This window comes from Apteryx mantelli, chromosome 3 (assembly GCF_036417845.1).
Source record: "Apteryx mantelli isolate bAptMan1 chromosome 3, bAptMan1.hap1, whole genome shotgun sequence".
Classification (NCBI taxonomy): Eukaryota; Metazoa; Chordata; class Aves; order Apterygiformes; family Apterygidae; genus Apteryx; species Apteryx mantelli.
In genome coordinates, this window is record NC_089980.1 from 47,934,626 (window position 1) to 48,078,804 (window position 144,179).

A 144,179-nucleotide genomic window follows, 5' to 3' on the forward strand; every position below is an offset into this window, starting at 1 on the left:
TTTCCACTGATACATGCACTGACCAATTTTCTTCTCAAACTTTGGCCATAAAATAGGCTAAGTTTCAACTGTCTCTCTGATGACACGTGTAGCTAATGATGAGGGTAACAACCTCCAAGTTTGGATATTTTCAAAAATTCTGTTCTTCTGACTCCTACCAGTAAACTGTTGTTAAAACTCAAACAGATGCAAAATATTCCTGCTCATACTGAGAAATCAGTGTTCCCTTCCTTCTGCCTTCACCCAGTAAGCTGCACAAAAACTGCAACAGGGTAATTGAGGTGGAAATAGCTCAGTTATGAGTTTTCTTAACTATCCCCCATGTTTCTTCCTTGTATTTTTCCAGAGCTAGAAAATGAAAAAAATAACAAGGAAAAAGAAAAAGGGGACCTACATTGCTACTTCACCAATTATAAATATCTATTGCTTAAATATATTCCTGATAATGCTGCATGTGTCAATAGCAGGGTTTAACACACTGCTTACACTGTCAATGCTCTAGTGACCTGCATGAAACTATTGACAAGGAAAGTACAACCCAAAATGAAGAGATATATCTTGCATGGATGTATTATCTCTATTAGAACACAATTCCGCATTATCATGGAACTAATATAAGAGTTTGCTGCTGAAAGCAGGTTTTATTCTTCCTCTTTCCAGCACCCTGCTCTTCCTTCCTTTTTGCCATATTCCTCCTTCTCAGTCATACAATCATCCTTTCCTGACCACTAGCATGCTGGCTTTAATAATATTCTTTTTTTTTTCCTTCCCAGATTAACTTTTTGCTGATTTAGCAAGTTCCATTGGCTTAACATGCAATTAGATGACTGCCAGAGTCGGCAAAAGATATGGCTGGAGCAAGGAGGAGAGATGAAAGTAAGATGTTAGTGATCAGCAACAATCTGTTAATTTGGATCAAATCCTGACATGAAACCACAGCCTTACAGTTCCTGGAGACTTCAGCTGAGATTCTGAATCTGCTGTGTTCAGTAAACTGCCTTAAAGATTTCTGACCCTCTTCTCCCAGAAGGTTATCATGTAAAAAGGTAAGGCAAACAGCAGGCAGGAAGACAACATGACCATACAAAACTCACCCAACATTTCAGTTGTAGAGTCAGGAACAGAACTGGACTTTATTGTCAAATCAGTATTGCATTGTAAAGATGCTCTGATCTGAAACTTCTGAGGCCCTCTGCCATGCATTTTCCCATTACAGAAGTCCTGATAGTTTGCTGGTCTGATTTTATTCCAGTAGCATGCAGGTCTTCAACAAGAGGTCTAAGAGAGTATATAAACTCTCTTAGAGATCAAGTTACAAATATCAGTTTATATCACTACTCTTAGTGTTCCACTATTATCTGATGAGATTGTTATTAGCAAAAAGATGGATCACAACAGAGTAAACTTCAACAAAAAAGGAGAATTCCAAAAGTTGCTAAAAATAAATGTTGATAAGAGTATACTCTAGGAGCATACTAAGATGTAAGGAAGCAAGCAGCCTGTTTCATAAAAATCTAAATCCAAAGATAATTTTCTGTCATGGATTGGCCTGCTAAGAAGAGGTCAATATGCAGAAAAATGAATTTAGGTGTACAAAAATAAGTGATACCACATAGATTTCCTATTTGTTTTCTGCTTCATAAGTTTTACACACGGAAAAGCAGAATATTTAACCATGGAATATAAAGATGTGATAAATCCTCTATTATAACATATTTGCATTGCTATCCTGTCACTGTTAAGAATGAAATTTTCACAATACAACAGAGCAGCCATTGTCTTCTTACACAAACTGGTCTGAAACAATGGCCGTTGCAAGCAAGAAAGCACAGAAGCCAATGCATTATTTCATAACCTAAAGCAAAGGACAAAAAGATAAAGTGGGTCCCTCCTAAAAACTCAAGAGATATTGGTAACACCTCCAGGGGACGTTTTTTAGAAAAGTGCACCAAAGAGAACAGTTAAATCATGGCTTACCCCCTCCCTTGGTGAAGACTTGGTTAATTAAGCAGGTTTTTTGGCTGAAGGTCCAATTAGGAGCTCAGAGGTCAGCCTGAGGGCTCTATAACACATCAGTATCCTTGAGACAGTCTGAAGAAGGAAGAAGTTCATATCTAACTATTTGTTGACTTATCCAAGAAGCAATTTCTCTTTCATTTTGTGCAGTGCTGACATACAATACGTAAAGCCAAAGCAGCTGGCAACAAGTTTAAGAAGTCCATCTTGTAAAAATCCAGAGGATCTATTTTCTGTGTGTGGAAAAAAATAAGGTAAAAAAGCATTATTCTAGCAGAGATACCTCAGTTCCAGAATGCACACAGGATAAAGAGATTTTACAAGAAATAGACTGCATTTAACAAGAAACAGACTCTCTGCCCTTGCTAGAGTCAAGGATTCAGGAAAGAGCAAACAAAAGAGCTCTGACAAAGCCAGTTCACGTATACAGACTTTCATGTTCTGCACCGCATTTCCACACACCCTGCTATTAAAGCATTTAACTAGTATGTGCAGACACAGAAGCTAAGGCAGCTTGAGGTAAATCAAAAAATCAAAAATCACAGTGTCTGAAAAGTTTGAAAAGAAGAGCCTACTTCATATCATCACAACCAAAATTAAATAAATGTCTCTAGCTCATTAAAGTCCACTGCAAGTGGGAAATGATTGGACCACTTGGGTTATTCAAGCAGCAGTCCCTGCTAGGTAAAGAACTTGGCACACATGGGGGGTCCCTTTTAGCAGGAGTAGTCAGGACTCTCCAACTAATTCAAGCCTGAACACTGGTTATAATACTAAGCTTTAAGCACAGCCCAGAGCTAATATGGTTCAGTTTTCAAACATGATCCTTTCAGTAACAACTTTAAATCTATTTCAACAGCAACATGGCAGTAAGTCCATGCCACTCACTAGTACGTAATCCTCCATGCTTACTAGCAACAGTACAGCTCTGGCAGTCAAAGCCCTTAAATCTGGCTTAATATCTCTTACCAAAAGAGACGTTACCTAGGCTTACTGACTCAGACAAGCTCAAACTCGAACCCCAACTCAGAACATATCCCTAAAATCAGATGAGATACTTCCTTCAGACACAAAACCAAATGTGGCTGCATGGCAGCTATTGACAGTGCCCACAAACCTAACTCATCTGCTGCTTCTAGGCCCAGCAGTAACCCACAGGGACTTTTAATAGTAATCCTAATACCAGCCCACTCTCTAATGCTGCATCACCAATCCCCACTAATCACAGACAAAGCACAGGTAAACTCAGCAGCAGCCCCAAACCCAGCTCAAGAACCCCTTGATACTCCAGTAGTACTTTCACAGTGCCCCACCTGAGCCCAAACCCTAATGAAACCATAACCTCAGTGCTAGAACCAGCAGCTCCTACCAAAACAGCATTAAGCACAGCTGGATGGCCCTTTTGGGAACAGCCCAGAAGATAACACAATGATCTGCTCAACACCAAGCAGAAATCAAAATTTACAGATTTAGGCCAGATGAAAACCTAGCCTTCCTCCAGCCTACAACTAGACCAGTGATCTCTGCCAGACAGAATTAAGCATAACTAGAATTTCTAATATCACCAGTTATTGCACAATCCCTTACAGTCAGCATCTGAAAGCCCTGAGAGCAATTCAGAATGAAATCTGGAAACCCTATAAAAACTTGTCTTGATTAACAAAAAGATAGAATTTAAGGTAAGAGCTCCAAACTCAACTAACTTCACTGTCTGGACTTTTATTATCTATTTTTTTTATTTATAGAAATAAACCTGAAAGTCCTAAAATTTCAAAATTAAGGTCTCAGTGTTAAACCCTTTGTTTCTTTTGAATGAGTTTTATCAATCTTTTCTAGCTTCTGGAAAACACTGTTGCTGTTTTAAAAAGGGAATTTACAACTACCCAGGGAGAATGAGCATGTGAACTCTAAAAGGTCCAGCAATCTCATTGAAAATATTGGTTTTCTAGCATACTACCGGCAAGAAACAACAACACAAGTGAAAAAGGTACAATGTTTTCAGAATAGTGTTTCTGCCCTCTCTATTTTAAACCATTACTTCTAAACAACAGAATATCTTCCCTGATGACCCAGACAGAATAATAAATTTAAGTCTAGAGCCTATTCTTACGCAGTCCTCATTCACATTATGTTTTTGAGATCAGAATATTTCTATTATGGTATATCATTTTTTGCGAAACCCGTCAGCTTATTAGTTAACTAGATGACCACCAAAATGATATGAACTTTTCCAACACGTTACATAGAAGCCAGGAACAGGACTGTAGCCATAGAATAAGTTTGAGGTAGAAAAAACAATAATTTCCTTCTTCTGTGACATATTTATTTGTATGTATATTTGTACATAACAACCTGCATGCAAATACTGAACCATTTACGCTCTTTCTCTGCTGACAAAAAGTATATATTTTTCTCCTAATTGGATTAATAGAGTCTCATTACTAAATTTGCTGTCAGGAATGCATTACTATCATAAAATACTAATTTGAGAGACCTAGGAAAACTTATTGTGAATAATTGTATTTTTTTTTTGCCATTTAGAAACACAAAGAAAGCCATTTTGCCAACTTAATGACAGATAAAAGTAAAACCCACCCAGAATGCAGTCTCCTTCAAAGTTTCTTTTTGCAGTGTTTTTGACAAGTAAAACTAATTGCCGAGAATAATTTATTCAGGGGTTGGACTATTTGTTCTTTGAAAATTCCATATGACCAAATTGCAATTACAGCTGTCATTAGAATGTCTTTCATGGAGAGTTATATGAACACTTATGCAACTCATTATCTGTCAGATGACATCTTCTCTTAAAGTTCTGAGGCACATTAATCATATGCTGTAGTTCCTGTCTTATGATGAGAAGACTTCATTTCATGGCATCCTGTTTTCATTCATAATAATTACGTCATTAAAAATCAAATTTAATTTCTTGCTCCAGGAAATCTCATACAGGAAACTGAAATACACAGGATCTGCGTATAATACACAATTTTGCACTTGCCCAGATTCTCATAATCTATGAATGATAAAGAAGCAAAAATAAGCTATGTCTTGCTTCCAATTCAGTGAACAGTTCATGACACATTTTTATCTTGTTGATCAACCATATTTATGCATCCATTTATTGTTATGCGTTTTGTTCTTCTCTTTAAAAAGCTGGGTGTAATCACAACATTTGGATTCTGTTTCAAAATCAGAAAGAAAAGTTGAAATGTTTCATGGAAGAGAAAATCTACAGAACAGCAGCATGAAGATGTCAAAGCTTCATTTTGCAAGAGGACTAAATCTCAGTAACTTTCCCAAAATCAAACTGATTCATTTTGGTTCATGAAGCCAGAGTTGGGTGCAGATTGGTGACATTTCTTTTCAATCATTTCCTTGTGAAATTAAATTCTTTTTCACCGTATTTCTCTGCCTGGAATAGTAATTCCTTTTCATCTTAGCAATGGAATAGTAGTCTCCATCACCACTGTGTCCAGGGTCATGTGAAACCCACAATTACCATGCCAACCTCAGTCACAGCTGTACTTCATTACACAAGTCCTTCAGGGAGCTTGGTCAGTAGATGGGACTGTGGTGTCAAAGAAAAGTGCAGCTGATAGAGAGCTTTATTTTACTTTTTAAAAACATTAAACAAAATTAAATATTCCAATATGGATCAAGTATACCCAAACTGAAAAAATCTGTTTTTATTTTTTCTGACTAAAACTGAAAACATTGGTAAAAAAAAAAAAAAAAAAAAAAGATTTGTCTCATTAAACATCCCTATTTTGTAGAAACTGAATTTTTCATCAGAAAAAATCTTTCCAGTAAAAAATTTCTAACCAGCTCTATTTCTTTATCATTTAATTCTGTACTGTATCCTACTCATCATTCTGTTACCATACCACTATAGAATACATAGTCATTGTCTTTCTTCTCTGAAGTTGTCTTTCTCCTCTCCTAGTCCCTGTAATTTTAGCATTTTTCTAAGGATAAAGTTTTCAAAGTTACTTGCTTAAAGACAAAATCTCATGGTCTGAAATCTGGGTTTATGGTTCTAAGAATATTTGTTGATATTTCTGTCATAAGAAATTCTGCATTTTCATATTGAACTTGTTTGAGAATAATGGGGTTTTTTTCACCAAAGGTTCAATGCTCGAAGCCAAGTTTCCTTTTATTGTTTCTGCACACATTTTTCACTTTTCCTCATTTTCAATTTATCTAAAGTTGATGAGAATTTAACCTTGAGGTTGCTAACATTAGCGCCACAAAGTACTAAGTACTGCAAAAGCATTATCATCTAAATAGACAATGCAAAGCACAACAAAAGAAAGTCTGAAGAAATTGAGAGTTGACTGGATTTCTGCATTATCTGCTTACTGCTTTTCTTCCTCCTACTCCTATATTCTACAAAATATTCATAGCACTTTTTTTGAAACTTCTTGAGAGTTGGAGGGGGGCAGGTTTGGGAAGGCTGGAATTTATTGTTGCTCTTCAACCTAATAGAAACTCTAGAAAAAAAACACCATGATTAATTATTGTAATTATATGTCTACTGCTCAATCCTCAAATCTTCTGGGCCATGAAATTAAACAATTTTGTAATACTCTATGTCTTAGCGCACGTGTCCTGGAAGGAGTCATAGACGACCCTCACTAAAACACTCCATTCTGCCTTTGTCTGCAGAGAGTGGGCAGAGTAAAACCAATATACAGAAAGAAGAACAGACAGTGGTGAAAAAGAAAAAGCAACAATCTGGACTGTATTCAAACTGTACATCTTTCATTTTAAAAAAATATGCCAGCACCAGCTGCACCAGATCCACAGCATGATGCCAGTTCAGGATACTTCCCCTGGCTCCCCAACACCCAGACGTCAAGGTACTGCCCAGCTACACCACAGACAAACACAGGCAATACATGCGCATGGGGAAGCCTGCTAGCCCTTTCCAGTAAGCCCCTGGTACAACAGTGCTAAGAAGGGAGGAGTAATGGCATGGATCCAAGCCATCATCCCACAGCACCTTTTAAGTGTCACTAAGAATCCAATAGTGAGGATTAGGAAGAAAGATGTAGGATTGTCAGTGAGAAAGAGGGGCATCTGTCTGGAAACAGAAAAAAATACAAAGCTGAATTTCCCTAATACCTTCTGCGGTCTTTCATAGTTCTACCTTTCTCTCGCGAACAACCCCTGTCTCACAGTGGCTGCAGCTTTAGGCATTGCTAGGCACTACAGTAACAATTTAAATTTGGATTATTGTCCTTTCACAAACGTACAGTTCACAGTGCCCATTTAGACAACTGACTATACCATCCCATTACCTAAAATCTGTCCTCTAGCTGCCTTTTTGGCGTGTCATGACAAAAGAAGAGTATTAGCCCCAAAAGCAACATCCACCATATTGGCCCCTTTGATTCAACAATCTGGAGCCATGTAGTTAACTCCTAATAAAGTAACACCACATCATATGATTTTGAAGTGAATAAACACTAATTGCAAGCATGGGAAGGACATGGCTCATTAAAAAATTCACAGCTTTTCAGCTTGGGTGAGTCAGAGGAATGTATGTACACATACCTCCGTAACTAAGGACACATTATTTACAAAAGTTTTAGTACTATCTTATACAGCACAATATTCATTTCCCAGATATGTCTAGTCTACAGGCAACCATTTTAACTTTTCCGTGTGTTAACTTGCTCTTTCTGAAACCCATTGAAAGATTTCTTAAACAAATATCTGACTTTCATCCCAACAAACCACATGTTAGGCCCTAAGGGTAGTCAAAGCCAACAGCAGAACTGCCTGCAAAGTTATTAGATACTATAATCTGCACAGTTGGGTTGCTGGAACCTGCAGAACATGCTAATTAAAGGGGAAAAGGGAAGAGGTAGAGAAGAACAGACTATTCCTAAATAAACTTGCTTCTAACAAATTTTCAGTTGGAACATACTAAGTTTTTTTCATTAAAGAAAAGCTAAGGTAAAATAAATAGAAAAAATTACTTAAATGTAGCATTTTCATATCAAACAGATCCATTTTCCCAACCACATTTAAAGGATTTGTTGTTCCCCAAGGCTATTTTTCACTTTTGATAAACTGCCAGGCAATGATAAAAGGGCCAGACTAGAATTTCTGCAACAGTCTTATTCTGAGGGTTTCAAATCAATGCCTAGGCTTTCTGCTAGTTCCTTCTTCAAGCAGGAGTTTCACCCAGTGGAGAACCTCAGGTGGTAAAGACCCACTCCCACATTTTCAGAGGGTGGTGACAATACAATTAGAATACATACCTTTACTTAGGTTTCCTTCCCATGAAATCAAGAAGGCTGCTTTCATATACCAATGTTTATAATGTTTGGAAAGATATTCCGGAACATAACAGGCTTGATAGATTTATGTCTACAGCTTTACAATGCTTCTGTTTCATATTTCCACCTTTTTTCCTTCGAATTTGTCATTTTCACCTTATAGGGTTACAGTTTCAGAGATTTGATGTGGCTACTAGCATACTAACAGTGTGGAGCTGTAGAGTCTCAAACTGCAAGACTTTATGCATCTCACATACAGAAAAACATGATTGTGACAAACTTCCTGGCAAGCCTCATAGGCCAGGCAGGGTCCTTCCCTCCCCTCTTCCCCCATTTTCCTAAATATGAAGGAGTTACCACCAGCCACTAGAAGATATATCTTCCACCGACATTACCAGCAACCTGATTCACTGCTCAGCCCATGCAGCTCCTGTATGGACATGGCCTGTTACCCTGTGGACACCTTAGAGAAGATACTGTGGATATGAGTAATTTTGTTCTCCATGCCCCAGGTTATAGATCCACCATTGCCTTGAGCAAGGAAAGTCTTGTTGTAGCCAAATTACCTGGAAATGACCCTTAACTCCAGCTGGGTTAAGGTAAAAGAACAAATATTTATATTTATTTACTGTGTATAAAATTGGCAATAAACTATAAATAACACAAGTGAAGAAATGAAAAAAACAAGCTACACTTGACCTACCTGATGTCTCTGGCTGCAAACATTGGAGAAATCTCTCTGTTGGTGGAACATGTTTAAAGCCTCCAGATGATCTGACTCCATTTCATCATTCCTCCTGAAACCTCTTCACCTTCTTCTACCCCCTGCGCCCTTCACCAAAACCTATTAAGGAGACAGTTTCACCTCCCTCTACTCCTCACTAAAAAAGACACACCTCACTTTCTTGGCAATGCAAGCATCATTTAGACTTCATGCCCTTTCCTGCACATAACTGATTTAACCAAAAACTTCTTGACTGAAGGGTAAAAACACTTCTGCATCCTTTTTGTGATTCACTGTGCATCTTTCCATGTGATGTATCTCCATCCACTGAATTAATATTTTACATCAAGCTATACATTAAAAAAAGCACTTGACAAAAATATCTAACCAGGATACATGTTCTTAGCTTATAATAACCCTCCTGCCTGAGACCAGACACAACAGTAATCAACCACTTTAGGCTGACAGTGTGTTTAGGGTTCTGACTCAACTTCTTTCTCACGATAATCCTTTCCTTCAAATAAGAGCATGTATATATAAATTTCATCAGTTATATACAGGCACTCACATGGCTGGCTCTTACACAATCAGGTGAAAAGTCACCAATATAAACTGACCCATACAAAAATAGATCACAGCGATCCTGTAATTCAGGCACTGGGTTCTCATCCTTTACTGGTTTCTCCTGACCACGTTTCCTTTTCTGTAAGAGTTTGTCATTACTTTCAAGCTGAAGAGATTCCATCTATTTCATGACCACTTATGCTCTCCTACCTTGATTTCCCTTTACAGAAAACTATGCCATTATAGAAATACTGTAGTAAAGTACTGGGAAGATTATACACGAATAGCCTTAGCCAAAAAAGCATGAGTAAAAGCAAAAAGACTAAGGGCACTATACTTTACAAGAGATGTGTATACTCACCTTTTCTGTTGTAAACACAGATACATTAACACTCAAAATAACCTTGAAGTCGTTCAAAACTAAAGCAGAAGGATAGCTGATGGAATTATAATAGGAGGAACCTGGACACAAAATCCTAAGGCAAAACAACCAACTTAAAAGAAACTTTTTCACACACAGCAAACAGATTCCAGCTATGAAAATCTCTTTTGGGGAAAGGCAACTTTCAGTACTATACTACCTTGAGGCAAACTGTCAGTATTTCCCTTTCTTGGTTTCTAACTAGTAATTTGCCACTGGAAAGGCACAACCCACTTACCCAAGCCAGTAATTTGTCACAAAACATCACAGACATTCTTACTAGATGTCAGCACACAGTCCATTGATTTCATTATTTATGGGAGGGAGCCACCACCAGGAGAAGAAAATCCAGGAAGAATCCACAAGTCACATAACTGTCTGGACTGAACAACTCCCATAGTGCCATCCTGAAGTTAATTCAAATTTTCTCTCTCCTATTCAGCAATTACAATGTAACACTTTCCTCCAAATTACTCATGATTGATTTAAGTCAACTGTGAATTTTAACAATATGTCACTATGAGGTGGTTCTTCAGCAAATGGACCAAATCTTAAGAGAAACTATCCTGCAAACAAATCTTTTCTCACCCTCGCAGCCCCACAAAAAGTTCCTGATCATGATGAAGATGGCATCATCAGAAATGTTCTGTGCGGTAAACCAAAACACAGGAAATTACAGGGACTGGAATTTCTGTTTCAGCTTTCTAAAAGAAATATCACATTGTCCTTCACTGAGGCAATTCTTTTCATGCAAGTAAGACCAGATCATCTCAGGTGATTAGGTACTTAAAGATGAAAGAAAAGCTTAGCAGGATGTTTTTAAAAGCAGCTGTCTGCAATTCCCATTGACTTCAATGTTCCTTAAAGGTAAATGTATGCTTAAACCTTTGCAAGACTGGGTCTGGAATAATCAAAAACCAAAAAACAGACCCTTGCCCTTTTTAATATTTAGCCTAGACATTCAGATGACAATGCACATAAGGTTAAGCACCCCTATATCTTTTCAGGACTGGGGCCATAATGAGTAAGCTCACATTAAAATAGTAACTTGTAAGTTAATTACATTCAATGGAATAAAACAAACCTCAGAAACAAAACATAATCATGGCACTCATCTTCCCCAATCACATCCAAACTGAAAAAAAATCCTTAAGAATAAAATATAATCATTGCACTCATCATTTCACTTTGAAATAATCCCTCCATCTGTATAGGCAAATTAAGCGTGAGTAGAAATACAAATTAATGTGAAATGTCTTAAAATAACACCACTGGAGCTATTTTCCAAGTATTTTCCTCAGATGCACTATGATTATGTTCACAAACAAAATCTGGAAAAAAATCTGTAACTCTCAGATTGCCTACTCATACTATTTTCATAGCACACACGTAGACCTGTGTGGTAAAACACACTGATTAAATGTTTGCACTATTATGTGTATAACTAGAAGCTAATGTATAGTATTGATATCTGTATATAGAACATTATTCATCATACCCAGCCATAATGTTTTATATTTAATTAGTAGAAGCACATTCTATGTACTATCACAGTACCTGCATTTTTCCTTTGTTCTTTGACTACACAGTCATTTGAAACTGAAGACTTTCTGTTGCTCAAAGTAAGTCTTCTTGTTGTACCGAAGGATTCATCCTGGCTATGTGTGATGTTGTTGTTTCAATACACTGTAGAAGAATGAGATTGAATAATCTACTCGCTTTCAGTGTGTTCAAGCTGTCAGTAAGTCCAAAGTAAATTAGACAAGGTCATACATCAGTACTTAAGTGGAAGATTTATCACTTTCGATTTTTGCCTGCAACATTCTGCTCTCTCTTTGCTTCTGTAACTACAATTTACATCTCCTGAATCCTGAGTTGCCCATGTAAATACTGAAATATTAAAGCACACAATCTGAAACTCCCAAATATTACATAGCTCTGCTGTCATTCAGAGTAAGGAGCCATGTTAGGGTTGCTGACCACTTGATAAACACTAGACAGTCCTAATTAGCACCGATTCAAACCAATGTCACAGAAAAAGATGAGAGTCCTCAATTTTGGGGCAAGTCACTAGGCAATCTTAGTATCAGCAAATACTGTTCACACTGACCCTAGCTCCTCAGCAGTGACCTGAACAACTCAGTTGAGCAAAAGGCATTGCTGAAACTCGTACAGGAGATGCATTTCAAGGCTGATTTAAAGCCAATACTATGTGTTAGGTCTTAAAGGAAAGGGTCCTCCAGGACACCTGGATTATTCTTGCACGTCATCAGCAATGTTTAGATTCTCTGTGCACATTTGCTGCCTGCCCTAGCTGTAGCACAAGAAAAATTTTGACTGTGAACAGCCTTTATGCACAATGATGAGATGGGTGGCTATAGGCTTCAGATATTCCCTCTGTAAGTGAGCAGTCTCTGCATCTCCACAGAGCTGAGCATGCAGGAAGTGATCCAGACAACCCTCCATTAGCCTAAATGAGGGGATGAAGAAAGGCCATAGACACCCTTGTTAGTAGTCAGTCAGGTCAGAGCTTGTCATAGTCTGAGATTTTAAAGTACACAGTGTCACTCCAATGAATGTTAAATCTGGGCCAATTTTACTTTCTGAAATAAAGCATCTGGCTTCTTGGAGATGGCTGTTTCTGTTGAAAGTGATTTTTCAAAAATTAAAGTGTTGAGGTTCATAAAACATTTTTGTTACATATGGAAAATGAACTTGTTTCTTCCAGTTGAAGAACTGCAAAGTTGAAGTCTTAGGATTGCATCTTACAGATCTGAAACAAGGAGAAGGAGTGGCAGGACCTGCCTTACAGAGATGAAAAGCTGTTTGGATTTTTCCTCTGAACTCAATCCTAGGGACTGTGACGGTGTGCTCCTTCCCCCCCCCCCCACTGATGTGCTCTCTCCCCCTCAACCTGACCTCCCTGTAAACAGCACGTATGTAGGGGCTGGTTGAACGTGCGCCAACTAAGGCCCGTCTAGCATGCAAATATGACTATGAGTCAATCATCTCCCCCCCATAAACAGGGGGCAGCCCAGAGCCCATTGAGCTCTCCTGCATGGCAGCGGGCTGCACTGCAGAACCTCCCCTTGAGCAGGGACGCCTCTCAGGGTTACTCCTCGAGGTTGAGAGATTCCTTACCCACGACAGATCCTCGGTAAGTGATTAATAGCATGCTGAACTTTTGCGAACTTCACGAAACTTTGCTGAGTTATATCTCTGACTAATTGCACACATAATCCCTTAGACATAAACCGTTGACCAAGTCTGAGACTAGGACTGGATCCAGCCGCACCTAGGCTCCTCTCCGAAGGAGTTTAGAAAGCAAGGGGGTCCAGTCTGAACCTCGTGACTCAACGGGAGGGTCTCCGTTGCACACGCATCTGACCCTGTCCTTCATGCAGTAAATAACTGAGTGAACCTTGCCAATCGAACCTCATTAAATCGTTCTTATTTACGACTGAACTTTGTTAAGTTGCTGTCTTACTGCAGTAAACATAGTGCTGCTTCCCTCTTACGAGTGAAGTGCATCACTCCTTTCGCGACAGGGACATAAGTTTGTTTTTTTTTTTTTTTTTAACTTACTGGACTTGAGTGATTTTCAAACAGTACAAGTAAAATCCAGTTAGCTGAAATCAATAGTTGATGTGTTGAATGAGCGGATATTTAGCAATGTACAACATTTTCATGCCTAAACGAAGTTTCTGTTTAGTAGAGCAAACAAAGAGAGATCTACTTAAATCCCAAACATATTTAATTAAAATAAGGTAATTATTGTAGAACTATATTTGAACAGACAATACAGTTGCAGCAATTATCTTTAATTATGCAGCTCCAATCACAGAATAATAGAAGTTTCAGTGTCACTAAGCACAATAAGGATAATTACTCTTTCCATTATTCTGATGGGCATGCAATTAGCAACTTAAAAAAATTCTTCATGGGGTCATAATAGACACTTTTAACTACAGGCTGGTTGAGAATGATCAAGGTATTCAGCACAAAAAGGACAAGTAGCATCCTCACTTAGTTCCAAACCCAGCTGAATTGTCTTGTACTTCCAAAAGGAATGGCACTCATTCCATCCTCACAGTGAAAGGACCTCATCATGTTTGAATAAAATCCTATGCTTACTGAACAGGACCCTAAGAGTATTCAGTAACACAAGGGAAAAAGCCTTAGATTAAAATCTCTCCTACACCTGAGGATGCCCAGATCCAGAACAGCAGTGAAGCCACTGATTCATTTGAACCTAGAACTAGTTCTTAAATATTACATCTTCGGTCTGAGAAGGAAAAAATTTGAGCCAAAGTATGCAGTTGCTTTAAACATGTAGCTGAAAACCAGACAGGAGAGAGAGCAGAAACCCTGCAGTGACAGTACTAACAGACTGTACTCCAGGGATAACGTAACTCCCCCTTACAAAGTTCTGTATTTGCTGTCTCCAGACTGATATTTTTTCTGTGGTTCATCTTTGGTGTCACACAGCAACTGTTGCCTTACAAGGACGGGTGCACCTCAGAGCTCAGCACCATCTCACAGTTTGATCTGTTCCTGTCTCTAGCACTGGATGTTGTCTGTTTTGGAACAGATTAAGAATGAATCTTCACTTCTCCCAGCAATCAGGCACAGTATGTCAAGGCCACATCAGAAAGAACAGTCACGTTGCAAACCAGCTGAACATGACAGCAATACCACCTGAGAGCTGCCAAGCAAGTCTGACATTTCTGTGCTCAGCATCTCAGCTAACACTGCCAAACACAGCTCTAATCAGCTACTTCCCGCCTGTGGGCAATGACCAAGAATTTTCCTCTCCACATGCTCTCCCCAGCCACCAGTGACAACTGTTGTGTCCAAGCTAATTCCCCAATTCGTTCCACCTTACTTTAGGCATGTTACTGAGGCATTTAGTCAGGAGCAAAGTTACCCTAGGTTTCTTGTGTCGTCAATGGAGGCACATATAGATGAGGTTGGGTAGACTGAAATGCCCTTTGGAAGGGTCTATCCGACTTCACTGGCTCCAGCAGCTACACTCCCAGGATGGGTAACTCAGCTATGTGCCTGAAGCTAGATGGAATGGGTCTGGACCTAGGAAGAGACTGACTTACTCTTCCCTGCTCTCCAGCCTTAGCAAGGGTGGTACAGCAAAGGGGCTGCCTGGGCAAGGTTCGCATAGCATCCCACTGGTCCTTCATATAGCACATACTCAGTTCAAAGCTTCGGGAGGACTGACAGCTCTGTTGCTGTCCCCAAGCTCAAACTGGAATTTTTTTCCTCTCTCCTCTGATCCCACATCCAGGGGACACAAAAGACACCCTATGAACTCCTTCTTGCTCCTTGGTCAAGCCCTCAGGAAGATACGGCTCTCTCATTGGCAAGGAATGTCCTTGAACTGTACAAAACTTGGCAGCTACAATCATGGAAATTATTTTCAGGAAGCAATGTGGTTTTAAAGTGGGATTTTAAAATGACAGTCAGTTATAGAAATGGCCCTGTGAAGCTCCCAGATTTGTTCCTTTTATGGGTGACATGATCCTTTCCTCTCATTTTTCAAACCAGAAGCTCATTTCAGAGTCAAACCAGGGGCTTTCAAGCACAACCATTTTAGAGTGTGACATGGAATCAAAAATAATAAAATCCCATTTTTCTTCTCACTGGCCTAGACAGAAATAATATGCAACGCAGAGAAAATACATTTGTTGAAAAAAAAGGTACCGCTCTCATGCAGTTGTAGTTATGACCTGAAAGATTAATGCTCCATTTTGTAGGGCTGAAAGAAGTAAAGATTTTAGAAGACTCTTTCCATGTTTTGCCTCAATGTTTAGGTTAAACAGAAAATTGAGAGAGACTCTCTTTTAAGAGAGACTGCTCAGACCCTATGCTACGCTAATTGCTCGGCTTCCACAATATGTATTTCAACTTCAGACTTGACAAATACCATGCACTGATTGTGAGCTTCACATGCCTAGCTCTCCCCTACCATGGTCCTCTGCCCATCAGGTTGTTCATCACGTATCTGCAGGCTGGTGCCACAGCCTCTCACCCAGTCTGTGAGTCCAGCAGCCAGATAGAGCAGGTCAGCCTGAGTTGTGACCTGAAATACTTCAGGGAACCCAAGGACCATGTTTCAGTAGGAGTCCCTATTGAGTAGAGCCCCACTGAAAGCACATTCCCTATCTGTAGCTTTTATGCACCAGTACCTGCTCCATCAAGCATCTGGATGTACACCCATCGCAAGTCCTTTACACAGGAGGTCTCATGAGCTGGCAGAGAAGACGGCTGGGAGATGTCAGGATTTTAAAAAGACATAACCCCTTGCTATTAAATACTACCATTTCAACAGAGCATAACACACAAGTCTTATCCCTTAATAGATTTCAGCCATTTTGAACTAAATGGTAGAAGCAAACTGATACACTATTGCACTCTTGCTCCTTACAACTCAACCTACCACCCCTTCACCACTAATAACAAAAAGAGAATCCCTGCACTTTGCCCATTAGGCCAATACCTTTCAACAACATAAGATAAAGCGAAAAGCCCTCGCAGCAAATGCTTGATCAGTCGTTCTGCCATATCAAAGTGGCTGCAGCTTAATGAAGACTACTGACTTCAGTGATTAGACAGCATAGGCAGGACCAAAGTCTCCTAAAGAGAGAGACTGTAGCCTTGAAGGGAAAAATATTTATTAATATGTTCAAAAGCAGAACTGCAATGACATCTGCATGCCACTGGTCAGACTTTGCTTATTACATAGTCTTCTTGTATTAGGTTTTGTGACAATTACCTGTGGCTTAGGTGGAACACAAACATCTCCCCTGGAACTGGATACTGACTGTCGTTTTTCAGTTTGTAGCATTTCAATAATTCTGCATTCTTCAGAATAATGACGTGACCGACCAATAACCCCTACAATGGAAGAAGGCTCAGAGGAGATAGGCAAGGGCAAGGTGCCCATGAAGCTCAAGAATGGTGTAGGCACAGAGAACTGGCTTTATCTCAACCCTAAGAGGGCCAGACGGCGACCTTTGTTTTAGATAATTAGCCATAGACCAGGTGTCAATGTTTCTTCCCGAGCTGACCCAAAGAATGTGAATGTCTCCCTGAGACAGCCAGACCAGCATGGGGGAAGTGTATATGTGGCTCAGCCCAACAAAGAGTATAAAACCTCAACAACTAACAAAGGAATTTTGAGGAGAGCAATGGACTTGAGCTGGCTTCAACCCACGTATTCCTTCCTGGCGACTGGGGACGCTCAGCTTCATGACGGTGAGCATATTACAGAGACCGGTAATGGGGATGACACCGGTATTGTGATTGATCTTGCTAGGTGTATAAACTTGTATTGTGATTTCAGTATATTGCTGTATCACTCTGCTAAATCAAAAATCCTGTGTAACATGAAATATCTTCAAAGTAAACTTTTATATTAAACACTGCACTCTCCGTATGTGTGGAATATCTGAAAGAACCTACCAGCCTCTGACAAATGAAAAACTAGAAACTTCAGATTTTGCATACAGTAAATATACTTTTCTTATGTTCATTCTTCAGAGTTTCCAGTTTCTGGCTTCTGTTTCGTCTTATTTTAATATTTTGGATGCTGTTTGTGCTATTTCATCTAAGAAGACTGAGTTATTTTTCCTCCCAATAGTGCCTCTTTTCTAATTTTGCTGGGGAAAAGATGTTGTAACAACACTGTTGATGCGTATTCTTCACTAGTATGTTAGCATTTGTCTTTCCCATTTGTTTCCCAAAAGGCTATGCTATTACAGTACTCTGGTTTTCTTCTTTTTCTTGCTGTGATTTTTACTTAACTCAGTTCTGAACTTTGAACAGTTTTCTTTTTATAGCAGATTCTAGTTGCTTCTGATATTGCTATTAGTAGGATTTGCCACAGCACTGAATGCTTTGTATTTACAGCAATTAGTACCCATATCTGTTCTGTTGTATTATATAGAAGTCCTTCTATAGTAATGCTTTTTTCAGTTTTTCTTGTGCCCCTGGGAGTGTAGCATACGAACCATTTGGGGTAAAAAAGCACTTGTATAGTATAGCCCTATTCAGTAAACTGGTTGAAACTCTGCTAGAGAAAAATGCAACAACAGAGAGCCCTAGAGGCCCTGTCCTGTATTGCACCAAATAACTCTGATGTATATACATACTTTCACACACACAGAATGCATGTCATGTCTTTTCTGTACATTTGATGTACAGAAAATGTACACAACACTTCTCCGACATCAGCTGCAATTGTATGACATCCATCACTTTGTCCACTTACTGGCTGCAGATTTGTTCAGTTCTTTGAAAATGAATGAAGCATAAAAGTGTTTTTCTTGCTTTTTGTTTGTTTTTTTTGTTTGGAAGAAAAGTAGTTGCCAAAGGGAAGGTGACTTGATGACTGCAAAGGACAGTTCATTGTGTTGTTCATTCCTATAACACAAAGAATAGACCTGATTCAATGCCTACTAAAAGTAGGTAAAGTAACATTAAAGTAGATTCTGGATCAGGTCTATAATCTTCTAAAATGATTTTTAAAATCTGCAAAAATTTAGGAAATCACAACACCGGCAATATTTTTTCAGTACAGCTGGAAAGTGTGTTTGTGGCAGCTGTTTTCATTAAAATCTCTTTGAGCTCAGCTTTAAATGGCAGGTAGAAATAAAACCTTTATAAAAAAAAATCCCAAACTCATTTCTATATGTAATAGAGGAACCAGTAGGTACCACTAAAGTACATCTTTCCAAAATATTGGTGAGGCATCTGATAGAAGGTAGGTGGAGAGGCTGTGCAAGGTAGCCTGTACCACATCCATGGTCTGAGGACGAATACTCTATCAGCAGTATACCTGGCCATCAACCATGAATCCTCCACAGGCCACATCCAGAATAAGAGCTAAAATCCTCTTCCCGACATCCAAGATAAGAGACCGAACTTGCTGTTCTAATGAGAGAAGTCCCCAAGCAGGTGTACCCCAGCTCAGGGACTGCGCCGGAGCACCTTGCCAGTACCACCCTTGGATCTCTGGTTGTCTCTTCTGCTGCCCCCAAAGGAAGGGGACTGCTGGCATGCCTGCCAGGTCCCAAAGCAATGCTTCCTCTTAGAAAGGGTCAGGACTTCTCAGGCACTCTTCAAGTGAAGGGCAAGGGTTTAATTGCAGTATGCTTTGACTTGTTCAGTGCCCAGCACCATCAAATGTATAAATCCATTCTTGCCTGGAACTTCTCCTCTGGGCTGCTCAAATCATGTTCTTCCATGAAAATTTACATAGAGATCTTTTCTGTGGCACATAAAGGGTTTGTTCCTAAATTTTACCCTACCTAAACTACAGAGTGTATTTCTCAAGGTCTGCCAATTTTGTCACCTTTTTTCTTTTTTTTTTTTTTGGTAAGCATTAAATTCTGTGGTAAAACAAAACTGCATTCACAGCCTTCAGGAGAAATAAAACCATAAGGATCTCACAAAGAGGCGCCTGAGCATGATAATCAAGAATGTTTGTAATTTCCTGAAAGACAAAAAAAAAAAAAAAAAGAGTACTAAGAGAATAAAAACTAAATAGATCTGGGAACACACCAACATAAACAGGAAGAGAATCTGGCAAGTTAACTTGTAAATGTGCATATTAAATTGTTACATAACGTTGATAAGCTTCTTAGATAGATTCTAATTTAAACAAAACATAGCAGCGTAGCTATGGTACACTGTAAGAATTGGCAGGGCAACTCGGCAATGAGAATTATTTTACTGTTATTGATTACATCAAGCCACACAGATATGTAAAAAAAAAAAAAAAAAAGGCAAGCATTTCAGATATACAGCCACCTCAGCTAGACAGATCACACAAAACAGCATGTCTTTGCAACATGCCCCTGCTTGTTGTAACTGCAAAATGGATGTGCCTCTTTCAACTGGCTCTCCTCATCCCTCAGCTGCCAGGGACATGTGAGTCTGGTGGGATTCTCATCCTTCACCAGCATCCTTCTGCTCTGAGGTCACCACCTGAGAAGTAGGTGGATTTTTCCCTCCCCTGCTTATGTATCTTCTTTCTTCAAAGCATCACTCCCTGCCTCATGCCTTTCCCTCCAAAACAGCGACTGACTCTTCCATTCTGCTTTCACAGATCACATCTTTCTCTTCTTATCCTTTCATGCATTTCTTTCTACTGGCAGCTCTCAGATTGCTAGCCTCAGAATTCACAGACTGGGTCAGATTCTAAAATAGTTTGAGGCATCAACTTCATAAAGCTTAAAAATAACAGCTGTAGTTTGGGGTTAATTCCTCCTTGCTCCCAGTACATGTGTGTTATGTTCACAGCACTGTAACCTTCACACCTTTCAATGACAACAGAGATTTCAGAACCTCAGCAGTGGCCCCTATGGGGAAATCAAATCAATCTATCCCTCTGGGATGGACATAGCACCTATATTTATCAAGAGGCAGTCCCCACACTATACAGCACCCACAGGGTTGCCTCATCATTAGATGGGAACAGCTTCAAATCAATCACCTACGAGTGAAAGACCCCACAGTTTGTTTAACTGGGAGCTAAGGCAGAGCATTGCAACTGCAAGCCCAATGTCCCACCATCCGCTGCCTCATGCTGCGGCCTCACAAGAATGGAGGAGGAACAGCATTTCTGACCATGTGTGAAGCTTCAAAGCTTTTGAAGGCCTCCTGTGCTTGTCAACACTGAAATTCGTGAGCTCCCACAGTCATTTCTTCAAAGGAAAAGGGGTGTGTCCCGATCCAAAGAGCAATGCCGCTGGCCAGTGGTAAATTATGTTTCTGAACAAAGAAGCATCCTGATATATTAACAATTCTACAATGTTAAAAAGGTTGGACAACCTCACTTCCAAGTATTTAGTGCTTCATAAGTACAGACGAGGGGTATATTGGATAGGTTGGTCATATAGCCCATATGCTTCATGCCAGAAACTGTAAGGAAAAAAATTCTCCAGCAAATGAACTCGGAAAAAGCTCATATATTGGTCATCTTATGAGTTATAAAGAGTGCCTAAAAATACAACCAATAATTGTGGATGCCTTCTCAACAAATAAGCACCAGAAAATGATTCATGAGAGTCTAATTACATGTGAAACAGCTTCTATTCATCTAGATGAAAACAAGAGAGCCCAAAGGAAATTCAGAAAAGAACAAGCCTTAGATCAACCTGATGTATTTGTGGGGGAAAAATATTCTTCACAAAAATTGGACTCTACAGTCATATAGAAGCTCATAATCAAAATTAATGCAGAAAGATGACTATATATACATGATGATATTAAGGAAAAGAAAATTATTTCTAGTAACTCTGAAGTCTTACTTTTCATTCTGAAATCAATTAAGTGAAAATGCAGTATTCAGATACTTAATAATCACAATAAGCAGTGTCATGACCATAAACTCTAACAGAAAGAGAACACAGTCCTTTGCTGAAAATGTACCAAAAGGAAATAAACAGCTTTCTGGATAAGTAATAATCAACAGCAAACTGCAATGACATTAGGTTTTACAAAGGACAGAGTGGAATGTGTGGAAAGATTAGAACAAAAAAATAAAGCAAGCTATAAAAAGGCCAGATACCTGACAGAAGAATGAGAAAAGGACACAGTCCAGTGTTCTGTAAAAATGATTCAAATAAATCTATACTTTGGCAAAGAAAAAAAGGAAACTGAAAACCTGCAGTAGGATCCAGTTATTTCTCCTTTGTGCTACTGCAGCTGACACCAATAATATCTAAGGTCACCTCTCATATAAACTTACCTTAAATAGAAACATTTTGCTTCTGTTTACATTGAGAATGGACAGTAATATCTTTACAGTTTGCTTATGTGTTGCTCTCCTTTATCTTGTATGGTGCCTCACAAAGTAAAATAATACATTTTCTAATTGAGAAAAGCTTCTACAACACCAATGAGTGTTAAAGGTAGTGAAGACAGTTTTACTGGCTTATAAAAATTGAAACAGGAAGGCGCCCACTAAAAACTCAGTGAAACTTTGCCAATACACTCATATTGTTCACAAGAATACAAAAGTCTCAAGATACTAACTCAAAATCATCATCTCTATCTCCTACTCCTCCATATTTTTGGCAAGTCTTATGAACAAAGTTTCCATCTCTCAACACTATTAGGTTCCCATAACATACTGCCAGTCAGTGTTGTCGAAACAAAATAGCCTTTACACCTTCAACTATTTTTCAAAAGTTTCCATTATGCTGCAAATAAAAAGCACATCATAGGGTGCTTTTACAGGCTGCAAAAAGGGTGCTTACACTGGAGACTATATATATTTGCATATGTACAATTGTGTACACACACACACACATTTATATATACAATTAATTTGAAAGCAGAGGTTTTTTCCTGAAGAGAAGGGAGAAACATCCTAAAATTTTTCAAGAGGCACAGGTGCTATCTGATTTTGGATACAGAGTGCCATTAACTGAGTTAAAAAATATATTAATGTTAGAAAGATCTTTAAGTAATTGCCCTAAAGGTCTGACCGCAGATATAAAACACTGTATCCGATCATTTCCATAATGCATTTAAGAAATTGTGCTCTACTCCCTCTTATGTTGTCCCTTCTCTTTTTTTCATACATCAATATTCTCACTAATAATGTTGAAAATATTATGCATCAGTCTCATTTCAGCTCCTTCAATACATGTTGCCAGGCTCTGTGGTGTGTTAAGAGTAGGAAAGAAGGTGCTGAACTCTGCCAAAAATGTTCTTTTAGCCAAAATTCAGATCAAAGTGTTAGAACTTATACTGAAGTACCACCATTAGAATGAAAACAAGCCTAGGTAATTGCTGTGACAATAATAGTGTAAGACTGGATTTAATGTCCCCCTTCATTACAATTCCATTTGGCATCCATTCTAATTGCTAGCCTACCCTCAGAAAAAAATATTTGATGTGCCTGTGGATGTCATATGTGCCCTGTACTTTTATAGCACTTCTATTGTAATTCAACATTAATTATATTTCACATTAATGTACTGCATAATGCTGCAAATATGAAATGCTTGCATTTTGTAAATGAGAAAATGAAGCTCAACTTTTGTCTGTTTTAATTCCATTTTACCCTTATTAGACTTCAGTGCCAGAACTCTCTTTTTCTGTTGTTACCAGCACCCTGAATGCACACAGTGCAGCTCTTTTACATAGAAAAGATACAATTTTGCTATCCTTTTTCCAAAAAGACCCCCTGTTTTTCATGATTCCCTTATCATTTTAATATATTTTTCTGCTTTATAACTGCTACTGAGATCATAAAAGAAAGGAAAAAAGGGCTAATGGAGCTCTAGATTCTGGTCATCACAGACAGGAAATAGTAAACACCTGTGACAGCAGACCGCTGGTGAATGATTTTAAGAAATATATCACTTCATGTATACCCTGACCTCTTCTCTGCTAGCATGACATTTGCTCAGGGATGCCTAGTGTTTATTTTCCCCTGGTTGCATTTACCACAGGAACATGGAATAACAGAAAAAGACTTTAAAAATCCCAGCAGCTAGAGTTTTTTGATCTTTTATTCAGTTGTAGACAGCTATCCCTACTGAAGTGAACATGACTGGTACAGAATAAAGAAATTAAAAAGGGAACAGTACAGGGAAAGAGAGACAAATATCTTTTGGTGAAAAAAATGGTGAAAAAAGAAAAAAAGGTAGGACACTTTAAACATGTTCTGAGGTCCCATCACTGACATACCTCAGAGTGGGGGCCTTACCAATCCTCCCTCCATAGGAATTTGTTGTGCTGGCTGACTGCATTTCATCAGTACACAAGGTGCTTTCAGGTCAGTCTTTCAGTGGAGCCTGTTTGTGTGTAAGCCTTAGGTACTTGGTGTGGTCAGACAAGTTGAAAACCTAAGTATGTTCTTTGCATGGTTTAGCTGACCATTCCTTCTGTCAAGTATTCACATCAAATATGACATTTCTCAAAAAGAAGCTAAAAAACAACATGAAGGAACAGAAGAAAAGGGAAGAACAAGAAAGCAGGAACAAGAGGTGAGCTTTAAGGCCATCCAGACTTCCTTAGTCTGTGGAGCTATCCACTTCCTCCTCCTTGCTGACCCTTTGAACTAAGCTCTCCAGAGACTGTCTAGCAAATGAGCCAGGTTAATGCCTCCTGTCTGCTGGCAAATACTTACTCTCCCAGAATAGACAGACAGTTAGGAAGGACTGAACAAATATTTGGTTCAATAGAAGCTTTGGGAATATTACATTAAACACTTCCACACCTGTGAGCAGGTGAAACAGCATTTGATTAACTACAAGTTTATAGTGGAACCTCAGGAGTTGTTGCTTGACTTTGTAGGAAGGTTGCCAATGCTACACGAAAAGGCCTCATCTCATTTTCATCAGTGAAAGTGGAAAAGCCTACATTTCAAAAAGCAATCAGTTATTTTAGGTTCCTAGCTGTGTCCACATTGAGGTATCAAAGGATGTGGCTTATAGGAGAATCCAGCTACAGGAACCTAAGGCCACTTAGAAAACATGGGTCTACACAGGTATTCAGCAGTCTTTGCTTATGAACTCAGTTGATTTGCCTATTTCCCCCAGCAGAAACATGTCTTTTCTGTATTGGGTCTCCAAATTTATATAAGCAACCACATTCCTCATCCAGTTTCCATGGGGCTTGCAACCCTACTCATAAGTGCTGGAATCACACTTCATTACAAATTGATGGGGTTGGGAGGGGAGATCTTGATTTTCTATGGTCAAGTACTTAGGCCACTTTAAAATCTGAATCATGTGAACACAGAGACATACAATATCCTTACTCACTTCTGAAGCTGAAGGCAAAAATTGTCATCCAATATCTAGGAGAAAATTGGAAAATAAAACTACAGCAGAGGATGGGAAAAGAAAGAGAAAGGATGAAAGAGGAGATAAGAGTCAGACTTGTGGAAGAATGGTTAAGTGAAAAGGGGCATGATCTCTTAGAAGTGAGCAATCCTGTCTTCACGATGAAGCGAGGATCCCACGGCTATGTGAACTGTCCTTCAACATTCCTAGACCATTACAAAAGGGGAAGGCAAGTAGTGGTAAACAAGTCAAGGAGGGGGCCGACAAGCCCCTCCACGTGAACAGCAACTTTGCACCAATCATGTATTCGCTTTAGGCGCGTGAACAGAGACTGTAAACCAATCATACAGCTATTGCTAGCACATGCTCTATCACCTGCCTATATATACTCTGTGCAAGCTCTAATAAAGGGAGAACGATCATACTCACATTGAGACTCATCGTTACTCCGGGTCCGTCTCCCACTCCGACAAGACTGAAGATAAAGACAGAGCTGTAGGGACTTCATTCAGTTCTGCTTTCCAAGTAAGGCAAGAAACCCACGCTGTGGGCACCTCCAGGACTAAAGACATGAGCATTTACTTTCTGAACTGAAAAGCCACAACTGCCTAGCCCACAGTAATGCCTTTATAACCCAGATGCTTAACTCAGTAGCAATTCAGTCATGTCACTTTTCAGCTGGAAAAGAAGTAACAGGGCAGACATTCCTGGTATTGATACAAGCACACACTTCACAACATGCATTATATGCTGCAAGTAAGTGCTAACCAATGCCAAAAAAAAAAAAAAGTGAACAAATTAGGGACATCTCTGGAGAGAAGAACCAGTAGAGATACTGCATAATAGTGTTTAACAAAAGTTTTCCCAAACTACTCTAGCTATAATATATAGCATATTTCCTAAAACTTTCCAGAAAGTAGTAAAAAGTTAAAGTTGAACCTTGGGGCTCCCATATTGAAAACTCTGTTAGGTAGGTGCTAGTGATTTCCCAGACTACTTTCAAAGGGAATATTCTACAGTTTCTCAGTAAAATAAACATTCATTGCATCCAGAAAATATTATAAATAGAATAAAGTGAGTAGTTTTTGGAATACTATAAATAAACTTTCAATAAAATCTCATAATAATTCTTACAGAGTTAGTTATACAATTCCTGGACATGTTGCTATTAACATATATTTAAATATAGGGCTACAGTACAAAAGCCATGTTTTTGCTCTTTAGCATTCACATATAAAAGTTTCATGCTGATTTATTAGATTTTTACTGTGATCATAGTATGTACATAATGTATTTCCAGCATGCATTATTTAGTTTGAGAAAAGAAACAGTGTTTGAGTTCTTTATCAAACACTTCAGAATTTGTCAGCTAACCGTCAGGCTGGTATCTCTGCACAAAGGAACACTGTAGGTCTGAGGTTAATAGTTGATTGAAAACGGAGATCTACAGCCTTTATTCAAAGGAGTACAAGTATTGGCATGTCACAGAGCATAAACTTGCTATGCATGGATCAGCCACTGAGTCCACATAGATTTATTTAATATTCTCTTTCCATAGTGAGAATTTCTTATACTGTTTCAGAAATTTCTTATACTGTTTCAGAAACCATGAAACCGTACCAAGCTCCTCTAGCACAGCAGCCTACCCCAAACTGTGTATGCACAGGGTCAGAGTATTCAGTGAAGATCAATGAGTCTTCTCACTGCTTTCTCTGAGCCAAGGTCAGATGCTACAATAGCAAAGCATTTGAGTGACAGTCTCCGCTCTTTAGTCAGGCCAAAAAACAAAAGTAAATCAGTAATACAAAACACCAATGCTCCACGGAGACAAAATATGCAGTACTGTTGAAAGTATGTCTTCACAGCATCACAGTGTTAAAACAAATGCTCTTCGCCAGAATAGGTTAGTCATCTGGGATATTGCAAAGGGATAGAGTATCACCTTATCAGCCCACTTAAAATTTACTTGACAGTTCACCTGGGTTTAACATAGATACTACTGTTACATTTAGCTAAAATTGAAAAATCACTAATAGAATACAAAATGCAAAAGTCTTTTTTTTTTATGGCAGTTCACACTCCTTAGACATTTGCATGTAATTAAACTAGTCTTGTCAAAATTTGTTACTGAGAATTTGCAGCAGAAACTCTGGTTATGCTAATCTTTATCTTTAATAGCATTTGCAGAGGTACTGCCCTAGGGAGGTGCACAAGTCCTGGCATTTCACAATCAGGCATTCTGACATTTGGATTTACCCAGAAATACCCTAACGGTAGCTCAAAATAAAGATTGTGTATGTGTGGGTGTGAAAGCATGCAAGTGCACAGCTTTTCTTTCAGATGCCTCTACCTCTTTTAGTGCAGTCTTTTCTCCGAGTTGCAATGTTTTGGTACTTGTAGTTCAATAATTGCAAGTTCACATTCAAGATTTAACCTGTGTCAGTGAGAGATGGCTATTGAAACACTAATTGCTTCAAAGTTACACTACCAGCTAAATGTTCGACTTCTTCATTTGCTATGCACACTGGTTTGTGAAAGCCCAGACTGCAAGACAGTTCACTGTCACAAATGTCTCTCTATCATGCTTTGAGACCCAAATCAGCCAGAGAAAAGAAGTTCACATGTAGCTCCAAACTTCAGCAGAGGACATAAGCTATCCCATGCTAAGCTCTAGGGTGCCACAACTACTAGGCTGTTTTTGGTACCCAGATCAGTTAGCACAAAGCTACCCTGCTGGCCTGCAGTTACTGCTCTGAGCATGCTGCGGACATACCTGGAGTCCTCACTCTAGGTCTTCATGCCTTATTTAGCCAAGGGGTCATAGCCACAACACAGTACTCAAAAGTATGGTTGTTATAAAGGAAATAACAATGACAGACCCTTTATCAAGGAACAGAAGAACCCAGAAAGGAAACAGAGTTGTGCCCTAGGTGATCTTTACAGAAATACATGTCATGATTCAATGGATGAATTCTTAACAAAAGAATCACTTTTGTATTCTACACAGGTTATTTTAATGACCATTGTCTCTGATTATTCTTGGGCACTGGCCTTTTCTCTTATTATTAGTCTTGTGAGGAAAGATAAAATAATGTCTTCAGAATAATGACAATGCAATGTCAGTGAGCAACTGTTCAGCAAATACAGACATTTCCAAATGAAAAACAAAGAATCCCATCCCTTTTCCCGCTATTTGTAGCTTTACCAAGCTCTGTGTAGTAGAGAGCACTCAGAGAAAAACAGAAAACACTTTTAAAGGACTATTGTTGCCAACCCCAATTGAAGTGAAACCAGTATCATTAAAAAATCTGAGAGAAAAATATCCAGCTGCAATCAAACACCTTTTCAGCAACCTGAAAGTGAAGCTATCCAGAAGAATGAAAATAGCTGACACTTTCCCATCGCTGTCCCTTAACTCATCTGTCCAGATGAGTCATGATCAAATAAATCCACACATTTGCAATGCTGTTTAAGGCTGTGAACAAACTGCATTATCATACCATAGAGATTTCAGAATTCTGGCTAGACAAAAAATCTATTTCTAGTGTCCCATCTATTTTGCAAATCACTGCACCACAACTCTGCAGCATCCCTGCCAGTTCCTCATTACTCATTTTTCTGCTGTGTTTCTCTGAACACATCAGCTGCAACTTTCTGTATCAGAGTAAGATGAACATAGAACAAGCTTTCAAATTATCAAAATGCAAAAATCATTTACCCTTCCCCCTCAGTCTTCCTTTACACATACTGACCGTCTCAGGTGTTTGCAGAAACCACCATACTTTCCTCTAATTGCAGTAGTTAGGAGACATGATGATGCTGCAGTCACTTTGGGAGGAGGTGCTTGAGTTTTTAGCTCACTGCTTCTCTCAGCTTCCATTTTTTTCCTTACCACATTCTTGCTCCATTTCCTCAGAACAGAAACAAACATCACACATTATAGACCTGCTTTCTTAAAGAGATAATAAAATTGCACACTTCATGAATTGGAATATCTTGAAACTTTAGTATTCCAAAATATATCTGGTGCTTTTTCTTGGAGTGATGAAGCAGAATGGGTCCACAGTAGAGATGTCTTGTGTATTCACCTAGAGTGGCTGCTAGCAACTCATCAAGAGTCTGGGTTTGACTGTCCGGGTTTTAGAGCCAAAAAGTGCTCCCAGTCTATTCCCATAGAATTTTAAATCTAAATTTAAAAAGAGGTTAAACATCCAGTCACACTTCTCAGGTGCCTTCTGGTCAGAAGAAAGGCATTTGTGCAAAGCATCACAGAAGGGCCAAGTTGGATGTTCTTGGAAAAAGCTTTCACCTTGTTCACAGAATGGAGGAAGCTTTAGACCTACCACTTCTTACCATGGTAAAGAGTGTTGCAAAAGAACCGGCATTCAGGAATGAAGGTGCAGCTAACCAAAGTCTAAACAGATCATACTTAGGAGATGGCAGAGAATACCAAAGTTCAGATGTAGCCTGAGCCCAGCAGTGCTTCTCCAGGACTCTATTTTCAGGCAGAGGAGAAAAAAAGAAGGAAAATATTCTGAAGAGTGAAATCTAGATGCTTCTTCTCAATAATTCTTGTTTCAGACCCTGGCAGCTTTTTGGACTGCTTGGCAAAGAAGATTGTAGTGATCAATATCTGGTATTCCATGGATGCAAATGACCTGTTCTAAATTGTATTATCCTTTCTTCTTATCATATATTTCCCTAGTATACATCTTACTTTCCCATATTTATTTAGAAAGATTTTATTGTTTGCACTCTGGTTCACTAATTCTTCAGAGCCCTCTGCAGTTACAATTTATATTTCAAAACTGCCCTGGAAATCAGCAGGACAACAGTAGTCTCCATGTCCCTCTGAGAGCAGATGGCATAGTAAAATAACACCACTAATTGATGACATATCCAGTGCTCCTGGATGTGACTCTTTTACTACATAGTTTATCCATAAATAAGAAATCAGAGGAATGGCAATAACTGGCAAATTTTGTTGGTATCATTAAGTTATGCCTTGAGAATTAGCCAAGCTAATACTAGCTACTGCACAGAAGTTTGTAACTGCTCCTTCCTTGAGGGAAATATATTAATTTGGTCAGTAGCGAGCCCATGTTCTTTTCATTAGCTATTACTAGCCTTGTGTGAAAAGGGCCTGCTGTGCACAGGTGGCTTGGACATCTCTTCATGCTTCCAAGACCTGTTTATGCCAGTGGGACAGAGTCTATTACTGGCAGGGAAGTGATTCAAATTAATTTTCTCCAGGTTGGCAAAACCATTTAATTTAGTCTTGTGAGACAGAGCAAGAACTTGTAGTAATGAGAATGGCTGAGGCTGCAGAAGCTGGGCAAAGGCATTTGGGGCTTTTTAACTAGACTCACTGCTTGGAAGAACTCTACTGGCTTAGATATTACAGCCCCAAAGAGCAAGAGCAAAGCCGTAGTTGGTTTACAGCTGATCTCTTTTCCACTGTCCTACTTCAAATAGACACCACCATGGCCATCACCACCACCTCTCCTGCTTCCAACATGTGGTTTAGAAATAATTTTTGCTAGAACTTTTTTTTTCCAAGCCAATCAGTATAATCAGCTCAGTCCACACTTCTGGACCAAACACAGCAGCCAGCAACACGGAGACAAAGAAATAAAGTATGTGTTCCTGCAGTCACAGTTTCTTCTAAAAACTCACTGTTCTGTAAATATTGAAACAGAATACGATATAAATAGGCTTCCAAGGCACAAGCCATCACAACTATTCTGGTTCTCTGCCATCACGCTCCCAAGGAGAAGTAGCTAACACCTGACGAGGCCATGGTTCACTTAAATTTTCAATGAGAGTTGGGGGGGGGGGAAGCTAGTTATGCAACAACTGCTTTCAAATCTGCAAAGTCATCATGTACCTCAGTTCTATGCAGAGAGACATCAAAACATTCTATCTCCCACAGAAGTTCTGGATTTTTAGTAATAACTCTTAAAAATTATTCTGTCTCAAGGTCTGGTATCTTCCACAACTTGGAAGTTGTGGAAGTTGTTCTAGCGCCTCAAACTCAAATTCTCCTTCACCCTTGGATCCATTACACCCTTCCAATTGAAATCAAGCAGATCCACGTTCCAGGACAGACCTGTAGTCGAAAGTATTTGCAAAATTAAGTCCAGTCTGAGAGTTCATCCCTTAAAGGGGAAGCCAGACATGAGACAAGTAAACTACAAGTGGCAGAAAGCACTGCAACAGAATATCCCTGTCAATGTTCTTTGGTTTAGAATTGCAATAGCTCAGTTTTGTGTTACTTTAAAAAAAAGATAAAAAATAGATATTGCATACACAATAGTTATTTTTCATGCAAAGATACATAAAACTATTTAAGTGGAAAAATACTTTTTCATGGAGAGAAACTGCTTGGATAAAAATGGCAATCAGCCTTGCCTCATCTCCTGCTGTGGTGGAACCCCAGGGGGCCACAGCAGCAGCCAGCTTTAATGCAAGAAGCCCGCCCACACTCTTGTGCAACTGCACCAGTACCTCTGACCAGAGCTTTCCATGTGCTTCCTGCTCATTCCTGTTTCCTTTGCTCAATCTTCTCTCCAGGGAAGAGAGCATGGCCGGGACAGAAGCCTTCAGTCTCCTTGTGAGAGTCGCCAGAAGATAAGTAATCAATAAGGATGAACAAACCACAGCAACCTGCAGGACGCATCTGACTGTGCACAGCACATGAGGAAAAACAGCACAGGGAATATTTTGCTGTCCTTGAGCATACCTCATCTCTTCAGTGATGGGCAAGGCAGCTTTTAGTACTGCTCATACCACGAGCTGTGGCACAGAGCCCAGATACTCACTTTCACTGTAGTTGTTGCTTAAGAGGCTTCCTGACTTCCCAAGTAGGTTTATACAATCCATTTAATTATTTCAGAAGCAAACACTCATTTATTAGGAAGTCCTAGGCTAAACAAACAAGAAAATTGTCCTGTTTGCTGAAAAATAAACTCTTTAGAAAACTGAAGCCTCCTAATGCTACTCTTTCCCTATCCCATTTCTGCGTTGGGGTTTCAGAGTCCATTTTTAAACACTGCTGAGCCTCCTCATACCTCATTGAGAGTACAGGGGGGCACAAAAGCTTACTGTTTTGTGAAAAGTAGCTTTGAATGATATGAATGTAATGTTGGGAAGCAGCTTTGGGATATATTCTAGTGTTTTCTGTGTTCTGATCCACCTATAACAGGACTGGAAACCAATCAGAGAAATTCTCCATGGAACATTATGGTGCTTAAAGTAAGTACACTGAGGTGCATAGCTGAATCCTGACCTTCTTTTGTACCAAGGCCTCACGCCCTCTTCTTTCTTTTTCAAGACATGTCATTTTAAAAACAACATAATAAGGATAACTTTTCACATAATATTGTTCTGAAGAGAGTCATCTTTTTCATACTACTGTATAGTTGCCATAACAACTTCATGCAACATCTTATTTAATAATCATTTCTCTGCATCCTTTTTAGCATTTTAGTTGTCATGACAACATGTATTTTATTTCATACCTACTTCCCAGTCCTCTTAGATGTGTTTTTGTTGCTTTGAATGACATCAGACTCAGTCTCCATTAAAAAGATCAGAATGCAATCTGACGCAGTGTCTAGCAAAGAAAACATCTTTTTGTAAAAATGTTCTAAAGCTGTTGTGTAACATAACTATGTCTTTCCTGATGTATGTACTATCACTTCTAACAAAAAGCTCAATGCAAATACTATATTTGAGAAGTGAATGCACAGAATGTAGCTATATAAATGTCCAATATTCTGTCTAAAAAAAAGCAATATCTATTAATCTTAAAAAAAAAAGAGAGAGAGAGAGAGAGAAAAAAGACTTGTTTAAACTAAGGTAGGTATGTTTTCAATGTGTAGCTTAGATTGGAATATTGGCTTCACCTCTCCTGCCCGACAGGTAGGTCAGATATTTATGTTAGATCAGAGTACCACCAAAGCAGAGTAATGACATTTTTCACTCCTATACAACACTAATCTAGAATAACCCTGTTCTGAGCCTCAGAAGAAAAAAGAATGCTGTGGCAATCTGATATCAATTTAAACTATATCCTATGGTCGGGATTTGCACTTCTTTATGTTATGAGACGGTTGTCATCACATAGTGAGCTAATGTGCAAAAAGCTACCCAGTGACAGTTTTGCTGTTGGATTTCAGAAGAGTTTATGATTTAAAAACTCGCATTTTGTAATTTACAGTATCACACACAGTCAATTCAAATCACTGGGTTACAACAGACCCAGATCATTCAGGTCACCACTGGAAATAATTCTTCATGGAGATGTCAAGCCAGAGACTGAACAAGTCTGTCTCTTTTCTTCCACAGACACCAAAACAAACTTTGTTAGCTGGAACCTACTGATTTCCCCTTGAAAGAAGCATCACTGCTTCATCACTTTAAGTGCAGGCTGTAGAGATCTTCTTACAGTGCTCAAATTTGTGCAGCTGTCTGAACTGTAAAGTATTAACTAACTGTGAAAACTTAAGATCATCTCAAAAAGATTTCCAACTACTTCCTATTATACATCAGAATACACTTTATGCATTTGCAGTCTTACAGATGTTTTCCCAGCCAAGGGAAGTGTTTTAGCTTTCCTCAAATATTTCAAGCTTCTTTTCCCACAATGTGAAATTTGGAGTCATTCAAAGCGCAGCGTGTGGTTCCTAGGGTACAGCAGCTGCAATGGCAGGGCATGGTAAAGCACATATATGTGGTTAGGGAGATAGTGATTATGAATTGCAAGATACCTTAATTTTCATTTTATTGTGTCAGTGAATTTGTATCATGTGGGTTGTATATATTTCAGAAGTTCACAGTAGAAGTAAAAATATGTCAAAGAAAGGTGGCTTGATTTTTAGAAATATAGAGAAAGAATTTCTTTGTGAGAAAACAGGGAAAAGAATACAATGCTTTAGTTGGTGGGGAAGGAGAATAACACAGTAAAAGTAAAAGGCATGGAAGGTAATGAGCAGATCAGACATATTAATCATTTTGTCAATGCAAGAGCTAGGCAATAATCATGAAAAATTAAAATCAGAGTGTTTTTTCATATATTATCAGTAAACTCAGTAGAATAAAAATTAACAACTTGGCTAAAGAAATATCTGCTTACTTAAACAAGATGCAATAAATTAATTATGAGCCCACCTGGTCAGTGTAAACTGCAAGCCACTTGAGATTGAGAATGTTCTATTTTGGACAGCTTATTTGAGAATTCTGCATAGAAAGGTGTCTCCTACTTTCTTTGGAAACATCTGGTGCTGAATCTGAAGGAAAGAGGATACCTCTATACAAACCACTGATTCTGAGACAGGAATTGATAGGTGTCTGGAAGACCTCTTTTAACATATATTTCTGCCACCAGCTGGCTGGAGTAGTAGTAAATTGCCTTGTCCTGGCAACGCAGAGCTAAGTACAGCCTGCAAAACCTTCCTGGGGTAAGACAATTAGCATGCTGTTGCAATGTAGGCAACAGTAAGTTCATGCACTGGCTAGCGCCTCAACACTGCAATCACCAACTGAAGCATACACGTATATCTCAAGCCTCCCCTTCCTCTAGTGCTTCTTGAAGAGCAGGCAAGTCTTGGGAAGCTATTTAGTAGTTCTTACATCAAGAAGAGCTTGTCAACAAGCTTTATAGTCAACATCCAGCATCAGGGGCTGACACAGAAATCTGACTAGACAAACTACAGACATGGAAGACCTTCAGTTGTTTCCCAGGTGCCTTAATCTAACTGAAGTTCAAGTTATCTGGTCACTTGAGGTAAAATAGGTATCTGAAGTCTACTACTCACAAAAAGACCTGACTGGTAGACATTACCAGGGACATTTACCAGCTTAGAGGTAGACAGATAGACAAACAGTTACATAAATATGAGCATGAAGATAGAGAGTGATAGAAAACAGTGATAGTTTGCATAAATGCACAACATGCAACTGAGAGACAATTTGAAGAGGAACTAAATTAGCATCAAATTGTTTGGAAGGGAAAGAGTGAGATAAAAGGGATGTGAAAGTGAGTTAACATAGAAATCTTTCTGGAGAAAGTTATTTAAATCCTGCTGTTTGCAATTATAAAGCTACTACATGTAAAATTTGTGCTGATTTATTGGTTTTCAATTTATTCTTGACTCTCAAAATGCTCTTAACAGTTACTGTTTGGGTTAAAATAATCCAAAGCAGCTTGCTTTTTTCCCCCTCAACAGTATTTCCTCTGGGTGAATTAAATATTTGTTTAGGAAAGACATTAATATGAATATGTCTTATTAAAAAATAACATAACTTTAATTATGTTTTAAAGGAAATGTAAATGTTCATATTCTTCCTGAGCTTTACATTGGGATAAAGCACAATTGATAAGAAGCAACAACAGGTACAAAAACACTCTGTCCTCCCAAATAAATTTGTACAGCCTTCTTTTTTTATATCAGTACTCACAAGTGCCAATTCAGCCCCCATGCTGTTATTGTTTTAGCCAGATAACAATATTTCCCAAACTCAGTTTCAAATCATCAGTATTACTGGCTGCTCAGTATTCCACTTAGCATTTCAAATACAAAATACTACAGTTTTAGTTTATAAAAGTACAATCTTCCTCAGACATCACTTCTGTAAATTAATTCTCAGCACACAGGATGTAAAAGGGAAAATACTAGATATCTTATTTTTATATCTTTCAGTTTCAAATATGAATACTTTACCTAAATATTTTACTCTCCTGCAATATTAAATCATGTTGTCTCTTCTGATCAGTCCAAGAAAAAATTTCCTGTGAAATAAAGCTGAAAGTTTTGCTTTAGATTTTATTAGTGCCAATCTATTAATTTTCTAATATAACACTTTAAAGTACTTTGAAAGCATTTAGTTATTAGGAAAAATCCTGTGGTATCTGCTAATATTTTCCACCCAGAATTACTGCAATTTTGCTTCAAATAGTTGTGCATGGTTTGGTCTCCTTTTAAAATGGCCAGTGCTCAAACTGGCCATAAAATAGTACCTGAAAATAGCTTCCTGAATTTCTTTTACAATGCCAGCCCTTTGACTGCAGCATACTGGATGTTGGAGAAGGGAATTTATTTTTAGATATATCTCAGTTTTATTTCATCACATAAATGGAGTCCAGAAAACATTATAAAAAGAATAGACAAATTAAGAAAACCTTAATTATCTGTAAGCACTTACGTATGTCTATGTCTGTGGATGCTTTCTGTACATGGAAAGAACAAACACAGGACATGATGCCTAAGGATAAGAGGCTAACGGTCCTGCTCCTTACAACACTATAGTTCACATCTAAGTGCTCATTATCAGAACAAATACAAAGAAATTGAAGAGTGGCAATGAGTAGGTGAGTCTGTTAAGACAAATAGTTGCAATCATTCAATAACATAGCCTGACTCTACGGCAAGAGTCATCTTTTCAAATTTCAGTCTTTGGATGTGAAGTGTAGCATGGGCCAGCCAATATCTAGGGAAAACTCAGGGAAAAGGCAAGAGGAGTGGCTATGAAGCAGCTTCTGTGGCTTCCTGATCTCTGCAGATGAGGTAGGTCTGGACTTAAGGCGCAGCCTACAGATTCACTGGCCTATTCTAAATTGCACCAGCTGCAACAAGCTCCAGCATAGCCAAAAGGCAGGTGGCGACTGCCAGGGTGCACCAGTGATGCAGCAGCACGCCTCCTCTTTGCAGTTCTCCCTGATGCCTACAGCTCACTGGAGGATACCTCGATGAGAGAAAAAGTATTAGGTGCCTGCTCAGACATCTTTATGGCAGCTTTTTGCTGCTCTAGCAGTGCACAGTGAACCCAGGAGATCCAAGAGGCTGTCCCTCAAGGCAGTTTCTCAGTAACAGTGCTCTACAACAGCTCATCCAAACTGCCAGGGGAACAAAAACACAATTTTATTCCCACTGAACCAGAACAAAACCAAACCAGTGACCTCAAAAGCCCCTAGGTTCAGATGACCGGTAGACATGGCTTTGAGAAAGGGAGGTGAGGATTAGCATTTGTCAGGGGTGAGGGAGAAGGGAGAATAGAGTCACTTTATGCCTCAGGAAGTCATCTGAAAAAGTGAAGGTGAATGGGGAACTGAGTTCATGTCATATTAACCCCCATGGATGGCTCCTAGAACTGAGAACAGAAAACAGAAATATGGACAAGGGGTAATAAAGGGATTTTCTGAGTACTGTCCCAGCATCTGCTCCTGCGTGTGCTATCTGACAAGGCCCCATCATTTCCAAGCCTAATCCACAGAAGAATTTCTTCCAGTCATTACAGACTGTAAAACATGGCTCTTGCTCATGTATTTTCCTAGACAGCTAGGAAGACAGCCAGATTTCTTAGAGTGACAGAAGTCTTTCTGGGGCAGTTTGCTTGCATTATTTGTAATAATGCAGAAAGCTGTGGCTTCCAGTTACCACTATTTTATTTGAAAACAATGGCTTTTGTTCACAGTGAGCACAGCGAACATTATTATTATGCAAAATCATATTCTGTGTCATAGCAACTGGGAATTTAATATTATATTGCTGCCTTTTTCCAATAAACTGATTCGTTGTTTTGATAGCAGTGCTAATTATACCATTGACAGAACTGCAATTAAATTAACACTATCATAATTTACCATTGACCAATATCAAGCAATTTACTTCAGACAACTGTCAATTAGTTAGTTTTCCAAAAACGCCCTCCAGAGACATGATTTGCAAGTTCAGCTGTTAATCTAATTGAAGCGCGAACAGTATTATCATTACTTATCCAAATGTTATGTGGTCTAACAGGTCATTGCTGCCCTTTGGACATCTTGTACCTCCACTGTTTACCTTTAAGTAAATTTGGGGGTGAGGGTACTAATGAGTACTATCAACACTATCTCCTTTAGAAAAGGAAGAACTATCCCCACTTACATAAACAGCTCCTGGCATGTTTTACCATAAATTACTGCAAGTTTGGGGGAAATGAATATAATCCTGCTGATCAAACATCATACAGCAATTTGCAGGAAGTATTCTGTTCAGCACTTATTTTGACCCTTAGTCAAATGCAAAGGATACTGAAGTATTATATCTGACATGCTTATATGGCACAATTTTTCAAAAGCAAAAAAATTTCAATCTCAAAATAGCAGGTTTTGCTGTTTGCTGCTCTGGGGGGTTTTTTGGTATTCTGTTCATTTATAAGCTATTTGGGGAAATTCTGGATCCATTCTTTCTGCAATATAGCTACATAAAATTTTAATCAATACTCAGATTTATACTTCCTGTTTGAAAGGATTTGCCTTCTCTAACTGAGGCCCTCTACATTTTAAACTGTTTAAATAATCATTACTATTTTTTTTAAACCCACAGGATGTATGGAGTATAAAAACATGCATTCCCTACAATGAACCAGCGCAACAGTGGTACTGTCAAAATGTGTCTTGGGCTAGGCAGTCAACAGGCACCCTATGACAGCATGTCAGCCCCCTAGGCAAAGGCAGTATCTTGACTGAACTAACGCATTTACCTGACTGTGCTAGACAACCCTGCAAGCCCAATAAATGGGTTCTACAGGAGGCTACACCTGGCCCATGATGGCTGGAAGAATTAGATTTGATTTGAGATCTCTGTGGAAAAGGAGGAAGTTAAAAAAGTGGGTGCAATGTTCCAAAAACAAACAAACAAACAAAACAAAAGTTTGCAGGCATGTAAAGTGAACCAAGCTAGGGAACTCAAACTAAGACCTATTCCACAGTCTGACCTTTTACTTGATTTTTTCTGTGTAATTTTCAAAGAATTGGAGGTTTCTTCCAGTCTATGTCTCCTGTTGAATAACCTCACAGTAAGGCACATGCTAGGTATTGATATCTGCAGTAGATACACCTTAAATATTAGTCTTAAACTTAACACAGGCAGGTTAAGACTGATTCTAATACAGAAAATTTTTTGCAGAAGCTAGCAAGGCCCTAATTTCACCATCCTTTAAAAGTTTCTGAAAAACAGAAGACAGAATGGCAGGATGCCTTGCAAATTGAATAAATATATTGCTTCTCTTTAATAACATGAAGATAAAAGTACCAAAAAAATTGTCTGATGTTTTAGCAAGCTATAGATGAAATAGCCACTCAAGAACATAAAATGGATTTGTAAAGTCCTTTCACAGCAAAAAGGGTTTCTTTTATTCTGTTTTAGGCTCATTTAAAAAATAAACAAACAGGCAAACCCTCACTATATACACTTCTCCAGACTTTCATGCAGTGCAACGCAGCATTATGGAGCAAACTGTAAGTGCTGATGGAGGAATTTTTATCTAGTACTTTGATGGAGCCCTGAAATATTTGCCTTTCACCTGGTTTTGCCTATGGGCAAATGCATTTTTGCATCACTGAAACCACTAATTCTCAAAATACTTCTTTTTTTGCACATGTCCCTCCCCGTTGTCCTTCTCCTGTTAACCTAGCACGCACCCACCCTTACCACTCTTCTCAGACCCAGTTTAAAAATCCATATAAGTGAGTATACAGCAAAACCTGCAACAAAATGGAAAGCAACAGCATCTACAACCTCCACTTCTGCTGAGGGTTGTCTGTCACTGCCCTGCATCACTCACCAATTGCCTCAGTGCTGCCTTGGTTCTCCCATGAGCTGGTTCTCCTTTTCGGTTCCCACAAGCACTGGATTCTCACCAATCTTCCTCCCTCTCCCACTCCCCACCTTCCTTCGCCATGGGCAGGGCAAAGAGCGAAGGAAAGGGAAGGGGGTAACTGGGCAAAGGCAGGAGGAAAAGCCAAGAGGCAGCCCTTCCCGAGGTGTATGGGGCAGCAGCTGAAAGGCACTGCCTTTCCTGTAGTTTCTCCCTAGGATATATGCAGAACTCCTTTCCCTGAGAATCTTTGCTGTAAAGCAAAGCAGTTTGTCTCCTATATAGTTCAATTGTCAGAAATTAACGTTATTCTTCTCCAGGTTTTGCTATTCTGAATAATGTATTTTAGAGGTAGAGCAAATAATATGATATTGCCAGGATGACATAGGCAACAAAAGAAATAAAAAGGGTCTTAATTCCAGAGATCTGGTTATACATCCTGGTGTCGTCATCCCCCCCCCCGCCCCCCCGCAAAGAGCAGCTCTCCTATCGTATTTCACTCACCCTAAAAGAAGCACAACCCAAGTGTGTTCCATAATGTTCATCATCTATTTGCTACGGGTCAGTCTGAGAGAACATAAACTCCTGTGTCTCAGGTGAACAATTTAAAATCTCAGATGCAAACTCCAAAGAGGTTGTGGACAGCCCATTAAATGTTCATTTATCACTTACACTATTAAATATCAATGACAGAATAAAAATATAATTATCATACAAGTTCACAGGATTTGTCAAGCTTCACTGAGGAAAGGAGGACAAAAGACATTAACATTTGAATGTGATGGACACTATTCAATCATGGCTAACGAGAGACACTGTAACTTTACATTAGTACTATCAGCATTTAAGGGAGAAAATCCACTTCGAATTAGGTTAGCTATTTTAGCATCCCAGCCAATTTCATTCAGGACTCTGCACCAGTTATGACTGCCCTGAAAGCCAACTACCATAAAACCCTTAGCCCATGATCCACAGGAACCTAAGTAGCATCTCAGACATTTATAACACCCTGAAAGTACCGACTACATTTTGAGCTTCTCTGTGGCTGAGAAGACAGCCTAGGATCAAAAGGAATTACTCACTTAAAAAAGGAACATTCAAATAGCTGGTGATTCAGAATATAACTTAGTGGGAGTTCCAACTCAGGCTTGGTGTCTGCTAAAACAAATGAAGAGAACAGCCACCTTATTCTTATGAACTGGTAGACACTAGCTGAGAGTTTGTTCTCTTAAGTGGTGCCACTAAAATAAATTGTTTGTAAAATAAAAGTTGATCCAAAACCCACCAGCTTTTTCCTGAAAGTTTTTCCACTGACATTAAAAGACATCAGTTCAGGCCATTGCCTCATGCTATCAAGTACAATTCAACAGTATCAAAATCTGATCCAAAATGTATTAGTACAGACAGGAAAAATTGTCACCTCAATAGATTACACATTCATCTCTCCATAGTTAAATCACATGTATTCCTGCTGCAAGCTTTGTGAACATTTGTTTGGATGATATTTTTATTTTATCTTGGTATGAACCAGTGTCACTTACCTTATCTTTCATCTGGTACAATGGCACCAAAAACAGATAAATATGCCCCCAAGCCTTCAAAAATGTCTGCAACTTTCTTGAAAACAGAACACTGCCTAAAAATGAAGTGTGCATCCCAGTAATCACCACATAAATTAAGTCTGGATGATTTTTTGCCACAAAAATATCAGTGGCCTGAGGTAGGTCATCTTTTTTTCCTGTTTGTCTTCCTCACCTCTTGTAAGGTATTTGTTCATTACATGTGTTGTTGGATTAATCATGTCAGATTGTTAATTACTTGTTGACAAAATGTTTATTTTGACTATTAATCCTATGATCTTCCTTGGCCTTGGCTGCCCACACTAAGGTACACAGTATTCCTTTGTTCCCTGTTATAGGTACTTTCATAACAGAGAATGAGGAAAAGCTCCAAACTGACAGCAGTTAACAAACAGTATATTGTAATTCCCCAAGTACCACTGTAAAGACAAAGCAGTTTCCAAAAATATTCATTAGCAGCCTGGTCACTTGATAAGCTCTTTTGAAAATGAGTGTTCAAGAACACTTTTTCCAGCTACCTCTGATCTCATGCTTTAAAAAAATACAGCAAACAAAAAGCCAAGGCTTTAGTTTGAAAGCAAAGGTTTGTTATAACAAAGACATATATGACCTTATCTGTTCTGTAGGTGTTCCACTGTAAAATGGTTACAACTACAGAAAAATGAGAACATAATCTACAGGCTCATTAATGTGTTTCTCAAAACATGCTGACTTATGCTGTCATCCATCCTTTTGATTGCAGCAGAGGATAGTTGTGCAAGAAAAGAAACAATCAGGAGGAAGAGGGGAGACTGGAGTTTTCTATTCCCACCCATCTGCTCCTCCAGCTCTTCAACAAGTCCAGCACAGATCTGTGTGCTCCCCTAGGAATCTTGCTGTTTATTTAAGAAAAGATGAGATTCTCATAATGTCAATGGAGCTGACCAGGACACCACTCCATAAGAAAGCTCACTGAAGTAATTATGGCTATTTGTACAGTGAGACAGTACCCAGCAAGATTTGAGGCACCAGACTCAATGTCCAGCATTAAAGCATTTCCTTTGGTCAACAACTTTCCAATCTAACTCAACTCCCTGGCATATAAATGCATTCGCAGGCTGAAAGTTCTCTTCCACAGCGGTGGGGTTTTGTTGTTTTGTTTTGTTTTTTCTCTTGACAATGTGTAATGGGCAAGTTTTCTAAGACTGATTTTGTGGGTTAACTGCACCACATACTAGATGCTACAAGCCATTCAAGGATGCACTCTGTTCAAAAGTGAAACAGATTTCAGTCAGTAAAAAGGGCATACGATGCCTGGGAGGCTCATTTGGCAACAATAGTGATGCATGACATTGCTTTATGAAATACATCTTTTCAATTAAAATTTTATCTACTGGAGGTGTATTTAAATTACACCAAACACTTTTCAAATCTACAGCTCAGTGTTGTGTCAGAGAATGCACCCTTTGTTATTTGGAAGCATTTCTGCAAGCAGCTAAAATCACTGGTCCAGATGCTTCCTTCCATTTCCTGCCATAAATGTGAAGCAAAGTCACTGCAGCCATCCCTCTTCTGTACTGGTGAAATTGAGAACAAGATTCAACTCATTATTTGTCATTAGCAAGGAGGAGGAGGACTCATACTTTTTCAAAATAATAAACAGTGACAAGCACAGTGCTCCATAACACATCTATTTTTATTTTAAATGGTTTATCCATGGCTGAAGAGCTTGAAGAAAATTAAGCTTCATCAAAAATCCTATTCATGCTTTCCAAACTGGAATGAATAGTCTGTCATTTTACTTACGCAGCTCTTTCAATTCTGTGCTTTTGGAACAGTGGTTTTCTGATTTGTTTCTTCCAGTGTGGGCTACTGATTGTGTGCTGGAGTTAAAGCCTCTTCATCCTGAAGAAAAGTTATTACTAATGCATTGTGGGATGCCAGAGCTACTGTTGAGTGTCCAGTAGCTTTAGCAGTTCATCAGACTGAAACTACGAACACTCAGCGGGTGGGACATCTGCCTGGAAAGCTACAATAGCATCAGTCAAAGACACACACACAAATTGTAATAATGACTCATTATAAACTCTTTGTGACTCTAGAAGAACACACATATCACAGCTTGCCATCTTGTTATCATCAAGAAAATGAAAATGCTGCTTAAAAATGGGTGAAATGTATGTTCATGTAAACATCCATATTTATAGGAGAGGAAGAAAGTGAAAATTAAACTGTATCAAAGTAGAGGCAAAACACAAAAAAATGATGAAACAGAAAAGGCTCTTGGTACTATGCACATAGCTCTTTCCAAATACCTCAAAACAAAAGCAGCTTTTTTTAGATCAGCTTATTTTGCACAAAAATGTGAGCATGGGAATCCATTCATTTTTAAGAGAGAGGTAATTATTCAATATTCAGTGACCCTAAGAAAACCATGGAGAGTTTTGCAGTATACACTTTTTAATCTTATATGAGTGGGCTTTCTCTGTTCTCTGGATCCCCCTATCTGTTGTCCAGGCTCCTTCCTACATGTCATATTAAGATCTAAACTTAAGCTCACGTAACATCTTTCCATTCAGGGCCTTTTTTCTTTGTCATGTTTGAAAGTGCATTCCAGCATGCTGTAGAGTTTGTGAAAGTGAGGTAAGCCACAGTCTACAACTGCAGGCATAGCATTTAAAACAACTTTGTAGTACAGAATGGATTAATGGGGAAATAACAACTCTGACAAACACTTAAATGATAGAAGGCTCAATACTTAATAAAACGGTACAGGTCATTTGTAGGGGAACCTTTACTGACTGGAAGTCAGAAAGGCAGAAAGAGAAAAATCTACCTTACGCATGCCTAGACCACTTATTCCCAGTCTGAATTAAATCCAGGAATATAGGAAAACCCTTAAGTCAAGTCCACTTTGAAAGGTATCTGGCAAGGATATATCCTGTCCTTAGCCAGGTTCTTCAACTCTCCAGACAGTGTTTACAACTAATTCTAACAGAGCAAATTTTGGAGGGTTATTCAAAATATATACTTTACTAGAGACTACAGCTCTGCATAGAACTGATTTTTCAGACATACCAAACCAAACCAAACAAAATCACAAACCAAAAAACGATTGATCTAAAATGATCTCCTGTGAGGCACCTTAAGCAAAACACCAGGTTTTGGAAGTGAAGTGCTAGCCTTCAAGGCACCATTTACAAATCAGACATAGTTTTGGCAGCAGTCTATCCTCTCACTCTGCCCCTCACCAAGAAGGTAGTGTCAAAGGGATCTCCATCTCTGCTCCTGATATCCTATTAACAAATGAAACATTCACAGGAACAGACACACAATCAGTTTTCCTGATCACTCTCCCTAGCCCATTACAGCATCAATGACAGGTAGTGCAGAGAACCTGCTTTCCAAAATAATCCTTATCTTTGTGAAACTTTCTTGAGAGAGAAGAAAATTTGGTTTCAAATTCTCACAAATGGGGGAATGAACCAGGATCTCACACATTTCCAGTAAACTCGCCACACAATATTGCTGTGAAAAGAGAGGCACTTGCTGTTCACTGATTTTGCGGACAGACTTTTTTCTGCAGCTGAAACTTCAATTTCCAAGTGCCAGTGTTGACCAAAACCTGTTTTTCAGGTCAGACAAACTACTTCACCTGGAAGACATGCTTAGACCTAAGCTACACCTTCATGATTTAGAAGGGAGCTCACCAAGGAGCCAGGAGCAGCAGGAGTGAAAGCTATGAGAGACGCAGCACTGGGCTCCTGTAGCCCACGGGCTGTCAAGGATGACAACTGCACAGCTTCTTACCGGGAAAGACACTGGAGAGAACGTGAGGATGTTGAGACTGCTGCCTGCACTAGTATATATGAACAACCATGTGCCCCAGAACAGAGGCAGTCGGTATTAAAAGAGTGAAATAGCGTGGATTTTACTTTTTTTAAACACTGGCTAGTGAGTAACTGAGCTAAAAATGGTATCAGAGCTCCCCACAATGGGGTTTTCTACGGTTAGTGTCATGGAACCTTTCAGCATCCTACTGAAGGCCTTTTACTGTAAACTACCACTTTCGGCTTTTGCAGCTACTTTGTACTTTTTTGATGAGAAGTGCCTCTCCCCAGTTGAGCTTTCTGAATGCTATCATGAACAGTCAGCACAATAAAATCACAGTACACACAATCATAAAACCCACTGTCACCTGAAGGGTAACCTTTGGCAAACACTGTCTTTTATGTTAATCCAGCTTTTCCTTCAAACACAATTATGATCCATTTGTCCACTGGCTTTTCCCAACTAAATTCCTCCAAATAAACTATGCACCAAATAAGAACTGACAATCAGCAAATATCAAAAGTGGTTTAGTTCTCCAGACTGGTTAACTGTTGAGCAGCTGGTCAACAAAGGAATCACATGGACTTCCTATCTAAAAGGAAGCTTATTCTTTTATGAATATGTCCTACACAAGTCAAGTTAGCAAAATAAAAAATAATAAAAAGAAAGTAGACAAAAAGGGATGCTCTATTCCTTTCTTAGGAGAGAGATGGCTCATAGAAAGTAAGAAAATAAAAACCTAGAAATGAATGCTTAAATATCAGGCAATGAAAAGATGCCAGAAAAAGAAACCAACAAAAATAAAGCATTAATAACCTAGAGAAGTCTGGACACTGAAAAGGAAATACACAAACTAGAAGAACAACAAATAGTGCATGATTTATCAATTATATTTCTTCACCAACTTTGGTTTTAACTAAAATCAGGGATTTTTCTCCATATATCCCACACAGAACCCAACCCATGGTAATTCATGCTTCCTTTATAACAAACCTAATGGCCCTGAGCCCTCATTGCCTACCAGCACTACCATTGCCTACCACTCCCAAGACATCACTGAGGCCTGTGTTATAGGTAAACGCGACAAATTGACAACCACTCGGGCCGGGTTGCATAAATTCCAATTTAATAGAATAATTGAGCAAGTCACAAGTAAGCAAAACAGCGCTGGGCGGCCGGGGAGTCTCCTGCTCCACCAACGGCGCGCGCAATCCCCCGCTCACAGTCCCCTTATATGCCTGTAACTTCTGTGGTTGCCCCGGCTGTTGCTGGGGGGGGGTCGGGATGAAAGCTGGGGTCTTCCTCTGCGTTGTACGTGGTGCCCTTCAGGTCACGCGCATACATTTCACAATACAATATCGCTCTGCTGGCTCAGTACAATCATTGTGGTGATAGCCCGTACTTAGCGCCTAGTTTCATGGTAAAATCACTTCACGAGTTGATGTAACAAATTATCACCTATCACACCTGTTTCTCTGCCACCAGTACTACATTTCTTCCAACTCTCTACTCTTGATCTATTACTGAAGAACTACCACAAAACACAAGACCAGTGTTTCCCTGGGGCCGGGCACTGGTGGCAGCAGGGGCTCCCAGCAGCGCAGTGCCGGGCCGCCAGGGCCCGTCCCCCTGCCCCGAGGGCGCAGGGCCTGGGGGAGCCGGGACAGCCCCAGCCCCAGGGGGCACCTTCCATACATGAAGTCAGTTTAATTCCTTGTCTCCTCTTTCTAGATCTGTTCTTCATTTGCTTTTCTGGAGATCAGAAGGAAACCCAGGTAGCCATGTCTCCCTAAAAGGAAGGATTTTTTTTTTTTTTTTAAAGGAAACTTATTTCATGGTTTACTCCACAGACAGTCCAGTCTTCTTTCTCTTTTCTCCCAAAAAGTACCTGGTATTTTAACCCAGTAGCCCATGATATTCACACATATACAGGGCCTACTTAGGAAGGCAGGAATTGCTTTCTACCTTCATCTCACTACATTTAATAGAAGGGTATCGTGCCTTTTATTGGTAGCTTGTTTGACTGACTTCTGCACCCAGCAAGACCCACCAAAAGGTGGGATCCTGCAGTTAAACCAAGGGCAAATCATCACACGTTGTGTATCTCCCAATTCACAATATTTTTCTTATCACCTTTGCCATTATCAGCTATCAAGAGCCCCATTAGTGGAAACAATTACTGTTACTCAAAGCAATACTGTTTCTTGGGGGAAATAAAAACTTAAGTGAAACCTGAACAATAAGCTTTCCTCTTATGCAAATGTGTCTAGTAATAAAACTAGAAAAGACAACAAAAATCAATAGCAAGAAATGGGCAAAATCATAACAGTTTGAAAACTTTTCTATGACACATCTGCTGTTTTTTAAATGAGACAATCTGTTCATTGCAAAAGCTGCTTCCTAAAATCCAAGTTATTTTTCTTTCCAATACCAAACACTTCCAGCATTGCTAAAGGCTTGTTCATGTCCTTTCCCCTGGCCCTTTTTGTTCTGTTTTTATAATAGGCATTTCTATAGTCAACCAAAAAAAGCACTAAAACCTTTGAAAAGTCCAGGGCCAGTTTTCACAAGGCACAAAATTTCAATAATAACAGCAACACTTAAGACAGTCACAACCAAAATTGCAATTATGTTCAGTAAGCAGTATAATTTCACAGCCCCATAAAACCAGATACATATGCTGGCTCCCTCAAGTGAGTCTTAGGCATTTATCTTTATTCTTTTCCTTCATGTATTCTATTTTTTCCACCTTTTTTTCCTCTTTATTGATACTGTCCTCCATGTTGGCTTCTAGCAGTGCTCAACAATAATATGAAATTGTTGTGATGTTGCCATGCATTAACAAAGCCAATCCAAATAACTATACCCCAAAAAGCTGATCACAGAACTACTCCCTCCTCTGATAATAAAGTATTAATTGTTACTCTCCAAAGAGTGAAATGATATCAAAGTTAAATTGGTTCCCTATTATTAGAAACCAATTTCAAGAAAGCAGAAGACAAACAATTTTATGAGGGCAGTACCACCTATACACTCATATAGCCTACAAAGACTATTTTTTTCTGTTTTTCACTTTGTAGTAGTATTCTGAGTAACATTTTATTTCCTCTATGGGATCATTTCATTTTTCAGTAGAAAACTACACATTTTTATATCTTTACTTTTTCCCATTAACAGGAAAACAGTTATAGCTTGGGATTATTTACAAAGATGTTGTCTTTAAATAATACTGAGGAGAAAAACACTTTTAAATGGCTCAGGGCAACAGAAGTGCATGGCTAGAACTAGGCAGTCCTCTTCTATCTTACTGGTCCAGACTAGTCAATCAAATTTATCTGGAGTAACAGATTGATGTTAGAGGGATTACTTTTACCTGTAAGGTCCATACCAGAACTCAGAATAGTAGTAATATGTTTCAATAATCTGAAGTATTTTCTAATTAACTAAATATATATGTAATATTCTTTTCACCCAATGCTTAATCTTCCACTGAGCCCAAAGTAAAGCACTGACTCTCTTCTAAGAACAAAAAAGTCAGCCTTCCAGAAGAGTAGAGAGAGCTCAGAAACATGGGCATTAATTCCTTCTCTTAAAGAAGGGGCTTGAATCCACAGCCTACCTCACAGGCAGGTATCCTACCCAAATTAAACAGTCACTTTCTTCCTTATTATTCTTTACGCATAACACAGTGTGGAGCAACTCCCAACAGGAGAGACTGAGCAAACCCTCAAGTAAATTCAGCAGCTTTGACTTTAAGATTCAAATTCCACATTCTGGTTCATTTCAGAGGAACACTTAAAACACAATGAAATTCACATGTAGCTCTACCCAGTTGCTATCGCTCTTGTTTTAACCATTCTGCTTCATATAAGATAGTCGCTGAGAGAGAGAGAGTGAGAATGACTGTTCAGCATGATGGCTGAGACTCTCCCATGGCAGGAAAGAACATTACCCTTACATCCCTCAGTAAGGACCCTTCCTTGTCTACACAAAGCAGACAACTCATTAGGAGAAACTACAAGAATATTGCCCCCAAGTACCCTCTGGCACATTACTTGGCATAGTCTTCTTAAACATGAGGGACACATTGATTTAGATAGCTACAAGCAAAAGGAAATTTATTTTAGCCCTAACATCCTGATTATGTTCATTTACAGTTACTGGATGAAGCTAGATCTTCCAGCAGCCTTCCAGGTCATAGGGTGTATCTAATTTGAATGAAAAGTGTTTCTCAAGCGGATATATCCCTGCTCACTGTGCTTTCCTCCCCATCATGCAGTTGTTTCAGAAGACACAAGCAGGAATCCTTTTGGATAAAACTAAGCTGCAAGATGTGCTCCAGGATCACACCTGAGTGCACTAACTAATGGGCATTTGGTCTGCATATCAGACTAACACTAGTTTAAGTAAAACTCACTGAAACATACCAGACTACCCAGAGAGGTTGTGGATTCTCCATCCTTGGATATATTCAAAATCCAACTGGACATGGTCCTGGGCAACCTGCTCTAGGTGACCCTGCTTGACAAGGGGAGTTGGACCAGATGATCTCCAGAGGTCCCTTCCAAACCCAAATATTCTGTGATTCTGCATTATAGTGTGGATGCCAGGTCCTCAGCACCAACTATTTTGCCTTACAGATCTGCTTTTTGCCACATTATTTTCTAATATATATGTAGCTTAATACTATTTTCTTTCTTGGGCAAATGTGTTTGGCATATTTAAATCAACATTGTGAACAAGTTTTGAAATGACAAGTCTATATACTTGTATTAATATTAATGTTTGCCTGAAAAGTTTTACCTTTTCTGGATTAACTTTATGGGTTACAAGAGCTAAACTGCATACTTAGATACCAGGACAAAAACAGAGCCCATTAAAATTAGAGCAGTTACATCAGATTTATAGTGATCCAAAACAGCCTTATCAGTTTGGCGTGGGTAGCAACCTTGCCGGCATGCTGGAAAACAGTAGTTTAACTGCCTTGGTGATTTAGCTAGTCTAAAGAAAGGTGGAAAAAGATTGCTTACAAAAAACCAAAAGTTAGTTGGTCACGGTTCATGGCAGTTAGCAAACACATCACTAACGCAATTTTGGAAACAGTTAACCAAGTTTTCAAGTTTCAAGTTAAGTACAACAGAGCAAAGACGGTGTCATTTGCTGAATCTTACTCCTACTCATGTTTTTCCTGCTCAGTGAGTAAAAAGAGAAACTGGCTGTAAATCTGTTGTCCCAGCTGAGTTGTTTATGTTTCAAGCAATAATATTCATAAGCAACCAAAAGTGCATTAGAGACAACATCGTTATTACCCTGGATGGTAACCTAGGAATCAAAAGTTTCTTCAATGGATTTCCAGACAGTGGAAAAAAGATTGCCAGGCCTTTCTTTGAATTCACTCAAGCTATGCTGGAAGATGTTGGAAAGACAATCTTCAAGGTATCATTAGAATTCTAATGACAACCTGAGGCCTGTCATAAAAGAGTTGGTGCATTATAAGAATCCTATTATCTACAAAAAAAACATTTTTTTAATGATGCTGATTTAAGAGGTGCTGACTAAGAAAAATGTTGTCTTAGAATATGTTATCTTCGATATGTGTCTAAAAGAACATAAAATTCAGCAGAATTGAGGTTGGATTCCCTGTTAAAATGAGTCAGAATAAAAAAAAGCTGATCACTGTTAGTGTAATAGAACAAAACCAAACTAGAGACATTGGAAAAGAAATCTTAGAGTCCAGTTTTAAAAGTTCTGCAAATGCCTTGCTAAAGATCTTACTCATTTCGGGTTTTCTAGAGCTACTGCTGCAGCATGTAAAATGATGTAATAATAGTTAGCATAGAATTTTCAAACAAAAAGATTGATTGAGAATTTTTAAAGTAATGCGTTATCACCTGATATTTGCAGGCTAATCAAGAAAAGATGAAGTCTAATTAGAATTAGAATAGTAACCCAGAGAACAAGGAGTCCCTTAATGGTCCCAGTTACCAAAAGAATTCAGAGCAGATTAGACCAGACTAGATGCTTTTTTAGAACATTCAGGCAAATAACCTGAGTCCAACACTGAATCCAAAAATCTACTTCAGAAACAGCAATTGAGAATCTCTGATGTGCACTTTGTGCAATTATTCTATCCTGTGAGACACTACACAGACACACAAAGTACAGGCACACCATACCATGCTCAATTATACGTGTTGGCCAGTGACCACTGAGAGGCATAAGGCCACTGACATATCCATTTTCCAGGAACAAGTTTCATTTTCTCATGTTTAGCTTCTGAATGAACAATATCTAAATAACTACTGTTTTTTTTCCCCTTCTTCAAAGCATGCAACTTAGGATTCTAAACAAAATCCTCTCATAATCATAACTTCCTGCTGAGCTGCTGAATCATGCATCACCTATGTAAAAATGTTTATTTTTTTTCCACAGCCAAATGTATAGTGTCTTCTTTTAATAGCTCGCTTTAATATGACCAGGTAAAAATACTGGCTAGTTAATATTAAAATTTGTCCTTCTGAAATATTTGCCATGAGAATAAGAGCTTCTGAGTCATCTTCTTATGGTTTGGTTTGCATAATTCTTCTATCATTTTGAGTCTCTTACAGAATATATCCTTCCTCGTTTTGCATGGGATTCATTTCACCCACCCTAGCAGCTAGATACTTAAGTTAGATGCAGGCAGATGCCTAAAAGTTACGCATCTGCTTTTAGCTAATTGTCTAGGCTTCCTTTAGAGGCTGTGGGAAAATACAGAAGACCCGTGATGGTGATTCAGCCCATCTATCCTGAGCACACACTTAAGCAGAGGGTGATTTATCCTTTCTATCTCTTGCTCTCTCTCTCTGCTCTTGACTAGCAGAGCTACTTTTAAGCAGCTAAAAAGTTAGACAGGATGAAACCCATTGCTAATACTTTACAGTTATGCCTGCACTAGCAGCGAGCATGGTGCAACAGGAGTGGATCTGTAGAGCAAAATAGTTGGTGTTGAGAAGCCAGTGTTCTCACTAGATACACCTCAGTGAGTGAGGGGAAGAAATATTTCAAACTTGCTATAGTCTGTCCCCATAGACTGAAAGGCCATTAGCAGCTGGCGCGTATTTAACTGTGCTTCTGCAGCATATCTGGCACTCCAGTTTCATCACCAGTTTATGCAGCCCAAGACTGCTCCACAATGAGAACCAAAATTGATAAATGGGGACACCTAGGAGGTTCAATTTAAAAGCACATTTGCAGTCCAAACTAAACTGCTGATTTAGATGTACCGTGTGTTAGTATCTGTGTACTTTGAAACATAGCTTTGGACTTGGCATATTCAGTCAGTGTCCTGCCATCCAAGCAATTGTAATCCCTATTGTAAACTGACCACTCCATATTAACACTGTATTTTTGGTTCTTGTTACTCCCGTTAGAGAGCCTTTCATTAACATGAGTGATCAGAAGTCTACACTGTGTTTCAAATGAAGGCTCAGTACCAGCGATAGTGGGAACTTCACTATCCCTGCTGAAAATACCTTACCTGATATTTCTGTGATTGTATCTGACATTCTCATGGTTATATATGGACATCTCCCTTTCTTGCTCCACAGATGACTGATTCAAAACACAAACAGCATGGAGCAACAATACTGTTGAGGGTGAACTGAAAAACCGTTGGCATGAGTTGGAGAGTGAAGGATTCCAATGTTCCTATTTTCTCAAGCACATTATTCTTGCTTTTGACCTTAATGAGTTTTTCTCTCTATTCAGGTTTTAAAGGCCTCTGATGAATCTACGGGCAAAACATTTTCGTTTTCAATACAAAATCAGGCCAAACACAGTATGAGGCAAACTAAATTGAAAAATACTCGCAGGGAACAAAGTAAAGACTAATAACGGACACTCTGAATCACCTGATGCTGGGTTTCACTAGCAAATGTCACTGCTAAATCAGGCATCCTTTGTTACCACAGGCAAGGGATCGCATGGAAAATTTAAAACCCACAAAGGGAGCCATTGATTTTAGAAGAGAGGTAAGAACCTATTAATAATGAAGCCAGCAACAATATAACTTCACAGATATTTAGCAGTATAAGATGTGTCTTGCACTCTTTGGGTAAGCACAGACAATCAAAGGTCACTCTGCTTTGGTAATCACAACAGCACATTTCATTTAATTAAGAGGCTTTTCTACTACCCATAAGTTATATGCAGAAATCAGTGCCCTGCGCATGAAGCATAGTCACCAGCATGCTTCTTCATCTCAAGAATGCTATAGATTTAAAATCTCCAACCCAGTTGTAAACGGTGGAGTGATTCAGCAGTGATAAAGTAATACTTCATGGTATCTTTTAGCAGGAGCAAAGGCAAAATTGGCATCCATGTCTCCTCGCATATCACTATCAGCAAAAACTACAAAAAGGCTGCTCTCAGCACCAGAAGGAAAAGTCTGTTCCCTGCCAGCACCTTTTACCTCTCCCATGACCATCTGCACAAAGGAAGAGAGAAATCACTCATGGCCCCTGAACTCTCTCAAGTTAATTCACCATGCCCAGAGATCACATGGAAAAGGACAGACTTTAGATCTCCTTACCTTGGCATTCCTACAGATTTCTGTTCCTCTGTCCCTTGCACCTGCAAGTCAGAAGGGGTAAAAATGTCTAAAGTAAAACTGCCCTAACCTTTTATGTACAAATACTCATGTTCCCTTCTCACCTCTTTTCCTTGTTGTGCTCTTCTCTTTTAGCCCCTTAACATGAGTTACACCAGCTTCTACCCTCAAAAGTAGGAGATCAGATTCAAAGATAACAAAAGTAGGAGATCAGATTCAAAGATAACAAAAGTAGCATGTAAATTATATGTTTGCATCCATGCAATGCTAAAGTCATGTCTGCAACACAGTCAACATCTTCAACTTAGGTCAGGTCAGAACCGAGCTAACTAGAGCAACAAGTTCAGCACAAGGCGGAAATACTTTTCCTGGAAGTGTAGTAAATTCTTGGCAGTTACCCCACACTACTGCACTCCTGCCAAGCCAGCTAATTTAAAGTTAACTTGGGTATGCTCCAATGTGCAGTCACAGTAGCAACTACTCAAGAGTAGACAAACCCTAAATAAGAAGTTATGTCTTTCCTGGCCCAATTCTCCACTACTTTGTATTTTGTCACTACATAACTGATGAAAAATGACTACAAAATATTGCTGTTCTATCTGAAAGCATTTTATATAAAAATATGCATATACACACAATTCATGTGAAACAAAGCTGTAAGTTTCTATTATAAAGATTCAAGGGAAGCCAGGATTAAATGCAAAAGCTTCAATTCAGATCTCTTTGAGAAAGGTTTTACATCAGTTTCCATTGATATTAGTGCATTACTCCCAATTTACAACAATGTAAGTAACAGATGCAGGCCCAACAACTATAAAAAGAATGAGTCCACAAAGAAGCAAAAGAAAGAGCAAACTATATACACTGAGGATCCCTTTATGCTCTCCATAAAATTTCTAAATTTACAGCACCACACATCGTATATCACCTCATTTGTTTCTGCTACAAAATAATTCTTAAAAAAAAAAAATGTTGTCCTATTAAGCTAAATTAAAACTTTGAAAACTAAAAGCTGTGAGGACAATTCTGAGAAAAGACTAATTGAAGTTAGTACATCATGGGTGATTTGAGACCTGCCCTTGATAACCGACAGTACTAAAGCTTTTTGCTGAACTCTAAATTCTGAATCCTAAATTCTAAACCCAGAGCTTTATAAATATTAAAGAAATATTTAGTTTAGAATTATTTAGTGTAGTTGTCAGCTCTGTGTCAGACTGATGCTTTCCTGTCTTCACATACAAAAGAGAAATGCTGACAGTTGCCTCTCATACAATCAAATGCAGTGAATTACTTTAGTAAAGAGTATATTGAAATAGAAAGTGCATTGATTCATGGCAATTTATTCTGAAATACAGTAGAAGGACATTTTTCATCATCACTAGAACATCACACTAAAGCTTTTGGCACCACACTTAGTGCCCTTTTTACTGACTGCAGTAATGGGTCCACAACCCTGTCCTTGCCTTATACCAAGGCAAAAATGAAACAGAAAGAAGTGGTGTATGCAGTGCTGTCATCCTATTTCACAGTTTCCACAAAGATATAGCATTGGTTTTGGTGAGTGGCAGAAAATTCAGTCAACAGCTAAGCTAAGGATTGAAGTTTATCTGCCAGAATTAGACTAAAAGTACAAAGGCTTTTACCTTTATTCTCAAATAGTTTTTAATCAATTCCCTGCAGCTGTTCTTTGCAGCATCTTTGGTTTTTCTTACTGGGAACACTGAATGAGATGCAATACCATGAATATTTTTACATCATAAACATCAGCTCAACATTTTAAACCTTATGAACTAGTTTCAAGTAATAAATAAACATGAAAAGAATGAAAAACTGCTTATGAACGTTCTTCTAATCAAAGGCAACAACAGTTGTCTCATGCAATACGCTATGAATTATTCCCACATATATTTGTACTGGTTAAAGTTTGTCCTCAGCTAGCATCCCAGGCCTAAATTTGCAGTCCAAGTTTCTCCCCTTAACAGACTGAAGCGGAACACCGAATGTAGTCACCAAGCTTCAGGAGAAGCAGTCTCTGGATTCAAGTCTTGAAGCCGCATCTTATTACAGAATTGCAAATGATAAATTGAGATCCAGAATTTAAATCTGAAATTTTATATGACTCCAATAGACTCATTTCACATTTGAAGTCTATAAAGTAGTTTTAGATAGTACAAATCAACATTAATCATCAATAGATTCCCTTCCACAATCAGTCTAAAGGCGGAAACCTACATCTACCTGAAAACTGTGGCAAACGGCATTAGCAACAAGATATATTCTGTGATCATTCTTTCTGGCATTTGCAAGGTTGCCATATATTTGCATTTTGGATCCAAATCACAGACTGTATAAAGAACTATTTAGATATTGAAACTTGACAAACATGCACACTACAGTCAGGAATGCTTTACCTTACATCAAAATTTTTTGAGTTATGTCAAAATTTGATATGTGTCATGAATAATTAGACTTATAAGAATTCAACACTTCACTAAGTATTGATGTACCACATATGCCATTTTAATTATGCACCCTCCTATGGCTTCAATCTGCAGATTTCACTTGTAATGTCAGATACCTCCCAAACTGGCAGTGCTGCTGAAATCTACAGGATTACTTAACTAAGAACTGTAGTTTTTGACAGAAAAGTTAGGCCCAGAGAGATGAACAAAGCATACAACATACTGGTTATAAGACAGAACAAGGAAAAGCTTTCTGCTGATGAAGAAGAACTGCAAGGAGTCCATTGCCCATTTCTAGAAGCTGCTCACAGCCCCCAGAAGTGCAGCTCCAGTGCCCATGGAAGGGGCACTTGTTCACTTGACTTGTTCACCATCCTCTGTCCACTCAGGCTCTCCCCAGCCTTTGGGGCTCCCCACAGCACAGTGGCTATTCATTTCCTTGTACATCCATGTAGGGATTAACAACAGCTTCACCCCTAGACTATGAACTGTTCAGCTAAATACCTAGCACACTAGGCAAAACAATATTAATATTCATATTTGGTTCCAAGAAAACAACTTTCACATTTCTTTTCTTTCCTCCTCCAAGCAGTTAAATATCTCCCAGGGAGCATTCATGCCACAAAACCTTGGGAGCAGAACAAAAACTATATGTAGCTCTAAAGCTAGGACTATCCTATATTCTGAAGTTTCTCTTGCAGCATTTGCTCTAACAAAAAAATATTTCTGTTCTCACCTTGCAGTCACCTTGTAACACAGTCTGATGCCCTGCACTTCTGGATCACAGCCGGCCATCTGGACTTTTGTCTTCCTCTGTGCTCAGTCCCCATCCTGGGCCACCTCACAGTTGTTAATTAGTGGCACTGTCTACATGCAAAGTACCCTGCCTATCATCATTTATATTATAAATGCCTTTTCCTCCCTGACTATCAGCTAAGTCCCTGCTGCTAAATGTCCTTAATTTCAAATTCTTTATACTAGGTTTCCCATTTTAATAATATTTGAATGAAAGGCAATTTTAAAGCCATCCATACTGTCAGAGGTCCTGTCAAGCAAATGTGACTTCTCTTAGCTTTGTCTTTATGTCTAGGTTAAGAAGCTTAAATTGAGCAATTAGAGGGGGAAAAAAAAAAACTAAACATTTAAGGTCCATCATTAAACAAGCCAAGTTTTCAAACATTTTCCAAACAGCTGCCCACATACTTGTGAGTTATTGCAGGCCATCAGTTTCCACTCCAGCCTACTTGCATCGTTACAAGCTTTAGCTTGCAAGAAAAGCTAACGTGACACATTACAAAAGGAAAGTTGTAGCAATGTGAAACCAACTAAAGCAAATTGGTAATGAAAGCAACATCTGACTGCCAACATGTTCTATTCTGTTTATATTATATCAGCATGATGGTATCAAGGAAATTAATGCTTTTTGAACTGAAGAATTAAGCAACCTTGAGAAATCAAGCCAAATCAATCAGAACAGTTATTGCAGAAATGATTAAGGAAGGCATTGAGAAAGCATACTCTTACAGACAAAGTCCTAGACTGGGACTTAGAAGAGCAAGCTTTAGGTTTTCTGCCAGAGATCTATGGTATGATCTTTTAGTCACTTCAGCAAGGGTAGAGCAGAAGCACCTATCAATTCAGGTAAGTGCTTTTTGAAACCCCTGTACAATGGCTAAGTACTCAGAAGCATGCAGATGTGCAGATGTCATCCATTTCAAATTTCCCTGCCTGCACAAATTTCCAAAGGTAGTTAGGTGTCAACATATTTTCAAAAGCATCACCTCATTAAGTCTCTGATTCTGCTCTAATAAGGCAAATATTTCTCTATTCTCAGCTTTCTACCTCAGCTGAGGACTCTAGTAGCTTGTAAAGTACAAAGAATAAACTGTTCAGTAACTGTATCACAGGAATTCCCTGGGACTTCCTCAACCCAAAGAGGTAATGGAAATAAGAAGAAAGGATCAGCACTCATTTAGATAAAAGCCTGTCTAAATACTGCAAAGCCAAACTAAACTGGAATCGTTTTCACAGCACTTAGCCAACTCTTTTGCATTCTTAGATGCAACCAGACAATAGTAGAGTGTGAAGATAAGACACAGGTGACTGAAAAGAAGCAGAATGACTTTGGGAATGGAAATATTTCAAGGCAAAAGCACAGCAGACTCTGAACTGCACCATAAGAGTCCTTTGTGTAATTCTGTGCTTGATTTATCCATCCCCATTGCGAGACTGCCATCCTTAGCAATGAGGGACTCATCACAGTAACAAGAAATGGGCTGAGACACAAGTCACACAGAAGTCTACAACAGCCCTGCCAGGAATGTTGTATTATTCCTCTCCAGAGAGATTAAAAATAGTTTGCACTAGTCTTTCAGTAACTCCATGTCTGCTGTGGTCACTTTAGAAGTTAAAAACTTCTCTCAGCCCTACCAAACTCAATCTTCAATTTGAAATTCAAGCTAGGTTCTTTGATTTTCAGTATTAAAGGCCACACTTGACCTTCAGCTAAATTTCAGCCCTTCCTATTACTGTCCTTTGCTACCTTTGTGTAGAACCTACCCAATGTATTGTTGCACAATTGTAATACAACCACCATCAGTGGGCTTGCACAAGAGTATGTCAACATAACAGGAAAAGGTAGATAGTTGCCTACCTCAGTCCTGCCATTTAGGTTGCCTGTGCCTCCACTTTGAAAAGCCACGCTGGCTGGTGCTGGGAGACGGAACAACAGCAACTTTGTGCAGAGGAAGAGGGAACAACCATTTCCAGCAGCAACAGTCACTGTTACTCCCTCCTGTCCCTGACATACAGAAGTGGATCCAACAAGCCTGATTCAACAACCTCTCATTCCAACTGTCCATCCCAAATCTGTCATCTTCTCCCATGCCTTCCCCAACTGTAGCACATGCAGCCTTGGTACCTCCCTCTTGGGGCAGCCAAATACAGTAACAACACTGGGAAACCTTAAACGTGATAGAGGACATAGTCCAGACCTACCTCCAGACCTGTGAAGTTGCTCCACAGACAGTCCTGCCCAACCAGAAGCAGGAGATGCACATGCTCAGGCTGTGTGTTGCATGTGCCAGAGTCCTGCAGCAGCAGCATCACCACCACAGCTGGCATCTGACCTCAGCTTCCTGCCAGATACAAGACTGTGCTCCTGAGTAAAGTCTGCACTCTTATTTTGCTATTAAAGACACTTAGTTTGCAAAAGGAGAAGTCAGCATCTGTCTGTAGACCATACCTTGAAGTCCAGAACCTCCTGGATGCCTGAGCACAGCTCTCCATCAGGCTGTATGATGTGAGGACAGATTTCTTGAATAATCCTGAATCATCAGTTAATCACCAAAGACAGAGAACCCCATCATAGACTACATGGCATAACAGCAGCCCCACAAACAAGCACTACACAGGCTCTGGAAACCAAAACACACTTTGTCCACCATTGAACAGGAAGAGAGATGATGACAAAAAGAATATGTAAGTCTACATTTTAAATGCCCCATGAAGGAATTTATAATCCTACTTTTCATGGAGCTGCAAGACAAAAACTCTGAATACCCCAATACCAAAAAATTCCAAAAACCCTGAGCTAGGGGATAAGAGTACACCCACATTAACTCTGAAATTAACTCTGAAAATTAAATACTTCATAAATAGACACCAGAAAAGAGTTCTGTCACAGTTTTAATTATTTCTCTCAGTCACAGACAAGTGTAATGATACAGCACTGCAAATTAAATACTTGAATGTAAATTAGGTCCATTTCTGAATGTCATGGTGACCTGAGCAGCCACCCAGAATAATAACTTGTCAAAGTCCCCTCAGCCAAAGGACGAGTCTAATGGTTCTCACAGAATACAGAGCTGCAGAAATAGATTTTCTCCATCACATATACAAATGCACACAACTTAAAATGAATTCCTCTGAAGAAAATGAGGTAGCTAGCAGCTGTATAAGAAACTAATGGGAATTCTAATACGCTACCAAAAAAAAAAAAAATCTGTGATGGACACAGCTGTTCAAGATCTTTGTTATGCTTCATTCTGAATTTTAAATAATTAATTATAAAAAAACAAACAAAAAGTAATTGGTTATAATAATTGAGAGAATACCAGATAAGGAAACAATAACCAACAAACAACAAAGTAAATTAGAAGAGACGGAAACAGGCTATCCAGATATCTCAAAATCATGTATCAACGTTTTTCATTTTCTCCTTGAGGTACTTCATACATCCTTAAATCTCATTCATGTTCTTGCTTAGTTCCTTCTTAAGCCAGACTTCAACATTTTTTATATACTGCTGCAATACTACGTTTAGTTTTATTACTTGCAGTAATTAACACTGCAATGGGATGGGCTTGTACTTATGAAGAAGCAGTTCTGCTGACGATGTTCATGATCTCCTCTGTAAGATGTATGAGTAAATCAAAGATGTACTCCTGCAGATTATGCCTGCAACAGCTCTTTGAATAGTATACCATTTGTCACTGCCAGCTCAGTACTTGATGGATGGCTACACAGAGAAAGGGGAATCTGCAGACAAGCAACAAGCAAGTATGGGCAAGCTGTTTGCCTGCACTGGTTTTTTGTTTAATTACTAGAGCATTTGCTGTGGGTGGGCACGGATGGGAGCAATGATCCCTGAAGACCAAGACCACTTCACTTTACTCTGTGTCACAACCTATTTTAAGAATATAAGTTATATTACATACAGGGATCATGAGATAAAGATCAGTCCCTTGTCAGCATTTTTCATTGCACAGATGAGCCAGTGCTGTGGATTTATGGTATTCCAAAGCCTATGTATTTCTAGATGCATAAAGGAATTTCAGAAGAGGCTTATATGGAGCACTCATAACAGACCTGGAGCAACAAATATGGATACTCTTAGAAAGAATAAAGAAGCACTTCAACTCATGCCAAAAGTCTTTGAAAACATCTGCAATGTTTTTCCTACTCCTCAGTGTCCTATACATTTGTTTATTTAAATCAGTCTAGTGTGAGATTCACAGATATGTGGTATGTCTCTGATATGACTAAGTCAGGGGCAACTGGCTTAGCACAGAAATCCCTAGGAATGAGTCTGAAGTCCCCAAATGGGCAGTGAGCCTATTGATGGTTTCTTCAGGCTATCCTCTGGCAAGGCTTCTGTCTAAAAACACTCCAGCGATGACCAAAAGGGCTACGTGGCTGAAAGTTTCTGAAGTCCCACAGCATGGTTCAAGCCCTAACAAGCCACTCACACTTGGCAAAGTTTTTAAAATTTCAGCAATGCTTTTCGCTGTTGCTTTATAATAGCATAAAATTAATGTTAACCTCAACAGCAATCCTCTCAATCACGAGCTAATCTATGGTCAGTAGGATTATTCTGACTGTTGGACTATGAGTCAACAAGCAAAGAGACATACAGGTACCCAGGCCTCATAAGACTAATAGGGGCTAGATACTGTTACACCTTATCTCTTACAACCTACTGCATATTTTTTATTCTTGGAGTAGTTGTACCTCACAAAGCGGAGTTTATCTGGTTCCAAGGCATGTGACTACACCCCTGCACATCAGTGGTCTGCAACTGAATCAGAGCCAATTAAGTGGTTAAACTGCTTAATCAACTTAATCGGCTGGTCCTTACTCTTTTCTCATACCAATGTAAATCAACGTAATGAGACTATTCCTGATTTTTACCACTGTATCTGAGAGAAGAATCTGGCACGTTCTTCTCAATGGATGCTCTGAGCAAGACTCTAACCTGCAAGCACACCTCACCCACCTCAGAGAAGTCCTCTACTGTGCATAAGGACTGTGGCTGGATTTCATATTCCCTTATCAATAAATAAATAAAAGAAGCTCTGTAAAAGTACTGTCTCCTAGTAGAATACATTACAGTTAGTTATTTGAAGAGTCTAGGACCAAATTACAGTCCCACAGTGCGTTGCACAGCAATGCATGTTGCAATTGCAAAGCAGAAAGCTCAAAAATGTGGTAAGCCAAAAAAAAAAAAAGCTGCTTGGTGTTTACCATATTAAGATGACATATATTAAAGAGATGCATTAATTAAAAAACATTTAAAACAGCATTGATGGGATTATAAACCAGATTTACCCATTTCCAATATTAAAAAAAACACTCTTACTGTCTCAAATGTCTTCTGACCTTTGCTAGATAAACAGTTGAGAACTGGGATCATTCTTCCCCTTTAGGGGGGTTGCTTTCAAGAGAGTTACAAAGAGGGAAATGTAAATATGTTAGCCTGCTCTTCTCCCTCAGCAAAGTCTGAGAAGATGCTCCCTGCTGCACTAAGAGAGTAACACTGTGCTCCAGCTATTACAGAGAAGCCAGTTAGCTTCTGTAGGAGGCAGCAGGGCTGTACAGCTCTCCCACCTTGCTCACTGACTAGAGCAAGCAGAGCCTTTGACAGGAGGTCAGCATTGACAGCTCTCCTTTTTTTGTTTACTTCAGGGGGTTTCAGGCAGCCAGGGAGATCACTGACCACAGAACCCATGGGACCTAATGACTCAAAGCCCTCTTTTCATGCATCCTTGGAAAGTCCTGGCAATCTCCCTTCTTCCTTTGCCACTGCTCCAAGTTCACTGTTGGCTGTCAGGCTTACACCCTATTAAAACAAGATTACAGGAGCAAAAGCTTATCCCTGACCACCTTGCAAGCTGTTTAGAGTCCTGCAGTGCTGCTGGATCATCGCCCTCACGCATCTCATTGAGGTTTTTTAATGTTCTTCACTCTACACTGCAGCGGCTTCCAAAGCTCTCTGAACGGCCCTTTTCAGCTTCTCATCCTGCCAGTGTAGCCATGAGGAGCCCTAAGAGGCACTCTCTCACATGCCCTAAGGAGGACTGGGGTTTATCCTTGTTTCAAAGGCTAGGTCTCCCAAGAGATTTTTAAGTCCCTCCTTTCTTGTTTCAAGTCCCATTAGTATTTTCTACCCTAACTCACATATTATAGACAAACACAGATACAAATGAGACAGGTTATCATTCTGCTTTCTTGACAGGATCTGCCTTTTCAAGTCTCTCCTGGTAATAAGCAGAAGCAACTACTGTTAGAAAGCACTTGGAGACAAATAGCATCAGCAGTGCAGTGTAAATAATTAACTAAACCACTCTTTTAGATTGAATTATGCAGAGAGGAATAAATCATCGACAAACATTAAATATTTTATGAAAGTTATTGTAAAGCTAGAGAATCAAGTGTCCTTCTACATCATTTCAGAGCATGGAATAGTCATCAATACATTTAAGAACTCTTCTTATTCCCTTTGCAACACTGAAGGAGATGGATTCTCTCAAATGCTACATACACTAAGTTTTCTACATACACTGAGATTTCTAGAAGGCTGCTGATCAGCATTTCCTGAAAAAAACAGGCTTCTTTAAGGCCTCTCAAATTGGGTAGCCAGAAATTGGGGCATACAGAATTGCTAGACATTTCTGAAAACACTGACTCACTGAGCTAGAAATGAGCATAATGTTCTGCTAAATGACCATTTAAACAAAGGATATTTATTATCCATTCACCTAAGTGATCAGTATTAGCAATGAATCCAGTCTCTAGAGAAAGAAATAAAAAAAAACCACAACACAACTAACTCCCTATTTATAGTGTTGCCAATGAACACCTAATGTGATATTATCAGCACTGATAAATAGAAAACCATGGAACTCATCCAGCTAGATATCTTACTCTCCAGATTATTTAACGTTAGTTTTTCAGGAATAATGGGATTTTGTAAATGTCTTGTGACCTTTGCTAATGATAAATTTTCTCATAACAACCTGATAAATGATTAGTATTACCATTGATTTTCCAAGTCAGAAAATAATTTTCACAATACAGACAAGGTATAAATATTTTGCTATTTATCTATTTTACATTTATCCATTTTACATTTATCTATTCTAAAATAGATATTTCTCATGATTCCCATTGTCACTTTTGCTTATTATCAACAGCAGTCTGCCCAAGTTTCAGCTTTTCCTGCCAAGCTTTCCCCTTCCCACCAATCCTCAGCTGAAGTTTTTCATCCCAATCTCAGGTCCTCCTCAGACCTGATAAAACTAAGACAGTGCAGTATCTGAGGAAAAAGCAAAGAAGGATTAGGGCCTTACGGTTGCTCTGCTTTGCAGTAAGAGGAGTTGTGTGCCAAAGTAATTACTACCCTGAATTAGGATCATTATGTTCACACTACCTGGACACGTTCAGTTTCTAATCTCCACCCTACACTGAAGAAGGAGAGCAAAAAGAGCTGAACTCTATAATGAGAGAACGTTTTGCTGGCAGAATCTCCACACAAAAGCAAGATTTGACCAGAAAATTTCTAGTCCAGTATTTCTAAGGTTCTAAAATTTTAGTTTTTATGACAACATACAGTAATGTCATTAATATGGATTTTGACTTCACTGCTACTTCACCATAAAGTAGGTTGTGAATAAAGAAGATTCTCCTATGAATAGAGATGTTTTTAAACAGCAAGGGAAAATTCGAGTTTGCCTCCAGAAAAAAAGGGTTTTTTTACTTATCAAAATTCTAGAAGATTGATGCAAGAATTTTTAGAATTGTGTAATATGGGAATAATAAGCTCTACAAAGATAAGGCATATGAAGCAGTGTTATTGGGGGAAATTACTTTAAAACAGACTGGCAGTATGCATGTCTGCATGCAATAAACATACAGATCCACAGCCTAAATCCTAGCACCCAGACAAATCCCAAATAATCCAACTTTTCTTTCTTAAAAGCACAAGAAGGGAGCCTTTCTCAAAACTTCAGTAGCTGTGTAGAATCAAAGCACTTCAGATGTGGTATAAAAATGCAGGCTCCAAGTTCAGTACCAGAAGAAATAAATATGGTAAAATTTCCTAGAAATCCAAGTGTCCAAAAACCAGATAAAACTGAAAATCTTATCTTTAAAAAAAAAACTTAGGCATAAACTCTTTCTGGCAGTTCAGCAGTTGCATCCACTGTAGGCAGCAGGAACCCTGCTTCACAGTTGGAGCTAGGAGGTTCTAGGTTTTCATCCATAAAGGGCCACTGACTCACCCCGATATTGGAAAGGTACTTGACTGCCTCTTGCCTCCAGTTTTGTCTCAGATTCACAAACTTCCAAAGCAAAACGCTGTTATCAAGAAGGTTTAACTTGCACAGTTACCCATGGTAATACCACAACAAATGGGCAAAGCTGTCTATACAGAGAGTATGGCTGCTATAAATCAGCATGGCTTCACTGACTTTGCTGCTTCTATTCTTTTTCTTAACTGTAGATCAGCCCTATTGCTTTCAGTCATCTAGTCCTGACCCCTACTGTTGAATAACCTTTGCAATGCTGAAAACACTTACTAAAATATTGAATCTATAGTTTATTATAAAGCCTGGCTGTACCAGTTGTGCCCAACATTCATTCAGGTACTGGGAGGGGAACAGATTGCTTTTTGTCTTCCCAATTTAGAAACAAACAGGCAGCCAGGCCCAGACTAGCCCAGAATACACAACATCATATTTTAACTGAGCTAACGGGCCAAAACTACTGCCCCACGTACTCTGTAACAGTGGCCAGATGCATTCAAACAAAATGCATTTCAGTCTCTGTTGCTGCTGTTTTAAACAGCACTTGGACTTGTTATTCTAAACCAGAAACTAATTAGTCAAAATGCCATTATTTTGTCCAGTATCTAGTCGATCTCCACTATGCCATAATCAAAATATACCCAATCAATACCCTTGGAAAGTTCATTTTATTTATTTAGCCTGTAAGAGGCTTATCAAGCCACCCTATATAAAACCCAGTAGCCTGCTTAACAAATTAATCATCTTCACACAACATCCAACATAGCACAACCCTACTATTATCCTGCTTTCTCTTAGAGAGTGAGGCAGAAACCTGTATGATCATGAGATAAAACACCAGTGAGATACTAAGCACTGAGCACATTACTTGACGTTATTCTGCAGAAAGCATGTGTGATCAGCTGTCTTCCAAACAGAGAAGTTGGACTGTTTTGTTTGACTTGTGTTATCCTCTAACATTGCATAATTCTAACAGCAAACCTGGGATTAAAATAGGCGAGCAAGAAACTGGACAGTTTCCCAGAAAGGTCTCTGAAGGCAATCTATCCTTCTTAGCAACTAGTTAGCAGCTAACAGATGATTACTGTGCATTAAAGAATTAGATAATAAAACAAAATCAGAATCACCATTGCCAGCATTTTGCTATCACAGGGTCCACTGGAAAAAAAAAATAAAGGAAACAAACTGTAAAATAAGTTTTATTTTGTTACAAAATTAACTAAAGGAATAGAAAGAGAGGAATTTAGATACACATGACAAAGATGGAAGAAATCCAGACTACTGAAAATCTTTCAAGGAACATGAAGGAAAAAAGACCTTTTTTTTAGTAGCTTTAACGGCTTGGCTGAATTTAAACTTGTCATATCTTCTGGCACTCCAGTGCACTTTGCCTTTGTGGACATTCTTTAGTAATTCCTTTCTTTGGAGAAGTCGGGCCAAATTCAGATGTGGTTCAAGCAAGTGTAGTTCCCCTAAAATTAGTACAGTTCTGTTTGCCTATTCCAGAGGTGAATCAATGGTGTTGCACACACAACATCCAGAAAAGTAACTTCCTGAATATATTTTGATCTCTAAGACCTTAAATGCTACTCAAGTTTTGCAGACAACTGGTAGTGCAGTCATATGGAAAGGTTAGTTGAACCAGACACACAAAATCCAGTGCAGAAGACCAAAGGGAGACTCTGCAGGCAAAAAATGCATTTATGCAGCTATACAACATCTGTGCTACTAAAGCAGAGGAACTCCCTCTAGTATTCTGCTCCATACACTCAAGTAGCAAAGGCAGGATGGCAGGCCAGAAACCCTGACCCTGTGTTCAAATGGGATTAATACTAGAGATTGCTAGGTAGAATGAATAGCAGTCTCTCTTGAGATGAGGAAAGTTCCAATGCAATTTCAACTACTGGTAGCAAAATTCACAAGGTACCTAATCAAATAAACTTAAGACTAAAGAATTTGTCAGGTTCCCTCTGAACTTTTTGCATGCCTGCATCGCTTGAAATCCCCAGAGACGTTCTTTGAAGTTGTCCTCCACTGTTTCTTCCTCCCATCTGAAAAAGTGTAAATGAAGATTATGCTAAAGAACAATTAAGGCTACATGATCAAACCATGGAGTTCAGGGAATTCCAGACTGACACAGCTTTCCCTACACCCCTGCACATGTATGTTTTCACAGTGTTGATAATGTACTGTGACTCCGTGACCACAAGAACGCATAGACCCAGTAGATTTTAGCATTTTTTGTCATATCCATTTACGAGGAACTTTGCCACGTATTTATTCAGCTCTAATAGGTGGCTGAATAATAGTCAGTAAAAAATTCAAGTTTCTTGTTTGGTCTTTTCATGTATTGTTTATTTATTTTAACTTGTTTCCCTTCAGCTTTATCTTTAAAGGGATACTGTTGTCATAATGACTGGTTTAGCTTTTTACACACAAAAGTTCCTATTGTGAGATATTTGCATCTTTTTGGGTATGAAATATTGTAATTCATAAAAAAAGATATTATATAGTTTAGCAGACCTACTTTTGTTTACACTTCCACTAAAAACAAAAGTCAGGCTTCCAGTATGTTACCGTTTTTTCTGGACTCATTGTGATATGAGCTAATGTTCATTAACATTTCTAAATTACCAAAAAGGATATCAATAGTTCAGCTTCCAAAAAACCATGAAAAGATTGCACATTGGCTGAAACAAACTATAAAATATGCTGCAAGAATTACAAACACAGGAAATATGAGTTTATTAGTCAGTTAACAGATGTAATATGAAAGTTTTGACTAAACTTGATAACTGTAACTAACTAGGAAACAATACAAAGACAAAATACCTTTCAGAAAGAGAAATTCTTTCCCTACCATCAGATAGACACTAAATGAGGAGTTTATGAAATTCACTTTCTTTTTTTTGCCAAAATCTGAAAATTCTGGGTAAAACTCAGAGAGTTAACAATCCCAAATTCTTTCAGCATTTTCTCTTCAGCCAGCATCAGTATGTCTTGTTCCAATACAATTCAAATTTGTGTTCCAATACAGATTTGTGATCAATCTTGCTTCCTTGAAACTAAAGCACCAAAAATGCTAACACTCTCCAGTGCCAGGGAAAGACCGTTAGTTCAGGAAGATATGACCAAACATATATGCATAAATGGGCCAATTATTTTTCTCCTATCAAACAATTACATTTCCAATTATTTTTGAATCAAATGTATTAGTTATACTGATTTTTCTAGAATACTGTTTTCTTGTTTCCTACCCATGTTTCAAAGCTCTGTAGGCACCTCAGCATTTTTCATTTATCAACTCCTGTGTTTGCAAAGTCTTCTGTATTTATTATCATCTTTACATTTAATTAATATGCTGTTTACTTGTCTTTACAGATCATTAATAAAGATGTTCAAGGAAAATGAACTTAACACTTATCTCTGTGGCACTGCTGGACATCTTTCCACAATTCATTGCCTTTCCATTTATCATTTTATAAAGATCCCATTCTGTACAATTCAAATTGGAGTTAGATCCCTAATGAAAACCCAGTTTTCATTCAGAATGAACCAGTCTGGCTATAGTATGTTTCAACTGAGCCAATACAAAAATAATTCAACTAAAATAAGAATATATGCTAGAGACTAAATTAAGCTTTGAATCAACTGTGCTCATGAAATTTACTCTGAAGTACTCAATGAAATTTACTCTAAAGTGTTTCAGGAATTGGCCAGGATAATCTGAATGCTTCTAAAGACTATTTTCATGAATTCTTGGAAAATGAGTGAGATCCCTGAAGTTAAAAATTTCAGAGCTGCTGGAAGACAGGAAGACAAGGGGAAAGAAACCCCAACATCATTTATTTGTCTTTAAAATACATTGGAACAAATGATAATTTGCGTGAGAGCGAGTAAGCCAATGAGAGGCATTGCAATAGCTTTCCTTGCACCCAAAACACAACAACATTGGTGTGAAAACACAGACAGACTAGGATAAAGAAATGTGAGGTGGTCACCTCATCATGACTGAAATCTCAGCTGAAGTACTACCAGGTTTGGGGCATCATACATTAAGTGTGGACTGACCACGGATGAACCCAGCAAACAGCAAGAAAGTATACTGGATAGCTAGAAAATAGGAACTACACGGAAAGACTAAACAAATTTAATATTTTCAGGGGAGATCTTCAAAATGAAGAATCCTTCAAAAGGATTCTTCAAAAGGAAGAGGAAGAGAATCTGGAGGTAAAATGTAACAAGTGTCCACTTGTAGTGAATGAAGGCACGGACTCAAGAAGTGGTGCATCTTGAGACCTTTATTGTTTCTGAGCATATTTATACTAAGAAGTTAGCTGCTTCAGCTGTTTTACAGATACACTTTGCTAAGCCAATCATCATGCTGATTATGTCACAGGTAGCCAATCATTACACCGATCACGCACACAGTGATCATGCCTTGTACTTTGCTACTTGCTTCCTAGTTAGAGAAAAGCTGTCTTGTTCTTAACCTTGGTTCCCACTGGCTTCTGCTGGTTTATCTGTACTTTCTCAGGATGTATCATTCCCAGCTGCACCGGTGTCCTTGGGTATGTTTGTCTGAGGCTCCTGTTGAGACTCCTTCTTATCCAAGCTGGTAACAGTTCCCCCATTCCCCTTTTCCCACGGCTTGCTACTTGCAACTTCCCTCCAACTTAACCCCGTCATGACCCTCCACATCCACTATCTAAAAAAGTCACTGCAAGAAGGACAGTATGATATTGTTCTTTTCCCACCCCTAGTGGACATTAAGTAAGAGACCTATACTGCAGAAACAGAGATTAAGTTTAGACATCAGGAAATATTTTTGGAACAAAACAAATTGCAAAGTACTGGAATAAATTGTTCGGGGCTAAAGGAAAGTTCCGTAATTGGCTACTAAGAGCACAGTCAGGGTGCCACAGAGGGTCCGGTTGAGACCAGGCGAAGTAATGGATGCTGCTCTGAGGGCCTGTTCGGCCTGACATCCTAACACACTCTAATGTTTTCAAGAGAATTTCATCTAGAACAGACTCTGAGTATATGGTTTAAAAACTTAAGGACTTTGCTCCTGTAGCAGGGAAAGAAAGGAGGAGTCCCAATGAGCACAAGAGGTGGAATCTAGACCCACTGTAAAGCCATAAATGCCAAATGTATGGGGGGGGGTGGTGTAAGGAGGACCTATGACAAGCTCTGTGGGTACTCTACCTGTCATTTTCTACGTTAATTGATGGGTAAAGAAGATTTACACTTATGCAGCTTACCTCTGTAGCTCTGACACAGGTTTCTAGTTCTAAATGTGGTCATTATTGTAAGTATATTGGCCCTGTCCCTGTTACAAGTCTATATGAAAGAATATATGAGAAGCCTTTAACACTTCTATAACAACTTGTAGGCTGATACTTCTTATTGCTCCTAACTTCAGTACTGAATTAGAAGGGAAGCAGCATAATATACCACCAGACAAATATCACACCCTTCTTGCCTCAGAGATCTCTTATTCAATGGCTGGTTATCTCCTGCAGCCCTGACATATTAAGATAGTGCATTTTTCAATTAAAAAGGTAAAGAGAAATAATTTATAGAGACTCCTGAGAGCTAGTAAAGAACAGATAATTTTAACACATACACCATTATAGCCACTTCAGTAAGTATCACAGGCATACAATAGGACTTACTGAAAAAAATCCAATACATTGCAAAAGAAGGAATTCTAGACATAGCTATTACATACTTTCCTATGAAATTCTCGGCCTTCCAGTTAAGTAATAAACACTTGCCAAGTTTCAGAAGGCTAAGTAACCAGAGTCTCATTTAAATCACAGTCCTCATAAATTGATCCATCATAGGCTGACCTGGCTCTGAATGCTCCTTTCCACATATTAATTAAACCAAGTTGAGAGCTTATGGTGAGCAAGGCACTGTGAAAGTACAGCAAGCTACTAATCTCTCAATCCCTACAAAAAGTTAGCAAATTATCCTAATTGATTGCTGCCCCAAAGCTATTTATACAAAATGATAGCACAAATGTTATTCCAGTAACACTGTCTACCAGGAAACACATGTCGCTGGCATCGTCCCAAAACAGTTTGAGGTAATCGAGCTGTTGGGCCATGGAGAGAAAGGGCAGGAAAAGGCATCTCAGGGCAGATGTCTCATACCCATCTATTCACCATCCCAAGCAAAATAAAGGCACAAACTGGCCCTTTTGCATCTCCTGTTCCTTCTCAGTATTACATGCAAACTGCACACAGAAGCAAAGAGACCCACAGCAGCAGCTGAAGGATAATCATGCCAGGTTTACAGAACACAGCTCATACTACACAAGCAGCTAAACTATTTCAGCCTGCAACCTGTCTATGGGGAAAAGTGCTCAGCCATACAGCTTCCACAAAGCTGGTATGCCTGCAGCAGTAAAAGCATCCCAGAGCGCCTAGATGAGGCTCACACCAGAGAGATTACAGTGTGTGCAGCTGCATTCATATCCAGCTCAGTCTGCTGGTTGATGTGGAAGAACAAGCAAGCTGTCAACTCATCTTCCGAGCAGTTTGCTATTACTCATTACATGGGCTTTCGAGGGCCTTTTTGCTTTCCATCATCTCCTCTGCACTGTGCAAGGAAAAGGAAGGAAGGTTCCTACCTCCAGGTTCCTATCACTGAGCCAAGCCTAGCAAATGCACAGTTGCTGAGAGGGATCCAGGGTAAGAGCAAGCACACCCAAATGCTTTGTTCAGACATCTCTTTGTAACAGAACTGAGCTGTTTACTACTTTTGATACAAAATTAGTTCACTTAAGCACAACACTCTCGGACATGACACTTACCAGAAGATGATGAGGTTCAACAGCACACAAGATAGCGTTACAGAATTTAATGGACTATTATGCAAGGTTTGAAATAGTATATTTTTTTGTCTCACTGTTACAGAATGGAATGGGAGACCTATTTCAGCTTCTTCCTCTACCCATCTTTTCACCACCTAGGCTGGTCTAAAATGACTGTCAGGCAAGCAAAGCTCTTCACTGGAAGGAAAAGCTCTCCATCACCTCCCAAGAACACAGCATAATCTGGATGACCACAAAAAGGGAGTATGGCAAGGATAATTCTTTGTCCTCAGGACTCCATTTCTTATGGCCACAGCAATTCAACCATATGTTAGGGCAGCCACAGCCTAAGTGCTTCATTCTGAGTAACAATTAATCCTGCACATGCAGAAGCTTAGGTTTTACATGCTCCTCTGCAGTTCAGTGGAGTAGTAACACTAGAACTTAATAGCATCCTTCCTGTGCACATCAACATAAAATAGTATGCCTTTCTAAGATTACTGAATGATTGGATCATTATCCTCCTAAATTGCAGAAATGGAAACAAAACCAAACAACCAGAAGGCAGCACTTCTCTATTAAATCAGATGAAACTGGATTTTGCAACAACACAGTCAGCTCTGCTCAAGCGTAAGGCACAGGATGGGTTCAGTGGCTTTATCACTACATAAGATGGCCTAAAAATGAGCTCAGAAGCACAAGGGCCACTCCAGAGGGGGAAAATATGTTTAAAATACTCCTCCCTTGCTTGGGGGAGTTCCACCATTGGAAATCAGCTCAAGCAGAACAGGAAAAGAATAGGAATATGCTAGAGAACTGCAGGGTTGGAGCCGGCCTTATCTGACAGAACATCAGAAAAAAATCAAGGAGACAAACATGAAGTGACAGGACTTGGTATAACACACCTTTGACCAGCCCTGATTTTTTGGAGATGAGAAAATTGTATTTTAACCAAGCTGTACTTCACTAAAACATTTGACATAGTGCCACATGGGAAAAGATCAGTTAAAATGGAGAAGATAGGAATTAGTACAGTGGAGCAAGAACTAAGAGGGGTTGTACTGAAAAGAGGAGGTAATGGGCTTGAAAGGGAATTAGCAATAATCAGGCTTGATCTTGAGACTAATGCTGTGGACTATCTTGACCAATAACCTTGGAAAAGAAGTCTTGCCATCAGCCACCCACACTTTCTCAAGCAAATGCTTGAATAAACAATTGGCCTTTCCTGTGTGTCCCAAAGGGTCAGCAAAATTGGACTCCAGGAAATCATAAAAAGGGACCAGTATTACAAAGGATGTGTTCATGGTTCTGTAAAGACCAGTTTTAGGGACACTTAAGTCTATGACTATCTAAAAATCTATCACTCTTTCCGTCCATATTTTTCAAAGCAAACTCTCTAAACAGAAGTTAGAAATACTATGGCTAAAATGATTATACAGTACAGGAGGAATGGAAACAAATTGAATTACCCAAGGTCTTCAAGATTAAACCTAACTGAACATTAATAGTTAAACTGAAAATAAAAGCATTTACGATTAAAAATGAAAAAGTGCTTTTGATCTTAAAAGGTCGATACATTTTCACAAGTAAAAAAAAATACATTTGTGATAACTTACAAATGAAGTACAAGTCCCACTGTTATTCAAAATCTTTCCTGCATAAATGTTTGAAAAATAAGATTTATGATGAAAACATCAATAGATCTTTAATGTAACTGCACAGTACTAGTCACTACAGCATTAAACAGATTCACACAACTCTATCACCTGTCATTCTATGGAAACAACTTTCAAATACATCTATGTTTTTTCACGTTTGGAGACAAATAGGAAAACATTAAAAAATGCAGATAGAATTGTTGTATTAGATATCAAAAAGGCAAAAACAAGCTGTTAGAAGGCTTGAAAAGAGTGAAGTTGGAGCAGTTTGAACTGTCATACAATGCACAAGTTTTGCAGAGTAAAATTTAGAGTAAATTCATTTGATTTCTTTCTCTTCTTATACATTGAGTGAACAATGGAAAATCAAATTGTTAATCTCCCAGTATATTCTTACTTTTCCTCATTGTTCCAAATTCTACATGTCAACCACACAGGCAAACCTGAATCATTAACTGATGACCAGAAAAATGATGGCAAAGAACTATTACACCATTTGTACAGTGAAATCAATTTATTATGGAAGAAGTGAGGAGCAGGAAAAATAGATAAGGAAGAAGTTGTTAAAGTTAAAGCTTCGCACACTCTCCAGATACTATTTGGAAGAATATATTTCAACTCCACAGATTTACTGACAAATCATGTGTTATTAAAGACAATTATCTCTTTTTCATCCTCTGTATTTACTTATACCCTTTAAGCTGACTTGACCTTCTCCTTTTCCCACAGAGTAAATGAAACACATTTTTCCTATCACTTAGCAAAATACTTAAGTACTCATGAATTCAACAGTATGTTTTTTCTGGCAAATGTGATGTTGACACAAGGAGCTAAGTTATTATAAGTGCATGGACAGAGCATTATGGGACAAATTCTCACATCTCTTCTCAGACTCTGGACTGAGCTAAAAGGATTAATAGGTACATCCTGGCTGGCATACTTTGCTTAAGGCCATGGTTCAAGAATAATTAATCCATGCACTGATATGGATGGCATTATAGATTTGATGCAGATCCTGATCAGGCAAGGACATACTGTTGTTTTTCTGGTGAACAAGTCAGAGTGTATGCTGCCTGTACTTCAGGAGCTGGAAATATAGACAATACAAGACACTCAGTAAAGTTCAAGTGATGCAGAGAAAAAATATCTGATCCAGAATAAAGCTTCCTAGTATAGCCTTAGCCCATCAAAATTTTTAAACACAGCTGAACTGGCAGAACAAGTTAATGATGTAAGTACTTTTCATTACATAGTTCTGCAGTTTTGATCCATAATAGGTACCTTTAATCCAGATTTAAAATATTTGTGAAAGACAGACCTGGAACACAATACCCCACAGAACTTGAAATGACCTTAGGCTAATTGAATATTAACCAAAAACAACCTGTGACAGCACTTTTCTCCATCAAACACGTTTTTTCTTTGCTAGCACAGCTAGGTTTAGATGTAGCCAGAATGGAATTTTCAGTCAGTGCACGACAACTCCAGATTCTTCCCCAAAACCTAAATCTCCTACCCCACTACTTGGGAAATATTTTTGGAAAGGGCTTGGTTTCACTTCACAGCAGAACAAAATCAACTTTTAAAATCTTGTCATTTTTGTAAGAAACAAATTGCTGTTTCACAGCATCCCTTAGTTTTGAGTCCTGCAATTCTGAACATATGACAACCAGCTACCATCACGTCCAACACACTTAGGATCAGAGCAGGACTGAACTATCAGTAGCACAAAATAGATGGAAACTGTTAAAAGTTTATCCATGGACAATTCCCATTAGTGGGAATGCTCTCTTTGTGCCAGGCCGGGAGAGCCATTTTAGGCAGTTCCACCACATCTCACAGCTAGTCAGCCAGAGAAAAGGCCAGAGCAGAATAAAAGAATAAAAGTGAGGAGAGCTCTTGGGTGTGTGTGTGCCAGTGATGTACAGTCAGGTGCACTGGCAGTGTGGACTCGATGGGCTACAATCAGCTCCGCTGACTTTCTCCAACCTCTCCCATTTCAGACCTCAGTGCAGACCAGCAGGATAGTACTGGCTTGTTTATCTAGCTTCATTTATACCTAAGCATTTTCCATAGGAAACATAAAAATTTGTACTTCATTTTCAGATTCAAAAATTTCTGACACAGAGGAGTTCCTAAGGTTTAGTGATACTTCAGATTACGTATTTCAAACATTCTTATATATAATGAACTAGTTGTGTGCTAGTTAAAATGAAATTGGCCATAGATTCCATTCACAGTAGTTTAGTAGCTATGTAATTTACATAATTTTAAATTACACAACCAATAAAGCACTAATTACTGTATTTTTCTATTATATTTGAATTAGCAATAAAAAGGTCTAAGGCTTTAATTAGTATAAGATCAAGCCATGCAGTTGCTATTTTTGAACATGGTATAATAACAAAATCAAACTACAAAGTACTTGACTTGCAATAGGTGGTTGGGATAGATTAAAGTAGATCTTTAAGAGCAATGCCAATTTAATTGCAAATGAACAAAGATTTCAATTTATATGGACATACTAAGAATCCGTGTACTGTCTGGAGGGAAAAATATATTTTATGGTTTAATGAAGGTGTGAAACTTTGGCTAAAGCAGTAAGTTTTTAAGAGAAAATGACTTGGCCAGGCTCAAGAAAGGATTTGGTGTCTGAAGGATTTTGCACTGCTCAACTTCCGGATGTCTAGCCCCAGAGCAGAATCCAGGACTGATAAAGATGGCCAGTCTTTCTATATGATAGGCATCATTGACACCTCTTCTTAAAACTCTCACTTCCAAAGTGAGGTGCAGCTTAGTGAAGGATTTTCATACTGAAAATTCTGGTGGTAATATTCCCTCTCATCCCTACCTTCTACCTGAGTTTATATATTAAAAAATAAAATAAAAAAAAAATAAATGGTGAGTGTTGTGCACTAGGTCATGCCTCAGTATACACAAGACAGAAGTCTAACAGAAAAGTCAGTCTCTTAGAAGGCATATCTCTCAATATATTTCATATAAGCAGAGAACTCAAATGAACTGAAATACCAGGCAGGACCTGGAGGGAGAAGGATTCCCATTGTCTGGGAAAACACAGTTCAGTTCTCTGCACTGCGTGGAGAGTTTTCCTTAGTCTTTTATTGCTGGATTTATACAAGTTTAAGAACACGCCATTTACCCTCTGGATTCCAGCATTACCTTAAATAATCAGCTGGTTGGAAATTAAGTTATATTTGTCTCTTCTAATTTCTGTCTTCCTCTTTGAAAGTCTATCATATCTAGGCATCAAAAACACACAGAATAGTGCTCCCTCTCTCTAGATAACAAATGTTAAATTTGGTTGGTAAACTTTGCTCAGATATTAGCCTGTTGTCAGGTTTATCAATAGCTGCTTTTCCTAAAAGTCGGGAAACCAACCACACCTTCAAATGTGTTTAAAAGCTCAGAGGAAAGGCAGGAAAGAGTTAGTCGCATAGCAGCTATCTAACTTTCCCAGTAATTTTATTTATTTATTTTTAAATAAGAAGGGTTTGTTAGTGCTGCACTGACACATATATTTTTATTCATTTGTAAGCCACTTCTCAGCAGTAGCAATTAATGTTATTGCATATGCAGTCTGCTGTGGTGCAGTACATTTTAAAATGGTTTCTAAAAACAGGTCAGCTAATTTTCCTAGCAAAATCTTGGAACAGCCCTGCCAAAACACCCAGGCATAAAGCAGTCTCATTCAGACAGGTCTTAAATATTTGCCCCCTCACTCTGAAGTATTCCTTTCAGTCACATCATTACTTTCGGATTGTGGAGATGAACACAGATTGCACTGCTGTTTACAGTTTCATAACCATGATGATGTAATTCTAATTTAGAAAAAGATATTCATCTGTAAAGTGAATTGCTTTTCTTGTTAGGAAGCCTTACCCTAGTCCAGTGTTTGATTGTAATATACAGGTATAGCCTGAAATTAAGCTCCATTGTCAACTGTAAATGCATTTACCCAGGCAAAAGGTATAGCCAGGACTGACAGGTTTGTTTATTTTCTAAATTTGCTCCTGCAGTGCACATGCATAGGAATACAGCTGGAAAATGTTAGGCTGTAAGGGACCACAAAGTATGCATTCCCCAGGCACCCTAATGACCATGAACGCTTTTAACTTCCTACAGAAAATTTTACTCTTAGTAATAAAAGACCAAAACGATAAATATTATGGGCAATGACAAAAGATTAAGAAAAAAGCATCACTAGTGTCCCAGGTCCCCGTCACAGCAAAGAATTTATTAGGTGGATATCCCATGTAATACATGTGGTTTATTGTCATCAGTTGGGCTTACATAAGTATTAATTAGCTTAAGCACAGTTACAAAATCAAATTATATTCAAAACATCTAAAACAGCAGCATTCTGATTTTTCAGTTGCTTTCTTTGACAAACCCTTCTATGTCATATTTAAAGCATACTCACTCATGGCAAAGGAGAAAATGCATGCAGGTGACAGGAAACTACAGAGGGTGACAATTGGTAATCTCATGTTCTCTGATGCGTGGTAGGAAATGAGAAACTCGACCTCAAGTTTTGGAGTCTGTGCCTCGCCAGAAATTTCATATGTGACTTTTCTGAGTGATTTTCCTGTGCCTTGAGGCTTGAGGAGATAAATTACAAATTATGAGGGCCTAAATATTATCGTAAAGGAGGCCAAATAAGTACAAATTGAATGGTATTATGTCATGCCAATTTTCACATAAGAAGCCTCCTAAAAATAAAAGCTCCTTTTCACTCTATATCACACTTCAGCTTTTCCTCTTCAAGAGGTACAAAGAAAGTTTAATCACTCTAAAGGCTGAAGAGGCTCACAGTAAAGATTCTCAAGCACTGAAGAGCCCTCTGTGGAGAAAGACCGCAGAGCTGACTAACCTCTTCAGAGCAGAGAAGCATCTCTTCAATAATACAGCACAATTAAGACTCACCATTCTTAACCTCAATAATCTGACAGGGGAAACTTAGCACTACTAAAAGCTTTTACCTCTATTGCTTCTTTTTTTCATCCCTTCTTAGAACATCTGTGCTCCTCACTGCAAACTAATGCCAGTACAGCATCCAAGCTGAACAGCAATGGTTTCTAAGGGAAAGAGAGAAAAGAAATTCTTTTTGAAGTTATCTAAAAGCCAAGGTCAAACAACCGCACAGAGTGGGGAAAAAAGAAATCCCCATGGCAGATATCCATCCACAGCCAGGCACCTTCTACAGAAGAAAACAGTTCTTCTGGTGATTAATAACACTCTTGTTTCTCTAAAAGTTGCAGATATACTAATTGGCCAATCTCCCAACTACCAAAGCAGACATTTTCATTAGATGACTCTGACATCTCTAAAGACATCCTGCTATTTGGCTGGAGAAGTGCAGATGCTTGAATCACAACCTCCATAAACCTTAAAGGGTCCTTCTGAGATGAACATGTAAAATTTTCTCTTAATTTTTTTCACAGCTATATTTATCTCATACCTAAGGCAATCCTGTGCAAGAAGGTCTCTTCTTTGGTCTGCACTGACACATTCAAGGGCACTCTAGAACATTAACATCACTTGACTCTCAGCAGGCATAGAAGATACCCTCCCCCCAGAACCACAGTGAGAGAGCTTTGTGACACATTAAAAGCTTGGGTCTCATTAAAACAACTGAAAACTTTTGTTTGATTAGTTTAAGAGAGACACTAAATATTTAGATGGCATGTGTGACATGGAGATAGGCATTCATCACTTACTCTCTAAACTTGTTACTCTAGCGTGGTAGTTCAGCAAAACTAACACATCAATCTCCTAATCAGACTTTCTACATAATCAAAGTCTGCCGGCTTTCCCCTAGTACTTCTCACATGAACTTGTAACTTGCATGCCTCAAGTTTCCCAGTTAAAGTTTCACCTGCCTTCCTCAAATGTAGTTTTATGTAGTATCATGGCTGTCCATCTGTAACAGGTGTAAAAGAGGTTCAGTTCAGCACTAGACAATTATCAACATGTAAGAAGGAATTTAATGGAGAAATACAAAAGTAAGGACGCAAGAACAACCGGAGAAGGAAAATCAGTAAGAGGCTGGGACTCCAAAACCCACCACACACTCTCTGGAAACAGAGGAGTGTTCTCACTGTAGTTATGCTGTCCAGAAAAAGCATATTCTTCTGCCATCATTTCATTTGTTTGTGAACATACATGCATATTCTAAAAGCTGATCTCCAATACACCACAAAAACCTTTGCTTTCTGTTAAGACCAGAAGCACTTTCAACCTCCCTCACATCACCTCCCATTGATTATCTGAGCTTTGGATTGCATTTCCTCAAACCCTTGCATAGATTTTTCCAAATGAAGTATCATATTGTTAATGTCTTTATTAGCTCATTTTGGACTCCCCCTCCTACCTTCAGTGGTGTGTGCAATTCACTTGAATTTGATGTTATCTGTTAATGCCATTAGCATGTGCTTACACCAATTCTGAGGTAATTAACACCAATTCTGAGGTAATTAATGGAGAGAATTTACTGAAAACATTATGATACCAGGAATACACACACACACGTGCACACACACATGCACACACACACAAAACACATACATCAATATGTGTTTGACAGGAAAAATTCAATTCTGCTCCAGGGCCAGGTTTCATCACCAGAACAATTATTACTGTAACATCATCTCTTTTCATAGTAATAAGTAAGTTATAAAGAACAGAACTAATTTTATGCATCTTATACAGGCCTAGCTGTAGTGAAAACAATCCTTACCTTTATTCCCAATCCCTGAGGAAGCTTCTGATCCAAGTGAGAGTATTCAGATCTCCAACAGATATCCCTCCTAATTTAAATTAATCAAGTAGTTATCACTTTATAAGACATTGTATCAAGTGCTGCACTAAAAACCAAATATTGTACAGCTATAATATATCATTCCCTGTCTTCCCTCCAGCTTCTCATTTTATAGTTTTATCTAGGAGTGTAACCTAGTTTGCCTGGCAATATTAGTTCTTTATAAAGAAACACTGTTTGTTTCTAATAGCTCCATTATCCTCTGAAATAGACTTGCTTAAGAAATGTCCCTAAGTTAGTGAAAGACAGTGCATCTCACTGTTGACTTGTGCAGTGCTAGAATAGGATTTGCACTGGTGCATAGCATCACAGAATAATTGTGACTGACCAATAACCCCCTACAGTGGAAGAAGGCTCAGAGGAGATGGGCAAGGGTGAGGTGCCCGTGAAGCTCAGCAATAATGTAGGCTGTGACTCATTAACCACAGCTGTTGCACAGAGAGCTGACTATCTCAACACAAAGGGGACCAGAGGGTGACCTTTGTTTTAGACAAGCAGCTCTATCTGTTGAGTGGATCAACTGGTATAAATGTTTCTTCCTGAGTTTATCAAAAGCATGTGAATGTCTCCCTGAGATTAGCCAGACCAACATGGGGGGAAGTGTATATATGGCTCAGCCCAACATGGAGTATAAAACCTGAACAACTACCAAAAGAATTTCGAAGAGAGCAACAGGCTTGAGCTGGCTTCAACCCACGTATTCCTTCCTGGCAGCTGGGGACGCCCAGCGTCCTGACGGTGAGCATATTATAGAGACCAGCAATGGGGATCCCACTGGTATTGTGACTGAACTGTATATTGCAATTGCTATATTTTGCCTAGTGTATACACCTGGATTGTGATTTTAGTATATTGCTGTATCACTTTGCTAAATCACAAATCCATGTAACACCAAATATCTTCAAAGTAAACATTAATATTAAACATTACACTCTCCATATGTGGAATATCTAAAAGAACCTGGCCAGAGAGTACTGGCCTCTAGCAATAATATATCATAGAATGGATATGACCTCTGGAGGCCACCCAGTCCAGCACCCTATTCAAAGCATGGCCAGTAAGGTCAGATTGCTCAGGGGCCTTTGCAAGGTAAGTTTTTTAAATCTCCAAGGACAGAGACTGCACAGCCTCTCTGGGCCCTTGTTTCAGTGTTTTTACCACTATCATGGTAAAAAGCAATCCTTAACACCTAATTAGAATTTGCTGTGTTGCAACTTAAATCAGTTGCTTCTTGTCCTGTTACTACATACCCCCAAGAAGAATCTGGCTCTGTATTCTCTGTACCTTCTCATTAGGCAGCTGAAGTCAGCACCAACATCTCCCCTTTGCCTTCTCTTCTTAAGGCTGAAAAAACTCAGGTCTCTCAGCCTCTCCTCACATGCCATATGCTCCTGTGCCTGGATTAGCTTGGTAGCCCTTCACTGGACTTGCTCCAGCACATCAGTGTCCTTCCTGTATTAGGAAACCCCAAACTGCAGACACTACTGTGGTCTCACAAGTGCCAGATAGAGAGGAATAATCATTATCTTCAGCCTGCTGGCTTCCCTCTTGCTAATACAGCCCATGAGGTGGCTGACCGTCTTTAACTTGCTGCTGCATATTCAACTTGGTGCCTACCTGGACCAGCTCCAGATCACACATGTTTTGGAAGATGTCGGGTTTTCCCCCATTTGAGGTCAAAAGCAAGCTTTACCCATCTGTAATGAGCATCCACAGGTTTACATGGGGTCAGGTCCAGCACAGCTATTTTTCTGCTGCTACTGCCTTATCATTCTCTGCTGAAGACATCCCAGCTATCCCCCACCACATGTAAGACTAGAATAAAGAGAAATACTTATAAAAATGACATTTTGCCAGCACGCAGACATAGGACCTCGAAACACCACCGATATCCAGACCACATAAACGAAAGTCAAGCAAGGTTTGGCATGATAAGAAAACTGTTCCTTCCTCTCCCTTACTGCTTCTTATGCACAGCATGCTTCACCCTCGCATTCCTCTTTCTGAAATTACCCTACATTCTGTTTTAGCTTCAACTTTTGCTCTTGTTTTTTAAAGCAGCTGTTTCTGCCTGATCACCACAGATGAGTAAGATAACTGGGCCTTTTACCAACCCTTTCCAGACTTTATCACTGTGGGAGGTGAATAGAGCCAATTAATAGCAGGTCAGTCACTAGGTAGAACTACCAAAATACCATTCATTCATTTGGTGCTTCAGAAGAATTACAAAGAATTAGAGCCCATAAACTGTGTTCACAGCTAGTCTGAATACAGTTTATCTTTCTCTCTGTCCCTGGAGAGATTTTGTTAAAGAAATATTTAGTATTAATATTGATTTTTGTCATTATTTTTCATAACTGTGACTGGCTCAAGGTATAGGCTCCCACTCCAGTCAACCCCCTCTAAAACTCAAAAAGCTTTCCCTGATTCCCAGATTTTTATTGATACTTTTTGGTTTCCCAAAGTCCTTCAAATCACCTCCGAGTCCATTCAGCCTCCCAGGTATTCTACCCTCACTAGATCCTCCATGCTCCTCCTCCTCCCCACAGCCCTGCTAACACTTTCCAGGCTCCCTTCATCACTTACTTAAATCCACATTGACTCCTTCCTGTCTCTCCCCTCTCTACTATGCTTACAGCCTATCCCATTGCCACCACAAAACTGAATGTCTACAGTGCTGAGAAGCCAGGTCTGTTCATAACTGAAAATACATCTGCAGGCAGAGGGAGTGGAAGAGAAAGGCTTCCCTTCCAAAGTAACTCACAGACAACAAACCCAGACATCCAGGCAGGACAGGTTAACCTGTGCAGAGGTCCCAGTGCCCACACCAGATTTCCCTTTGGTGCCTAAGCCTGTTCATTTGGACACCCATTGCGTTCCACATTGCAAACACACTCATGGGCGTCTTGAGATGCCTGATGTCCCTTGGGATTAGAACTGCTGGAGGAAGGCAAGGAGCAGAAAGGAGAAGATCAAATGGTGCAACTGCACCAGAGCACCCAGGTCAGAAGGGCAGAGGTGACAGGCTACAAAGACAACAGGCTATGAAGGTAGAAAAGTATGTTCACAAGGAGCTATCAGTCCCTGTTGTTGCAGTATGCCACTTTCTACCTTTTGGAAGTAGGTCCCTGGAGGGGCTGCTGGATACCTAACTTATTTTTTGAATGCAGTGATAGATTTCTAAATCATGTGGCACTTTTAAACATATTAGCCTGTGTTCCTATTATTTTTATAATATGTATTATTTTATAACAAAAATTATAAAGACTATCAGCAGATTCCTTCTTTCTTTTTGACTTTGCATGAGTCAAAACTGTCCTAAAAAGGCTTTTTTGCACCTAAAACTCTCTCACACCTTAAAACAAAATGGGAGCTTCTGGGGCTGTGTTCTATTGGTAAGAACACGTGAACAAATTCATTTCCAAAGACATAATTCTCATGTTCCTAGCCTGATAGAGTTCTGAGATATGGGACTTTAAAATTGTGACATTTTTGGAAGGAAATGTTATTTTGGGTTAGTTCTAAAGGTATTCATTTCTTTATTGAGACTCAGTACATTTGTGTTCATGACGGCTAAAGAGCCTAGCTTTCATACAATGGTCCCATAGCTATATACTTTCACCCTCAATATCTGATCATCTCTAAAAAAGCTTTTCACACATAGCAAATATAGAATACTTGATGTGTGATGTGACAGAAAGCTTTCATGGTTACTTGTCAGGCACTACTTGCCTAACTCCTTTGGGCCTTTGCCCACTTTTAGGTATGTAATAAGTTCCCCAGGTTATGCTGAACAAGCCTTTATCAGGCAACCTTTGACATCAATGGGACTGAAATCATTTATGCCAGCCACAAATATCCCATGATACACATGTACTATATTATCCATTTTTTTCTTGTATTTCTACTTTCATTTGCAATTTTTGAGTACTTAGTTCTTCAGTCTCAGCTGCTGAAGTAGTCATAGCTTGTATATTTAAAGAGAGATTGAGAGAAATATAGATGTGTCATTCTAAAAATAATAAATATACCAGTTCCACATACAAGCTGATGGTACTAATGGCATTCCGTTGAAAGGAATCAATGATGTTGCCCTTTTAACAGAACACCTACACCAAAAATATCAGTGTACATGCAAAGTATATTCCATACCAAATTTTCACTTCAAGAGATCCATTATTAGAATATATCCACTCCTTATTTGACTTTTGATAACTTTCCTTTTATCAAATGGAATATTCATACTTCAGTGTATTACCCATTTAGTGCAGCTAACTAGAATCCATTTGTTTTGTCTCACTTGCTAGCAATAAAAATTTCTGATATTTCCACTTAGAAATCTTGCTGTTCTCTTTCAGAAGTGAAGAAAAATATAAACAAGTATGTTCCTGGAAATACTATCAGCTTACACCTGATCAAATAAGCCCTTTTAAATTTCTTCTTCATGTCCCTAGCCTTTTGTATTAGTTAAGTGCATTCTTTGGGATAGGAAGGTTATTTTTACTTGCTTCTGTTGGGTACCTACCCCAGATTTAAATCAGAATTCTAACTACTATATCAGAACATTTCCTACAGCAAGATCCATACATCTATTTATATAGTTAAGTATACGAAATGTAATTTTCCAAATGGTTCCAGCCATAAGCACTTTTCAAAAATGCTATCCACTACCAGTATATTAAAATGTCATTTTGTGCAATGCCACAAATGTGTGTAACAAATGGTGGGCAGTGAAAAGGAAGCAAAAATATCTCATTTTGTCTTGAAATTAAAATAGATCCAACTCAAACATCGTGTTTTTCTACCCATCACTGCACTCAATTTGAGTCAAGTCAGTCCAAAACCCGAACTTTCTGTGTAACTCTGGTTATGGTGAGAAGCTTCTTAATCACATTTAGTCTGCATCCCAATCTCTACCCATCTCCTGTTTTGAAAGAAAACCAGTCATTTGTCAGTCACTCCTTTTTTAAATTTAAACACAGCTCATAAATTCATTATGCAATCTTTCTAGCTAGACTAGACACAGAACTACCTCCAAAAACAGGCAGATCCTCCTGCCCTTTTCACCAAGCCGTGGCACTGAAGCCTTTAAAGTGAGAGTCCCCATCACACCCTGCTGGAAGGCTGCGATTCCCAGTTATGGGGAATGCACAGGCGATGCACTCTGTGAAGAATATCAGGCAATTTATACAGTTCATATAAATGGAGAAGCAAAGACTGAGCCATAACCAAAGGCAGCTAATGGTATCCTGAAGGGAGGGGTGGGTTTTGTCAAATGCCTGACCTCTATTATATTACAGAGTTTTTCCTGACTCAGACAGGCACCATCAAGGGATGACTCTCATCAAATTTATATTTTCTACACAGTTTCTGCTTCTAACAGCTCTGCCATTGCCCTAAATGCACTCGGTCAGACAGGTTGCTCTTTCACTCCCTTCCAAAGTGTTGATATCCAACTGCAGGAATGCAAAATGGCTAACTTTTGCTCCATTTTAAGCTGACTTTATTGAAAGATTATTCTTCAATTTGGGAAGGAGTTCTGTTGAGTTGTTTTAATCAGCACAGGCACTTCAAGAACAAGTGTCAAGCTGACAAAATTGCCTGTGGCACTAGGTAAGTTAAGGGAGGTACACACCACTTCAGATTACAATTTTGTTAAAATTCCCAGCTGGGCTGGCATCCTCTCTAAAATAATATTAGAAGACAGAGAAAGCAAAGATTGTAACACTACAGCTCCTTCCATCTTCATTATAAGGGCCTCTTGTAACGCATTTTTTGACATCCTGGTAAGCTTCACTCTGCTCCTCCAGCTGTTTCACACTCCATTATTGCTTTGCTGTAACACCTTCTGATCACAGCCTAGATATTTGAAGGATTGTGTTGCTCTTTTTAGTCCTAAAAGGCAAGCTTGACCTAACCATGCACAGCCCCTCCAATTAGCACAGCCCCTCCAATTAGCAAAAAGTATCAAATGAAGAAGACTTTTCTCTGAGCGAATCTTATGCCTCACATTATACTGCTGATAGAAAAGATCATTCAGCCACTTATTCACTCAAACCTACAAAGGTTTTTATTTTTTCCCCTTTTCCACACCATTAACTGGAAAACTCAAAGTGCAAACTCACAATAAGTCAGACTGTGATCTTCAAAACGTTAACATGCTCTTTTTCATCACAGAATTTCTTGTCGTTTTGCAGGTGAAAGATTGCAGCACTCAATAAAACATCAAGGAATGAGTAAGAAGATTAAAGACCACAACACTGCAGCCTTCTGGTCTTATACCTTCATCTGCTTTAACATGAATCTTAGGACCACAGACTTAAAGACTCAGCTGAGGAACTGGGTAATACACCAGACAGAGCAAATGAAATATAATCTTGGGAAACTCACCTAAAGTGGAGATCTTATGCTACAGGCAGATTAAAAACTTAACCATAGCTCTGAGCATTGGTGTTAGAGACCAATAAAACAGAATATAGTTGAAGGCGGCAATTTACTGGACAGCTTTCAGCATCATTGAGTCTCTACAGGTGTTTTTCCTAGTGGCCTACATTTAAAAAGAGGCACCAAAAACAGAAACTCTAGATCCAGACTAGGCCTCCTAACTTTACTATAGGTTCAGCCAACAGACTGGAAATTAACACTCAGGAGCCTGAAGTACCAGAGCTGCGTATGGCCACTGCTGGAGGTTTCACAGTTAGGAGTGAAGCTGGAGCCGCAGATTGAAGCGGGAGCTGCAAACCTAGATCCAAATACAAATCTTCATTGGCTATGTCTGCACTAATGAGAAATTCAGCACAATGGGAGCAAACTGGTAGATTAAAGCAGTTACTGCTAAGACCCCTCACATCTCCATATTCGGCTCATGGGATTTACTTTAAATTAGATTTAGTCTAGGTTAGTTTATCTGGGTCTGCACATGCCCACTACAACCATGGTTTGAAGCTTTCAGAAGAACTGTTCCATGCAGGTTCGAGCACCTTGTGGCAGGTGGACCACGCACTAGTTCACAGCCTGGTGTCTCAATTAAGCACAGGGGAGCAGCCTTGAAGAGAGCACTTTGACCAGCGCATACCAAAACCACTCTGCAAACCGAACTGATACACATGGAACAGAAACCAACAGAGATTTTCTTCAAAATCACACAACTACTCTAAACGAAAATGTCCATAGGAACACAGCTGCTCAGGTTTGGCTTTACCCTATCTCTATTTAAAAACAGACTCAGAAGACTTTTCCTCAGAGAAGCAGAAAAAAAAGCAACAAATGGAGAAAGAGTCATAGCTCCTTCTTTTCAGATCGTTACAAAGGTTTGCCTAAGCATGCCTAAACCAGCAGGTGAACCTGTAGGAAGCTGCATCACTTACTTTTACAGAAGTGCAGTTCTGTGCACACCTGTGCCCTGCACTCCCTGGTGACTGGATTCCCATCAGTCATGCCCAAAATTCAGATGCCAGAAAATGCAGCCCTTCAAAGGGCATGCCCATTCTGATCTCAGCTTAATGAGGTGTAATAAACATGCAGTTTTAAGAGCAGAGGGCTTTTATTTTTTTCCAAAGAACTTCTCTGCTGAGCTGCATGGACTTATGTAAAATAGCATTTCCAATGAAATCCTAATAAACAATTGCAATTGCTACACATCATTGCAATGACTTTGAGTGCAAGTGTAACTGCAAAATGGAAATTCAGGTTTTCTTGACAGACAACCAAATTTTAAGTCTTAGAATATTTTTCTCAGACTGTTGTGCCAACAAAAACATTTAGTTTACTTTTTATTGTGTATTTGCTCATGCATTCGCACTGTATCACTAACAAAAAAACAAAACAAAACAGAAAACACATTGTTTATTTGTTTTTATCCTGCAGAATGGTAGAGCTGTCGTAAATATCAGAAAAGCATGCTTTGAACCTGGATTTCCAATACAGAAAACAACATAGCAATAGCAGGACAGAGAATCTCTGTTCCAGAAAAGAAAACTATTTTAATAAACAGAAGTTGTGAAAGCACCATAGTTATGACTGCATCTAGCGTCAACAGTTACTGGCTTTAAAGTATAGCAGCTCCCACTGGTACCTATGAAGAATAAATTCTGAAATTAACCAAAACTTTTAAAACAGGAGGAACAAAGCTTAGTCTTATTTTTAAATACTGTCCCTTCTTTGGATTAATCCTCATGAGAAAGACTGTTCTGCTGTCCAGGACAACTGTCAGACCGCAGGACACACAAGCTCAAATATGCACTGAAACTCTACGTGCAGCTGCTGGGAGCTCTGCTCACCCTAGTAAGTCATTACAGAATGCTGAAGCAAAGTCCCAGGCAGACATGATGGAAATTAAGTTTTTTGAACCTGTTTTCATGGAATCATTTAATTTTTTTTCCTTTGGAGTTAAGGGTAATAGGCAAAATATATTCCAAGTGAATAGTTGAGACACACATCATTTTAATTTTAAAATAGTAACCATATGGAAATGTTTGAATTCTCTTTTCAGTATCAATACTTTGGGATGTTGATTTCTCTGGGTAGTATTTTTGATGGCAAACACTATGTACCACTGAATTTCAATGGGATCTGAACATCTAAGTTCCTTAGAAGCTTTTAAAAACCCTACATTTGAAATCTAGATTGTTAAACTAACTTAATAAAGTTAGTCACTTCCAGCAAAATCCAATTATTCTTCGCTAAATTACTTAGTACTTCACAGAAGTACTATCATTACAAGGTCAGATTATTTGGATTTAAAGACAAGTATGACAGAGGTTCTGCAGCAACTCATACACTTCACCTCTGCCAGACTTTTGTTTTTATCTTTGACCTTACTTCTGAGCCCTCTAACCAATAGATATTTAGGTATTTTAGACCAGACTCCACAGAATAGCATGGAGTAGAGTGATGTTGTCTATACATGCCTTCAAGCAATTGAACTCAAGCCTGAGACTCAAATATCACAAATCTGTGTCCAAATCTTACACTGCACTGTGCAGCAGCCCCATTCAGACATCAGGTGACATCCTAGTATTAGCAAATTCACTTCCCTCCTTCTTCTATCCCCACAGTAAACTGCTCACAAGTTTCCTGATGGTCCTTTAAAAACAGAAGTCAAATATAAACAAACATATAAAGTATCATTTAAAATAACAGACCTTCAAAAAAACTAACCGGCAACTCTGTTGTAGAAATTGAGTTATGAACACACTACTTGCAACCACTTTTACTCACTATGGGCTTTGCCCCCAAGTTTGGGGAGAGGGGTGATGAGGTTTCCCTACAAGCGTTTAACCCATTGCTTGTGAGAAATGAAATGACAGCTGTCATTTCAAACCATGATCAGGAGATGTGCCTTCTTGGCTGTTGGTTGCTTTCTGTGTCCATGAGGCACTACATGATGCGGCACATCCACAAGGTTGAGTGCTAGTCCAATAACCCAAGAAGGTTAGAGCTCAAGTGCTGGATTTCAATATGCAGATTATATGTAAATTTAGGGGGATTTAAACTGCATCCTGCAAGCTAAGCAGTCATATAAGCAGAGCTAGTAGCTAATACAGAAAGCAATACTCAGCTAATACAGAAAGCAGTAAGGCCAAGTTCTAAACCATGCTTATATCCCACTCTGACTGAAAAGCTTTACTTTTCTGACATCTCCTCCTGATGGGACGTTTCTAACTGCCATTTACCTGTCCCCTCTTTTTCTCCAGTATCATCTGACTTTCCTCCTAGCTGTCTTTTCTCCAAGGCATCTGTCTCCTCTTGTCTTCCAGCCGCCAATACCCATCTCTTTTTGCAAGCCTGTCTACAACAACCCACTTTCTAGTTTCTAATTCACTTTATCTTCTCTTCAAAGTGATCTGCTTTCTACTTGTCAAAATCTCTTCCTCAGATCCCAGACAGGTAATCACATTAATCACGTCTACTTCCCTTAACCCTCACTGCATCCAGCTTTCCCTTTGGAAACTATACACTAAATTTAATGCACAACAACGAAGCTACTAAATCTGACCCCATAAGTATTGAGTAGATGCTAAAACAATTACAACAATTACTAATAATCAACTACTGATGAAAAATATTTACACACCAGGGAATCCATGCAATTTGCAACTTGAGAAACTGCGTGCCGGTTTTCCTGTGGTTGATTCCCTTAGAACCAACTCAGTGCAAGGAGTTCTAGTACAGTACAGAAGAAATTAATGATGTGCAACTTCTTGTGACTGCTACTACCTTCCAACTTTTTCATAAGTGTAAAGAGGTATAACTTGCTATTGCCATAAGTTTCCCACTAATGCACACCTCTGTTCCTTTCATGCTACCTTCTCACTCTCTTATGATTGCTAAATAGGCCAGATTTATTTTAGTTTCTATAGGCATTATAAAGCTACAGTTAAGTTTTTTAAGTTCTTGTGAGGATGGACACATAACTAGCACATATCTGTGTTTGACAGAATGTGCCATTTGAGACAATGTTTTTTCTAATAACATTTTGGAGAGGCCAGTATTTCCACTTTATGAACAAGACTAATGCAAAACGCCCACATATGAAACATCCTAGTCTTGTTTATCTTCTGTGATAGGGGAAAGAAAACTTGGACTACAAAAATCTTGGCTTTAGTCCGTGTAATGTGAAGACAGTATTAAGAATAGTTCTGCAATAGCATACACTTTTTAAAGTTTAAAGATGACCTACCACTCCAGACACAACACTGAGCATCACTTTCTTTTCTTATTCTTGTTAAGACTTCAGATGTGAAGCATTCATAAATACTTTTAAAATTTTCTATACAAAAACTAACCAAACAAAAATTTAGGACTTGATCCAGATACCACAAACTGCAGTGAAGACTGGATCAGACTTTCTTAAAACCAGACTTAAGCACATACTGAAGACTTCTACCAACCACAATAAATATCAAATTCACATTTGGGATCCACTGAAGCTGGAAGATTTTTTTTTTTTTCTGATCACTTGCTTGAATAAAGAAGAAAAAGTTGCCTTTCAACTTTTGGTACATATAACCTTACACAATAGGATCTCTGGGATAATAATAACTTTCTGAATAGCTTTCTGTGTGCTGTCTTCATCCTGTCTTAGCATCAGGAGGGCTACTGCAGCTCTATTAAAATGTGTTCAGAGCAGAGCTGAGTTCATAAAAGTGTGTGACAGAGAAGGAGAAACAAAGCTAATATAATCTTTAAAAAAGAGGAAAAAGGAGTAGTCATCCTCTGTGAACTCTTCATCAACAACCTTAGCTGTGGCTAAAGAAGTTAAAGAAATAATATTCACCTGTTTGCACCAGCCATGCACAAGCCTGAAGGAGCAGCAAGGACTTTCCAGGGTCTCACAGCCAGACTAGGCTGGAAGATACAGTGTTTGAGAAACAGCCTTGACAAGCACAATTTTAATTTCTCTCCCTATCCCACTGCACCATTTAACAGAGAGTAAGCAGTGCACAGCTCACTCTCACACCAGTATCCCTATGCCGCAATCCAGGTAGTGGCATAAAGAGAGGAAAGAGGAAGAATTTTATATTCCCTTGATTCATTCCTACTCAAAAACTAGCCCTTTCTGTTACTGCACACCTTTGAGGACGTTCCAAAGATTTTTTACCTTAGAAGATGTTTTATTCTATTTTTTCCCATTAACATTTTAGTACTCAAAAGGCTTTGAAGCATTTGATATTTGCCAACTAACAATGTAAAACAAAAGTGAACCACTGCTTTGCTGAGTACAGCAGGTCTTTCACTGTGTCATGGAAACAGTACTGAAACTCATCAATGTTGTTGCAATCTGTCGAATATGCAACTTTACCATTCAAACTGAACTTTGCCTTCAGCCAAATGAAAAGGATAGTCTCTGAGTCTTTCTGGATTCTGATTAAGTCTTCTGAATCGAATAATGAGAATGGATGGAAGTAATCAGGCAGTAAAGTAACTGTCTTTGCCAGGTTTTTGCCAAGATGCTTTTATTCTAGCACACCTATCACCTAAGCATTCAAAGTAATTCATTTGAAGGATTAAACAGAGACAACGTATCTCCTCAATTCCTAGGCCAAAAGGTGACCAAAGTGCAGGATTCACCTAATTTCTTTCTAATGCTGACTGGAAAAGGGATGGTGGATGATTTTTAGAGTCTGTCTGTTGGAGGAAAGGGAAGGGGGCAGGACTGAGGGGGAAGTAAAAAGGCATCAGTGTTCCCACAGTTTATGATTATGCAGTCAGAGTCCATTCTGCTGCAAGCCTCTAGCAAAACGGAATGATGAATTTCAGCCAAATGGTAAAATCACTGAAGCAGGGCTCACAGCCCTTCACAGTCATATACCATCACTGCGTTTTCTTCAGAGGTGAAAGAAACCAATCTGACAAATTTCAGGCCTGAAACCCAATCCAATCCAAAAAATGTACATGGAAGAGCTTCAGTATTATGCTGCCAATTTTTACAGTAAGACATCTGTATTTTTCAAGTACCTTGAGGTCAGGTTCACAAAGAACAAGAGGGGCTGCCTAAAGCCCTGGCCCAGACCCTGTTCAGGTCAGTGCCAGTTTGTCCTCCTGATATTTCTGCCAGGTCAAGGCCTGTGTTTAATATGCCACTCTATACAGAACACAACCAAATACCCATGCACACAAAACTTGAAAACATGGTTTACCTGTTTTGTAACGGTTACGATAACGAGGACTGATAGTCATCTCCTCCTTCCAACAGGGACCACTGTGTTTCTGATCTTCCCACTTCTCATACTGGTCACTCTCCTTGCAGAAACTTGTTTGAATGCACTGTCAGAAACTCTCAGCTCTTCATTTACAACAGCAAAGTGCCATCTTGGCAGGCTTTGCACCTGGGGCCGCAAGACCACCCTTAACCCATTTTATAGTCAAAAATACCATTCATACTTCATTCATTTCAGCCATGAAGCATATTTACATATTAGGGTATTTTTAATAGTTTAGTTCTCTTCCTTGACCTCTGTGGAGGAAAAAGGATGAGCAGGGAGGCACTGCGGGGCGGAACATGGGAAGGTCGTAACGGGCGGAGCACTGCTGCCGGAGAAGAAGGCGGGGCTTTACAGCATTATAAAAGAGCAGGACGCGCTTCATTAAACGCCATTTTGCCACTCCTCATATTGGTGTCTGTGTGGTGATGGTCCGGGGTCTGGGGGAAGGCCCCGTGCCTCCTCGGTAAGAACGAGAACGGTAACAGACCTCTAGCACTTAATTCCTTATCTCATTCCTGCCAAGTGAGAAAATTCTTTTATTAAAATAGGATGTTTAATGATCACAGGATTTTTTATTCATTTGATTCTCTAATATCTAATAGCGCATAAGTATCTCTTAGGATTTTTTTCATGCTTGGCACTTGCAACATTTCTTTCTTATTCTTTCATATTCAATAAAGGGTTAAGGCATGCTGAGGCTTTTTTTTTTTTTTTTTTTTTAAAGGAGAAACAGTAGCAGAATCAACTTGGTCATCTGGTTTTTATGAAATTCCTGGGAATTCACCAGGAATTCCTGGGAATTCAGTATCTTACACTTCTCTGTCAAATTTGACAGAGGTGAGTGAGTTCAAAAGTTACTAGGTGGTGTTTGTACTCACACATCTATGAAGGGCATGATCATATAAGCCCCTTTGCCTTAGGAAAGCAAACCAGAAAATATTGTCAATGAAGTTCCTCCACTGTCCACCACAGTATTTCCTCCAGCACTGACACTAGCACTCATTCATTTCCACAAACACCCAGGATAAAATTTCCTTAAACATAATGCAAACTTGCACTTCATATTCTTCCTAGAGGAAGAGAATGTCTCTTCTTCCCCTATTTTCTGCTCAACAATACCAGAAGGACTTATAACTTTGCAAAGAGTTTGTTAAATCCTCTCAGGAGATAGTTAAGCATTTACTATCCAGCCTTTCCATGCCTATTACTTACTAATTCTCCATACAAAAAACATCACCTTCTTATTTATTATTTGAAAGCTCTTAACCGAAAGAAAAAAGTAGCCCTTAAAACTACAACTAGAACAACTGAACACCCACTTCTCTGGATGTACTCTAAGATGGTTAATGACATACATGCACAGCTACTTTGAATGGAAATCCTGCTGCCAAAAGGGAAGTAGACTTTGTCCAGTAAAAGCCTTCCCATTCTCTTTTGTACTATTAGTTCATATTGCACCTCATAAAAGCAACAGATCCATATTCCTGGGGACCCTAACAGAAAAAGCAGTCATTTGTTGGTCTCCTGAATTGCTGAGAGTGAAATTAATTAGTGTTGCAAGCTTTAAAATGTTCAGCAGGCGCAGAGGCAGGAGACTGTTCAGATCCTAGAAAGTCACCTAGCAGGTGCTGATATTAGAAGAAAAACTACTAAGTTGTGCAGTGCTCTTCTGATTTTGGTGTAGAGAAAGTAACTACCTGTGTATGTATGCTAGAAAGATCACACTGTAAAGGTCATAGGGATAGGGTTTTATTTAAGTTTTTTTTTTTTTTTTTTTTAAGTTTTCTGAGTTACATCCTATTTTCCCCACTAAGAAATTTGCCCTGTGTTGATAGTCAGACCCAGGCACTAGACATCTTAATATCAAGGACACTACCACAGTGCACAAACTGTAGAGCTACTGGACACACACACTGTAGTCATGTCACTGTCACTAGACAGTCACAGAATACCTGAAGAAAAGGAGACACACTTGTGGGAAGCATCTGTTGGACCAACCATGCACGCTATTCCCAATGATCCTCCACATGCAAAGAGAGCCAGGCATTTCCAGGAAGCATGAGGCTGTCAGATGACAGCCCTCCCAAGTCACCCTTTTTTTTGTTGTATTTTCTCTCTCCCAGGCCCTTTCCTCTCCCTCGTGCTGATGTCTTTCCCTACCCCATCTTGAAATTCTGTTTTGAGAAAAGATAAGCAGGATCACATCCTAAGAATCCAGATCTCAAGTATTCCAGATTTCGAGGGCAGTCAAATCACAATTTTGTTCTGATTCAGAATCAGATGCAAGCTTACTCAAACCCAAGTCTTCCATCCTATTTCACTTTGTGAGGCCAATCTTGAATATCTTGAGGTAAATAGTAGAACCCCCACTGGCTGCAACAGGAGTCATGGGGATGTCCATGAGGTGCAAAGAGAAAAGTGAGAAGTATCACCAAACATTATAAATGCCCAGCTGTGTAGCTTTCTACAAAAGAGAAAGGGTATCAGGGGGCTTATCAGCCCAGAAAGTTTGCATGTTGTCCCTTTCCAGCTCCCTGACCTTGCATTGTAATGGAGTGGTAAATGACTCCATTACAATCATTATAATGAATCATTTGACATTTTTAACAATTATTAATAATAAGAGACTTCTGTTATGTACATGGATGATAGTAATGATAACCAGGAGTATATTTTCTTAAAAAATGAGGGAAGCATTGCTAAGTGACAGCAATGCTTTTCAATCAGCTCTATCAAAATACATATATAATATATAAATACAGACATACATATGCTTGTGTATATATATGTATATATATAAATTGGTTGATCTTCACGCCCATATTTTTATCATAAGATTTTAAGAGCTGTCACACTGAAATGTTGTTCTAAACCAATGGACTGTATTTCTGACAATTCTTGGCTTTTATATATATATCATCCTTTATTGCATTACAGTGGGCAAGAATGTAACAGAACATGATTCATTACTGTCAAGCTTGGGATTCTGAAGCAATGACTCAATGGAAACTTCTGAAAGCATGAGTGTAATGATTTTGATGGCCTTCATTTTCAGTAGTTTTCAAGATTTTCTTCTCCCAGTCTGAAACAAAATGAATACCTAGAAACCCGAGCCCCTACCAGTAAATCAACTGTCACAAGTGTCCACAGCTTCAGATGTATCTATATTTCCCAAGGGTATGTTCAAATAAGAAAGTCTATTTAGATGTGGGAATACTTCACACCTGGAGTCCACTTTTTAAAAAGTTTCACTTTCTAGAAGTTATATTGAACACACGACAACCAATGTCTAACAGCTCAAACGGTTAACAAATGGTCATGGAAACCTTGTAAGTGTGTGGTCTTAATTTGCGGCCCCCCAACCCTCGCAGGCCCTGAGTGAATTTTGAAACAGATAACCTAGACCAGTTTGATCTTCTAAAAAGATAGAGAAGAACATGGAAATAAATCAGCTGTCCCCCTAGGATATCAGTGAGGATGCTGATTTTGATGAGTTCTACTAGTGGAAAAAAGTCACTAAAGCTATAAAGCACTGACACTGACTCAAACAAACTGAAATGTCTTCTTCATATCCTCTTTTCTTACCCTTTGAATAATGCCTTCTCTTCTCTATTTTGGTTCCTTTTAGCACAGAACAGCAACCTATTGCTATACACAAACAAGGTAAATTGTCTGCTGAAAAAAATAAGCAGGTTCACAGGCTCACCTGAACAGAAGACTGGAATTTGGCCTGCTCTAGCTTTATACAAAGCTGTAACATCTTCTAGGAGATATTCTAGTGTAAAAGCTAGTGTAATTTGGCAAACTGGATATCCTCACTTAGAAATTTACTAAGCAGTCTGATACTTTTCTGAGCGGATTGAAGTCCCCATTTTTGTAAACGTATACCAAGTGAAATGAGTGGGGAACAGCTTCATCAGCTACACATAAATGACCAAACTAGGGCTGGCCAAAATCCATCTAATCCAGTACCTTGTCTGTGACAACAGCCAACAGTAGACATGTAGGAAGCAGTGTAAGAACTGGGCAAGCATAAAGGGATCCTTCCCTGGATACTCACTCAATTCAAGAGGCTCAAAAATGTGATGACTATGAACTTCCTGAACTGTAAGTTCTGCTCTTGTACTTAATGATGGGTTTTTCATTCTTGTATATATCTAATTACCTTTGGACCAAAGTAAAGATTTAGAATCTACAACATCCTCCACAACAACCTGTGGCAAGGAGTTCCTCATGGTAACCTTTTATTTGTCTTGAATCTGACATTTGCCAGTTTAATTTGGTGCTCATTCTTGTAATAGAAGAGATAGTAAGCAATTTATTTATTTATTTTACTTTCTCCACGTCCCTCTTGATTTTGTAGACTTTATCATATCTTCTCTCCCTAATTTATTTCTCAAGACTGAAAGAATCCTACTCTCTTTAGTCATTCTTTAACAAAGTGATTACATATGGATCTCAGAGTACCCATAAGGAGCTGAATATTCATATATGGAAGAGACAATACTTGTGAGACCTTCTCATCCCCACCTTATAGCAAGAGAGTTTTTGTTCTCTCCTGGCCGTATCTGATCTTCAGATAGGAATCTGAAGCACAACAAGGAACCTAGCATTACCTTTCACAAGAAATCTCTGCATGTTCAAAGTGGATGAGTTATACTCAATTTCTGCTAGCCTAGTCATGACAACTCACAGCTACAAATGTGGTGGAAGCAGTTTCTCCAGGGCTGGAGGGCAAAAAGAAAGAAAGAAAAAAAAAAGTGTATGATAAAGTTCTGATCCCTTCTTTCCAGTAAGCTGTGGTCCATTTAAGCAAAATGTCCAGTACTTTCAGTTCCTACCCAGGAAATTACTGATGGCATGTTATAGCCCAGTGAAAGAAACTGAAAGGAAAACATTTAACACACTGTTAAGCTGTCCCACAAAAATGTCAACACATTAGACTTCCCTTTTTTTTTCCCCCCCTAAGGAATTTCCCTAATTTGTAAAGAACAAACATTCCCTTGCTGTTATTTTTTGCCCTCATTTGTATGTTCTGGGGATAGTCTGTGAACAGGTACAATAATTCTGGTACTTTCAGATCATATTTCCAACTAAAATTTGATATGTGTTTTCAAAGCCACTGTGGCTCAATGTCCAAATATATTCCATAAGTGCAAAATCTCACACCTGCAAAATGTCATTGCCTATTTCCTGAACTGCTGACGGATATTCAACTGTATTGAGAACATGTACATCTGAACTGAGTCTACAAGGACCCAAAATCTGCTATTTCAGTTAATTCCATAAACCAATTCTAAAGCAACTGGAAATCTGAATTTTTCTGAATCCTTGCAGGGTAAGCTGTTTATGTAAGAAACCATTCAGGACTTAAAACTGCCTCCCACAGAAAAAGGGCAGCATAAGCCAGTAGTCTAATTCAGCAGGACTGATCACCCACAGATTTCTTGCTTTTCCTCTGCTCCAAAAAGATTCCATGAATAGATCTAGGACAGATAAAAAGGATACAGCTAGACAGAAACCAGTTTCCATTTCACCTGAAATCTTGGCATCTTTTAATGCCAGCCAAATCAGCCTCCAACTTTGAAGGCTCCACCGAGAAAAGATTCAAAATTCTTCCCATGCAAAGAAGCAAAATCTTTGTTTCAGTGAAATGGGACCATGAAGGATGATATAAACAAGTGCACCCTGAGGTCTGTTTCATATCAGCACCCTCGACAGGATCTTCTTTCTCTTCCACAAAGCAGAAAGCCTGGTACCCCTGTTTACAACATGAGGGAGAGGGGAATGAAGCTCCATAACCTTATTTAGGGAAAGCAATTCTTTATAACGTATCCTGTTCATAAATAACTACATGCAGAACAACTTCATAAAGAACTTCTTCGTAAGAACTGATTCTAGACAGATTTATCTCCTGACTTTATTCTCCCTCCTTGAATTATAAGTGATTTCTGCATATTCAGACTGGCTTTGTTCCTGCAGTATCTTCTCATGTCTTCCCCAGGGGATTTTACCATCCTAATCCAAACTGATGCAGGTCTGCAGATACAGATGTACAGGTGTATGCATGTTTTATTAAGTTTGATGTGAACTTACTGGAAGAAGAAAAATGTTTTCTTTATGTTGATGTCTTGTTAATAAAAACTAGCAAAAAGACCTTCTCAGAGAATTAAATAGTTAGACATTTGTGCCTTTTTACAGCTTACTGTGATATAATATTTTCTGCAGAACATGACTTCCAAATATATTTAATCCTTTTCTATTTAAGCATAAAATAGGACCAAATCTTGAAAATCTTTATAAAACCTATAATCTCACTGAGTGCAATGCTTCCCTTGGAGAAAAGGGTTATGTTAAGGCTACAGGATCAGCTCCCGGAGGAGGTTTTTTCCCAGGAAAAGTACTCCATATTGCAATGATTACCACCTGACAATTTTTTTTTTTTTTTTTTTTTTTTTGTGAGTAACCATGTTCCTGTTTTATGATCATGCATGCAGTATTAACAGAGGTCCTAGCTGGCTCACACAGTGTAGCGAGGAGACTAGAAGACAAATAAGCCTTTGCTGCTTTGCAAAACTCCTGCCCCAAGCCTGTGACTGAGGCGGGCACCGTCAAGCCACACAGGCAGCATTCAGCTGTGCTCGGTGGCGTTCACTCTGCTCATTCTCTGAGCCAACCAAAGACCATGGTGGCAAGACTGACCCAGCATCCACTTTGATCTGATAACTCTTGCTGCAAAGCAGGGCCATTCGAAGCAGGGTGCAGTGCCACATCAGCATGGCTACACAACCTTGAGTCAGCACCAGCTAGTTAGAGCTCACCTGCATCTGTCTATAAAAGACCAGGAAAACACTCCTTTGCAGGAAGGAGCTAGCAAAGACTCCTTTTCCCCCTTCACCTCCTTCCCTCCTGATGTTTTCTTCTTTTTTTCCCCCCTCCTTCTTCTTTTTTAATACATCCACCAGTGCAGCTAGCAACCCCTGCTCCACCCCATAGAAGGCTCACTGGGAAGGTGCTCTTGGTCCAAGACTTCACAGCTCAAAGGCCATCTTGCCCTATTAGCCATAGCATGCCCAGTGACTTCTGCTACTGCAGAGCTTTACCGCATTTTTTCTGTCCTGCAATCTGCTGATGAAAAGCAGCAATACAGTCAATGACTCAACATAAGAGAGAAAGAGCTAATTTATAGCCTGATTCACTCCTCTACAGAGAGGCATGAAAGGGAGAACAGCAGCTTATAATAGCATTTAATTTCTTAATATCCCAGGCAGAAATCAAGCAAAAAAAAAAGTTTTGTTTTCTTACTGTCTGCAAATGTGAACCCCTTTCAAATAGAAAATAGAATAAATTCTAAAAAAACCACAGACATTAAAAATAATGCTTCCATTAATATCTTTTTGACACAATCAGGTAAAACAGACATTTTGAGCAATATGGCAATATTATCGACACAATACAACATATCCTCTTTGTTAAAATATAGAGCAAGTGTAGTCCCTGCTCAAAGAAATACACAGAAATCATAGGTGTAAACACTTTAAATCTGTGTAACTGTTCCATTCTGTTTACAGTATTTCTCATACTTAAAGATTTTTTCAGCAAATGTAAAATAGTTGTTTGATTTGCATGTAAGGATCCATGAGAAGGATGCAAAAACCTCAGCAATATTTATGCAAATAAAAGGGTCACCATTCTTCATTCTGGGTGACTTCAGAGCAGCAACATTTCTTTTCCTTTAGGAATCTGTGCTCACAAAAAAATCTGAAGACTTGAGAGTGCACCTAGATTTACAAATTATCACAGCATGGCACTTAAACTAGTTTGGCATAACTTGGGCTACGTATAGATTTCACCCTGGAATTCTGTATCTTACCCTATACCCAGCTGACCTATGGTTTATGCCTACCATGCCCCACAGTGCTTTTTGTGTTATTCAGTCTTTATGCCTCTCTCTCTCTCCTATAGTGAGACCATATAAACTTCCCCATTCTCAGTTGCCAGCTACACTTGCTTGAGCCTTAGTCAAGTTTAGGTCTGAGGAAGCTCAGCACTGATATCACTTTCCCTTGGGAGCCTGCAGCTAATAAAAAAATGTGGTGACCAGACAGCATTCTTAAAGCTTTCAGAGCATGGCATGATTATAAAAAGTTTGCATGTTTTTTTCGAAGACTGTCAACTAGTCTAATTAAAGAGATCCTACAAATCTAACTTAATTTAAATCCTTAGCCCATCCCATGCTACACTATCTGGTTGCAACACCAATATTGCTACAGTAGAAAGTAAACATGTAAGAGGAAATAATCCTACAGTAAGTAGCAGAACACATGCCTACCTTACCCAGCACCCTTCTGCTCCCAGTGATAGCTTGGAGGTCTACCCGAAAGCCCCATTCAAAAGGCCAGGCAAGTCTAAGCACCTTCCCAGTAAATGCTGTGTCAAGAGGCAAAAGCAATGGGGAGGAGGAAGTCTTGGTTAACTGTTAGTTCTTTGGATGCCCAGGCTGCAAAAGCAACCAGAGTTTGTAAGTGGCTCGAGCCTAGAGATAGAATCTTTACATCTAATAAATTGGGTATTGCCCCTTAACAACCTTGAAGGGATTTCAGCCAGGTCTGGAAATGTCCTTACAATTTCCCTTACAGCCTGTTATTAGCCAGGGAATATGAAAGGATTCTCCTTGACTGCTATATGCTGCTTACATTTGTTTGCATCACATTTATTATGGCATGTATTAACTACATAATCTAAGGATGCTGCTGCAAGGGTCTGGAAGATTTTTTTCCCCTTGAGGCACAGTTTGGCAGCCAGGGAGAGGCTAGCAGGGTTCATCTCCCTCTGAAATGCTGCAAACTGTCCAAGGTTAAAAATATGATAGAGGTGAGATGCACTAATCCTTCTAGAGGCATTAAACCCTGTCAAGCATTAAACTAATCATCAGCTTTGGGATGAAGATAGGATTTGTCTCCTAGATAAGACTGAAAGGGACTATTGGAGGCATTTTTGCTCACCTCTGTCATGTGCGTGCTTGGGCAGGGAGGCAACAGTCCACTTTTTAGTATCATCTTGTTTTATTTGACAAAGTCTCTCTTCTTCCAAGAACTTTGGATACTTTTGATGTCCCCAGTCTCTCCCGCTCTCTTCCTGTGGAAGATTTGATTGCAGCCTTTGCCTCACATTTAAGCTTGCTCTGGGACACTGTTTGCTATAGGTGCTTTGTGGCCATGGGTTCATGGCTGCATGTCTATCAGATAGCCCATAGGCTCTCTTGAGCTAGTCATCTATGACATGGTTGCCTGAGATTCTGGGAAGACTCAGGTTAATGCCAGGTGACTCCTTCTGGGGTAGTCATACAGTAAAAATACTCATACAATAAAGTATCATTACAGAATTCATATATTGTGACAGGCCAGTTCTACATCCACCACATTTATGTCAGAGACCCCTCCCAAAATTTCCTGGCTCTAGACTTGTTGGCTATTTATTCTTCCTATGTATTATTAATTGATCTTTTTTAAGGAAGGTTTTTTCGCTCTCAACAGAATATACTAAATCCTTAGAGGATGAATATATGGGATCTTGTCTGATCTGATTCTCTCACGCACCTTTAACAAGGGAAGCTGCATTACTATTAATAGAATTAACAACAACGCCAAATGAAAACCACACCTATAGCATGCAAGTTGTACTCTGCCCTTTGATTCCTTCCTTTCTTAAGTCAGGTATGTCCTCTTTTATCCCCCCAAAAATATAGGAGGATATTCAACTCATGTTAAAACTACAAGCTTGGTGTGCTGTGAGAAAAGAATTATACAGAGTATTTCCTTGCCATCAAACTTGCCTGCCTTTATTCTGGAAACAGGAATTGCTAACACCTGAACTCCACAAGCCCATTCACCACTTTTGATTTAAAGGAATTACAAGACATTATGAGCCTTCCCAGAAAGAATTTATGCAGTCTCCAAATAAAGTCCTTGAAAATATTTTATGCAGAAAAGAAGGTATTGTTCAAAGTAAGTAAAGAGATAAAAGAGGAGATAAAGAAGAGAATAAAGATCAAATGCAAAGTCTACAATGGAAACAAACAATTCCAGCTGAATAGCTCCAGATTTGTTCCTTCATTCCTTGTAGAGCTATAAAATTGAAATGCAAATACTAGTTTCCAGGCAGCAAGATGGCTGTGAAAATAAGAATGCCAAAGTATGAAATTTTCACAAAATAGTTTTCCTAACACATTACATTTTTAAATTTACTCGTTAAATGAAATGATTTGCGCAAAGCATTAAACATATGGAGCTGAATGAAAACTGAAAATTGGCATATCCATTCCACAGAGAGAAAACAAGCAAGATTTCTACTCATAAAATGGGCAACTAGGCCAAACTGATGTTGTTAGAGAGGCTTTAATGTCTGGAAATTTCAGGTATCCACATAGTCAAATTTGTGAATTCAACTTTGTACACCATTTCATGTTCTTAGATTAAAAAAAAGTCTGGGTTTGTTTCTATCAGTTGCATAGAAATACACAGGGGGCATGTTTCAGCTTATTTGAAATTGGTCACTTACAAGTTGTACTGATGCTTAAAACAGACAGCTACTCTAGGACAAACCCGATAATGTGAGATTTTGGCCTGGCCCCACCGTTGTATGCATAGAAGTACCAACCACAACTCTTTCACTGACATTTTCCTCTAAAAGGACACAAAAAAGAATAGGAGAATTTGAGACAAGACAACTAAATAGCCATTGAGCACCACATACACGTAACAGGCAAAAACCCTGGGGAGCAGCTGAAGAAAGGAGATGCAAGGGACTGAGAGGATTATTTAATTTCTGAAAACCTAATGAAATACCTGAGAAGGTACTGGGAAAGGAGGTAAACTTCAAAGTGGCATGATGATAAGACAAGGATAACTCTTCAGCTCACTCTACTTGCCAGCAAGAACAGTTCCCGCAGCTGTGTTAAAACCACAAGCTTTTAGCTTCTGAAAATATTAGGACTTAAAGTTTTTTATTTCTTGAGTACTATTTTACTACAACTTGTCTCTGGGCTTATAAGGCAAAAACCTTCCACTTAGATGCCCTACAACTGACTGCAGTTGAAGAGGTTCTCTAAGCACCTGCACAACCAGAGACAGAACTGGCTTAGTTGCACCTACTACACCGGAACTGCGAGGGTATGAGTTTCTGCATACACTAACACTCAAACACATTGCCGATGAAATGCTTGATTATTTAATAAGGCATGAAGACCTTATTTACAGCATAAGAGTGTTTTAATAGGGGAGAGAATCTTACTGGAAGATACAGCTTCTAGAGTCATGAGACTTTTCATAGAAAATCAGCATTCTGACCAGATGTCTCCTATTTCATAAAATCTCATATTTCTCAGTCAATCTAACAAAGTTAGAGGGACTCCCTCCTGATTTTCCAAGTGTTGGGGCACCAGGACTGTCTTACGATATATACTGTTCTAAAAGTTCATCCAGCAAATGAACTATGCATGTAATTTTAAACAGCTGCCTCTTAAAGTCTTTATATTACATGTTATCATCATGAAGATCTGTCCCACCAGCAAAGGTGATTTTCTGTATTCAGGTGCATGGATACTTAAACATGCCCACATCCATTCATATAGGTTCTCAGAATGTTTGTATACTTTTTATTCTGTATGCTTCTCCTTAGATGTAGGAGTCAAACATGATGGATTACAGTTGCTTGTGCAAATACAAAGTCATTCAATGACACTCTGACAGAGGGCATCTGCTTAAAAAAAGTATGCGGTGAACTGGCATTTGAGGCATTACTGCTTGAAATAAATCAACTAAAGTGTTCTCTGTTGCTTTCCTCAATAATAATATTTTGTTAAAACTTCTATGTACCATCTTAAATGTCATCTTGATTAAATGCTGTACCTGATGCCTGAAATTGAGCAGCAGTCAAGGAAAAAGTAGCACAAAAAAGCACTCTGGACATAGCAACCAAATTCTTAAATGTTATTCTCCTAGTTAGCTATAAGGCCAGTGTAACTGCATCCTTCTTTATATGCTTTGCTAATGGAACTAACACATGAAAATCCTTGGCCATGACAGCTGTTAGCACTATTAAAAAGCTCACCATGTTTTATACTGCCAAGCTAATGGTTTGAGGAAGCAACCTGCCAGCTTGAAATGATACCAATATCTGATGAAGCTTTCAATGATTAGTTGTCTGCATTCCTTTTTGACTGTTTCCAAGAAGAAGGAACTGCTCTCTCATTTGCATAGATACTCTTTTCCATTAGATTTCAGATAAATAGCTACTAAAAATAATGGTTACTCATTTATCAGTTTTGGAATCAGACCCTTAAACATAAAGCAGCTCTTCAGCAATGGTGACTGACAGCAATCCTTCAATATATTTTTATCTGAAGCACAAGGCACCTTGGAGTCCACAATGATATGCCAATATGTACTTTTATTATCATCAAGTACATATGCCATAGATTATCAGATTTCAAAAGGAGAGAAAGGTGAAAGAAAAAAATCCTGCAATTCAGCAGTTAGCACAAGTTATAAGGATAGTAAAAGGAGTTTACCCCAAAGTCCCTCCTTCTTAGTAGCCTGCTCCCCTACCATTACTAATTCTGTATTTTGGTGGGTTTTATAAAAGTGCATATTCTCTAAGGGCCTATATTTGAAGAAAAGCAGTTTTAAGAGGATGTGGGTCATATTTATGAAATCATGGTAATCTTCAAAAGACTCGCAATACTAATCTGTAAAGAACCCAGGACCTACCACGTATGGTCTAATCTTTCAATTTTTTACAGAATAGCAACCATTGACTACAGCTGGTCTAAGCAAAGAGTGCATGACTAATGAGACTATTTAGTAAAAATTTAAGAGTTAAGAAAATTTAACTCAAATACCAGAAATATCCTCATTATAATAATTTAATAGCTACCTAGGACAAAAGAAGCTATTTTCCTCTCAATTACTCAGAGACAACCCACATTTATTTTACTCTAACTTATGTCCATATAACTGAGAGTGTAAGTTAGATTGCTCTTTGCAAAGCATCCTAGGGTAAGGAAAAATGACACATATGTACATGCACCTAATGAAGGCTTGCCCAGAAAGACTAGACTGTGGACATACCCTTAGAAACAGGTGCATACAACTTCTCTTTCAGAGTGGGAAAGAAGGGAGGACCCTGAAAGTGCAGTGTGAGCGCAGTGGAACTGTGACAGCCTGACCATCTAGGAGGTGCAGATGAAGGCTATCAATCCTACACTGCCAGGTGAGCCACTCAAGCAAGACAGACCCCACGAGCTGTACGTGAGACTCCACATGTGTTTTTGGAGCAACAGAAACCCTTTTTTGCTGTGGCACAGGATAGGCACATTGCAGTCCTGACTCCACAAACAGAAAACACTTCTTAACCTCCCTGTGAAGTGCAATTGTCCTGGACTTGGAGGTAATCAAGGGAATTAAGGCCATCTCTGATGTAGCAGGCTCCCAACCTATTAAATGCCTCGTAGTTTAGAACCAGAGACTTTTATTCTATTCTGAGGAAGCAGGGCAATAAAACACGTGCCCTGTCCTTGAACAAACGTGTTTCTCCTCATTAGACACAGCAATGTGCAGTGTGCTATTTTAACAGTTTTGTCACGGCTGTCTGAGCTAAGACAGTGTGCTGTATTCTGCCAAAGCATGGTGGGTCACTGTGATCAGGTTATTCAATAGGATGGTAACAGATTTCTTAGCCAACTAGAAGGCGCTCAGGACTCTTCCTAGCAGTCTGTGAGGAAACATTTCAATTTCTCACAGAAGTCTTCAGCTTTGCAACAACCATGCCCTTATGCACGTGGCTGTTGTTAATATTAGTTACTTGTGGACATTTTGTGTGTTTTCCTTTTCATACTATCAGTAATTCTACCTTTTTTCCACTGAGCTCCAGATGCTGTTGTTCATCCAGCTGTTGTTTTTCTCCAGGCCCTGGGTGATCTTGGTATAGCAGAGGCTGGAATAGAAGACAAACAGTTGTGCGACATCTATATGCTGTTTGTGTTTGAATTTGTAGTGACTATTGATTTCTCCAAGTAATGATGAGAGCAGATATTAGAGATTTCAGCATATCTAGAGATTTCAGCATATTTTTGGTTCCCTGACAATTTTTAACCTACAAAAATGTCTGTTTCAGATGTAACAAAAATTAAAGAATTCCACTAATACTGGAAAAACGAAAAAAAAAATGAAATCATTTTGGCTTAAAATGTTATATTTTGACAAAAAAATCTAACCAAAATGCTCTCAATTTGTAATTGGATTTTTTAAATTTTCTCAGCAAGGTATAAAAATTTTAAATAGCAATGAAATGCTTGTTAGGACTGAATATATCTAAATGTTTCAATTAAAAATATCAAATCAAGAGAAGTTTTAATCTTTAGGATTTTTTTCCTCCTAAATATGTGATTTGGAGAAGTAATCAAATATTCATGAAACATTTCTGCACAGGCAACTTTGTGGTGAAAAAGGTTGTCAGGGGAAAAAAATTCATTCAGTCCTCAATATTAGAATTTAAAACTATGTGAACATAGAGCATTCTTGTGAATGTTCTAGCCTCGCAGAAGTGTGATTTAGAGTGAATATATTAGAATCAGAAAGGGTCTGGGAATGTTGGATTTACAATGATATAACTGTTTTCAAGGCATCTCATCTCCCAGAAAAAAATTGCTAGGAATCTAACAACTATTGTCAGCACGGTGCTTCCCCCCAACTATCCACTAACAAATGTTTCCTTTTCTTGAAAAGGATCCAGGGAAATGCTAGCCACTGAAGCAAGCAACAGTTAACCTGAAGAAAGATGCTTAGGCAAATTCTGATTAATAACATGTTTTAAAATATATTTTACTAAATACTTACATAAAAATGTCTTGGGACAATTTTGAGGTCACTGAGGTAAAGACTACAATTCAGTACTACGCAGATATGGCTCTCGATTTGATTGCCAGGAAGCCCAAGTGCCAGGCTTCATATGGTTTAATAGCCTTCACTGACAGCTGCTTAGTCACTGAGCTGCTTGCGGCAGCAACGCCTTTTCTAAGTGCCTCTAGCAGAGAATTCAGTTCCACATATTCAGCGCATGAAATATGAATATCCACTGTGATGAAGGAACACTTGCAACAGTTCAAGGAAAATCATCTTTCCCTTTTATGCCCCTAAAAACTAAACTGAGATCATTCCTCCCTGTGTGAACAATTACTGGCCATATGACAAAGCTTCCATGAGGAACTCAAAGAAACTGCCTTATATCATCACAGACAGAGGTGGGAATTGCGTGGGGTTACCAAGTCAGTGGGACTTAAACTCAATATGCCAATTTAGCTAGGGAGACAAGATCGCTAAGTGGCCAGCAGTGCCGCAAGGATAACCAGCATTTGCCAAGCATCTTAACTACCTCTGTTATTGAAAGAATAAAGACGACAAACATATGACTAATAAATATCCTAAGATCTTGAATGCAGTAAGCAATGAACAAGTCTCTGTTGAATCTGACACCTCAAGAAGCCATCCAACACAAATATCTGTTCTAGCTTCACATATGTGAAGGACTGTAGATCACATTCTGGCCAGGCTTATTTGGGCATATGATGGACAGTAAGTACAGAGAGTCCATCTCTCTTCTTGTGTCTTTTGCAAAGAGATTGTTAGAGCAGGAAGCAGTACTACATCCCTTCAACAAGGGCAATGGATAAACACTTAACCCTTCCTGCTCACTCTCTACACATGGAAAGAACATACACTTTCTCCTCTTGCAAAGTATAGAATTTGCTGCTTGTAGGTTCACTCCCTTGCTGAAGGGCAGGCATTCTGTCTGACAGCGTCCTCTGAGCTCAAAAGGCTCTGAGAAAATGCTACTCATTCAGTTCCTCTTTGAACTTCACCTCTTAAAGCAGTCAAACATTTAAAGCCAACAAAAAGACTTCTAATTATAGGAACTTGTTCATGTATTTGCTATGGCAGGAGATGCCACATGGTACTCTTCAATAAAAATCTTACAAAGCATTTTATAATATGTGAGCAAGACACTATTTATTCTACAGAGACTTTTTTTTTTTATTAGTTTTGTTGAAATACTGCTGTTTTACAATCTGCACCAAATGGCAACATATTAGCTGTCTATGAGTTCTCTATCTTCAGAACAATTTTTAAAGAGTGAGGGGGGTCCTGAGGACTAAGCATTGGCAAAAAAGCTGGAATTTCTAGAGGAGAATATCAGATATGACCTGTTTATAACAATATCTGTTTCACACCTGGAGCATGTTTGCAAATAAAGCAGATTAAATTTAGAATCTACTCAGATGCCAAAACTGATTTCTCTTCCAAGGGAAATGTGATCTGCAAGATCCCATAATTCAGCTGCCCTCAAAAGATGCACAACACCGCTGCTGGAACAGTAGGCCACAGTATGAAGAGGTAAACAATAGCTCAACTATCAAGACATTGGGAAATAGTGAGGATTCTTTCCTTAACTTCCAAAACACCAGATCACAGCATGTGGAGAAGCCAAATGTCTGGTGGCTCACCTTACCCCAGCTGCCTCACAGTCTTCAACTTGCTACTATGAAAATTACTGATTTTTAGAGATTTCTAGCCCATATCTATTAGCTTTAAAGGTCTTGGGAAATGCTAAATAATTAAGTTCATAAGAATATCAGAAAAGCACATTATATATATGATTCTAAAGACAGATTATGTTCAAACAGAACTATGAAGGCTTTTAGGATAAAAGACTCCTTTCCTTTTGTCTAACGTAAAGCTTGGGCTGCTGAATAACAGTATGATCTAGAAATACTGTACTATTTTTCTGAAAAAGCCTCATGTCAGACCCCTCTCTCAGAAACCACTGAGCTGACTGTTCCCCTTAAATAAGTGCTGAGATGACGTTTTTGTTGAAATGCCACGTGGTACAACACCCATACTACTGGATTGTTCAGTTCACTGGCTGTGCTCCTTGACTATTTTTGCTCTACTCGGTTACTGACAGTTGGTCTAGATTGCCAGTCTAGAGTGCACAGAATTCTTAAATCTCCCTTGTTTTAGTGGTACAGTTTCCCTAACTTTTTGCATTCCTTTATATAACTGTAGAGTGAATAGAGGAACTTGTCTGCAGAAAGGGAATTCTAGTCTTTTCCCTTATGTTGGAGCTAAAAATAAAAATAAAAAAAAAACAAAAACAAAACACAAGCTTCATTCGTGCCAACAAAGCTACAGCACACATGCTGCAGCACACTTGTGTTTTCCATGTCAGCCTCAACACTGATAGATCATAGTCAGCTTGTGATCCACTAGTTCATTCTAGTCTTTTTCCTTTCCAGGCATATTCTGCTCATAAAGTCCAAGTCTACAAAAGAAACTCCAGTAATTATATGCTAAGCACATTCCATTGCACTTGTACTATTACATTTCATCCTTCTTCTATTGTGCCAGGCCTCAGCATCCGTTTGGTCCTGGGGGAACAGAAGAAGGAACCTAGTATTTCATTCTTTAAGAAAGGGAGAATGACACTAAGGTAGAGGTGAGGGGAAGGAGAAGCTCCACCCCTGATCTTACAGAAGGTGGTTCACCAGAGAGAATCTAGTCTGTGCATAGTTCAAGACTGGTCAGGTCTTCAGGGCAGGCAAGCAGAATCCGCAGCAACAGAAGGGGCAATGGGCTGCTATTCTCTGTTTGGCTGTACTCTTCTCTGAAGACTTAGGTTTAATTTTCCCAGAGCTTGAGTGAAAAATGCTCTTGCTATCTTCTTTATGCCCTGGCTTAACCACAAGGTGACAGATTAAACGGAGAAATCAGACTTCCAACCAGTGGAATGCAACCTAGGTGTTTTCTTCTCTGATCTATTACAAGTGACAGGTGAGAGCTGAGTATCCATGAATTGGTCAGCACTTGGGTCTTTGGTGACCACAGATGAGCCAGCCCTGTGGGCTGTTTAGGTAGTGGCAAACACAGCTTCAAATATATCAGTGCCTAATAGTTCCAGTTTGGAACAAGGCTACCAATAGAAGTGTAAAGTGTCACAAACATCTTTCAGATTTGACCAGTGATCATTTAATGCATTTCAGTTACTTAAAGAATGTCCTGTTAGCATTATATAACAAGGTGCAAGTATCATGAAAGTACTGTTTAATCAGCTGTAAGTAATTTAGAGTTTTCCAGAGAAAACTAGTCTTCATTTCAAAATTACCTTGCAGACTGCACTCAGGGGAGATGTCCTGTTTAAATGTTGTACACTGCATCTCATAACGTGTCAAAGGAGATTGCAGAAGGATATAATTTAGGGATTATATTTCTTTTCCCTCTCTTTAAAAAAATATTTTACAGTTTCAACTTTATGCTAATGCAAAAGTCATTACTAGAGTCCCAGGAACTTTTACTGTTGAGTCTGGGTAAATGTAATGGGCTGAAACAAAGTATCATGGAAAAACTATGCAAATCACCATGTACAGTAAATCAAGCTAATAGGCAGACTTCAGCTTTCTTCCACAAAGGTCAAACACAGCCTGAAATCAGGATGAAAAACAAAGGGGCCCAGCAAGGAAATGTAGTGGCAGTCCATTCACTGAATGTATAAGTAAGGAAATGCTAACTAAAAAAAATAAGTAGTTCATGTTGCCTTTGCATGAATAAGAATCTTACAGAAAAACCTCCCTTTGACACTATTTCTTGCATCGAGTCTTCCTACTTCTGGTATCTGTACTTTGGCACACCGACAAAAAAGAATTCAAAGAAGGGATAAACACAGTGATGCAAAACAGCCAAAGTTCAATGTAAAATACATATCAAAGAAGAGACCAAAAGGTAACTTGATCAAGATCTCTAAGGACCTACATGAGGAAGAGATTTCTGACAAGAGATGGCCCTTTACCACAGGCAGGAATGACACTGCAAAACACAATGTCTGGAATCTGAAGCTAGACAGATTCAGACTAGAAATAAGTTTTTCCTAAAGAGGACAAAAATACAGATAGATAGATAGCAGGCAGTCAATTACTTGAACTCTTTAAAGAAAAAAAATGGCTTTGGAACTGCTTTCCAAAAAGATACGTTACAGCTGAATTAGAAGCTAAAGACTAGATGTATTAGATTGTTGGATGAAATTTAAGATAGGTATACACAGTTAGCCTTACTAAATTATCATAATAGTTCCCTCCAGTTCTAAAACAAAAGACCCTATTCCTTATTTCCACATTTTTCACCACTTGATCTAAATGTCTTTCCTGCTCTACATAAGAAAAGTCTTTTCCTTAAAATCGTGATCCTGTTTCCATTTGCCTAAACTAAAGCCTTGGCCTTTCTCTCTGAAATTCCTCATCTCAGTGATACATGGCCAAAATGAGAACTTTTAGTTTTTCTCTTCAGCACCTTTGAGCCCTCTATTGATCTCATATTCTCTCCATGTCACTGAAACTCACTTGTTCCTCTGCTTCTTTAAACATCTTCCCCAGCCTTAATCCAGCCAGCATCAATCTAACAGTGTAATTTATCTCAATATGAAGAATGATAAATAAGCTATTTCTCACACTCCTCAGGGTGACTTTTAGTCTCAGATCTCTATTTCCTATACTTACTCCTAGCAGACAGCACTGTTTTCTATCTTGTGCATCCATTTACATGGTAGCTTTTTCTTCCACCCCAGCAACACTGACAGATCTGAGCTCCTCATCTTTCCTTTTCTGTTCTTGCTACAGTCTCCAGAACAGCTTGTCTCCTCCTTTCTCTTCCATCCCCTCATTCACGCCTTCTTTCGGTTTCCAGTGTATGGCTCTTTCCAAATTCTCTCCTCTCTTATAGCTCTGTGTGCTTCTGTGGGTTATCTTCCTTGCCTAGAGGTTTGCTTCCAGTCTTGTGGCAAACTGGCCCTGCACCTTCCTCTCTCCTCTGCCTTCTTTCAGCACTACAAATCCCCATCTGCACTCCAGCATTCTCCAGAGCTGCACAGCTGTAAATCCTTATGTTTCCTGTTCCTTGAGCTCCAACAGCAAATAGTTCACACAGAAATTTCTTCCAGAGTATCAGCATGAGACTAGTAAAAGCTCCCTTGAATCCAATTGCTTAGGTCCCTCCATTTTGCCTAAGTCAGCATTCCTGTGGGTTTTTTTTCTGATTTTACTAAAAAAACAAAACAAAAAACACAACACTTGTTTAGGTCAGCCCTGTTTACTCCTTAGGCTTAGCTGCCCAGCAGCTGTCTTCATAGGCAGGAAGCTTTCCACATGCCCTTTACCTCATCCAAATCTTCTCAACTCCATGTGTACTTCCTCAAAAAAATGAGATACTTCTTCAGAGTGGATTGCAATCTATTCAGACTAAGTGTGTAGGTTCAGTTCTTTCTAGAATTTGGCCATCTGCTCTGGTGCATTCACACCTGGGTAGCCCACAACCATATTTCATAAAATTATGGAGGTTAAAATAATTATATAAACTCTCCCATTACTTTAAAACCCTATAATATACAGTATTGAGTATATACAGTAATATCAGTAGATGAGGCCACAAACACAAAGGTAAGTCATTAGGTGAAGTTACCAAAAAGATACTGTGTTTTAGGATTTTATACTAACAACTTCACTGTCATTTAGAGAGACTAAATGCTAGAAGTGTTGTATAACTTTTTACTCAAAAAAAACTCATAATGATATAGATGTCATTTTGTAATTAGTCAGGGTAATTAAAGACATAATTTTGATAGATGTTCCCCTCTGGTTTCCACTAAAGTCAGTGGGAGTTAGGGGATTATAACAAGATCAGAATATACTTGAATTCTCTTCTTGCTTCTGAAGTCCTTTCATGTTTTCAGCTGAAAAATGTAGTATCTTGCTATTGTTCAGTGATCAGTTCTAAATTTAAGGTTAAAAAACCAAAACGTTAAAACTACATTTTTCCTTCTAATTATCTCAAAACACCAGAAATAATGATATTAGATATAAAATGCACCAAAACTCTGAAAGTGAGCCCTACATAAGGACACACAGAGACTGTTTACACATTGAAAAGCATTATCTGGTTTGTAACACACAGCCACCAAGAAACTCTCTGCAGACTGCCTAAAACCCAGACCTTACAAGCAGGCTGTGACAAAGTGAACATAACACAATAGATTAAAAAAGCCCCCTAACCCTATAAAACAAGGATTGCTCTTTCCTTACCAAGGACAAGTCCTCTACGCAATTTCCTTTCTACAGCTGTTTGCTGTCTCCACTGGATGTCTGGTTACTCTTCCTCCAACCTCTTCTTCAAAATCTGCTTCTGCATGATGCTTTCATAGAGATGGCACTGCTTAGGCTGCAGCATTCTCAGTCTCCTGGTTATCGCCTTGAGCAATGCCATCTCCCAGTTGCCTTGTGTTTCCCCCAGTGTGTTGGTCTCTTTCTCCAGCCTCTTGGATGAAGAGCTTTCAGGCAAGAGACAATCTTTTTTTGGTGCTGCACAGTTCCCAGAACAATATGGTTCAAGCTGTTCTCCAAAATCAATGCAATTCTTCGTAAACAGGTTTTTTCCTGTATTTTTCACTCTGAATACTTTTGACAGAAGAGAAGGAATGCTTTGTCCATGTTGGAATGAAAAGGAAAAAAACATTCCCTGTTCTGTCTCGTTTTTTCCATCTGTAAGCAATAAAATCTATTAATGAGATTTTATAGACAATTTTAGGAGCCATTGATCTCTGAGAAATAAATTAATCAAATTCCTAATAATAGGAGGAATAATTGTTTCATTATCAAATGCTTCCACAAACTTTAGTTTTCTCCTAGAAAATGTATTTGCTTGTTAAATCTCGAGATTCAAAATATAAAGAATAACACAAAATTCCAGTCACTGGTTTCCATAGAAGTTTTTAGGAAGGTTATAAATTGCTTCTTATCTTCATTATCAGAAAACAGGCACAGCAGATTACTAGAAGATTATTATCATAAATAAGTACATTTGTGGCTCAGAGGGAAGGTGACCATTATTTTACTAAATTTGCTGAAGGAAAGGTGTTTAAACAGCATTCAACATTGATTTTATTTCCATGGCCCCACAGAAGTCAGTAGGAGTTTTGCCACTGATTTCAGTAAAACTTAAGACAAAACTGAATACTTCTAAAAATCCTATTTAGAGGTGTACTAAGAGTTTCAAAAGATCATTGGCAAAGCCAGATGCAGTATGATGATGTACGCAGCTGTATGGACTCACATTCTGTGAAAGTTTTTGGAGTTTTGTATGGAATATTATGTCATCCTTTTGTTCATTTGTTCTTTTAACAGCTTTCTGAGCCGAGCTACAACAAAAGCATCATAGTGCCTTAAATCTCCTGGATCCTCAGGAGCCTGGTTTTCCCCTTGCATGAACCCGATTGTATCTCCAGGGTCTTCTGTAGTTTACATTCTGGTTGTAATTGTCCCCAAGTTCTTTCTGGCAGCCCAGAGCAGCTAGAATACAATGTGGTCAAACTGTACTCTCTTCCTTCAGAGACAAAGCCTTAAAGAGACTCACTGGAGGCCGGCTGTGACTCACCGCAACCCTGACCGAGAACCAAGTTGTATATGGATATCTCCTCTACCTACCACAGAAGCTTACAACAAAAAATATGATTGTCAGTGCTGCTCTGCCTGCTCAGTGGACATGTTTAACATTAAGGAAATAGACCTAACCCATTAAGCAGACGAGTTTACAATGGTTTAGCACCTGCCTACTTCAGTTTGTCTTGAATTTATAATATACCAATTTTTACAGATTTAAAGTAGGTTTAACAGAATTTGCCTTAAGAATTTGCCACTTTATAGCTAGATCAGTGGTGGACATACTCAAAATTTCCATATAGCAGAGCACTACATGACATGCTTTATATCCTGGAAAGCTGAGCTAAGTGTGAGCTCCTACTCTTCTCTGGGTGAGACCACTGAAAGCTGGGAGTGTATTCAGAAAAAGCAGTGTATTCCTGCCCTGTTCTTCCTTCTTCTTATGCTCCAGCTATGGCCACTGTTTGAGAAAGGCAACTGAACTGGAGACACCTTTGCTCTGATTCAGCGTGGCCGTTTTTGTGAGGAGTAGGAATGCAATTTGGTCCAAACCTGCCAGTGTTAGTATCAGCAGCCTGAGTTAGCTTGTTTGCTGGAATTTGAATTACCCAGCATCCCCCACATGAGCAAAACCCCAGTGCCAGCCCCACACTGTGGCCCCAGTATGGGAGCTATACTTAAATGGCTCAAATGCCACAGGCTGGACATCACTAACCTAATTCATTCTAAAATCTATCTTGTGACTTCAGCTGAAAAACAGGATAATACAGCCTTTCTGATATTCAAAAGCTGGCATTACCCTAAAAAAAGCTCTGTGCTAATATCTAGGCCTGCCTCTCCTCCCCTAGGTCAATTCATATAGGCTACACATTATTTAAAACCTTTATGAAATTTAAAACCTTTATGTCTATCTCTCGGCTCCTTTCTCCATCAGCCAGCACATTTTGTGAAGCTCCTACATGAAAGTGAGCTACGACCATATCTTCTGAAATATCTAAGAGTGACACACAGACAAGAAGGCAAGAAATACACACTGTAAGGGTAACAGGGTAGGTAAGTGCAGTATATAAAATCAATGAATGTCATTCCTCTATAGCTTCCTGCAAGCTATATCTGGCAACTGCTGAAGTCAAGGAAGTTTGTGATTGACTTAGAAGGCCTGGGCCCAAGACTTCCTCTATTTTCATGTTTGGTGTCTAGCACAGGGAGACTAAGCACAGCCTCCAAGTTCTACTAACAATCAGTTCGTATTAGAAGTAGTCCTAATTCAATTGTCAAGCCTCAGTCAACAGCCATGAAGCACCAGCACAAAACGTTATGTGAACACAGCTCTATCGTACAGGCCACGCAGGAAGAATTTGTCTGGAGTTCTCCTCATTTAGCCCTCCACGATATGGCTCAAAGCCTTCCTATCACAGCCATGGCTGTGACTAACCCTGCCATGCGCCAGGGTTTCCCACTGTCTGGGATCAGAATTATTCCTCTGTTTATCAATGTCATTAGTCATATTGCCAACAGCTAAAAGAGACAAAGAAAGTGTATGTGACATGTGAAGTGTATTAAGAAAGAAGAAAGGAATACAGTCTTGTGGTTAAAGGAGAGAGTTCAGAAGCTGACTCAGGCTTCTCAAATGAAGAAGAAACAAGCAAGACACTATCTTAGTTTGCTTAAAAATATTTACCTATTTCACATAAATATTTAGGTAAAGTCTACAGTGACTCAGATATTATGCTGACTGGGGAATTATAAAAGCCTAAATAGATATAACCATAGTCATTAACGTTTATGACACACTGAGAAATCTTAAATGTTTGGTTCCATAGTACTGAAGGTACAGGCTATTAGACAATACTGAAATGCTACATTGCTTATTAAGAATGTGTGTTAAAATAGAGTATCATTCCCACTTGGAAGCATTAGGCCAGTGGTACATATTTATAGAACTGTAGCCTAATTAACTACTGGTAATTAAATCTATAAATAAACAGAAAAAAGAACAGACCAAATAGATTTTGTTTAATTGTCTTAATTAAGGCTGGAAGTTAGCAAGCTAGACATACTGCCTCGTTTTGGAGAGTTCAAATTGATAAAGCTTACTATGAGGTTAACTTTCTCAGTTCTGGCACACTACTACTGTTACTGTTTGTGAAGAAGAGACACCCTTCAACTAACTATCATGGCATTATTCATAACACACTAGTCTTCCTCTAGGTGCTTAATAAGAGTTGCTGATTCAGCAGAGGAAGACTAAGTACAGTTTATTTAAGTAGACTGGAACTGAGCTGGAAAAAAACACAGCATTTGTGTTTCAGTGACTTGAATGCTGCAACCTTTCTCTTTAATCTGCTCCCTCCAGCTAAATTCCAGGCACAGATGCCTGGAGGTGGGACAGCAAAAATTTTTAAACACACATTTGCATTCCTGACCACAAAACTGAAAACACAAGTGTCCAAGCCAATTTCTAATATCTTGGATTATCAACATTCAGTCAGTCCTAAAGAAAGAAAAATAAAGGAACCTCTAATTAATTTAAGGGTTTTGGCATTATAATTTAAAATGGTCTGTTTTATGAAACAGCTATGCTTAATAAGATTAGATATCACAGCAAAGCTACTCTACATGATAACCTTGCCAGACACACAAACAAACAGAATGATTGTTTTTATGACTTGAATATTCAGGTTGGAATAAGTCCCCAGAGATACTCAGCCATCATGAAAGCCCTGCATGCCGTTATGAGAAGAGTGAAAAGTGAATGAATCTGTCATCTGAAGGGTAGATACAATAAGAAATAATTGAGCATTCACTAAAAAGGAAGAGAAAGGTGCTAATGAGGTTTTGGTAGTAACAGCCACTGCAGAAATTCATAAGACAATGAGGAGAGGCAATAACAGGTCAAGAAAAACAGGAGGGCAACTTGTTCAGCTGCCAGGAGCTCTTAGGTGCTATAGCTACAAGACAGAGGAGAGAGAGACAGACAGACACAGAGAGAGAAAGAGACAAACACAGAGGGAGAGAGAGAGACAGAGAGAGAGACAGAGACAGGGAGAAGCATGTGTTCATCTTCCTTGCAAAATGAAAACATCTGAATTGGGATACAGTTGAAAAAAGCAACCAATCTGTTAATTGTAAACCACAGCCCTATACAGCTAATAATCTCTGTGTCACACACGTAGTCAGGAGTCAAAGGAATACACTGTTTTCCATGACTCATCAGCAATGGGCACAGAGACTCTTGTAAACATCATCAAGCAGAGTTTTATTCATTCTGAACTATGCATTAGGGAGTTTAGTGGGCGCTGTTAAAATTCTTCAAGCAGCAGTCTGGAAAATCATGCTAACAAATAACCTACCTTTGTAATCTGCTGTGCATTGAACACAACAATAAGTCACAACAGGCTGTGCATCAATAGGCTACTGGCACATGCTTTGGAGGCATTTTGAGGACCAAAGCAGAAGGCTGAGTACCTCCATCCATCCAAGAAGAGCACCAGCAGCCTGCTAATGCACACCCTGGCCTAGATGACTGTTATTACAGCATGGTTCATAAATTTCAAATTTGGGGTTTTGAAAAATATTTCTTAAAACACTTAAGTAACATATTCTTCTTTTTTTAAAAAAAGAAAATAGATACCTGTTATCTGCTGGTTTTAATGTACAACTTGCCTGGAGGGCTGATTTTCAAGAGTAGTATTTGTATAGATACATCAAGACCTCTATTACCACAGTAAACACTTTGGAGTCTAATGCATTTACAGCCCCTGAGACTGGGAAGTGCTGTTATTGCTATTTTTACAGATAGGGAACGGAGCATGAAGAGTTGAATTGACTTGCCCAAGGTTACAGAAGAATTTAGTGACAGGACAAAGAGATGAACCTGGTTCCCCACAGTCAATACTAGCACCTTAAATCAGTGAAACCTAAGGAAGATTGATCACCTAAGTTTTCCTAAAGCTTTCATAATCTTTGTCTCTTCCACATACTGCTAATCTTCTATTAAAACTGAACACTGAGATTATCATTTCCAGTGACAGAAGAAAGACAGCTTGGTCATGAGGGGTACTGCTACTTCAGGCAAGAGCAGAAGATACTGAGTTTAGAAACTCTTTATTCGTTTTCCTCATCCTTAAATTTCAAGTAATGAGCAAAGATGCTGGGTTTCTGATGGGAACATGGAAGCAGAGGCAATAAGTACTGTAAGAAATACTATGGAAGAACAAGATTCAAGGCAGAGAATTAAATAAGATACAAGAGATCAAGAAGACATTTACTCCATTCAGATTCATACAATGAGCAAGCAACAACCAACATCCAGTTCCCAGCGTAACATCAGAAAGTTCTTGCATGTATAGATTGATGAAACATATTTGCAGTTGGTCTTTTCCTGGTTCTCAACTACTCTCAATTTTCCACACAACAGGCTGGAACAGGCAGAAAAACTCTGTCATGTATAGGCTTGTTCCAGAATTGGTAATGAATTATCCATCTTACCTTCCCCACCATGGATGTGGATCTGCTGTTTATAGTAGAAGTTCCTTTAGAGAAAAGAGGATTTCCACAGAAACCATCCACAAACAAATTTACTTAGGTAGGTGAGGGAATCTGAGAATAGGATGCATCTAGGAGGCCTTCGTACAGCTGGGGTTGTTAAATGGGAAAGTTTATGGAAACAGCTGAGACAATACTTTGTTTGATAAAATCATCTATAGTAATGAGACAATGATTCTATTCTGTACTTGCTATCTCTCAGAGGATTGCTGGTTTTACTTTGGAATATTGCACTTAAAAAAAATGGAGAAATATTACAGGACAAAAAAATATAATTAGCCAAAGAAAATCTTAATACGAAACAGGATCAAGAAACTAGCATGTTCTGTTAATCTTCTTTGTAACATCATCTGACATTTAACTAATTCTAGTCATTAATCATGAGGCTTGAAACAGAAGTAGTGGTTTTAAAAGTATCATGGAAAGTTTAGTTTAAATATTAGAAACTTCTAGTAAGCATAACAAGCAGGCAGTAAGAAAAGCTACTAAGGAAAATCACGGAATCACAGTTATGAGCAACAGACCAGACACTTTCATCTTGGAGAGTTTGAGAATTAGTTCTGTCTTGACACAGTCAAAGACTGCAGACCACACGGCCTCTCTCTTCATCCCAACAACTGTACACACAAGCAGTTGCCTTCCCCCTAGCTCATCTACTGAGAGAAGTGTTTTATAAAAAGCTGATTCCCCTTATAAAAAGAATAATAAGTCCTCAATGCTACCATGTATACAGAAACCTGTGCTCAAGTCACACAAGCAGAATGATGTCACGTTTCAGTTAGACCTCTAGAGCAGAGTGGAAGCCTAAACATAAAGAAGTATAATTACACTGACATTTTATATGCAGCTTGCCTTGGAATATGCTTGAAAACTATTTTCTTACACTGAGGAATATTTCAAAAATTGCTCACAAACTATGGACTCAAATCAAAAGCAACAGTCACCAGTAGGCAGTAATACTATGTTAATGCCATTTCATGTTACCCAACATTCTCATCTAGTATGCACTATAATTTTTCTGTACACTGCAAGTGCAGTGTTACCATTACAGCTGAATATAATTATTCAGCCCTCAGATAGAGCAAATACCCCTCATTTGGCCTAAACTCACTTCATTAATCTTTGGTTCTTATTTATCTCAGTCTGACAAGCAGGCAGCTATCTGCAGCAGTGAAAGGGGAATCTTCCATATAATGATTTTCTAAAACTCTAGAATATATTATGCATATCAACACCTCTTCTCCATACCAGTGTTTAAGCTAGAGAGGTGCCCAGGCCTTAAGTTTTAGCCTCCACCCATGACTTCCAAACATGTCAACGCCTAGTAGTATTAACTTCCTTTTTTTTCTTCTTCTTTTTCTTTTAATTAAAAATCTGGACAAAACCAAGAAAGTTAGCTGCAAATCTAGCTTCACATCTAGGATTGGATGTTATATTTTTCTTAAAACCAAGAGTGGTTTAGATCAGAAAGTAGATTTGGGTCTACCCTAAACATATCCTGAAACAGGGACTTACCAACAAATTCTTCTCGATCTCCTTCACTATATTTCAGCCTTTATTGTTTATACTGGCATGATACAAGATATCTAATCTCATTTCTTGGCATGGGATCTTATGCTTGTGGCAAGATGCTGTTTCTCATACTGTGACTCAGAAGAGGAAAGGCTCTGGGCCACTTTCATCGCTCCTGGATGCGGAGCTTAACCAGTGCACAGTGCCCAGCCCAAACCAGAGCAAGCTGAAAAATATTTCAGTTTACTTCAGCCAGGTATAGACCTAAAGAGCCCACACAAAGTGCAGGAATAGCTGAAGCTTAGATGCATGTCAGCCACACCTCCTCCAAGCACTTAGAAATAAGATGTGTTAAGCTCTTCTCACTGGCCCAGCTGGATCTTCACCTCAACTTACAGCACCTGACAAGATGCTCCACTGCCTTGCCTCTAGTGCATTTTATCACTAGCACAAGCTCAGATCTACATCAAGGAAATGGGTATAAGGGAACTAACTCCTCTCCTGACCTGGCCAAGTTCACAAAACACTCACCTCAGTGGCTGAGCCAGCTGACCACAAGCAACAGCAAAGTAACCCACAAGGTAGATGGGAACCTCCTTCATGGCTCAGTGAATCTGGCTCTGTATCACTAACTTTAGCAAAAGGGATAAGGAAGAGACAATCAGGGTCTCCTTTTCTCTCTTTCCCTGATCTTCTCCTTGCCTTTCTCTTCTTTCCCTGTCAGTTCATTTCTCATTGTCTTTCGTGCTTGATGTCTCTCCTAAGGTGTCCTGAAAGAGCGTGGTTAAAGCTACATAAAGTTTTAGATGCATCTATATCTACACAGAGTTGTAGAGTCTTCTACCATGGTCTCTCTTGGGAGAGACAGTGAAGTGTAAGCTACCAGCTCTGTAGGCAGTGTGGAGAGGGCTGCAAAGTGGGGCAACCACAACCAGCCTCTGCAAGAATAGATACTGTATCTTTAGCGCAGCCATGGATTTCACTCCATATGACAAGAGTGAGGAGCTATTTGATAGGACGACTGTCTTTGCCTATCCCTGCACAGGGCATGAAGCCAACCAACCCCTTTGTTTGGAGAAAGCAAGGTAAGGGAATTGGTTCTTACCTCAGAAATAGATCTGAGCTGCTTATTACTTTGAAACATACAGAGGACTGGAAGTTGGGTAGCAACAGCACCCTTGAGCAGGACTAGAGAATACTGTCCCTCAAAGTTGTGCTTAGCTGTCTAGTTTGTTTCTTTTTGGATAACAAAATTCTCCTAGTGTCTTTGAAAATATTTCTAGTAAAATGCTGCAAACTTCTTTCAACTGCTTCTGAAAATACTAATGGGAAAAACTTCACAACACACAGCAAGAACATCTTACAGGACAAAATGTCCATTCCTTAATGCACAGGGTAAACCTTTCTCTCCACTGCAAAAGTGTTTGTGAGGCAAAAGAAATCAGTCCTGCAGTGAACGGATCATAAGAATTTATCTCAGGGCGCTGCTGCAATTCTGAAATTATAGAACTACACACTTCTGGATTGATTCTCTCATTTCTTCATCTGGCAGCACGTGGAAGTTCCAACTCAAACCTGCTAGATGGCCCCAGGCCTTCCAATGCTTTCTAAAATGGCACTTCTCCCTAGTCTCTTGAGCTTTAAAACCTGACTGTCTTCCTCTCAGCGCAGGGAGCCTGAGGCAGGTGCAAAGCAGTCCTGGTCCTGCTTAAAGGCAACATCATTCTATTCTTAGTCACAAAATGCCAGCATTTATTATGCATTCACCAGCTATACATGAAAGGGCAATGGGATTATTGCCTGTGAACCTTAAGGGCACCAGAGAGTAACACGAATTTTAACTGTCATTAAGCTGTAAGTAGTTCCTCTACCAAAAGAAGTTCAGACTTCCTCCACCAATTACCCTTCTTTCCTCAAAGCCTACACATGAACCTACACATACATTGTCTTGATAATGTACTGTGAAGAAAAAAGATATTTTTTGAAACAACTGATGCTGCTGAGTTGAGGGCACAAGGTTACCAGAGCATGATGTCTGTGCTCTTTCTGCTGACTCGTCTACCTCAAGAAAAACAGTAAGGATGATGGCTTCTAAGCCAGATAAAAACACCTGCAATTCTCTTCTGCTGCAGGTTGATTTGTTTAAGAACTCTAGCTGCAGTTCTCATACTCATAAGGAATTCATTGTTTCATGAAATGGGAATGGTTCCTGCCCATTGCTCCCTATTCCTGCTGGGAATCAAGGGGGATCAAGCCTAGGCCCAGTGCTGATGAACAGTCCTGAACATAAATAAGCTCTGCAGTCACGTCCTCGGGCACAAAGAGCAGGTGGGCAAGCAGAAGTGACAGGGAAAGCTTCCACTCAGATCCAACCCATGCTGCCATTAAGTTTGCTCTCCTGCAGACTGTTGCATGTGCAGTCCTCACTCATAGTGGCAGTCCCAGGGCATTAAATAGAGTCATTTGCACAAGCAATACTCTCATACAATCTGAAAGAGCAGCCCTAAATCTGTTCCCCTCCATTCACATCTTAAATAACTTTCTCTCATATATATGTTTCTTCCGTCACAAACCCTTTACTCATAGAAAATGAATTTATTTACAGATAGGGTACTATTAAACACTGCAAAAGCGACTGTCTACAGACTGACACTCTGTTGAGGGGAAATTACAGCATACAGATGAGCCACAAGTGTGAAAAAAGACAAGACCTCACCCAGCCACCAGGTTTAATCACAGTTACTGAAATAAGGATGGACAAAGATTACACATAACTAATATTGATACCTGTAACCAGCAAAGGATACGTCTTCCTGCAACTGTGCTGGCACTTCAATGTTAAGAAAGGAAAGATGGAACAGAAACCTTTTTATCAAAATGATCAACCATCAGGTAATCGGCTACACAAGCCTCTTCAGTGAGGTCTAAGCCATCAAAAATCCCATTTTGATATGAACTCTTGTTCTGTTCATAAGTATTATTCTGATAAAGACACACCTTGCATCCAGCCAAGAAGTTGAGCAAAGGGGGCAGGAGACCTGCCTGGACGAACAAGGAGCTGCTGGCCAAACTCAAACCAAAGAAGGAAGTGTCCAGAAGGTGGAAGCAGGAAGAAGTCACCTGGAAGGGACATAGGGACATTGTTGGAGCATGCAGGGCTAGGGCTGGGAAGGTCAAAGCCTCCCTGGAGCTGGATGTGGCAAGGGATGTCAAGGACAACAAGAGCTTCTCTAAAGACATGAGTAGCAGAAGGAAACCTAGGGGCAATATGGGCCTGCTGCTGAATGGGGCAGGGCCCTAGTGACAATAGGCCCAGAAAGGGCTGAGGTACTGCATGCCATCTTTACCTCAGTCTTTCCTGGTAAGACCATCCCTCAGGACTCCCAGGCCCCAGCCAGCAGGGAGAAAGTCTGGAGAAAGGAAAACTTTGCCTCAGTGGAGGAGGGTCAGGTTAGGGATCACTTCAGCAAACTGGACATCCACAAGTCCATGGGCCCTGAGGAGATGCAACCACAAGTGCTGAGGGAGCTGGTCAATGTTACTGCAAGGCCACTTGCCATCCTCTGGGAATGGTCACAGCGATGGGAAGAAGTGCCTGAGGACTGGAATAAAGCAAGTGTCCCTCCAATCCTGCAAAAGGGCAAGAAGAAGGATGCAGGGAACTACAAGCCAGTCCGCCTGCTCTCAATCCCTGGGAAGGTGATGGAGCAGCTGATGCTGGGTACCATTTCCAAGCACCTGATAGACAAGAAGGTGATGAGAAGCAGTCAGTGTGGATTGCCAAAGGGGAAATCAAGCTTGCCCAACCTGATGGGCATCCTTCCTCAATGGAAGGGGTGGCTGGGTAGAGGTGGGGAGAGCAGTGGATGTTGCCTACCTTGACTTCAGTAAGGCTTTGCACACTGTCTCACCTCACATCCTGTCAGAGGCAAGCTGAGGAAGCAGGGGTAGATGAGCAGACAGTGAGGGGGACTGAAAGGTGACTGAACGGCAGAGCTCCGAGGGTTGTGATCAGTGGCCCCAAGTCTAGGTGGAGGCCAGGAGCAAGTGGTGCCCACCAGAGGTCAATGCTGGGTCCAATCCTCTTCCTCCGATTCATCCATGACCCTGGATGATGGGGTAGAGAGGGGGATTGGACTAGGTCCCTTCCAACCTCAACCATTCTGTGATTCTGTGAAAATGTCACATTGACCATTTCTGAAGCCATTTCAATATCTCCTAGCAAATGCCTTAGAGAACAAAGACCAAGCCAGTGCCTTCTGCCCCACTTCGTTTCCTATGCACACCCCCATTTTTATCACAGAGTTTAGATATAGTTAAAAGAAAGTATTTTAAAATAAATTTCTAACTGTGCAGTGCTCTAAGCTGCAGTCTAATCCTTCTAAAGAAGGTTATTATTCTCAGTAATTCAACTTACACTGAAGTTTTGCCCTTGCCAGAGAACTAAGTGGTAGGTTTTTTCTTTCTTGCCAAGGACCAATTACAGCCAGGTTTTACTAATACAATTTAAGCCTCTGTGCCCCCTTTACATTTTTCATGCTGGGAATATCATATGTTTTGATAGCTTCATATTATGCAGTTTTGCACAGCTGGAGATTTCAAACACTGTGATTGTCCTGCCAGGAATCACATAGGGGGCTTTCCTTTAGAAATTCAGCTGCTACAATTGTCCCACCAGGACTCATATAGCTGTATCCTGATGTGGAATGCCCTACAATTTTACTGTGCTAGGAGTTTAACTTGTATGTTTACTTTGAGGGGAGTGTGGGAACACCAGCGGTGAACTATTTTACTCTGACTTGTCCAAGTTCCAGGATGTGATTTCATCTCACTTCACAGGGTTTGTACCAATTAGCGGGCACTAAGGAACGTCTTTTCTGAGTAGGCATGCAAGAGCTCAGAGGGGATTCAGTTTGTTTTTCCAAGTTCCAACAGCAAGTTATTTATGTGAAATCCTCTTACAGTCCCTCAAGCCTCAGCTCTCTTCTCAGAGCAGCCATGGTATCTACTTGACTGCAGATCCTGCATACACATCTGAAATGCATTTCTTCTGCTCCTCTTACTGTAGATGCCACCTCACTGGGACACGAGGAATACCTCCCCAGCAAGCTGTACTGCAAAACCAAATGCCTTCATTGAGGGCCCTTTTGCAAAATGTCAGCATACTACAGGCCTGACCAAACCTCCTCCTCCCAGAGAAGTGCAGTATTGTACTAAATACGTGCAATTAGTAGAATTAGAGAAGGGGAAGCCAAGGGGATGGCAGTTATTATTGCAACACCGATTTCTGGTTATTAAAGCAATGGAAAAAGCAGATGTTCTGCTGAAAGGAAGGGTGCATGTATTGTTAGAAGCTTCACTTTTCAATCCTTTGCATTTTGGGAATTATTCAGATTTCTTGCATGTACAGCTCCTACGCCCAAAAAGCAACTTGGGAGTTTTGTGTGTATTCTTTCTAGCAACTCAGTTACTTTCTAAAAAGGGACTATGATGCCTCTGCTGTACCCACACCATAGGATGCCCACATACAATCTGCGGTTTGAAAGAGTGCTGATTTTTACCAGCCAGAGGGAATACCCTTAAGGAAAAAAGGCACCTGCCCAATAAGTTACTGTACTGTCCCTTTGTACAGGCTGCTTCACACAGACTGGACACATCTGCCTTATTCTGGCATACTGCCTCTGTGGGGACAGAAAGTCCTAAGTTTTTCCATTTCAAACTGACTCATTGTGTTCACATGACACTAGGCTTGTTTAATGATGAAGGTGCAACAGTTTATGCAGCAAGACAAAAATTAGAATTGCCACTGACAGGTGCAAGTAAACAAGAGACCACAAATAAATCAAGTATGAAACACAGCCTTAACCTAGACTTACCAACAGGAATCCTTCCCAGCTTTCAGTGCCCTTCCTCTAACTCTCCTACAGTGTTAGCTCAGAGTGTCACATCCAAGGGTGCATAGCCAGCTTTCTCCCAGCAACTGTATCACCACTTTTGAAGTCTGGGGATTAGACTTGTGATTCAAATACAAATGCGAAAGATGAGTGTCTGGAACTGCACATCCTGGATACCTGAAGCTATTTTCCTATGCCTGGACAAGCATCAGGAGACTGGAAGGGTCACACAAATGATATATAAGCCATTGATGGTTCTTGGGTAACTAGCCACAGTTGACAGTGTAGAAGGACCTTCCTTTTGCTCCTGGTTGTCCCACTGTCAGCTGCCTGTATTCCTCACACTGAGCTGGAATACTCATAAATTCATATAAAATATTATGCACATGTCCAAATACATTGTCAATCTCATGATTTCTGGTGTATTAGCAGATTTTTTAATGATATTACATGTGACAGCACAATCAGCACAGACGACAAGCTCAGTAACAAATTACTTTGCCAGGGTTTGCTTAGAAGAGGCAGCTCCCCACCTCCTTATCCTATGTCACACAGCCTCTTTCTAAGAAATACAAAAGCATGAGCCAGGCTACAGAGTTTACTGTGCATAAATCAAACTTACGCATCATCCTCTGCACAATCATGTTCTTGAGTACAGAACTACCTGAGAGACAGTTGCTGCTTCTTCTGTCTCATGGCCTGAGACCACATTACACTAGACATTGTAAGTCTAGGACCTCAAGAGGAGCTTTTACATGTGGAAGACAAAACCTGTATAGTAGGAGGATGTAAATCATGAAGTTTTTGCAATCACTAAAGACAACTGCAGACACCACAATTTTCATAATTTCAGAAGTAATTTTAAATTAAGCTTTTTTCCAAAGATATCTTATTTTCTTCTCAGAAACAGTCATAAATTAGCAAGCAGACTTAAAACAAAACCTTTGTCTGACTTTATAGGTTGCTCAAAGTAGTAACAGATTTTCTGGCATACAATCACCAATTCACCATACATCTTTCTTATTGACTGTAGCTGTTGAGAAAACTTGCCCATTATGGCAGGACTGTCAATTTATTGATAGTACACTCACTGATAGGACAACTGAGTATGGAATGAGATAATCAAAGCTGTTATTTGTAGTGCTTTCAAATGCTTTCTTCCCCCTCCAGCATACAGAAACAAGAGAATGTTTTATCCTATTTAAACAACAGTACTTTAAAATTGTTTCAGCAATGTTAACCTCTTCAGATTTATTCATCTACAATGCAGATTCATGCAGATTCTGCCATCCTCAAGATTTTGCCAGTTCTGAATGAGGTAATATATTTGTCTAAGCTAGGTTACACTGAGACTTTTGCTTTCGAGACACCCTTCACTGTTTCCAAAATGGAAAGTTTAAGGTTTCCTGAATAAACCTTAAAATGTGAAACCTCAGTGACAAATATTTTGGCTAAGAGCCTTCAGACTGAGTCTCTTTCCTACAGAATTTCATTTGCATTTTATTCACAAAAATGCCTCTAAATGAAAAATCTAATTGAATGCCATCCAAGTCACTTCAAGGTGTTGTACTGCATATTAGAGACAGGAAACAGATAATCTAATCTTATTTAGTGGAGGTATGCATGTTGTAAAATGCCTGCTAGCCGCTCTTCAACCCAAACCATTTTACTCAAACATGAAACACCATATGAAGAAGGACTTCCAGAAATGGCACTTCAGCCCCAATTAATCAAGCCTTGCTCTGAAGCACTGTATGTCATACAGAGGGGCAGAGCTCCCAGACTGTCAGGAGATACAGGGAGTGACAGTGCACAGGCCCCATGGCTGAGAAAGCTATTCCTTCAGGGCAGCAAAAAAGTGCTTATGAAATAACATCAGGGTGCTGACATGCCTGATGATACGCAGGCTTTGCGGTTAGCATCACTGTAACATTTCGCATCCCTAGGAGCATAACAACCTTCACAGGCATACAGTCTACTACATTGCTACTTGTGCGCATATATTATAGAGTTACATAACTTGGGTGAGCGCTAATCAGAAATCAGTTTCAAGATTATGCACTGCAGCTTCAAGATGTGTATCAGCTATTATTTGTAATGAGAACACACTTGCCTCCTTGCAGCACTGAACATTTGCTTATTTCAATTATTTGTCAAATTACAAGAAGGTCCTATCTCATCACTAAACTTAATGGTTAAAAGGGACTATTTGTAATGCTCTTCATGCAGTATATTTCCCAGCATCATGTTGTCTAGCTTCTTTTAAAATGACCTGAGAGTGAAAGCTCTTCCGTTACGGAAACATGTGATTCACCATGTACTCATTTCTGATCACACAGGGACCCCTATATGTAGGGCTATGAGCACAGATTTATTTAGAATTCAGGCAAAATGAAAGAGTTCATTTTGAGAGCTACAATAAAAAAAAATGGTGTGGACTTCAGAAAATACCTACATTTGAGCTTCCCAGCTTTGAATTTCCTCTAAATTGTTTATTATGGCAGACAACCATGTAGACCATAGCATTCAGCTTTTACACTGACATCAGCTTGTAAAGCTTTACCACCGAACATCTCCCCAGGCTATAGCCAAACTATAATGGGGGAGCTATGAAGGAACAGAAAGAAATATTCCTATTCATGGTGAATATTATCTTACTTTGCAACAATCCTAACAAACACAGGATCCAGGGTCTGCCAGTAATGTACAACAGGAAACAAGTTAAAGAGTTATTTCTAAGTTTGTGGTCAACAAGATAAATAAGCAACAATAACACTCAAATACCCCTGTGAAATACATATTCAGCCAGAAATATTAGCAAATATTATTAAGCTTTTGAAAGACAGTTGCTGGCCCTCAACAAAGGGTCTTTATGTCATTAATGGTCCATCTCAAGGAAAACACAATATATATAGTTTAAAAATTAGTATATTTGTACCATCCAATTTTAGCGATATAAATAGTAATATTGCTATAATACTATAAATACATAAATGCTAGCACTTGCTCAAACGTGTGAATAAATGGAAACCCATAACCATGGGTCTGAGTCAGTTTTCCATTTTCAGAGGAAGTTTTCATGTTAGTAATATAAGAAGTCAAATTCACTGCCTATAATAATACAGACAAAGACAAGCTCCTCTTTTTTGTCTGCCTGAAGGCACAAGAACCTTTCCTAGGGCCATAAATTATGGGACAGTTGGATTCTTTCATCTCTGTCATCTTTCATCACAGTGCTATCAGGTGCAGCCTTCGCTATTCTTTTATGCTCAAACTCTCCTTCCCTTCTTGAAGAGGGAAAGGGCTTAACGTTTTTTTAAACCAAATAATGGTTAAATACTTTTTTCTGCTGCTACTATTATGACTTGTGCCTCTTCCAATTTGTCATTTATCCATATGTTTGATTCATGCACTCCCTTGCCAAAGACAGCCAGCACTGCCTCTTCAGTCTGATCTGTCCCAGCCTTTTCTAAAACAGTTTTCTTCTGTACTGTGTTGGGGGGAGAAAAAAATATATATATATATTGCTCATTTGTGTATATGTCCTAGTGCCTAGTGTTTTTCCTTCAGTGCTGACATCACTGTTTCTAACATATTTCTAGCACATAGGCTTGTGCTGAAATTAAAAGGAATAAACCTGGGTCCAGATTGTGATCTTATCTCTTTCCATGACTCAAGTAATCCAGGTACTTCCCAGTACACAGACATTGTTCAGTTTGTATACCCAGCCACTGTGGCAGACCCCATAACCTGAAGAAGCCAAGGATAAGATACTATTCACTGTGAATAAATAGCATTAGTATCAGGCCCTGGGGACTGAAGATCCCTGTGTGTATAAGGGTTTGGAGACAGGGAGATGAGAGAAAGGATTTTTAGTGCTCTCTTTCCAAGTTCCAATGCTACGGTAAGCTTCCAACAGGCATCTAAAGGCAGCACATTTCTCTTTCCTGAAACTAAAGTTCTACTGTTCTCCACTACTATTTTCTTCTCTCCAGATACTGGCAAAACCCGCTTCCCTATTTCATAGAACTTCTAGAACAATTAAGGCCTTGTAACTAAACTCACTGGGCCATGATTCCCACATCCCTTCTTCCTTCCTCCAAGTAAGTATATTTGTCCTTTCAAAATCTCACCTGTTTTCTATGAGTTCTCCAAATTAACTGCAAATGGATCCAATTAACCAGTTCACTGAGCACACTAGGTTAAATTTCATCTGTCTGCTGATTTGAATATGCTCAGATTTTCCAGAAATTCTTTAACAAGCATTTTCCTGATCTGTGACTTTTCCCTTCTTTCCTGTCAGCTTCATCAAGGCTCCTGCTGTGTTCATTTCTAAAGTGAATACTGGGGGGAGGGAGGGCGGAAACTGTTAAGCACTTCAGCCTCCAGAAGCACATCTCCCAAAGGGCAGAGTGGACATGCACTTTCACCATCCCCCAAATCAGCATGTTGCTTAGGTGAAAATACATTCATTTCCTCCTTACCCCCCTCCAAAAATGGCAGCTGCTGACTCCCAAGAAAAAAACATGACTCTTCCATACAGTCAACAGTTTTTGTTCAGCTGCAACTTCCACAACTCAGTTCTTCACTGTAGGTACCCTTCAGTGAGATATGAAGCACATGCTCATCTGTAAGCAAGAAAGTAGACTTACTGCTGCTACTGGTTAACTGACATTTAGGCCTATGAGTTGTTTGAGGTCCTTGGATTATTTCCTGAAGTTACTAATACGCCCAGACCTAGACAAGCACTTAAATATAGCGCTGAACTGAGATCTTTATCTTTTCAGTTTCCTTTTTATATACTCCCTCCCAGTTTTTACCTGTTCTTAGTCCAAAGGCTTCTGATAGATCATTATTAAGCCTAATTGTAAAATACCATCAGTTTACTGAAATGCTTCACTGCTCTGATCTTATCAGCTCTTTCTCTCTCAAGCATAAATGCCTTTCAAATTTATTTCAAAGATAAATATATCAGAATACAAATACAGCCATAACCTTAGTAAAGCACTGTACATCAAAGGAATAGCACTATCCTGTCAGAGAAACAATCTCATCAAAATTCTGTCAAACTATTTTGATAAAAGAGAAAAAAGTATATCAAGTATATCAAAGTGTGAGTACATTTGTATATCAAATGACAGCACATATCCTGAACAGTATAAACAGGACTACGGCAGGAATACAATAAACAATGTTTCTGTTACACAAAAACCACTGATAGCACTTACTGAAAATTGGACAACATAGAAACCAACAACCCTGTGCCTGAAATCAGTTTTCCCATTTATGGGGAAAAGTTTGATAATAATTTCCTGAGAACTCAAATACATTTACAACAATGTAATCACAAAATAGAGAGGCCAAACTGATGGTAATTAAATGAACAAGACTCTGCTGGAGTAAATGGAGTTGTGATTAAATGTCATGGGCACCAGCAAAGTATTTCAGCCACAACTATTTTTCCTCTAGGAAGTTTAATTTTTGCAGACAAGTGTACAGGAATAGCAATGCTAATGAAAAAAGTCAGCATGAAACACTGACAACCTTTTGGCCTGAGCCGTTTTGGAAACATCTGGGAAATTACATAGACTTGTACTTTTCAACAATTCTTTCTTTTCCCAGAATATCTGCATTGCACTGTCATCTTTTTCCTCTCTTTTTTTTTTTTTTTTTTGAAGTCTGGCATAATGAATGTGACAGTGAAAGGTGACTAAACTAACCTAATTGAAAGCAAAATGAGATCTCCATTAAGAAATTGACCAAAAAAAAAAATTCCTCCATGAATTCACTAAAAACATGAGTGGGACCACAAAGTTCATCCCCTGTAGAGATAAGCACAAATCCAATGGCACAACTTTCTAGATTCTGTTGTTCCATGCAAAAAAAATTTCCTTTTAATGAGAATGCCAAGATAACGTTTCATTACATTACTCCAGTAGAGCACATAATTCAACACAAGCTATTCTTTTTGCTGTTACTCCCCTCATAACAAGAGGTATGCAGTCATGTACTCAGCCTGAATTTCAGGAGAGTGGTCCCTCAGAGAAAATCCTGACCCCATTAAAATCAATAGCAAATCCCTATCAACTTCAGTTCAGAATTTGCTTCTTGTTTTGTAAAATAGTGTCAGTAGGGTTTTTTTTTTATAATGCCAGAATCCATCCTGATGCAACACACTGTTCCAACTTTTTGATTTATTAACAACTACTTAAATTCTGTTTTCTATAACCTATGGCCAAGTTAAGTCATAGAACACAATTATCCTTCTTTAAAACACCACTGTATTTAAATTTTTCTTATATAGTTAATACATAATGTGTGTATATCCATTCAACCCCAAACTTTTATTTTTTTTGGGGGGGGGGGAGGGGGCAGGAGAAGGGGGGCAGGAGAAGGTAGTGGTGTTCAAGAAAAAAATTACAAAGCCCCATTAAGCGAAGTCCCTAGTTTAGGAGCATGTTAAGAAACTGCCATTTAAGAGATGACACCAGTTATATCCTCATTATTTTTAATAGCCCTTCTTAATGTTTATATTTCAAAAAGTAAACTTTATGATCTTTGTTGTACATAAAGGCAAAAAGAATGTTGAAAGGTAATGGAAATATTTGCAGATACATCCCCAACTTCTTTTATGGTGAATTATGTCAGTTCCTTGTTTCTTTAAATACTCCTTATAGTACTACTCAGCTCAGCTTTGATGCAATGACTAACCACCAGCCCTAATTCTGCACTGTACTCATTAAGATGTGTAGTAATCCCTTTCTAGGCTCTTTAATGAGCTTTATTAGCTAATTCATGTTCAGCTAAACTCTGCGTTCTCTCTAAGCTTCTACCATATGTTGGAGTCAACATGCTTGCTAACATATGATAAAAACATGTTTTTATTACCTACCTTGAGCTCAAGCTGTGCATCTGCCCCACAGCACCAGACAGACTCCAGTGCTCTAATTCGCCCCAGGCAGCACCTTGTATTATGAATATTACCACAGAAATAATGAGACCACTTACACAGGCAGATGATCTGCTCAATGTGGTATATGTAGTACAGGCAAACACAGCTATGCTAAGAGCCTTCTTGCATATGAACCCTCCCATTTTGTCATTCACAACATACCATTTTACTAAATTAATAAGGAAAGGGACCCGAAATTCTCTTTTCCTGGAACACCACAGTTTTCTTTTTTCCTTTGTGCATTAGTTAACTAAACAGCCTGTTAACCAACTACTGAAGTCCTGCAACAGTGTCACAGTCTCCCATGAGGTAGACAGGTGTGCATACTGTATGACTAATGATGGTACAGTGTTCACATGATAGAAAGAAAGTAAACTGACATCAGAGGCTGAGCAGTATCTGAAGCTGATCCACTACGATTCCCAGAGCCCTGCTGTAACTGAAAACTAAGTACACAGGGCGTTAGGCAGACATCAGATAATCTTTCAGCAATATACTCACTTGCATGAATTTAGGATCAGGAAGTCAGAGCTACAGTGGTTATGCACAAATTGCAGAGAGCTACAGTGACTTACATATTATCAGAGATTGCCTTTCTAAAGCTCTCTGGATAGTTTTCCTAGGTCAAGAGTTTCATTACAAAGAGAACAACTGTGCCAGCCCTAACTGGCACTGCCTCTGAATGAATACAGATGAATGCTCTTGGGAAAGGGGCAAGTTGCTCATAATCTTCCATTATTCATGGGTGCTTTACCAGCTGGCAGCAATGGATTAGCATGTATTCACTGCTAAGGCTGATCGTTAGGATTCACTGAGGTGAAAACAAAGGGATCAGCCATGGATTTCTGACTCTTCTGCATCTAGAAGTTGAACATATTTAACAGCAGCTGTGCTAATGTACCAGGCCCACTTACAACCTTCTCTCATTACACTTGATCATGATCAGTCATTCAGATGCAATAACTGAAAGGTCTGATTGGTAATGACAATGGCTAACAAAGATTTTTTTTTTTTAAAGGGCAAGGTTGAAGCATATGCCAGAAGTGGAACCAGTATATCTCTGTATTGTATGCTTGTGTATTTTAAAATAAAAGTCATTGTTTAAAAAACAATAACAACAGTCTTCCCTCTACAAACCCAGACAAAGGCCCTAATATAGCCGAGAGAATTGCATTCGTTCTTGAACTCTTCTTTGGGCCCAGTGAATCCTGAGCTCTTTTTTTTACAAAAGAGAATAGCTCCCAAGAGAGCTGTTGCAGAACATAAAAGTTTGAATCCCCATAGACAAAGCTGAGACTTAACAAGTCAGTCTTATATGGGATGAGAGCTTTGATTACTGAAAAGAACTGCATAGAGGGAAAAAATCCCCCCCCTTCAGCCTTTTTTTTTTTTTTTTTTTTAAAAAGACAACCTGTGCCATATTTTGTAAAGAGCTCAGTGACACATGTGCTCTGAGAACATCACCAGGTAAATCCCTTAATAAATCTTCATAAATTATCTGTAGGAACGCAAAGGTTCTAGACCCTGACCAGGTTTAGGCAGCCTGACCTTCCCATCACTGCCAAGACTGAGGCATTTACAGGTATGTCCAGCAGCAGAACTGTAGGTCCTTGAGGAACAAAGAAGTCAAATCCTGATATGCCTAGGTAGAATTAAGAGGCTTAAATACCCAAGTCTGATCTCAGGTGTTTTAGTTTGAAGGCATAGAGCTAAGCCACTTTATGCAGTATGGAGAGTATAGAACTGCTTTAATAATCTAACACACAAAAGATTACGATGCGTTCAGACAACTGTGGCACTGGAACCTCCATCAATGTTGAGACAGACAAATACAAGATAGCAAAACAAAACAAAAACACACACCTCAAAATTTGATAAGGCAGATTTTTAAACTGCTTCACAGAAAAATACTTAAAAAATATAAAGTATTGAAAGTAATCTTTATGTAGTGCATAAATTAGTCTGCTTTCAAGAGAGAATATTGTAAACTTTATTTTTAATTATACCCTTTGAAAGGGCAGTTCTCCAAGGAACATTTAAACATGGATCTGTGGTAGAAAAGCAACATACTGGAGGTGTAGCAAATTAATTAGGTTTTCATTGCTAAACTACTAATTGACATGGGATAAGAATGAGAATTGAAGTGTAATTGACTGTAGTAGTCTTGCAATACAGCCAAAGAATGTTTAAAAATCCTAGTCAAGTGAGAATAACCTAAATTACATGTATAACAAGAGAAGCTACCGCTTTATGCTGTTCACACAGCAGTCTGAACATTAACCCACAGTAAATGTAACTATGTCAAAAATAGTAGTATAAAGTTAACTTCAGGCATTCACAAAATCCTAAGCAGGCCTCTCAAAACAATGAAATTGGCTTTAAAGTCATGAGATTTTTCAACTTACCCAACTTAAGATAGTTTTTCATGATATGATGGCATGGAAGGACTCAGACTTTATTTTTAAAAGTTGGCTACTAGAAACAATGCTTACAAATGAAAACTAGGATCCCTCCACCTTCACTAGAATCCAGCAGTTCAAGCTTCAATAAAAATCTCAAAAGCTGACAATACTGCAGTTTTCATTTGTTGTCACTGCGAGATGCTCCATCATTTTATCATAACAGAGATGCAGCTTCATCAGACCTTACTCCTGAGGGGGCTTCTTTTCTCTTGTGGCTTTGTTCTAAATGCCTAAGTTATTACATTCTTTCTCAAAATGCATTTTCCATTGTCAAACTGGCATTTCTGAAGTATTTATACAGCTTAGAGACCACTAATATTCTTTAAAACACTGTTTCAGGTCCATGAGAAAATATATAAAAGAGGAGTGTAATAGCATTGTTGGTGTATTGTATAAAAGAAAAAATATCAAAGTATCAAAGAGTCATAGGTAGCTATTTGGCCAATTTAACTAGCAACTTGGAGATATTTCTCACACCTACAGTTTTGGGTTTTTTTTTCCATTTTTAATCAATCATATATTAAATGCATTGACCTGAAGTCACCCAGGAGCATTCTTCCAGTTCAGAGAAAGAACAAGGCATTTCTTACTTGCTTAAGTGTTACTCTTAACTTAAATTTCCACTGAACAACTAAAGACCAGTCTCCTCTCTTCAAGCTACAATGAGCACATTTAAGGCTTTATCTTAAGTCTGCTGAAACTGGTGAGTATTTCTGCATCAACCGCAGTGGGACTGGGAACAGGCCCTTCAGTAAAATTAAGATTCCTTTAAATATGACCAAATTTGCTTGCCAGTGGTCATTCCATTGTCTTCCATTTCTGAGCTTTTAAAAAGCTGACCAGGCATGTTACTTTCAACTGATATTTAATCCTGTTAAGTTTAATCAGAAGTCACATACGAGATTCCAGGCACCTACCCACTATAAAACCAGAAGTCACTCCTGCAGTCCTTGTGAGGTTTTGCTGCCACTGGCAGCAGGATCCTGCTTCATTCTCTCCATCATCACAGCAATACAGGTTCTCTATTCATAGGCAAAATGCATACACTCAGGTTCAGCAGTCTGCAATCCCCTCTCAGGCTCTCCAAAAGCACTGCAGCAAGGCCTCAGCCTGCATCTCTCAGAAATCCTTGAGTCTGTGTGCCATATGACAGTGCAGACCAACAGCAAGTCCCCACAAGGTCTCGCTTTGGTTCCAGCCCTGGCAGAGCTCCCTTCAGACCTTTTCCAAACATAGGTTCTCAGCAAAGGGGGAAATCAAGGTGCAATAAAATACAGGTTTGCACTCAGCAAACAGTATACACACATCTGTTTTACATAATGCTCAGTCAGGCTCAGCTGGTACAAACATTATCTCTCCTGGGCCTGGTGGGAGAGAGGAAAGAGGATGCACTTTCCTCCTAATCATTTGTTTCAGTTTCCCATAATGCTTTACTCTTTACCTCCTCTTCACCAAGCATTGAACTTAGCATGGTGTGAGGAAAACCCCACAAAACCCCACATCCTTTCTAAGGGTCACTGTTTCCTGAGCTAGCTGTGCTGACTGAACAAAGCACCATCTTCTTCTGCTTGTCCCAAAATATTCACCAACAGGCACTATTCCTTCAGCAAAGCTGGTGAATTGTCATGTACATGACACCATGGATTTTACACAAAGCACTTTGGGATACACCTGTAGAAGCCAGGACAGGAACACCCTTCCTGCAACATGCTGGCCACTGAGTCCCTCTGCTACCATACCACCACCCAAAATAAAAAACCAAACCAGTGAGCTCATAATATTCATAAAATAATACATGGATCTCCCATGTTTCCCACATTTACCATATATTGTCATCTGCAAAAAAAAAAAAAAAAAAAAGCATTAAATCTTAACTGTAACTACATGGTAGGTGATTAAAAAAAGACCAGGTAGCACTGAGTAGCAGAGGAGCTGAGAACATTTGCATTTCATCTCATGCCAATGACTATGTTAACAAACTAGAATATGAAGGTCTATACTCCACAATTGCTAAAAGTCCCCATAATGCAATCTTCATGCATAACATTGACATAATTGAAGACCACTGACCAGAAGTTTAGGATTAATCTGGCATGAGTGAATAAAGAAGTGCTTCTAATCTTTAGAAAATGTAATTCCTTCAGATCACATTCCCTAAAATATCAATTGGATCATATGATATCAAAGACAACAAGAAATTGTCTCCTCCTCTTTGGTGTCAATGAAGAACTATTTCTTACAGCATATTCTCAGGAGTTTTAAATTAGTCTGTCAATGGGATCCAGAGCTTCACAGCTCCCACTGATTTAAAAAACAAACAAACAAACAAACAAACAAAGTGGGCTTGAATTTCGCAAGTGGGCTTGAATTTCACTTTGCTCAGTTTCACCTCCTAATAGCAGCCTTTCAATACCTATGAGGCACTTATTGAGAAAACAGAGCCAGGGCTCTTTCCAGAGATGCATGGCGGGAAGATGAGAGACAAGAGACAAATTGAAACAAGAGAAGTTCAGACTGGATGTAAGGAGAAACTTTTTTGCCCCGAGGACAGCCAGGCAGTAGAACAGGCTGTCCAGGGAGGTGCGGTCACCATCCTTGCAGGGTTTCAAGACTGACTGGATAAAGCCCTGAGCACCCTGGTCGGACCCTGGAGCTGACGCTGCTTTGAGCAGGGGGTGGACTAGAAACCTCCTGAGGTCCCTCTCAACCTGAATTATCCTCTGTTCTCATTACAGCCCATCATACTCGTGAACCACTTGAAATAACTATCTTTCCTGTTTCTTGTTAAATATTTTGTAGGCAGTGATAGGGAGAGCTCTGTCTGGATTTGCATGCAGATTCACACAGGAGAATCCAGTCTGTTACTAGATGCTTTTTTTGTTTGCTCACCAGCCTGGTTTATAGCTTCCCTACAGACAACTCTGTAGTCAGGCTAACATGTTCATTTCAGTAGTCATCCATGGCTGAAATTTTTGTCAAGAAGGAAGAACAGATGTTCAGTGTTACCAACTCTCACAATATATTTGAAGCCTAATCCCTTAAAATACTTGATTAAGACTCTCCATTTTCTTTTATTTCTTTTCATGCAGTGTATCTGTAAGCCCACACAGCTTGAGGAAAAAAAAAAAAAAAAGACATAAAAACATGTCCTAGACAAAATGTATCAGTTCAGAGCACAAAAGGCAAATCCAGCATGCATCCAGCATGATTTCTGTTTGCATCTTATGATTTTGGTGCCTGAGTTCTGACTTGTTAGACCCTTGGGTTGGCAGCAGTGACATTTCCCATGTACTTAGTCGAACAGTCCCACCTAGCAGAATGTCTGTAGGTAGAAGTGTAAAAGAGAACAGGCAGAAGAGAAAGAAACAGAGGCAATAAGAAGTATGCATAACTGCTGATGAACAGGGGAGACAATTCATATGCAAAATGTAATCTTAGTAACTTCATTTGGCTTTGAGTTTATGAGGCAATAAACAAATTCTGCAGAAGTCTTCTGAGAAGTATCCACACTCCCTTGGGCTGAGGTCCTGGCATTTATTTGCAGGAGGACTTTATTGTCTCGTAAAGTAAAAGCCAAGTGAAGCACAAGAAAAGTATTTCTTGCTCTGTAAAACTTTAATATCACACATTGTTATTTACTGTATGGTAGCCCCATTATTTTTTGTCTCCTCACAATGTTAGATGTTGACATTTGATGAAAAGAAGGTTGCTGCCCCAATTAGAGAGAGACTTCCTCTTTCCCTTTTCAAAAAAGAGTGGTCCTTTGGGAGTTTGACTGCTACAGAATTTTAACATCCTGGCCACTTCATTTAGGTGCTCTAAATGGGGGGCAGAGAAGACAACATTTAAAAACTTTCAAGCCTTGATATAATCAGAAAGCAAGCACTTTTAATAAGAGAGATTAATTCAAGAGCATGATCAAGCTAAGGAGCTCAAGTGCTCTGCAGGGTAGAGAAACCAGTTAAGTCAATATCCCTGCCTGAGACTGATTATAAGTTATGAGAATTACATCATCAGAACAAAGTTTAATTGGCTGATCCTAGGCCAGGACAAGGCTGGCACACAACTTTTATATAAGGAATGATTTTTTGCATGGACACCATTGGATTTGTGTTAGTAAGTATTAGTATATTAGTGTTAGTGTATTAGCTTTACATTATCACTTGTAACTAATAATGTGGGAAGGATAAAGGATCCATCAGCACAAGCAGGTAGGAGGGCTGTCTTTTAGTTTTAATGGTTTAAACTTTTTGAAATAGAAAATCAGGATTTTAGTTCCACCTTCTCACATTCTGTATCTGTGAGTGCATGTGCACGTGAGAGAGAGGGACCAATAAAAGCTGTGTACAGCACATGCATTCACTACAACCAAATCTCAGATTTTGGGGGCTGTAATAGGGAAAGAAAACACAGGAATGGGTATGAAACTAAATCAAAAGCAGAAGCAAAGGAAGTAAGGGAAAAACCTAGAGAAGGAACGACTGAAATATTGGTAACAAAGAGCACATCAAATGCACGAACCATAACATTAGACAAGATTCTGAGTTGCTGGCAATAGGCCATCCTGAGGCCAGAATAGTTCTCCATATGCAGCACTCTGCCTGTACATCATCCATGTGAGAAGCCATTTCTGTTTCAAAACAACTGAACTCAAGCAGTTTGCTGTCGGAGTGGGAGACAGACCCGGAGTAACAATGAGTCTCAATGTGAGTATGATCGTTCTCCCTTTATTCAAGCTTTTACAGAGTGTATATATGCAGGCAATAAGCACATGTGCTAGCGATAGCTATATGATTGGCTCACAATCTTTGTTCACGCGCCTAAAGCGGATATATGATTGGTGCAGGATTGCTGTCCACGTGGAGAGGTCTGTCGACTTGTTTACCTCCTTGTAGCTTCCTTCTTTTGTGCTGTTCAAGGACAGCTCGCATAGCTGTGGGATCCTCCCTCCATCGTGAAGACAGGATTGCTCACTTCTAAGAGATCATGCCCCTTTTCACTTAACCATTCTTCCACAGTTTGTTAGACCTTTGTTCCCATAACAGCAATTCACTTTTCTCAATTCTGCGGTTTTAGCACTGTGATCAGAAGTACTCTATCCTTTCATTAAAATACTGGATGAAGCACAGTGAGATACTGAGCAACATCTGATCAACTTACTGTACTTCAAAAATAGACACTTTAATTTTTCTTTGGGGAATAAATTAAGGAGAACTTCTGTGTCTGTCAATATCAATAAATTCTTGTTGGCACTACTATCAATTCCCCAAAAAAGTTTATTATAACACAGACCATATAAATAATTAGAAATAATGTATTAGCTTTGGCCAAAACTGTAACTAAGAAAAGAAAGGAGAAAAGGAATGCTGTTATCTCCATTTTACAGGTTGAAAGCCTTCCCTTAAAGAAGAGTTTCCAGTTTTCAGTGGTAAGGCCTGAGTTCATAGTCTCCCCTGGAAGGTTTGCATTTTGCTTAAGGCTTTGAGCTTCACTGGCCATCCTACATACAGAAGATTAATTTTGAAAATCCAGTTTAACATCTGGTCCTAACTATAAATATTTTTCCATTTTCAGTATCCTGGTACCAGTTGTCCCTTAATAATTTATTCCTTTAGCTCTATGCTACAGGATTTGTTGATGGCATATTTAACTGAAAAAAAACTATACACCTTTTTTCAATAGGTACATACACAACTTTCTAGGTCTGCTTTCACATCGAGCCATAGTAAAAAGTACATATCTTGCACTTTATGAACACAGAAAAATTGTAAAATAAAAGGGATAAAGTTGTAATCTCATTGATGTCAGTGTCAACACTTCTCGCCGATTTCAACATGGTTGAGATTTCATCCAAGATCCCACATTTTCCCAAGACAATGTCTTCCAACGGAGGCTTCCAAATTGTGATCCCTAGGCCACAGCACCAGGTCTGTGGAGAGCGCACCCTTCTTTTTATCTCCACATGATAAACTGCTCAAAATTCTTACACTTTCCCTTTGCTTTCTTGCTTTGGGTAAGGGGTGAATTGCCTCCTCTTCTATGCAATGCCATTTACCTCCCCATGCAGTCAATGCCAGTAATTGCCTGGAGGATGCAACCACTGTCAGTGAAGCACAGATTTTATATCTCTTCGGAAATTAGATTGTTCTGCAAGTCTTGAGAAGGAGGCCTTCATCTTTTTCCCCTCAAATTATTTTCCCAAAACATCCCCAAATTTCAAGTTTGCCTTTACTTGTGTCAACAGTGTGCAGGTTGAGGAATCAGGGCATTCTTTTTGTACTCTGGTATTCAGAACTGGAGAGAGGGAAGGGGAAAATGGAGAGCAGCATTAAAAAAAATCATTCCAGGGTTTACCAAAAACAAAAAAATATAGGTGAAAATTAATTCCATCTATAAAGATAGATAGATTTTAAAATAACATCTCTTTATGGCAATTCAAAACAAATTGAGCAGTTGTAATGGCAAGTAAGTGGGGCCAAATCAGATTCCTCCTGCTCCTTTCCTCTCCCTCTTCCTCCCAGCCAATTTGCTCACAGGTGAAAGTTTTAGGGAAGTAGCCCTTACTGTATGGGGCTGAGCAGATGATTAAGAAATTCAGAGGTAAGAAAGATACTGCAGTGTAACCCACTTCTTGGGGTGGCAAGTGTAAATGTTTTATATAGGAGATGATTATGCTCTCTACAGAAACAAGACTGGAAAAGCCCTTTGAATTACTCAGTCTAGTCTCCTGCTATTATAGGCCTTCTACCACAAAATTTATTAACATTCATCTCGAAGTATTTTCCACTTTCTCCCCCACACACTAAGAAAATGTTCAGAAACTCACTGCCCTGAAGGTTAGAAACATTCTCCCTTTGTGTTGTACCAACAGTTTTTGAGATTAAATATGAGAGAGGGAAGAGAGCTGTACTCTCTGCTAAAATAGTTATGGATTGTTACCACACCCACTCCCAACCTGCATTTTCTAGGCAAGCCAAAATCTTGGATCTTCAGCTTGTAAGGCAGTTCTCTGCTCCTCTTAAACTTCCTGTTCTGTTCTCCCTGTTCAATGTGAATGGCCAACTATATAGACAACATTGCAGCAGAATATCACTAGTGCCGTATGCAGTGGCGCAAATTATTTCCCAGTACAGCACTGGGTAAATTTCCTGTGCTGCAGAAAGGACTCAACTGGGCAACAGGTGGTAAATGACTCACACATGAACAATTCAACCAGCTCCTCTGTCTTTTCTTCATGTCTCTGTGCCCTGTCCCC